This window comes from Bos mutus, chromosome 3, assembly GCF_027580195.1.
Source record: "Bos mutus isolate GX-2022 chromosome 3, NWIPB_WYAK_1.1, whole genome shotgun sequence".
NCBI classification, from domain to species: domain Eukaryota; kingdom Metazoa; phylum Chordata; class Mammalia; order Artiodactyla; family Bovidae; genus Bos; species Bos mutus.
Window position 1 is genome coordinate 1,477,266 of NC_091619.1, and position 144,179 is coordinate 1,621,444.

At 38.1% G+C, this 144,179-nt stretch overlaps 5 protein-coding genes and 2 pseudogenes across 5 annotated transcripts; 5 read left to right on the forward strand and 2 right to left on the reverse strand.

The window, feature by feature from the left end:
* Positions 1 to 31,809: 31,809 nt before the first annotated feature.
* On the forward strand, positions 31,810 to 54,255 carry LOC102268824 (T-cell surface glycoprotein CD1c; the record flags this gene model as incomplete). Its single annotated transcript, XM_070368710.1, is given in 6 exon segments — positions 31,810 to 32,014; positions 51,088 to 51,366; positions 51,571 to 51,738; positions 51,741 to 51,841; positions 52,185 to 52,276; positions 52,433 to 54,255. Coding segments are annotated over 6 exon segments (867 nt in total), but the record flags the coding sequence as incomplete, so codon positions are not given.
* Positions 32,033 to 34,320, forward strand: LOC102288394 (T-cell surface glycoprotein CD1a). The gene is given in 6 exon segments (XM_070365603.1): positions 32,033 to 32,057; positions 32,725 to 32,836; positions 32,838 to 32,965; positions 33,171 to 33,449; positions 33,770 to 33,860; positions 34,287 to 34,320. Coding segments are annotated over 6 exon segments (669 nt in total).
* Positions 53,209 to 88,616, forward strand: LOC102264591 (olfactory receptor 10R2). The gene is made up of 3 exons (XM_005901099.2): positions 53,209 to 53,252; positions 83,988 to 84,081; positions 87,669 to 88,616. The coding sequence occupies exons 1-3, from the start codon at positions 53,209 to 53,211 to the stop codon at positions 88,614 to 88,616; spliced, it is 1,086 nt and encodes a 361-aa protein (XP_005901161.2).
* Positions 88,617 to 102,575: 13,959 nt separating this feature from the next.
* On the forward strand, positions 102,576 to 103,419 carry LOC102264879 (S-phase kinase-associated protein 1 pseudogene; annotated as a pseudogene).
* An 8,531-nt stretch (positions 103,420 to 111,950) lies between these two features.
* Positions 111,951 to 112,895, reverse strand: LOC102269101 (olfactory receptor 10K2). Its single transcript, XM_014479910.2, has one exon. The coding sequence runs from the start codon at positions 112,893 to 112,895 to the stop codon at positions 111,951 to 111,953; it is 945 nt and encodes a 314-aa protein (XP_014335396.2).
* A 10,771-nt stretch (positions 112,896 to 123,666) lies between these two features.
* On the reverse strand, positions 123,667 to 124,559 carry LOC102269379 (olfactory receptor 10T2-like; annotated as a pseudogene).
* Positions 124,560 to 134,970: 10,411 nt separating this feature from the next.
* Positions 134,971 to 135,912, forward strand: LOC102265161 (olfactory receptor 10K1). The gene has a single exon (XM_014479911.2). The coding sequence runs from the start codon at positions 134,971 to 134,973 to the stop codon at positions 135,910 to 135,912; it is 942 nt and encodes a 313-aa protein (XP_014335397.2).
* The last annotated feature ends 8,267 nt before the right edge of the window (positions 135,913 to 144,179 follow it).

A 144,179-nucleotide genomic window follows, 5' to 3' on the forward strand; every position in this document is an offset into this window, starting at 1 on the left:
CGTCCAACAGAGAATTGCAAAAAAGAATAACTGGGGGATTAGCTAAATCCTCAAGGAAGTTATTTACAAGATTTTAATGCTATCCCTACCCTTGAGCTAAATACTTGATTGGAGATCTTTTCATCTCTATGAAGTTAAGAAGAAGCAGAGTAAAACCTTTGTGACCTACATCTGAACACTCCACAACTTTCCTTCAGTCCTTAAATCTGCTCTTTGCTGTCATTCTTCAAGACCCCAGTTATACCAGCCTCCCTCTCTGTCAACATCTTTGAAAGATTGATTTTTTAAAAGAAAATCTTCCCTGGATTATTGAAAAAGAAAGGACAGATACCAGTGACTTTCTACAAAAAATGAGCTTCCAAAATTTAGTTTATTTGATGTCTTTTTTCAAAATTCACATTAAACTATTCTCTGGTTACAATGGTATATTAGAAGAATCTAATAAGCAATGAAATAATGGAAGTGAGTGTATAACTGGGATGTCATTCCTTACAGACTTTCTGCTGTCTTTAGATCTCACAATCCTAGCATTCTATGAACAAATAACCTGTGAACTGCATAAACTTCAGAGATGGAAACAGAGGAAGGAAATAAATTACATTTCTCAGAGGATATCCTAGTGTTTTTTGTTTGTTTTGTTTTTGTTTGTTTCTTTCATTAACCTTTGAGCAATGCATAAAGGATTGTGAAAAGCCAGAGCAACAACAATAATAGTCTATGGTACAAGCATTCATGAGCATTCATGTTTTACAACTTTTTAGTTGTGTGATAGATTAATATGTGGGTAATACAATGATAATTATGCAGTGTGATTTGCTAGGTTGTGGTCTGAATCTCTCCAGATATCTCTTTCCAAGGCATAAAACTCCACCTTTACTTCCATGAGCTTACATAATGACTTTTACAGATACCATCTGAAAAATCAAATATTTATTCATCAATTTATAGATGGAGGAAAAGTGGAAACAGTGATGGATTTTATTTGGAGGCGGGGAGCTCCAAAATCACTGCAGATGGTGACTGCACCCATGAAATTAACAGATGCTTTTTCCTTGGAAGTAAAGCTATGACAAACCTAGATTACATATTAAAAAACAGAAACATAACTTTGTTGACAAAGGGCTGTATAGTCAAAACAGGTTTTTCCAGTAGTCATGTATGGATGGGAGAGTTGGACCATAAAGAGGCCCAAGTGTCAAAGAATTGATGCTTTTCAACTGTGGTGCTGAAAAAAATTCTTGAGAGTCCCTTAGACTGCAAGGGGATCAAACTAGTCAATCCTAAAGGAAATCAGCCCAGAATATTCATTGGAAGAACTGATGCTGAAGCTGAAGCTCTGATATTAGGTCAACTGATGCTAAGAGCTCACCCACTGGAAAAGATCCTGATACTGGGAAAGACTGAGGTCAAGAGGAGAAGGGGGCAGTAGAACATGAGATGGTTAGATGGCATCACTGACTCAATGGACTTGAGTTTGAGCAAACTCCATTAGATAGTAAAGGACAGGGAAGCCTGGCATGCTACAATTCATGAGGTTGCAAAGAGTTATACATGGCACAGCAACTGAACAATAATGACAAATTAAACAAATGGTTCTTTTTTTTTTTTAAGAAAAAAATATTTATTTACTTGGCTGCAATGGGTCTTAATTGCAGCTCATGGGATCTTCAATCTTTGTTATGGCATGAGGAATCTTCTTTTTTTTTTTTTTTTGTGGCATGTTAATCTAGTTGCTGAACAGGGATCGAACCCAGGGCTGCAGCATTGGGAATGTGAAATCTTAGCCACTGTACCACCAAGGAAACCCCCTTTCTAGTGTTTTAAAATTTCAGTTATTGCATTCTTCAGCTCTGTTTGTTTCTTCTTTATATGTTCTAATTCTTTGATGATGTTCTCGCTGTGTTCTTTATTCTTTTACTAAGTTTAGTGAATGTCTTTGTGAACATTGCTTTGCCACTTTTATCAGGTAAATTACTTATCTTCATTTTGTTATAGTTTTTCTCCCTGAGGTTTCATTTTATTCTTTCATTTGAAACATATTGTTTTGCTTGCTTTTCATTTTGCTTGAATTTCACTATCTCTATGAAATCAGATGAAACAGTTACCTATCATGGACATAACTAAGCAGGTAGTCCTTGTGTGGGAATCTCATTATGCAGTCTGTGTGTAGCCAGTAGCTTTGGTGGGAAAGTTGGATCTGAAGCAAACAGACGTCGTGGCTTCTCCCCGGCCATACTAATGGCCATCACCTTGATGGAAGGTAGAACTAGAGCTAGCAATGCCAATTTCAGAGCCTGATGTAGGCAATGCCTTCTTCCACAGCATGATGGTGATCACCTTGTTGAAGTGTGGGCTGCAGCCAGAGGAGTTGGGGTTGGACCCTGGCATGAGTGGCTGCTTCTCCTGTGGAGTGATGGTAATTGCTGTCTTGGTGGGAGTCTGGGCCAGAGCTGAAGGGGCTATATTCACAGCCCAGTCTGTACCATGGCTTCCCCTGCAGTATGCTGGCCATCACTGTGTTGGTAGGGGATGTGGCAAGAGCTCCAGGGATGTTCTGTGATCATGATGGAATGAGATGCCTGTGGCGGATTCATTTTGATATTTGGTAAAACTAATACAATTATGTAAAGTTTAAAAATAAAATAAAATTTAAAAGAAAAAAAAAGAAAATATTTTAAAAATATTTTAAGTACTAAATGTTAGAACTTTAGTTATTAAAATTTTTGACAGAGAGGGAATATGAGGCAGTCTCACTGAGTTAGCGAGACAGAGACTGGAGTTCACAGAGGATGAAGGGGATATTTTCAGAGAAGTGAACTAGAAAGGAATTAGCATAATGAGTGAGCTCTATGTATCAGCAAAGGGATTCCATGAAGTCTTTGGCAGAGTACCGATCAGCACTCCCATTAGAAGAAATTAACCTCTTGCAGAAGTAATAAATCAAATACTTTCTAAAGTTCACACAGAAAGAGTGTGCTTCTAGCAGCCAGAGTGGAAAGAGTTTCCCTTAGTAATAATAATAAATCAGCACTAGCCTAAAGACTGCTCTGGAGCATCTTAAAACATTTTTATAAAGGCTTGAAAAGATTGAACCAATAAAACAACAACACACCAGAACAAAATACAAAACACATGAAACTTACAATTTCTGACACCTAAATAAAAGTTGCAGGGCATTTAAAGATGCCGAATAAATACAATCTAAAGCAGGAGAAAATTATTCAATAGAAATATATTTAAAAATGACAATGATGAGAGAATTAGTAAAGAACATTGAAATAATCATTATAAATATGTTCTGTATGATCAAGAAAGTAGAGAAAAATGTAAGCATGATGAAGTGATTAAGAGATGATAGAAAAAAGACCCAAGTGTAACTTACGGAGATGAAACTATATATTATCTGAAATATAAAAATACAATGAATAGGACTAGTTTGATTGCTTGTTGAGTAGACAGCAAAGAATGCTTGAGAGGCTAGATGCCCACTGTAAAGGAGCAAAAGAGGGTTTAGAATTCAAATTTATGATTAGAGTAAGCTCTTTTAGGGTCTAGAAATGTATGAACTACTGTACCTGAGAACAGTCAGTCAGTTCAGTCACTCGGTCATGTCCGACTTTTTGCAACCCCATGGCCTGCAGCATGCCAGGATTTCTTGTCCATCACCAACTCCCTGAGCTTGCTCAAACTCATGTCCATTGAGTCCATGATGCCATACAACTGTTTCATCCTCTGTCATCCCCTTATCTTCCTGCTTTCAATCTTTCTCAACATCAGGGTCTTTTCCAATGAGTCAGTTTTTTGCATGAGGTGGCCTAAGTATTGGAGTTTCCGTTTCAGCATCAGTCCTTCCAATGAATATTTAAGACTCATTTCCTTTAGGATTGACTGGCTTGATCTCCTTGCAGTGCAAGGGACTCTCAAGAGTCTTCTCCAACAGCACAGATCAAAAGCATCAGTTCTTCAGTGCTCAGTTTTCTTTATAGTCCAACTCTCACATCCATACATGACTACTAGCTTTGACCAGATAGACATTTGTCAGCAAAGTAATGCCTCTCGTTTCATACATGATGTTTCACATGTTTCAATCCAGGTTCAATGCATGATGCTGGATGCTTGGGGCTGGTGCACTGGGACGACCCAGAGGGATGGTGTGGGGAGGGAGGAGGGAGGAGGGTTCAGGATGGGGAACACATGTATACTAATTAAATAATTTTCTATTAAAGAAAAAAAAAAGTAATGCCTCTCCTTTTTAATATGCTGTCTAGGTTGGTCATAGCTTTTCTTCTAAGGAACAAGCATCTTATAATTTCATGGCTATAGTCACCATCTGCAGGATTTTGGAGCCCCCCAAAATAAAGTCTCTCACTGTTTCCATTGTTTCCCCATCTATTTGCCATGAAGTGATGGGACCAGATGCCATATTTATTTTTTGAATGTTGAGTTTTAAGCCAACTTTTTCACTCTCCTCTTTTACTTTCATTAAGAGACTCTTTAGTTCTTCACTTTCTGCCATAAGGTTGGTGTCATCTGTGTATCTCAGGTTGATATTCCTCCCAGCAATCTTGAGTTCATCTTGTGCTTCATCCAGCCTGGCATTTCCCATGATGTACTCTGAATATAAGTTAAATAGGCAGGGTGACACTATACAGCCTTGCGTACTCCTTTCCCAATTTGTAACCAGTCTGTTGTTCAATGTCCAGTTCTAACTATTGCTTCTTGACCTGCATACAGATTTCTCAGGAGGCAGGTGAGGTGATTTGGTATTCCCATCTCTTTAAGAATTTTCCACATCTTGCTGTGATCCGCACATCAAAGTCTTTGGCATAGTCAATAAAGCAGAAGTAGATGTTTTTCTGTAACTCTCTTGTTTTTTCAATGATCTAATGGATGTTGAGAATTTCATCTCTGTTTCCTCTGCCTTTTCTAAATCTAGCTTGAACATCTGAAAGTTCACAGTTCATATACTGTTGAAGTCTGATTTGGAGAATTTTGAACATTACTTTGCTAGAGTGTGAGATAAGTGCAATTGAGTGGTAGTTTGAGCATTCTTTGGCATTGCCTTTCTTTGGGATTGGAATGAAAACTGACCTTTTTCAGGCCATGACCTGAGAACAATAGCTGCTTTTATTTATTTTTTTCTGCATCTATTGAGATTATCTTGAAGTTTTATCTTCTATTAATAAAAGATAAAACTTCAAGATAATCTCAATAGACGCAGAAAAAATATTTTTTTATTTTTTATTAATAATGTATTACGTTGATTGAATTTCACATGTTAAAGCAATCTTATATTCCTGAGTTAAATTGCACTTGATCAAGATGTATATTCCTTATACACTGCTGCATTTGTTTTGCTAATAATTGAGAAATTTTGTGTTTGTGTCCATACAAATGCTGTTTTATAGTTTCCTTGTCATGTCTTTTCCTGGTTTTGACATTAACGTAATACAGACCTCTTACAATGAGTTGAAAAATATTTCTTTCATTTTCATTTTTTTGAAAAGTTTGTGAAGGTTTCATGCTAATTCTTTGGGCATTTGGTAGAATTCACCATTAAACATTCTAAACTTTTTTTTTTTTTAACTTTGTGGGTAGTTTTTTGATTAGTAATTCACTTTATTGTTGTCATTTTAGATCTATTCATATGTGCTATTTTTCTTAAATCTATTTTAGAAATTTGTGTCTTTCTAGGAATTTGTCCACTTCATTTATAGGTCATATAATTGGTTTAGATAAAAATTTTAAAGTATTTCCTTACAATCCTTTTTAATTTCTTAAGGTCAATAGTAATGTTCCCTTTTCCATTCCTGATTTTAGTAATTTGATATTTTCACTTTTTTTCCTTTGCCAGTCTAACTAAAGATTTGTTAATTTTGTTGACACTTTTAAAAGGATTTAACTTTTTTTTTTTCAAGTTTATCTGTTGTGTTTCTGCTCTCTAGTTCATTAATTTAATTGATTTTTTCTAATCTTTAGTATTTCTTGTAGTTCAGCCTTTCTGGGGACAATTTGTCTCAATATTTATTCATCTGTGAATAAATTCCTTTGTTTGAAAAGTTACTTTGAAGTATAAATAAGGCAGAAATTCTTAGTTGGTGAAGTATAAGCAAGGTAGAATTGTTGGTTGGAAATCCTTTCCTGTCCAACTGCCTTGTAATCCCCATGGATTCTTATAGTAAATAAGGTTTTAATCTTATTGAGAATCCATTGTATGCAATGATTTGCTTCTTTCTTCCTGCTTTATAAGATTCTGTCTTTTGGCTCTTAATAGTTTGATTATCATATGTTTAGATATGAATCTCTTCGAGTTTATCTTACTTGGAGTTTGTTTAGCTTCCTGAATGTATTGATTCATGTATTTCTTCAAATTTGAAATGCTTTTGGCTTTATTTCTCCAAGTGTCTTTTTCTCCCCCTTCCTTCTTTCCTCTTCTTATGAGATTCTAATTATCAATATTTAGTGCTATTCTTGATAATGTCACAGGGATCTCTGGAGTGAAGTTTATTTTTATTTATTATATTTTTATCTCTCTTCCTCATACTGGATATTCTCAATTAGCTTATCTTTGAGTTTATTGATTCTTCTGCCAGCTCAATATACTGTTGTGAGTCTTTTAGTGAATTTTTAATGCCAGTTATTGGATTATTCAACTTCAGAGTTTTGACTTAGTTTTATTTATTTATTTTATTATTTATTTATTTATTTTTTACTTTACAATATTGTATTGATTTTGCCATACATCAACATGCATCGGCCACGGGTGTACACGTGTTCCCCATCCTGAACCCCCCTCCCACCTCCCTCCCCATACCATCCCTCTGGGTCATCCCAGTGCACCAGCCCCAAGCATCCTGTATCCTACATCAAAACTGGACTGGCCATTTGTTTCTTATTTATATTATACATGTTTTAATGCCATTCTCCCAAATAATCCCCCCTTCCCTCTCCCACAGAGTCCAAAAGACTGTTCTATACATCTGTGTCTCTTTTGCTGTCTCGCATACAGGGTTGTCATTACCATCTTTCTAAATCCCATATATATGCGTTAGTATACTGCATTGGTGTTTTTCTTTCTGGCTTACTTCACTCTGTATAATCAGCTCAAATTTCATCCACCTCATTAGAACTGATTCAAATGTATTCTTTTTAATGGCTGAGTAATACTCCATTGTGTATATGTACCACAGCTTTCTTATGCATTCATCTGCTGATGGGCATCTAGGTTGCTTCCATGTCCTGGCTATTATAAACAGTGCTGTGGTGAACATTGGGGTACACGTGTCTCTTTCAATTCTGGTTTCCTGGGTGTGTATGCCCAGCAGTGGGATTGCTGGGTCGTATGGCAGTTCTATTTCCAGTTTCTTAAGGAATGTCCACACTGTTCTTCATAGTGGCTGTACTAGTTTGCATTCCCACCAACAGTGTAAGAGGGTTCCCTTTTCTCCACACCGTCTCCAACACTTATTGCTTGTAGACTTTTGGATCACAGCCATTCTGACTGGCGTGAAATGGTACCTCATTGTGGTTTTGATTTGCATTTCTCTGATAATGAGTGATATTGAGCATTTTTTCATGTGTTTGTTAGCCATCTGTATGTCTTCTTTGGAGAAACGTCTATTTAATTCTTTGGCCCATTTTTTGATTGGGTCGTTTATTTTTCTGGAATTGAGCTTCAGGAGTTGCTTGTATATTTTTGAGATTAGTTGTTTGTCAGTTGCTTCATTTGCTATAATTTTCTCCCATTCTGAAGGCTGTCTTTTCACCTTGCTTGTAGTTTCTTTTGTTGTGCAGAAGCTTTTAATTTTAATTAGATCCCATTTGTTTATTTTTTGCTTTTATTTTTGACTTAGTTTTAAAAAATAATTCTAAACTCTTTTTTGATATTTTATATCAAAGCCAGTATCATGACTTCTTTTAATTCTTAAGCATATTTATAATATATAATTTAAAATATTTGTCTATGAAGCTCCATATTCACGCTTTTTAAGAAACAATTTCTAGTTACTACTTTTTTTCTGTGTAGGTCAAACTTTATGTTTCTTTGCATGTCTCATATTTGATATTGTTGTTGCTGAAAACTGGATATTTTAAAATTCGTAACTCTGTATTTCATACCCCTCTTTCAGAGAAGAAGGTAGAATGATTATGTGACTGGCTGGCATAAGCATAGCTGAGAAACTAGCCACTCAAGTGGTTTCCATTAGTCATATCTGTACCTTTCTGGTTATAAGTACATGGTTGTAGATATGTCTTCTTACTGACATATCAGATTTTCAAGGAGGAGAGCATATTGATGAAGAAGTGCATGAGCATGGCTAATCTAGAATCTGCCTGAACTACAACAGTGATAAACAAGCTCCCTGCCAGGATGAGAAGACAGATGCACTGGGTGTCCCCAAGAATGAAAGAGTTCACAGGGGTCCTGTGGTAATGAAATCAGCAAAGAAGAAAATCTAGAAGTCCACATGTGGATGACATAAACCATGATTCTTAGGAAGGATGGAAAAAGTGAGATTAGCCACTTCAATATTCTTTTCTTCAGAAATTTTGCCAAATTCAAAAGTATAGAATATATGACACCGAAAATAACTTTCACATTATTAAACTAAGTCATCTCACTTTTTAAAAGAGGAACTGTAGACCAAAAGGCAGAAGTGGTTTGCATAACATCACAGCCCATTGCTGACAGAGTTGGAGTCCAAGTTTCCTGATTTACTGTCCAGCACAATTTTGATTGTGCAGAATGTGACACCAGCATCTTAGACCACAGGATATTTTCCCACACACCCCACAAGGAATCAAAACAGATAAGAAATTTTTATGCTCTTCTTACAGTCCAAATGAAATATCCTATGACTTTAAATCATCCATATATATCATATCCCCTGTATCCAATCATCAGTTGTATTTAGCTATGGGAAAAGGAGACATATTTTTCTGAAATATGACAGATAAGTTCCTTCATAGAGCCTCTCTGGAATTCAGGAATGCTGTAAAGGCTGAATGTTATATGGGCTGAAGGAAGAAGAGGTGAGACAAGAAAGAAATGTGAACACTCTGGGAAGAATCCCTCAAAGTCCAGAATGATAAGGCACCACAGTAGGCACAGTGCATTCTGAGTAAATATTCCCAGAAGGAATTATGTACTAGGAAGTCTCTAAAGTGTGTATGCGCCTGTTTGTGTGAATTGATGAAATCATGACTCTCTAATGTTGGTATGAAGGGCAATACTATAACATAAAACACATTCTCTTTAGGAATTGGCTTTCTAAACTTGCTTTGCCACTAACTCAAAATGAAAATTGAGCCTGGCCATTGTTCCTGTCTTTACCTCAACTTGTTCTCATCTAAAATGAATTTTGAATAGATGTCCTACAAATTCCCTTATAGTCCTAGTAGTCTGTGGTCTTCTAAAGTTACTGAAAAATATTTTAAGGATGAGGATGGAGAAAGGAGATCTATCCTAATGTCCCAAGAGCTTTCTTCCTACATCTAACAGACCTCACATAGGAAAGGTCAAAGTCCTCTCTTAGTCCTCTTCTTCAGCTCCTCTCATCTGTGCTACACCATACCTGACCATTACCTGTCTGCAGGTGCCATTAAGTCTTATAGCTTCTTTTTCAGTGTCCTTTTATCTCTAGTACACTCCCCTACAAATAACTTTTGTTGCTAGAAATTTTGGCTTCCCAGGGGCTCTTTGCTGTGTTTCCTGGGGTTGCTGGGTATGACTAGGACACAGCAGAAGTCCTTCTGGGACAGAAAGTTGGGCACAGGAAAGCAAATCAGAGTAGCGCTATTTCTCAAACAACTTTTCTTAACTCTGCAACCCTGATCATAGGGCTCTCGAATTCAATCTCAGGAACATTGTGTCCTCTGGACAACTAGAATTTTTGCAAATTCCATACAGCTTTCTATGGTAAAAGATAACTCACTTTGCGTAAATGCACATTTTAAGAGTCACACATTGAGTACTTAAGAAGTGAGCTTCATCTTTAAAAAAATTCCTGCAAGAATGCAGCTCTTTTTCTGATTACCACTACATCCAAAGACAAAGAAGAAGCCACAAAGAGATGGCAGGAGGGGTGCAATCATGATAAAATCAAATCTTTTCATACCAGGTAGATGACTCACAGATTGGAAAATAAGTATACCAAAGAAGTTCTTCCATGGGAGTGAAAGTTCTGAACCCCATGTTGATCTTCATAGCCTGAGGGCATGACAACAGAAAGAGGAGTCCCCAGAGAATCTGGCTTTGAAGGACAGTGGGGATTGACTGCAGAAATTGTGCAAGACCGGAGGAAACAGAAACTGTACCCTTGGAAGATGTACACAGGGTCTCATACCCACCAGGACCCAGGGAATAAAGCAGTAAGTTCATAAGAAATTAGGTCAGAATTCCCATTTAGTATTGGGGGGGTGCCCTGTAAAGATCAGGGGCAGCTGTGGCTCACTGTGAGAGCAGGGACACTGGCAGCAGAGGTTCTGTTGAGAATTCACTGGCATGGGTTCTCTAGGAGGCTGCCATTTTCTCACCAAGACCTGACCCCAACCAACAGCTTGTAAGCTCCGGTGCTGGGATGCCTCAGACCAAACAAGCAACAGGGCAGAAACACACCCAGAAGTAGACAGGAAGCTTAAAGTATTCCTGAATAAACTGCTGCCTGATAATAAACATAACCCCAGGCATGGCCTGCCTACCATAAGGACAAGACCTATCTCCACCCACAATGAGTGGGTACATCCCTCCCACCAGGAAACCTGCATAAATCTCATAGATAGCCTCATTCATCAGAGGACAGGCAGCAGAATTTAGAAGAACTACAACCCTGCAGGCTTCTGAAAGAATCTGTAATCATAGAAAGTTACACAAAATGAGACAGACAGCAGAGGAACACGTCCCAGATGAAGAAACAATATAAAACTGCAGAAAAACAACTAAGTGTAGTAGAGATAGGCAATCTACCTGGAAAAGAAATCAGAGTGATGATAATAAAGATGATTCAAGATCTCAGAAAAAGAATAGAGGCATCAATCAAGAATATACAAAAATGTTTAATAACCACATAGAAGAACTAAAGAGCAAATGAACAGGGATGAACAGTATAATAAATGAAATGAAAAACACACTTAGAAGGAGTCAATAGTAGAAGAACTGAGGCAGAACAGATAAGTGTCCTAGAAGACAGAATGGTGGAAATCATTGCCACTAAACAGAATAAAGAAACAAGAATGAAAAGAAATGAGGACAGACTAAGAGACCTCTGAGACAACATTATTCATACCAACATTTGCATTATAGGGGTCCCAGAAGAAAAGATAAAGAGAAAGGACCTGAGAAAATATTTGAAGAGATAATAGCTGAAAATTTTCCTAGTATGGGAATGGAAGCAGTCGCCCTAGTCCAGGAAATGCAGAGAGTCCCAGGCAAGAAATCCAAAGTAGAAAGCACTGAGACACATAATAATAAAATTGAAAAAAGTTGAAGACAAAGAAAAAATATTAAAACAACAAGGGAAAAGCAGCAAATAGCATACAAGAGAACTCTCATAAGGTTATCAGCTTATTTTTCAACAGAAATTCTACAGGCCAGAATGGAGTGGTGATATTTTTAAAGTGATGACAGGGAAGGTACTATTAATACAACCATGAATACTCTACCCAGCAAGACTCTCATTAGATTCAAAAAAGAAAACAAAACTTTTACAAACAAAAAAGCTAAGAAAATTTAACACCGCCAGACCAGGATTGAAACAATGCTAGAGGGAATTATCTAGGAGGAAAAGAAAAGGCCACAACTAGAAACAAGAAAATTCTGAATGGAAAAGCTCACCAGTAAAGGCAAACATATGTACACAAATATCATATCAAAACCAGTAATGGTAAGAAGTGGATAGCACAAATGTAGGCTATTGGAAATGTATTTGAAATTAAAAGGCCAGTAACTTAAAACAATTCTATCTATATATAGACTGCTATATCAAATCCTCATGGTAATCACAAACTGAAAATCTACAATAGATACACAGAAAAGAAAAAGGAAACCAAGCACAGCACTAATGTTAGTTATCAAATTACAACAGAAGAGAACAAAAGATAAAGGGAAGAAAAAATATCAACAAAAGCCAATCCAAAAACTAAAAAATTAAAACAACAACATCATTTCAGTTCAGTTCAGTTCAGTCTCTCAGTCGTGTCCAACTCTTTGCGACCCCATGAATTGCAGCACCCTAGGCCTCCCTGTCCATCACCAACTCCCAGAGTTCACTCAAACTCACGTCCATTGAGTCGGTGATGCCATTCAGCCATCTCATCCTCTGTCGTCCCCTTCTCCTACTGCCCCCGACCCTTCCCAGCATCAGAGTCTTTTCCAATGAGTCAACTCTTCACATGAGGTGGCCAGAGTACTGGAGTTTCAGCTTTAGCATCATTCCTTCCAAAGAACACCCAGGACTGGTCTCCTTTAGAATGGACTGGTTGGATCTCCTTGCAGTCCAAGGGACTCTCAAGAGTCTTCTCTAACACCACAGTTCAAAAGCCTCAATTCTTCAGCACTCAGCTTTCTTCACAGTCCGACTCTCACATCCATATATGACTACTGGAAAAACCATAGCCTTGACTAAGTGGACTTTTGTTGGCAAAGTAATGTCTCTGCTTTTGAATATGCTATCTAGGTTGGTCATAACTTTCCTTCCAAGGAGTAAGTGTCTTTTAATTTCATGGCTGCAGTGATTTGGGAGCCCAAAAAAATAAAGTCTGACACTGTTTCCACTGTTTCCCGTCTATTTCCCATGAAGTGATGGGACTGGATGCCATGATCTTCGTTTTCTGAATGTTGAGCTTTAAGCCAACTTTTTCACTCTCCACTTTCACTTTCATCAAGAGGCTTTTTAGTTCCTTTTCACTTTCTGCCATAAGGCTGGTGTCATCTGCATATCTGAGGTTTTTGATATTTCCTCGGGCAATCTTGATTCCAGCTTGTGCTTCTTCCAGCCATTACCTTAAATGTAAATGAATTACATGCTTCAACGAAAAAACATAGAGTGGCTGAATGGATACAAAAACAAACCAGATCTGTATATATGCTGTTTACAAGAGACCCACTGCAAATCAAGGGACACCAACAGACTGAAAGTGAAGAAATGGAAAAATGTGTTCCAAGGAAATGGAAATGAAAAGACAGCTGGAGTAGCAATAATCGTATCAGACAAAACAGACTTAAAAATGGAGACTACTATTAAGACACAAAGGAGGATACTGCATTGTTGAGGTCCTTTAATGGATTGGAACCTGGTGGTCTGGAGTCAACCGATAAGAAAGTAAAGGAGAGAGAAAGAGGCTGATATTCCTTGGTTTACACAGAAGGCAAATAAAGCCCCTGCACGGGGCTTGTTCTGTTCACGAAGGCCTCAGGCACCCTCTAGATGGGGTGAAGGCACAGAGCGCTTTCTCAAGAAGGTCTTAGAAGCCCAGGCAAGGAAATAGCCTGAGAGAGAGATAAAGAGAGAGAGAGAGAAAGAGAAGAGAAAAAGAAAGCAAGACACGGGAACCAAAGCTCTCATGGAGCAAAGGTGTTTTAATCAACATGGTGTGGGCATATATACTGTCTTACAACGTAGTTATTCTCAGATAAAGATTAAAATTCCAGACTTACAAAAATAGGTGATCCATATTAAAGAGAGAGGGTTGTAAATAATCACTTTTACCATATGGTTCATAAAAAGGAAGAGAGTACTTATCACCGTGTAGAAAAACTAACAAAGGAAATGCCTGGATTCCTCAGCCCCCGGGAGAGGCTTGCCTCTTCTCTTAATTCCTGAATATTCAGGAATTAATAAAGAACAGAGAATTCCTGACAGATCTAAAACAGCACACAGGAAACCTCCTGTTAAATGCTTTCTGACACTGCATAATGATCAAGGGATCAATCCAAGAAGATATAACAATTTTTGATATTCATGCATGCACACAACATAGAAACACCTCCCAGTTTATAAGACAAAAACTAAAACGATACAAGGAGATATGGATAGTAACACAATAATAGCCGGGAATATTAACGCCCTGGATTCATCAATGGACAAATCAACCAGACAGAAAATCAGTAAGGAAACACAGGCCTTAAATGACACTTTAAACCAAATGGACTTAATTGATATTTATAGAGCATTGCATCCAAAAGCAGCTGAATATACATTTTTCTCAATGGCACATGGAACATTCTCCAGGATTGATCACATGATGAGCCAGAAAGCAAGCTTTCATAAATTTAAGAAAATTGAAATCATATCAAGCATTTTTTCTGACCACAGCACTCTGAGATGAGATTAGAAATCAGATACAAAGAAAAATACTAAAACACACACACACACATGTGGAGGCTAAACAATTGGCCACTAAACATCCAATGGATCACTGAAGAAATCAAAGAGAAAAAAAAGTACCCAGAGACAGATAAAATCAAAAGCATGACAATCCAAAACCTATGGGACACAGAAAAAAACAGTTCTAAGAGGGAAGACTATAGCAATACAATCTTACCTCAGGAAACAAGAAAAATCCCAAACAAACAAGTTAACGTTCCTCCTAAAGTAACTAGAGAAAGAAGAACAAACCAAACCCTAAGTTAGCAGAAGGAAAGAAATTATGAAGATTAGAACAGAAATAAATGAAATAGAGATGAAGAAAACCGTAGAAAAGGTTAATGAAACTAAGTCAGTTCTTTGAAAAGATAAACAAAGTTAATAAACTTTTACCCAGACTTATCAAGAAAATGGAGAGGACTCAAATCAATGTTAGTCACAAAAAGGATAAGTTACGATGGATACCACAGAAATACAAAGGATTATAAGAGACTACTATATTATCACAAGCAACTATAGCCAACAAATTGTTCAACCTGGAAAGAATGGACAAATTCTTAGGAAGATACCACCTTCCAAAACCCAAACAGAAAGAAATAGAAAATACGAAAATTCAAATCACAAGCACTTAAATTGAAACAGTGATTTAAAAACTTCCAATGAACAAAAGTCCAGGATCAGATGGTTTCACAGGAAAATTCTATAAAACATTTAGAAAAGAGTTAACATTTATTCTTCTAAAGCTGTTTTGAAAAATCTAAGAGGAAGGAACACTCCTAAACTCATTCTGAGGCCACAATCACTCTGATTTCAAAATCAGATACATAAAGCACCAAAAAAAAAAAGGGAAATCATAGGCCAATATCATTAATAATAACCCTGGAGAAGGAAATGACAACCCACTCCAGTATTCTTGCCTGGAAAATCCCATGGACAGAGGAGTCTGGCAGGCTATGGTCCATGGGGTCATAAGAGTCCAACATGACTTAGTGACTAAACAACCACCACCATCATTAATAACCATAGATGCAATACTTCTCCACAAAATACTAGCTAGCCAGATTTGACAATATATTAAAAGAATCAGACACTATGATCAAATAGGAATCATCCAAGAGATGCAAATATTCTTCAATAACTCTAAATCAGTGTGGTATACAACATTAGCAAAAGTGAAGTGAAAGTCATTCAGTCATGTCCAACTCTTTGCAACCCCATAGACTATACAGTCCATGGAATTCTTCAGGCCAGGATACTGGAGTGGGTAGCTGTTCCCTTCTCCGCGGGATTCCAACCCAAAGACCAAACCCAGGTCTCCAGCATCGCAGGTGGATTCTTTACCAGCTGAGCCACAAGAGAAGCCCCCATATTAACAAACTGAGTAATAAAAATTATATGACTGTACTTCCCTAGTGGTCCAGTGGTTAAGAATCCTCCTGACAATGCAGGGGACACAGGTTCAATTCCTGTTCCAGGAAGATTCCACATGCAACTAAACCCATGTGCCACAAATACTGAGCCCTTCCTCTAGAGCCTGCTAGCTACAACTACTGAGCCCATGCACGACAACAACTGAGCCCACAGGCCGAGACTCCATGCTCTGCAACAGCAGAAGCCACTGCAGTGAGAAGCCCACACACTGCAACTAGAGAGTAGCCTTCATTCACCACAACTAAAGAAAGCCCTCAGGCAGCAATGAAGACCCAGTGCTGTGAAAAATAAATAATTAACATTTAAATATTAAAAAAAAATCATGGCATCTCAATAGATGCAGAAAAAGCTTTGACAAAATCCAACACCTGTTTATGATTAAAAAAAAAAAAAAATCTCTTTCAAGAAGTGGGCATAGAGGAAACATACCTCAGCACAGTAAAGGCCAGATAGGACAAGCATATAGCTAACATCATACTCAACAGTGACAAACTGAAAGCATTTCCTCTATGATCAGGAACAAAGTAAGGAATTCCACTCTCACCACTTTTATTCAATATAGTTTTTGAACTCCTAGTCATAGCAATCAGTGAAGAAAAAGAAGTGAAAGGAATCCAAAGTGAAAAGAAGAAGCAAAACTGTCACTTTGCAGATGACATACTATAAATAGAAAATTCTAATAACACTACCAGAAAAGTACTAGAGCTCATCAAACAATTTGGTAAAATTTCAGGATACAAAATTAATGCATAGAAATTTCTAGCATTCTTATATGCTGACAATGAAAGATGAGAAAGAGAAATTAAGGAATCCCATTTACCATCATATCAAAAAGGATAAAATACTTAGGAATAAACCTACCTAAGGTGACAAAAGACCTGTACTCCAAGAACTATATGACACTGATGGAAAAAATCAAAGATGACATGAACAGATAGAAAGATACAGTATATATAAAGATATGCTTAGATTTTAATAATAAATATTGTTGAAATAACTATACTATCCAAGGCAATCTACAAATTCAATGCAATCCCTATCAAATTGCCAATGGATTATTTCAAAACAAAAAATATTAAGTTTGTAGGGAAACACAAAAGACCTTGAATAGCCAAAACAATCTTAAGAAATAAAAAGGGAGCTGGAGGAATCAGCCACCCTGACTTCAGACTATACTACAAGGCCACAATCATCGAAATGGTATGGTACCGGCACAAAATCATATAGATCAATTAAACAAGGTGGAAAATCCAGAAAGAAACCCATGCACCCATGGTCAATTAATCTGCAATGATGGAGGAAAGACATTTAATGAAGAAAAGACGGTCTCTTTAATAAGTTTTGTGGGAAAAACTTGGCAGCTACATGTAAAAAAATGAAATTAGAGCATTCTCTAATACTCACAAAAAATAAACTTAAAATGTATTAAAGACCTGAATGTAAGACTCAATAATATAAAACTCATAGAGGACAACATAGGCAGAATACTCTGCTGTAAATTTCAGCAGTATCTTCTTGGATCTGTCTCCTAGAGACATGTAAATAAAGATAAAAATAAACAAAAGGGACTTAATTAAAAGCTTTTGCACAGCAAAAAACAAAACAAAACAAAACAAAAAAAAACATAAACAAAATGAAAAGACAACCTACAGAATGGGAGAAAATATTTGCAAGTGATGTGACCCACAGGATTTAATCTCCAAACTATGCAAATAACTCACATAGCTTAATACCAAAGAAACAAACAACCCATTCGAAAAATGGACAGAAGATCTAAATAGACATTTCTCCAAAGAAGGCATACAGTGTATGGAATGGCCAAACAACACATGAAAAGACACTCAGCATTACTAAGAATGGGAAATTATTTGAATTGCTAGAGAAATTCAAATAAATACAGTGTGGTATGTATCACCTCACCAGTCAGAATGACCATAATCCAATAGTCCACAAATAATAAATGCTGAGTAGGATGTGGAGAAAAAGAAGTTATCCTATGTGTTGCTAAGAATGTAAACTGGTACAGCTACTATGGAAAACAGCATGTAGATTCTTTAAAAACTGAAAATAGAGCTATCATACAGTTCTGCAATCTTACTTCTGGATATTTACTCAGAAGAAAACCATAATTTGTAAAGATACATGCACCCTAATGTTAATTCAGCACTATTTAGAACAACTGAGATGGAAGTTACTTAAATGTCCACTGACAGATGATTGGATAAAGATGATGTGGTTTATTTATGCAGTGATAAAGTGCTCACTCATTAAAAATGTATGAAATAGTGCCGTTTGTAGCAACATGGATGGACTGAGAGATTTTCGTATTAAGTGAAGTAAACCAGACAAAAATAATATAATGTGATATTGCTCATATGTGGAATCTAAAAAAACGATGCAAGACACTTATTTACAAAACAGATGCAGACTCATGGTCTTAGAGAATGACAAGGGGCAAAGGGTTGGGGCAAGAAACATATTGGAGTTTGGGACTGAAATGCACACACTACTCTATTTAAAGTAGATAACCACCAAGGACCTACTATGTAGCACATGGAATTCTCTGTTCACTACTCTATAATAACCTAAATAGGAAAATAATTTGAAAAAGAAGAGGTATACATAAATGCATAACTGACTAATTTTGCTGTACACTAAAACTAACACAATATTGTTAATTAACAACTTTAATACAAAATAATTTAAAAAAATAAAAAAAGACACAATTATTGTGGCTGCACCATAGTAGTGTAAGATATTATTACTTATAAATATATAAGCAGACCTGAAGCTAACTGTGGCTCAGATCATGAGCTCCTTCATGAAAAATTCAGGCTTAAATTGAAGGAAGAAAGGAAAACCAATAGACCATTCAGGTATGACCTAAATCAAATCCCTTATACTATACAGCCTAGATGATGTACAGAGTCAAGGGATTCGATCTGATGGAGTGCCTGAAGAACTGTGGACAGAGGTTTGTAACATTGTACAAGACACAGTGACCAAAACAATCCCAAATTAAAAGAAGTGCAAGAAGGCAAAGTCTGAGAAGCCTTTACAAACAACTGAGGAAAGAAAGACAAGATGCAAAAGACAAGGGAGAGAGGGAAAGATATACCCAAGTAAGTGCAGAGTTCCAGAAAATAGCAAGGAGAGATAAGAAGGCTTTCTTAAATGAACAATGAAAAGAAATAGAGAAAAACAATAGAACAGGAAAGACTAGAGATTTCTTCAAGAAAATTGGAGATATCAAGGGAACATTTCGTGAAGGGATGGGAACGATAAAGGACAGAAATTGTTATCACCTAATAGAAGAGAAGAGGTTTAGATCTATACAAGAAAATCTTGAAAATGAAAGTCACTCAGTCATGTCTGACTCTTTGCAACCCCATGGACTATGCAGTCCATGGAATTCTCCAGGCCAGTACTGGAGTGGGTAGCCTTTCCCTTCTCCGGGGGATCTTCCCAACCCAGGGATTCAACCCAGGTCTCCTGCATTGCGGGTATATTCTTTACCAGTTGAGCCACAAGGGAAATCCAAAAATCCTGGAGTAGGTAGCCTATCCCTTTTCCAGCGGATCTTCCCCATCCAGGAATTTAACCAGGATCTCCTGCAGTGAAGGCGGATTCTATACAAACTGAGCTATGAAGGAAGTCCTTTAAAGACCTGGATAATCACAAAATTGTCACTCACCTAGAGCCAGACATTCTGAAGTGTGAAGTCAAGTGGGCCTCAGGAAGCATTACTAAGAACAAAGCTTGTGGAGGTGATGGAATTCCATAGAAATTAAATAGGATTTTAGTTATTTAAAATTCGTAAGACCAGAAACTATAAAACTCCTAGAGGAGAACATAGGCAAAACACTTTCCGACATACATCACAGCAGGATCCTCTACGACCCACCTCCCAGAATATTGGAAATAAAAGCAAAAATAAACAAATGGGACCTAATTAAACTTAAAAGCTTCTGCACAACAAAGGAAACTCTAAGCAAGGTGAAAAGGCAGCCTTCAGAATGGGAGAAAATAATAGAAAATGAAGCAACTGACAAACAACTAATCTCAAAAATACACAAGCAACTCCTACAGCTCAACTCCAGAAAAATAAATGACCCAATCAAGAGATGGGCCAAAGAACTAAATAGACATTTCTCAAAAGAAGACATACAGATGGATAACAAACACATGAAAAGATGCTCAACATCACTCATTATCAGAGAAATGCAAATCAAAATCACAGTGAGGTACCATTTCACACCAGTCAGAATGGCTGCGATCCAAAAGTCTACAAGTAATAAATGCTGGAGACGGTGTGGAGAAAAGGGAACCCTCTTACACTGTTGGTGAGAATGCAAACTAGTACAGCCACTATGGAGAACAGTGTGGAGATTCCTTAAAAAACTGGAAATAGAACTGCCTTATGATCCAGCAATCCCACTGCTGGGCATACACACTGAGGAAACCAGAAGGGAAAGAGACACGTGTACCCCAATGTTCACCACAGCACTGTTTATAATAGCCAGGACATGGAAGCAACCTAGATGCCCATCAGCAGATGAATGCATAAGAAAGCTGTGGTACATATACACAATGGAGTATTACTCAGCCATTAAAAAGAATACATTTGAATCAGTTCTAATGAGGTAGATGAAACTGGAGCCTATTATACAGAGTGAAGTAAGCCAGAAAGAAAAACACCAATACAGTATACTAACGCATATATATGGGATTTAGAAAGATAGTAACAATAACCCTGTATATGAGACAGCAAAAGAGACACAGATGTATAGAACAGTCTTATGGACTCTGTGGGAGAGGGAGAGGGTGGGAAGATTCGGGAGAATGGCATTGAAACATGTATAATATCATGTATGAAACGAGTCGCCAGTCCAGGTTCAATGCAGGATGCTGGATGCTTGGGGCTGGTGCACTGGGACGACCCAGAGGGAGGGTATGGGGAGGGAGGAGGGAGGAGGGTTCAGGATGGGGAACACATGTATACCTGTGGCGGATTCATTTCGATATTTGGCAAAACTAATACAATATTGTAAAGTTTAAAAATAAAATAAAATTTAAAAAATAAATAAATTAATTAAAATTCTAAAAGATGATGCTGCTAAAATGCTACACTGAACATGTCAGCAAAATTGGAAAACTCAGCAATGGCCATAGGACTGGGAAATGTCAGTTTCCATCCCAATCCGAAAGAAGGGCAAGGCCAAAGAGTATTCAAACTACTGTACAATTGTTCTCATTTCACTACTAGCAAGGTTATGCTCAAAATCCTTCAAGCTAGGCTTCAGCAGTACATGAAACAAGAACTTGCAGATGTACAAGCTGGGTTTCAAAGAGACAGAGGAACAAGAGACCAAATTACCAACATCCATTCAATCATAGAAAAAGCAAGGGAGTTCCAGAAAAATGTCTAATTCTGCTTCATTGACTACACTAAAGCCTTTGACTGTGTGGATCACGACAAATTATGGAAAATTCTTAAAGACATGGGAGTATCAGACCATCTTATCTATCTCCTGAGAAACATGTATGCTGGTCAATAAGTAACAATTAGAACTGGGCATGGAAGAAAGGACTGGTTCAAAATTGGGAAAGGAGTATGTGAAGGCTGTATATTGTCACCCTGTTTATTTAACTTATATGCAGAGTACATCATGCAGAAGGCCAGGTAGGATGAATCACAAGCTGGAATCAAGATTGTCAGGAGAAATATCAATAATGTAAGATGTGCAGATGATACCACGCTAAAGGCAGAAAGTGAAGAGGGACTAGATGGCCTTTTATTGAGGGTGAAAGAGGAAAGTGAAAAAGCTGGTGCATTGCTGATCCTGTTCACAGCATCAATTGTCTCATTGAGTCTACTGTGCACACAGTTTGCTGAACCCATGGTAGGCAAGGTGCAAGTTAAGAGGCTGGAAGAAAATGCAAGGAGCCATAGGAACTGAAACGTGTTTATTCTCTCCTGGCTGGCACAGCAGCTGTATCTGCAGATATAACATAACACAACACAAAACTTCAGGGTTTTTCCTTATTGTTCAGTCTCTTAGTCATGTACGACTTTTTGCAACCACATGGAATGTAGCATGCCAGGCTTCCTTGTCCTTAACCATCTCCCAGAACTTGCTCAAACTTATGTCCATTGAGTCGGTGATGACATCCAATCATCTCATCCTCTGTGGTCCCTTTCTCCTCCTGCCTTTAATCTTTTCCAGCATCAGGGTCTTTGTGAAAAAGTAGGCTCTTCTCATCAGGTGGCCAAAGTATTGGAGCTTCAGCTTTAGCATCAGTACTTCCAATGAACATTTAGGATTGGTTTCCTTTAGGATTGACTGGTTTGTTCTCCTTGCAATCCAAGGGACTCTCAAAAGTCTTCACCAACACCACAGTTCAAGAGCATCAATTCTTCAGTGCTCAGCCTTCTTTATGGTCCAACTCTCACATTCATACATGACTACTGGAAAAACCACAGCTTTGACTATACAGAGCTTTGTCTGCAAAGTAATATCTCTGCTTTTTAATATGCTATCTAGATTGGTCATAGCTTTTCGTCCAAGGAGCAAGTGTCATTTAATTTCATGGCTGCAGTCACCATCTGCAGTGATTTTGGAGCCCAAGAAAATAAAGTCTGCCACTATTTCCATTGTTTCCCCTTCTATTTGACATGAAGTGATGGGACCAGATGCCATGGTCTTAGTTTCTTGAATGTTGAATTTTAAGCCAGCTTTTTCACTCTCCTCTTTCACCTTCATCAAGAGGCTCTTGGGTTCCTCTTTGCTTTCTGCCATAAGGGTGTGTCATCTACATATCTGAGGTTATTGATCTTTTTCTCGGCAAATTTGATTCCAGCTTGTGCTTCATCCAGCCCAGCATTTTTCATGATGTACTCTGCATAGAAGTAAATAACCAGGGTGGCAATATACAGCCTTCATATACTCCTTTTCTGAGTTGGAACCAGTCCATTGTTCCATGTCTGGTTCTAACTGTAGCTTCTTGACCTGCATACAGATTTCTCAGGAGGGAGGTAAGGTGTTCTAGTATTCCCAGCTCTTTAAGAATTTTCCACATCTTGTTGTGATCCACACAATCAAAGGCTTTAGCATAGTCAATGAAGTAGAAATAGATGTTTTTTCTGAATTCTCTTGCTTTTTCTATGATCCAACAGATGTTGGTAATTTGATGTCTCTTTCCTCTGCCTTTTCTAAATCAGTTTGAATATCCTGAAGTTTAAGAACATCTGGAAGAGCTTTTCTAGGTGAAGCTTATAGATACAGAACAAAAGTAGCCCATGGCCAAGTGACTACTTCCTGACCTGCATGGGAATTGCTATAAGTGATCTCAGTTGTTATACAACCGTGTGAAATCATTGGTTACAGAAAATGAGGTGAGAGGCTGCCAGAGAGACTGACTGGCGCCATCTTGTTAATTTCCCCACAGCTGACCTGAAACTCAACATTAAAAAAACTAAGATCATGGCATCAGATCCCAGCACTCCATGCAAATAGAAGGGGAAAAAGTGGAAGTGGGGACAGATTTTACTTTCTTGGGTTCAAAAATTACTGCAGACAGTGACTGCAACCATGAAATTAAAGGTCTTTCCTCCTTGAAAGGAAAGCTATGACAAACCTAGGCAGCATATTAAAAAACAGAGACATCACTTTACAAACAAAGTCTGTATACTCAAAGCTACGGTTTTGTCAGTAGTCATGTACAGACGTGGAACCTGGTCCATAAAGAAGGCTGAGTGCTGAAAAATTGATGTTTTCGAACTGTGGCACTGTAGAAGACTTGAGAGTCCCTTGGACTGTAAGGAGATCCAACCAGTCAATCTTAAAGGAAATCAACCCTGAATATTCACTGGAAGCACTGTTGATGAAGCTGAATCTCCAATAGTTTGGCTACTTGATATGAAGAGCCCATTCTTTGGAGAAGACCCTGATTCTGGGAAAGAGTGAAGGCAAAAGAGGAAGGGGGCTGCTGAGGATGAAATGGTTAGATAGCGTTACCAACTCAATGGAGTGAATTTGAGCAAACTTTGGGAGAGAGTAGAGAATGCAGGAGCCCAGCATGCTACAGTCTATGGGGCTGCAGAGTTGGAAGTGAATTTGTGACTAAACAACAACATAAATATATTTTCTCATATACTAATGGATGTAATTAGTCTTATTGTGGTGATCCTTTCACTTAACACAAAAAGATCAAATCATTATGGTGTATGCTGTGCTATGCTTAGTTGCTTAGTCATGTCTGAGTCTGTGCAACCTGGTGGACTGTAGCCCAGGCTCCTCTGCCCATGGGGATTCCCCAGGCAAGAATATTGGAGGGTTGCCATGCCCTCCTCCAGAGGATTTTTCCAATCTAGGGAATAAACCCAGGTCTCCTGCATTATAGGTGGATTGTTTACCATCTGAGCCACCAGGGAAGCCCATTATGCTGTATTCCTGAAACTAATATAATATTTTATGTGTACTATACCTCAACAAAAGATATTTTCTCACCTTAAAAAAAGTAGTAGACTTAGCAGGCCAGTGGAAGTGAGTACTGAATTTTTAATTTAGGGGAATAGTGTAGACTTCATGAAAGCTGGGAGCACTCCTTACCTCATGAAAGTTGATTTTGCACAATTAGGTCAAAAGGAGATGTTTAACTTGAATTGTTTGTGAAGCATGTTAAACTAAGCTTTCTTAAGGAAAGAAATTCCCACTGCAGAAATGTATATGAGAAATCTTTGAAGTGACAGTGAATTAACGTTTGGTGGTGGTGGTTTAGTTGCTCAGTCGTGTCTGACTCTTGCAACCCCATGAACTGTAGCCTTCCAGGCTCCTCTGTCCATGGAATTCTCCAGGCAAGAATACTGGAGTGGGCTGCTATTTTCTTCTCCAGGCAATCTTCCTGACCCAGGGATCAAACCCGGGTCTTCTGCATTGCAGGCAGATTCTTTACCAACTGAGCTATGAGGGAAGTCCTGAGTTAACATTTATATAGTACCTAAGGTTCTATTATTCCCCTCATTGTACAGATTAGGAAACTGAGTCACCAGGAAGTTAAGTGTGGTAGGTAGGGCTCCACAGCAAGAAAGTTTTAGAATTAATATTCCCAGTCATACAGGGAACAATTCCATGTTCTAACCACTAAACTCCTTAGCTTCTGCCTAAATTAAGTGTTGAACATTCAACATGTGTTATTTCATCTGACCTCTAGGAGCCTTTGTTGCAGATTTTTTAAAAGACAAAATTGAGGTCAGAGAGTAGTTACTGTCTTTTCTTGTCCAGGATCATAGAGTCAAAAAGTAGAAAAACTTAAATTTGGACCAAAACCTTTTCCTCTCTGTCCTGAATATTCAGATCGTTTCCATCTGAATGTAGTTCAGATCCTACTTTATTTAAGAATGGTTGCAATCATGTAACAAAACTTGCTAAGCAGGAAGGAATGTGGGCAGTTACTCACTCCCTACTCTCATTTGGCAGAAGGACAGAAGGTGGCTGAGGAAGTCTTGCCAGGGTTACCCAGCCCACTAGAGTGGATCTGGGGTTGAACTCATGTTCAGGAACTTTTCTAATTTCATTTTTACATAAGCACAGTTAGAAACATTTTTATAAAAATACTCCTGATTCATAGAATGGCCTGTGTCTGCAAGCTCTGGTCTTGTCTTAGTCCCTAATGAGCTGTTCATCTTTGGTAGCTCATGTCACCTCCTTTGCCCTTAGTTCTCTCATCTGAAAAAGTGAGAAAGCAGAACTGAGACATCTCAGCAGAGGAACTTGTTGTGGAGACAGGGTAGAGCACAGGGCACAGGGAGTGGCCAGGGCTTTGGGTCTCCCCATTTCCACTTTCTATTTCAGCCTGTTTTCTACTTCGTTTTATATATGGTAGATTCTATATATCTACCACATGTTTACCGCCAACAAATTAGTAGTAATAACAATAATACTATCTATTGAATGCCTACTATAGTGAGTATGTAAATTTACATTTCTGAGGAGACTGAGGATCCCACTAGCCTGAGATCACAGCAAAAATGATGGACCTAGTGTTTGTACATAGGTGAGGGGGAAGGAAAGGGACATTTTATATAAAGGACTAATATAGGATAGGTAAGGACAATGGGTTCAATAATTAGTATCCATCTAGAATGGTAAACGTATTCTAATGGTATCTGTTTGTTTGAAAATATAGGATTAGAGATGATTTCTTGGTGTCTTCTTTGATATTTCAAGAATGCTGGGTCTGCTTCTTGCTAGGGCTACACAGAAATTGCTGGACTAATGTGAAGAAGGAAAGAGCATTCCTCATTCCAGGATACCTGCTTACCTGTGTCAAACATAGACAGGGGTGTATTCTGAACAGATAGTATAATTCAGTACCCTCATCAAAAGAGTCAACAAGACTAGTCAGCATATGGATTGAGGACCAGGAACCAAGGACTGAATAACTGTGTAACTTAACTAAAAAATTCTACCAGTGGTGAGGGGCAGAGCAGATGGTTAAATTAGGATGGAGTCTGAGACCCCTCACACAGTAATGAATCTTCTGTTTCTGCTCTGTTTCACATAGAAACTGGGTACTTTAAGAGTCTAAGGATGAATCTCTTAGTAGATCCAGAAGCCACAGTTCAATGAAAGGAAAATCAGAATAATGGTGAATTTTAACATTTTCTGAACCTATGATCTCTAATATGTAACCCATTTATCTCCTCTTGTATGCCTTTCTCTCCATCCATTCTAGATGGATACTAATTATTGAACCCATTGTCCCTACCTATCCTATATTAGTCGTTTATATAAAATATCCCCTTCTCTCCCCCTCACCTATGTACAAACACTAGATCCATCGTTGTTGCTGTGATCTCAGGCTAGCGGGATCCTCAGTCTTCTCAGAAATGTAAATTTACATACTCACTATAGTGGGCATTCAATAAATAGGATTATTGCTATTACTACTAAATTGATGGTGGTAAACATAAGTATATCAAATTGTTGTGTTGAACAAAATGTTTATTTGGGTCTTCCTGTAACATCTTTTGGGAAAATATTGAACAAACTTTTTCGCCAAACCAATAAATTACTGATGCTTGGTCTCAATGGGCTGAAGCATAAAGCAATTTTGAATGTCATTTCACCTGTCACTAATAAGGACTAGAAATCCCCCTACCAGTGAAGTCAGTCTCTGTTTCAGGTAGGATTTTAGAACACCAGGCTCCTATTTGAAAAACAGAGAATAATAACATGTATCCTGTCCTGTCTTGCCTCAGTGGGGAGGTGCTGCTGAAGTGTGATAGTGCTTAGTGAATATGAAAGAGCTGTACCATGGTATGGGGTCTGTAGGAATTCTGTATATGGAAAGGAGTCCAGACTGCATGGACACCTCTGCTTAGAGGGCTGACAGTACAAGGTAAGCCTGTAAATCTTTGAGCAGTGTGTCTAAAACAAGTCAGATGTTCTCCTCCTTCTCATTTAGATCTCAGGCAATGATACTGAACTTCCATTTCCTTAGTCAGCCCAGGCTTGTCCTTCCAGCTCCCTTTGCTCAAGTGGAGGAGCTTTAGTCCACCACTGAATTATTACTGCCCCAACCCCTTGTTTGAAGGACCTGGAACACCAAGATATTCCATAGGGAAGCATGAGAGTCAGATCTATGCAGCTAAGGAAATCCTTCCACAAAACTTTTCTTCTGAGCAACTCAGGGGAACAGAGCAATGTGCTAACACGTTTGTTAACAAGAAGTCCAACAAGCTGTTTAGTTGAGCTGGGGAAACCAAAGGGTGAATCCAGGGAACTGTTCCCAGGAGAGGCTGTGCCTACTTAATGAAGCAGAACCTCAATTTAATGATTATCAAACTTCAGTGATTATCCTTTTCTCTGCAGTGGCCTCTCTCTGCCTGAGTTGAGGAGCAGGGAGCTTTGGGGAGGCCCCAGCTTTCTCCTCATGCCTCCCTCAATTAGTGCTAATTGGGAACATGAGAAGGCAGAGCAGGATGCAAAAAAAGCAACCCTAGAAAGCTGTTCTCCTAGGAATCCTTTCCCCAGGCCTGTGGGAGATACCAGCCTTGCAGCTCTGCCTCAGCCATGCAGAAGTGCATCTATCCCCTATGTTCATAGGAGGTCCTGTGGATGTAGAGCAGGAGTCAGGAGGTCTGAGCTTTAATCGAGGTTCTGCCACTAACTCTCACCCAAAGTGGGTCACGCACCTTTCCTGAGCTGTATATATTTTTTAGATTCTAGGTATTTTTGCCAGAAGAATCTTTGCCACAGGAAGTTTTCCTGCACAACTAATTGGCCATAAGACAATTTTGCCATAAGAAAAGAACATAGTGAAAAAGATACAAAGAAGATAATGAAATATGAAAACTTAATAAAATTGTAAAAATATTTCATTGTGAAAAGTAAAAGTACAAAAATATCTGAAAACAAACTGATGTAGCTTCATACTTATAGTTGTATTAGGGTATGTCTTAGAGGAAGCAGTGATATTTCCGTTCTCAAAGTCAATATTAAGGACTCAGGATCTAATACTGGATGCAAGTTGTTTATGATATATATATATATATATAAATCTGCCATAAGTCACTTTCAATTTCCCTGGAAGTAAAACAAACAGAGGAGGAATGCGGCTGTTTCTTATCAACATATGTAGTGCATATAGTTGCAAGCATATATCTAGATTACATTTAAATTTTCCATCATATGTCCAGTCCTAATATTTCACCAAATTATCTCAGCTACATTCTGTGCCAAACACCAAAATTTTGTCTACACCATGTTCTCCACTATAAAATAGCAAAAAATAATCACCATTTTCAAGAACCATATTCATCAGGAATCATATGGTTATTTTTTTGAGACAGGAGAAATCTTATTCTTTTGCTTCCAACTTCAAATGTTGCTTGATACATTTGGTAAATACAGCACTCAAGAACAAGTCATTTTATCTAAATTAGCTAAAGAATTGATAATTAATACTATTGAAGATTGTGGTGAATTATAGTTTTTTATCTTTAATGCCCAAATTGGTGTATGAACAACTTGTTGTGTGGTGAAAGTACTTGCAGAAAAAGTGTTTACAGTGAAAATACTAGATACATTTTTAAAAATATATATGTAAAATATGGAGATTTAATTTTATGATTAAAAATCCAATTTTATGATTGATTTATTTTATCTTTAATTTTGTGAAGTATCATAAATGATTTGGTTTTTGTTCTGATATACAGGATAACAGCATAAAGAAACAAGACTGTAGTTTCCTTACTTGTACTTAAGGGGAAAAAGTCTACTGAGTGTGAAAAAAGCAAAGGGAGAGTAAGATCAATATATGCCCCAAGAGACAGCTCACCTCCAAAAAAAAGGGGTATATTCTGTGTTGTCACACTTATTTGCTCTTTCAGAACATTTAAAACATCATTTTCTTTTTAGGAAGAACAGCATATCCTCTTAAGAAAAAAAAAAAAAATGATCAGTTCTGATCACCTGCCTGTGAGTTCATCTCTGCTTTTCTCATACCCGTAGACATGTATGCTACTTATGTCTCATGACTCTGAGTGTACTGAAAAATTGGAACTGCAAGTGAAATTTTTCAGTGTTGATAATACTATAGAAGAACATGCAGTCAGAAAACCTTGGGTTTAAACTCTAATTCCACAAATCAGCAGTTGTAAAATTTAGTTCAGTTTATCAAACCCCTTTTCCCCTCATTTTTAAAACTGAAAAAGTTAATAATACCTACTTTAAGGTTGTTGGGAGAATAGAGATAATTTCTGCTTGCAGATAAGAGGTGCTATAAGAATAAAACTCAACCTTGCTGATTTCTATTATTATCAGCATTATCATTGCACATCTAGTACCTAATAGGACCAAAGAGATAACTTGTAAATCTATAAGAAAAATGGTTCTTTGAAGAATTCAACAAAAGGCTAAAAATCCCCAATGAGGTTTAATTCTGTGTCTCCCCAATGAGGTTTAATTCTGTGTCTCTTCAGAAGTCCTGCAATCACTCACAGACTGAACTGATTAAAAGTAGTCAGAAACACTTCTGAAACTGACTCAACTCATTAGTTATCTTTGAGAATCTGAAGTTTTCTGACTAGGGGCCAGCAGATCAGAGCATTTCTTTTAGTCATAATCTAAAATGGGATCATATCTAGAAACATATGGGACCTCAATTATTGCATACTAGACTTAATAAGTTATTTGGAAAAATCAGGGTGCATGACAAAGTTCCCTAATCAAAGCCCGGTACAGTGAGGAGATTCAGTTAATGTTAAACTTCTATCTTCTCCTTTAGAAATGTGAGACTACAAGAATCCTTATCACAGTGTGATCATTTTTCATCTCACAGTACTCACAGTACTGCTTATAAGTTCTGGTCTTCCTGTATGTTCTATTGAAAATACATATTTAATTGACTTTAAATACCAGAAAACAGTTTTTTAAAGACAATGTGTAGAGCAGTTTTTGGAGAAGGCAATGGCACCCCACTCCGGTACTCTCACCTGGAAAATCCCATGGATGGAGGAGCCTGGTAGGCTGCAGTCCATGGGGTCGCTAAGACTCAGACACGACTGAGTGACTTCACTTTCATGCATTGGAGAAGGAAATGGCAACCCACTCAAGTGTTCTTGCCTGGAGAATCCCAGGGATGGGGGAGCCTGGTGGGTTGCTGTCTATGGGGTCGCACAGAGTCGGTGCGACTTAGCAGCAGCAGAGCAGTTTTAGGTTCACAGTAAAATTGAGTAGAAATCACAGGCTACCTTATAGCTCCTGCCCCAACAGGTGCACTGCCTCCCAGATCATCAACATCCCCCACCAGACTGATACATTTGTTACAATTGATGAACCTACACTGACACCTCACTATCACCAAAATTCATAAGTTACATCATTATCACCAAAGTACAACAAAGGTGTATATTCTATGGGTTTGGACAAATATGGAATGATATATATCCACCATGACAGTATATTTTAGTATAGTTTCACTTCCCTAAGAATACAACTGCTGCAACTCTTTGTCTCCTACTGCCTAGACTGAAAAAGCTAATAAAGCAACCAATAAGAAGTCAGAGATATGAATGAGGCGGGGTGAGGGTGAGAAAGAGGAAGAAAATAGTTTTGAAGATATTCAAAAAAGCAAAGAAAGACTGTGTGACAGAAAAGAGCAGGGGCATGAGAATATTAGATATGATGCTGGGAAGATGTTTAGTTTTCACGGTTTTATCATATGAATGAAGGGAAAAGTGACTTCTATCCACTGACTTTTCAGTGCCAAGATTTGGTCCATATCAGTTAAATTATAGAAAGGTGAGCAGAATGGATGTTGGTGACAAGGAGAGAAACTGGAATCCTGATAGGAGTATCAGAACTGGAAGGGAAATGAATATCTGAGTGGTGGTCCAGGGCTTATGGAGGAGCAAGCTTTCTTTTTTCAGTCAGTGACTAAAGGAAAGGTTTGCCTGTTGGGAGGAAGAGGAAGTCAGAATAGAGGTGTTTTGGGGTAGGTTTGTTTAGAACAGAAATCAAAGACCTACTTTTCTGTGAGAAAGGACATCTGCAAATGAGATGCTGTTTCTGCAACTTTCATTGTTCCTTACTCTCCTCCCAGGTGGTGACAATGAAGAGGGTAAGAGCTCTTATCCAGGAAGGTGCGTGTGTGTGTGTGTGCACGTGCGTGCATGCATGTGTGCCTGTGTAATGGTTTCCCCAAGCTGGAGATTGAGAGTTATCAGCCCAGTTCCATTCTAAGTATCCCTGACTCCAGGTCTCTGTGCTCTCTTGAAGGCTGCATATAACTAACTCTTGGGACCCTGGGGCAGCCAAATGTCCACTGAGATATCGATGGCTTGCCTTTTCTATTATATACCAAGTTTCCCCTCTTTGGTACCTTTCTTTCTCCATTCTCTCTCCTTCCCAATGTCCCTTCTCATTCTCTTTGTTCTTTTCCTACAGGCTTCCAGGAGCCAATATCCTTCTAATACATTTGGATTTTATGATTTTACAACCATCCCTGGGTACAAAATCTGGGCTCAGCTTAGTTGGGTGACTTGCAGACTCACGGCTGGAAAAGCAGCTCTCACACAGTCATTTACCTTTGGCCTTGGTCTAAGGGCAACTTCAACAATGAGGAGTTAATGGAACTGCAAAGTGTATCTCACAGGAGATTCACTATAGTTTTGCAGGTATTTCACAACAATGTCAATAAATGGCAACTTGAATGTAAGTTCCATTCCCTCAATGGGGATTGGGGATACAGTGCCAGGTGTGTGTGTGTGTGTGTATCTCTGAGTTTCTTATTTCTCTAATATACATCCTCCAATCAATTTCCACTCAATTCTGAACCTTACCTCTCCCTACCATGGAACAGCAGTTGGGCAAGGTTCATAATCCAGACCCTGTCTTCCTATAATGTTCAAGACTTCTGCTACTTACTTATACATTTCCCTCTCATTGACTGCAGGCTTGTGGTTTATTATATTCCAACAGTGGTCACCTGTGACAGCCCCTTTCACTCGACTCTGACTAGATACCTTCAGTTTCCTCACTCTATGATGGACTCCTTAAAGTGTGACTTTCTTCCCCATTCAATCTCTTCAGCAATCTGTATTTACACACTCAATATAACCTATTGCATTCCACTCACTCTTGATTATTATACTCCCCACTGTCTCACTAAGTCCTTCCTTATTATGTTATTATCTATTATCTACATCCTTTATATTGCCTTCTTCAAACACTTCTCCTCATGCCATTCATCTCTTTCTCAATCTCCAACTACCACCAATTTCCTTTTCTTTGAACTTTTGTCAAGCCAATCTTGCTTCATTTCCTCAAACCTTCTAAACTTTTCTTTCTGCTTCCAACATTTTTTGATTAACTTTTTCCTTTTAATGTCCTCTTTTCTCTGATTGGTAACTCCTCTTCCCTAGATCCCTTTGAAATACAGATAACAGAAGGCCGTGAGTTGCATGCTGGTGAAGCCTCAATAGACTTTGTGTAGTTTGCTTATCAAGGATCAGAACTGCTGAGCTTCCAGACAAGTCATGTTGGTCAGCAGACTATTCAGCTTTTACAGACACACCCAGGAAATACATAAGCTGCTGAATGACATCTGCCCGTGTTTCCTCTTGGGTCTTCTTGAGGCAGGAAAGGCATATTTCCAGAGATGAGGTCAGTCCTGCACCCTCTCTCCACAAATTTTTTGTTCTAAAATCACACCTTCTCATCTTCCCAACAAGGAGCCAAGTGGGGGAGGGGATAATGGGTGACGACTGCTAACGGTGGGAAAAGTATGTCCATCTAAAATGACATGAAGCTCTGAACCTCTGAGTCTGTACTAGAATCCTCATCTGACTATTTTCTCTGTCCTATGCAGTAAGACAAAAGGCCTGGCTCTCCCTTGGCCCCAGTCCTGGCCCTGGCCATCTGATGCTGGTTTGTCATGCCTCTGGCTTCTACCCAAAGCCCATTTGGGTGATGTGGATGCGGGGTGAGCAGGAGCAATAGGGCACTCAGAAAAGTGATGTCTTGGCTAAAGCTGATGGGACGTGGTATCTTCGGGTTTCCTTGGATGTGGAAGCCAGTGAGGCATCTGGCCTGAGTTGCCGGGTGAGACACAGCAGTCTAGGAGGCCAGGACATCATCCTCTACTGGGGCGAGGAAAAACTGGAGCCCCGCTGGGATGGGAATAGGTGGTCCTCAAGCAGAGAAAGAGAGCTAGATGAAAAATTGGGGGATTCTAGGGACTCCAGACCCAAAAGGAATAAAAATAAGAAATACGGGAGTTGAAAATGAGAGCCCCATAGATATAGGAAGGAGGTTAGATGGAGTCATCTCTGATGAGGGATAGGAGAGGAAATAGGGAAGAAGAAGATTGTTGAGACAGATACTTGAATAACAAATGAAAAGCACAGAAATGCAGTAAAACAGTGGGTGGGTTTGAGAGGACACCCTTGTGTGCACATCCATCCGCAGATCATCACTGCTCTGTGGGTTGGATCATTTTGACAGTGATTGTGCCCTTGGTACTCCTAACAGGTCTTGTATTTTGGCTTAGGAAGCACTGGTGAGTTTTTGTGTCCGTTTTTCCTACCCTTTCCCTCAGTCTCCACTTGCTTGCCCATCTTTTTTTTTCTCTCTTTTCTCATTTTCACCTCCTCCTCTCAGCCCTTTCTTCTTATCTATCAGCCCCTTCCTTCTCACCTCCATCCCATGTAGAATGATGGTTTTTCCATCTCTATGCTCATCAGGACACACTGTGAACCAATAAAGCACTCTTCTCCCTTTGGAAAGAGATCCCAGCAGCTCAAGAGCTCAGGACACATGTAGACATAGGACAGTGATGATGACCTTTCCACTCTCCTTGTATACCTGTTTTGGTTGTTGTTTATTTCTACCTAATGATTGATATAAGTTAAATGTAATTTTGCAGATTTTTTCTATCCTGTGTCATATAAAAATCTGTTTAAAATTCATTTTAATTTAAATTCAGCAAAAAGAACAAGAGTATTGATCCTCAGGATTGAGGATCAAGGCAAGAGTTTTGATCAAGGCAAGGAGATTACATAAAACATATTCTTGTTATTCATGATGTTCTGTTAAATTTACAGGAAATGCTGATTTAGTGAAAATTGAGCCATTGCTTCTAGGGCAAATGCAGGGTTTGGTTCCAATGAGCTTCTGGTCACAATATTTTTCATCAGCTAATAAATACATAGCTTTATGTGTGATTCTGCAAATATATATATTTCAAAATAATCTATTAATTATATACAGTATTTCTTAATGATAAAATACCAGCCAAGTGTTTAATCTTTTCTTGGTCTTGGGTAACACTATCATAAATTTCTTTGACTTTCAGCCATACCACTGTGCTGTCCACTATACTTTTAAAAACAACAACAACAAAAAGGAAACAAACAAAAATCAGTCACACCTCAAGAATCCACAAATCTAGCTCTTTCTCCATCTCTTCAGGAGCTTCATCATAACATTGTAGATGTTACTTTAATGCTTTCTGGAGTGGCTCCACTTACTAATCAATAAATTTCCTTCTGTTTTCCTGGATTTACTGCACTGTTGATTCATTAACACTGAACTCATGGCTCACAATCCTACAATGTGCACTTGAACAAAACTTTATCTACATGTGTGTTTTCTTCATAAGACATGTCCCAACCTTTCTGTGCTTAGGAACACCAGACAACACTTCAACATTTTGCCTTAGGACTGTTTTAAACAGCAACATCACCATCAAAGAGCACAGATGCACAGGAAATGTGGCCTAAGTAGATGGTGGAAAGCATATGTTTACAGTTTTAGACCTGAAAAATGCAGGGAGTCACCTTTCTCATCTGGGAACTTGTGAGGCAGGTGGTATTTCGTACCACTCTGCACACATCCATGAATGACTGTGAAAGCATTGTGAGTATTTATTTGAGCATTAAAAATAAATTTTAGCAGACAGATAAATAAGCACATGCAGAATTGGTGAATAGTGAAGATAGACTCTTTATGACTAATAAGCGAAATTGGCAGTGTGAGTTGAGAAAGCCATGGAGAGACTTCAGTTATTTTAGGATTCATTGATCAATTCAACAAATAATTATTAAGCACTTATCTTGCATCAGGAGCAAATTGAGCATAAAGTAGTAGGGGAGAGAAAGATCACCACTGTGTTCTGAGCTGAAAATTTTTGCCTTGCTAGTTTGTATGTCTTTTTGGGGAAAATATCTGTTTAGGTCTTCTTCCTATTTTTTTGTAAATTGGATTGTTTAATGATACTGAGTTGTATGAAATGTTTGTGTATTCTGATTAACCCCTCACTGGGTCATGTCATTTGCAAATAAGCACTCCCATTTAGGGTAGGTTGTCTTTTCATTTTGTCCATGGTTTCCTGTTCTGTGCAAAAACTTTTGTTTAATTCGGTCCTGTCTGTTTATTTTTGCTTTAGTTTCCATTGTCTCAGGAAACAAAGGAAATATTGCTGCAGTTTATGTCAAAGAGTGTTCAGCCTGTTTTTTTCTAGGAGTTTTATGGGTTTTTGTCTCATATTTAGGTCTTATTCCATTTTATTTTTGTGTATGATGTGAGACAATATTCTAATTCCATTTTATTTACATTTATCTAGCTTTCCAAGTACCACTTACTATAGAGGCTTCCTTTTCCTTATTGTATATTCTTGCTTCCTTTATAGTAGATTAATTGACCATGGGTTTAATTCTGGGGTCTCTATTCTGTGCCATTGATCTTTGTGTCTCTTTTTCTATCAATATCGTATTGTTTTGATTACCATAGCTTTGTAATGTATTCTGAAGTCAAGAGGGCTTCTATGGCGACTCAGACAGTAAAGAATCTGCCTGCAATGTAGGAGACCGGGGTTCAATCCCTGGGTTGGGAAGATCCCCTGGAGAAGGAAATGGCAACCCACTCCAGTATTCTTGCCTAGAGAATCCCAAGGACAGAGGAGCCTGGCAGGCTCCATACAGTCCACATGGTTGCAAAGAGTTGGACACAACTGAGTGACTGATACTTTCACTTTCACTTCACTGAAATCGAGGAGCATAAATACCTCCAGCTCTTTGTCAAGACTGTTTTGGCTATTTGAGGTCTTTTGTGCTATGATTCATAGGGTCGCAAAGAGCTGGACACAACTGAGCGACTGAACTGAACTGAACTGACTGATGTTTTCATACTTGAAATTATTTGTTCTAGTTTCATGAAAAAATTCCATTGGTACTTTATAGAGATTGCATTGAAATTGTGCAGTGCCTTGGGTAGTGTGGTCATTTTACCAATATTAATTTTTCCAAGCAATAAACATGGTATATTCTCCTATCTGGTTGTGTTGTTTACAATTACTTTCATCAGAAACAGCATCACATTTTATAATAACATACAGAAACAGAAGGATAATACAGTAAGAATGTGGGGAAGAGAAGAGAATGGGGATAAGTCAATCAATCAAGCCATTTACAGAGGAAGTCTGCTCAGACCAAATGATATCCATGAATCACAAATGGAGAATAATTCGACAATGCACTAATGATTCTAAAGGCAAAATACAACACAACAAAACAACAGTTGGAAAATGTTTAATGATGCTGTATAGAATAGAGACTGAATTTGGATTTGCTCAGTTGCTAAGTTGTGTCTGACTCTTTGTGACCCCATGAACTGAAGCATGCCAGGCCTCCCTGTCCTTCACCATCTCCCAGAGTTTGCTCAAACTCATGTCCATTGAGTTGGTGATGCCATTCAACCATCTTATTCTCTGTTGCCCTCTTCTCCTTTTGCCTTCAATCTTTTCCAGAGCCAGGATCTTTTCCAACGAGTGGGATCTTTGCATCAGGTGGCCAAAGTATTGGAGCTTCAGCTTCAGCATCGGTCCTTCCAATGAACATTCAGGGTTGATTTCCTTTATGATTTACTGGTTTGATCTCCTTGCTAGTCAGGCATCTCTCAAGAGTCCTCTCCAGCACCACATTTTGAATTAGGATAATGGGTTTCCTAATAGGCAGTATCTTAATAGGGAAAACAAACACAAAACTACGCAATATTGTTAGTTTTATAGCAAACTCCCTGGTGGCTCAGATGGTAAAGTGTTTCCCTGAAGTGCAGGAGACCTGGCTTCGATTCCTGGGTCGGGAATATCCCCTGGAGAAGGAAATGGAAACCCACTCCAGTATTCTTGCCTGGAGAATTCCAGGGACAGAGGAACCTGGTAGAGTCCATGGGATCACAAAGAGTTGGACACGACTGAGAGACTGCACTTCATGCAATAGTTTGCATAGTTTTATAGCAAAACTATGCAATAAAATACTTTTATATCTATGAAAAGTATTGAAATATCTGCGACCTCAAGACTCTCTGATTTAAAATGTTAAGGTTTTTGCAACCATTAAAGTTATAAATGGGGGTTCCTTGGTAGCTCAGATGATAAAGAATACACCTGCCAATGCTGGAGACCTGAGTTTGAACCCTGGGTTGGGAAGATCCCCTGGTGGAGTGAATGGATACCCACGCCAGTATTCTTGCCTAGAGAATTTCATGGACAGAGGAGCCTGGCAGGCTAGAGTCCGTGGGGTGGCAAAGAGTAGGACATGACTGAGCAACTAGCACTTTCACACTTTCACAAAAGCTCTAGATAGGGATACATTTCTATATTTTACCACTTGGTGACAGTAGAGATTAAAACAAAGCTTCAGCTACTTAATACTGGAATTTTCAGAAGGCCTCCAAATCATACTACTTAAATTCACAGTAACTTGTTAGCTCTAAAAATAATTAAAAATTACTTATAAAACTTGCACATAATATTGAAAGTATGTCAGCTATAATATGGAAATAGAATCCAAGGGAATATGTAGCCAGTAAAACAAGCTAACCCCAAGAAGGATTAACTTATAAAAGAAAGTGTCATGGTACCCTATGCATAGGCTATATGTGGGTCATGGATTATTAGAGGACTACAAGATGAGTGAGACTGATCAATTACATAGTCACAGAGTCTAGAAGAAACAGACAAATATGTTGTTCAGTAAAGACAGCTCTTCCTGGTCCTGAGGCCTCAAGGAAATTTCTTTTGTCAGTTTCCATAGAGAAGAAACTGTTTGGTTCAGGGAACAATATTCTTAGGAAAGTTCTTTCAGTAAACTTCATGAGGTTCACAGGCCTGTTGGTTTGTAGTCTCAAAGTAGGGGGAGCATATCAGTCTAAAATACATTAAAAATTAAATGGAGAAAATAACTATGCAGCACGTAGGATCTGGTTCACCTGTGCAGTTCTTTGATGTTCTGGAAAATTCAATAGAAGATCTTACATAACCTACAGAAATGAGTAGACTGTAAGTCTTCCATAAATATTGTTTATGTAGAACTAATTTGAATCTTTTTCAGCAACAGAGACTTTTAGATTGTTACTCGAATATACACCATATGTATGACAGTTTTATAAAATCTGATAAATGCAGAGTAGTAACTTTAATCAGTGGAGTTGTAGGTGGAATTTGCAATTGGCAATTTCTTGTAACTTTTGGAGATCACTCATGGCCTGTTGTTTGAATCTCAAGTTTGCTCCCTGGAGGCTGGTAGTACTTGTAGCAAGGACCAAGATTCTTCTCAAGATATAATTTGGCTCTGCTCTAATATAAAGGCACTTGTTGGCCTACCTGCAACTCTGTCCATTCCCAATGCACAGCAATTTCCACTTCAGAGAGAATACTAGACAGAACTTGAGAAAGGGAAATATTTAAAATGAGGATGAGCCTTAATTTTGATCTAAAGTGTCCTAAGTAAAACATTCATGGTCTTTGAAAAAGTGATCTATATCCAGATGACCTATTTAAGTCAAATTGTTAACTTATGTCCCTAAATTGACAGTTGAATTGCCAAACGGTGCTATATGGCAAAGACCACTAATTTTTTTCATGAAATCTATTTTGCACTTCCTCCAGAATAAATCAACTGCTTAATCATTAGCTGGACAGAATAAAATTATATATCTTACCACCTTTTTAACTGGTTGTGGTTATGTGACTGTGCTCTCAAGTCAATGCAATTTGACAACTTTTGCAAAGGGATCTGAAGTATTGGAAGGTGGTGAGTGTGCTCAGCTTTTTCCTTTCTCTTTATTGTCAGCATAATATGGGTTTGATGGATGGACCTCTGGCATCCGTTTCAGAGAATGGGATTGCCTTTGGAGTGAGGCTCAGGTATGGTAAAGGACAAAACAAAACAAAGCAAAACAAAAATACCCAAAAAAAAAAAAAAAACCCTCAAAGCAAAAGAGGAAACTGGAACCAACTCTGTAACAATGAAATGACATAACAAATCTGAATTGCTTACTTCTAGTCTTTTCACAAGAGAAATTTATCTTTTTTTTTTTTTTCAAATATCTGTATCTTTTAAAAGATATTTCTTCCATTTTAATTTTCTGTTACTTGGAGTCAAATTTGATCCTAACTAATCCAGAATGTTAGCTAAATATCAATTTAAAGTTAATAATTTTGGTTTATGAAAGGTTTACCTATAACTCTTTACTTTTTTTCATTGTATTGACACATATGCATTATTTATTTTTTGCTAAGAGTAAATAAAAATTTTGACAATAGCACCCATGTTATTTGTATATAAGTTCATTTTTATCTATAAATTTTCTAAGGCAAGGAAGCAAATGCAATCATCATCTGAAATTTATATGAAATTGCTATTTACATGTGCACCCATGGCTGATTCATGTCTATGTATGGCAAAAACCACCACAGTATTGTAAAGTAATTATTCTCCAATTAAAAATTAATTAATTTGAAAAAAGAAATCATAGTAAACTTCTAGGAAAATGATAGAGTGAAATATTTAATAATTCATTTCACTGAGATAAATCCAAAGTACAAAAAGTAATTTTTCTACATCGAATCTACTAGGGAGGTTTAACTTACACACAAAAACCAAAGAAAATCTATAAGATACATAGAAAGTTGGGGTAAAATTTTACCATACATTCTCACTCATTTTGAATAAAATGGAAGGTTGGTGTCTGTAGTTTAGAAGAATAAATTCAATGTAGGAAAGAATTAACAAAGGCTTCTGGAACCTTTGTTGTAACTATAGAGAAAAAATTATTGTGAAAATGAAGAATAAATTAATATATGAAAGATCATCCTTAGTCTTGCTATGTTGTTTCATGTCTAAGTGCTTTGCTGATGCTGCTTTCCCTACCCAGGCTGCATTCTATCTACCAAGGTCTATTGCGGAAACTTACATTCAACATTTAATGGTCAATGTAAATATCACCCTTTCAGTGGGACCTTAACAAGATGACAGAGTAAAAGGACCTTGAGTTCATCCCCTGTCAGGAGCACATCAAAATCACAACTAACTGCTGAACAACCATCAGTAAAAAAGACTACCGAACCTACCAAAAAAGATATTCTATATCCAAAAACATAAAGAAGAAACCCAACAAAATGGTAGGGAGGGCATCCTTGTGACATAATCAAATGCCACACTTCCCAAGTGGAAAACCTACAACCTGGAGAACAATTATATCACAGAAGTTCTCCTTCAGGATAGAGAGCATTAAGTTCTACATCAGGATGCCCAGCCTGGGGATCTGGCCTTGGGAGGAAGAGGCTCCAGAGGATTTGGTTTTGAAGGCTAGTGGAGCTTGAATGCAGGTGCTCCATAGGAAAGAGAAACTTTACTCTTGAAGGGTGAATGCAAGGTCTCATGCATACCAGGACCCAAGGGAAAAAGCAATGGCTTTATAGGGGCCCAGGCCAGACCTGCCAACTGGTTTTAGAGGGTCTCATGGGGAGGTGGGGGCAGCTGTGGCCCAGTGTGGGGACAAAGACGCTGGTGGTGGAGGTACTGAAGAATATTCATCTGTGAGCTTTCCTGGAAGCCACCATTTTGGCGTTAAGACTTGGCCCCACCCAACAGCCTTTAGGTTCCATTGCTGAGATGTCTCAGGCCAAACAATCAACATGAGAGAAACACAGCTTCATCCATCAGCAGACAGGCTGCTTATAGACTTCCTGAGCCCATGGCACTTCTAGCCTTGCCGCTTGATGCAGCCCTGCCCACCAGAGGGCAAAGACTCACCTCGATTCACCAATGGGTAGGCACCAGTCCCTCCCATCAGGAAACCTGCAAAAGTGTCTAGACCAGCCTCACACACCTTAGGGCAGACATCAGAAACAAAACCCCTACAAACCAGCAACCTGCAGAACCAAGTTCTGCGAACACAGATCAGAACTTTCCTTGGCATCAGCTGGTACCTGGCCCTTGGGTGATGAGAGGATAGTGTACTTATGGAACATATAATGCATCTGCTATAGAAGACCACTTCTCCCAGGTCAAGAAACATAATTAACCTTCCACAGATATTAAAATGCAAGTAGAAATTTAGACAAAATGAGATGGAAGGAAGAATATCCTACAAATAAAAATACTCTATGCAACAAGACTCTCATTCAGATTTTACAGAAAAAGTAAAAGCATACATGCAAAATCTAAAAGAATTTGGCACCACCAAACAAGCTTTACAACAAATGCTAAAAGAACTTCTATAAGCAGAAAAGAAAAGGCCACAATTAGAAACAAAATAGTTATGAAATGGGAAACCTCACAGAAAAGGCAAACATACAGTAAAGATAGAAAATCATCTACACACAAATATTTAAACCAGTAACTGTGAGAAGGGAGGGTACAAATGCAGGATGTTTGAAATGCACTTGAAATTAAGAGATCAGCAACTTAAAACAACCATATGTGTGTGTGTGTGTGTACATAAAATAAATGGGGGGCTCTGGGGCTACTATGTCAAAACCTCATGGTAACTACAAATCAAAAATCTATAATAGACAAACACACAAAAGAAAAAGGAATCCAAATGCAACACTAAAGATAGTCATCAAATTGCAAGAGAAGAGAACTAAAGAGTAAGGTAGAAAAAAGACCTACAAAAAAAAAAAAAATACAAAACAGTCATCAAACTGGCAATAAAAACATACTTATTGATAATCACCTTAAATATAAGTGGATTAGATACTTCAACCAAAATTCATAGACTGGCTCAATGGATAAAAACACAAGGCCTGTATATACACAAGAGACCCACTTCAGATCTAGAGACACAAACCGACTGAAAGTGAGGACATAGAAAAAGATATTCCATGTAAATGGAAATCAGAAAGCTGGAGTAGCAATACTTAGATAAAATAGACTTTAAAATAAAGACTATTACAAGAGACAAAGAATGACACTGCATAACCGCCGAAGAATTGATGCTTTTGAACTGTGGTGTTGGAGAAGACTCTTAAGAGTCCCATGGACTGCAAGGAGATCCAACCAGTCCATTCTGAAGGAGATCAGCCCTGGGATTTCTTTGGAAGGAATGATGCTAAAGCTGAAACTCTAGTACTTTGGCCACCTCATGCGAAGAGTTGACTCGTTGGAAAAGACTCTGATGCTGGGAGGGATTGGAGGCAGGAAGAGAAGGGGACGACAGAGGATGAGATGGCTGGATGGCATCACTGACTCGATGGACATGAGTCTGAGTGAACTCCAGAAGTTGGTGATGGACAGGGAGGCCTAGCATGCTGCAATTCATGGGGTCGTGAAGAGTCGGACACGACTGAGTGACTGAACTGAACTGAATGATCAAGGAATCAATCCAAGAAGAAGATATAGCAATTGCAAATATATATCTACCCAGCATAGGTGCACCACAATATATGAGGCAAATATTAACAGACCTAAAAGGAGAAATTGGCAGTAACATAATAATAGTGGGTGACATTAACATGCTTTGTCCATTAATAGACAGAGCATCCAGACAGAAAGGAGATACATGCCTTAAAGAGCATATTAGAATAGATAGACTCTACTGATATTTATCGAGCATTCTATCCAAAAGCAGCAGAATACACTTTCTTCTCAAGAGCACATGGAACATTCTCCAGGACTGATCACATGCTGGGCCATGAAACAAACCTCAGTAAAGCTGAGAAAATTGAAATCATATCAAGGATCTTTTCTGATTGCTATAAAAATAATTGATCACAATGCTATGAGATTAGAAATCAACTACAAAAAGAATCCCTACAAAAACACAGGCATGTGGACACTAAACAGAGGGCATCTAAACAACCAATGAAATCAAAAAGAAATTCAAAAAGTTTCTAAAGACAAAGGAAAATAAGAACTTGATGACATAAAACCTATCAGTTCAGTTCAGTTCAGTTCAGTTGCTCAGTTATGTCTGACTCTTTGCGACTCCATGAATCGAGCATGCCAGGCCTCCCTGTCCATCACCAACTCCTGGAGTTCACTCAAACTCACATCCATTGAGTCTGTGATGCCATCCAGCCATCTCATCCTCTGTGGTCCCCTTCTCCTCCTGCCCCCAATCCCTCCAGCATCAGAGCCTTTTCCAATGAGTCAACTCTTTGCGTGAGGTGGCCAAAGTATTGGAATTTCAGCTTCAACATCAGTCCTTCCAATGAACACCCAGGACTGATCTCCTTTAGGATGGACTAGTTGGATCTCCTTGAAGTCCAAGGGACTCTCAAGAATCTTCTCCAACACCACAGTTCAAAAGCATCAATTCTTTGGGGCTCAGCTTTCTTTATAGTCCAAATCTCACATCCATACATGACCACTGGAAAAACCATAGCCTTGACTAGACAGACCTTTTTTGGCAAAGTAATGTCTACAGAGTTACAAACTTAACATCCAGAATGAGTGTTTTAATTCTTTGTAAAAATTTACCAACAGTCGTTTGACCCATGCTTACTTTATTCTTATCATATAATTTATAAAATATTTTTTCTATGCCTTGGTGAATTTTCATAATTCTTTCTAAGTTTGAATCAGGTTCCAACATTTTATACTTGTTTTCAGTTTTGGGGAGTATCTCTGAAATTTCCTTAAAACTGAAGTCTTCCACAGGCATAACTTCATTTGAGACACGTTCATCAATTTTATAACAACCATTCTCCTCATTTATGTTGATAAGTTCCTCTATCTGGGTTCATATCTATAATTTCTCAACCAGTGGCAATATCCATCTTCTTCAGGCCAGCTGTTTCTTCAATGACTTCATTAACATTCAGCTCAAATCTCATTTCCAGCATTTTCATTTTTATATTTGTTGGTCAATTCATTGTTTTATTATTATTCATTTAAAATGTCACAGAATTTATTATTGAAATACAAGGAAACAATCAAGCATACCCTTTGATGTCTGTTCATGGAAAAGAATAATACTCAATGATAAACTTTGTGAAGGGTTGTGATTTGTCAGTGATATCATTAGTTATTGATTGCATGCTTATTTATTATTTCCATAGTGATTATTTCAATAGTGATTATGGATTATTTAGTTATTTCCATAGTGATTCATAGTGATTTGTCAGTGATTCATAGTGACTTGTCAGTGATATCATTAGTTATTGATTGCATGCTTATTTATTATTCCATAGTGATTATTTCCATAGTGATTATGGATTATTTAGTTATTTCCATAGTGATTCATGAAACTAAAAATTAGTAATTTTGTACTTTACTTACATTTAATATAATGTGGCAACTGAAATTTGAGCTATGCTGTTGGGGAATTGGTGTTATTTAAAGAAACCCTGGTAACTAAAATTTGTGTGTATTGAAAGTGTGCAAAACAAGCATTACCTATATTAGACAAAAGAAGACTGCATTATCTGTGGATCCCTAAATTTTCCTTGTTTTTTTGCTTCTGCCAAGTGACCAGCTTAGAGCCACTTCTTTGTTGTTGTTGTAAGATAGCTAAGACTTATAAGACATGAGAGAAATGACAGTAAACTCCAGGTTTTTTAAAAGTTGACAAATACCAGAAATATATTATTCAGAAAAATAAGATAATTTTGAAATTAACATAGACATACCTCTAATAGTATATCCCCTACATGTTTAGCTACATGCTTTTTGATTGCCTTTTATGATAGCAATTTGTTATATCATTTTCTCCAGGAAACGAAAAGATCATTCAGTCTATCTCTAGCATAAATTGATCAGATTTGTTTTTCTTTTTTATTGATTGTTTAGAACTCCTTTTTCGTTTCACAATTTATTGCTACCAATGTAAATTTTAAAATTTGTTTTAAGACTATGTTTTAGAGCAGTTTTTAGGGATACAAGGAAATTGAGAGGAAAGTGTACAATTTGCCCATACATACTCATTTCCTCACCATCATCAACATCACTTTCAATATGGCGCTTTTTTTTTTTTACCAAGGATAATCTACATTGACACATCATAATCACCCAAAGTCCACAGCTTACCTCAGAATTCACTCTTGGTGTTGTATATTGCATGGGTTTGGATAAATGTATCCTTCATTTAATATTGTAAAGAGAATTTTCACTGTCGTAAAAATTCTCTGCACTCTATTCATCCTTTCTTGCCTAGAACCACTTGTTAATACTAGTTTCCTGAGTTGGGCATTTCAAATTGAGTGAATATTATTCAATGTTAAATTCATGTGAAGGAAAACCTGTGATCATGTTTTTTCTAAGAATAATTTAAAAAAAAATTCTAGCTAGAGCATAAAGTAACCACAAGATTTCTTTTTATCTTCCTGTTTAGTAGGGTGGATTTTTTTTTCTGGTCCAGTCTTACTGAGGATGTAATAGAAAATCTAATCAATGAATATAGTAAAGTTGCAGGATATAAAATCAACACACAGAAATCCTTTGCATTCCTATACACTAATAATGAGAAAATAGAAAGAGAAATTAAGGAAACAATTCCATTCACCTTTGCAATGAAAAGAATAAAATACTTAGGAATATATCTACCTAAAGAAACTAAAGACCTATACATAGAAAACTATAAAACACTGGTGAAAGAAATCAAAGAGGACACTAATAGATGGAGAAATATATCATGTTCATGGATTGGAAGAATCAATATAGTGAAAATGAGTATACCACCCAAAGCAATTTATAGATTCAATGCAATCCCTATCAAGCTACCAACAGTAATCTTCACGGAGCTAGAACAAATAATTTCACAATTTGTATGGAAATACAAAAAACCTCGAATAGCCAAAGCAATCTTGAGAAAGAAGAATGGAACTGGAGGAATCAACCTGCCTGACTTCAGGCTCTACTACAAAGCCACAGTCATCAAGACAGTATGGTACTGGCACAAAGACAGAAATATAGATCAATGGAACAAAATAGAAAGCCCACAGATAAATCCACGCACCTATGGACACCTTATCTTTGACAAAGGAGATAAAGATATACAATGGATTAAAGACAATCTCCTTAACAAGTGGTGCTGGGAAAACTGGTCAACCACTTGTCAAAGAAAGAAACTAGAGCACTTTCTAACACCATACACAAAAATAAACTCAAAATGGATTAAAGATCTAAACGTAAGACCAGAAACTATAAAACTCCTAGAGGAGAACATAGGCAAAACACTCTCCAACATACATCACAGCAGGATCCTGTATGACCCACCTCCCAGAATATTGGAAATAAAAGCAAAAATAAACAAATGGGACCTAATTAAACTTAAAAGCTTCTGCACAACAAAGGAAACTATAAGCAAGGTGAAAAGACAGCCTTCAGAATGGGAGAAAATAATAGCAAATGAAGCAACTGACAAACAACTAATCTCAAAAATATACAAGCGACTCCAACAGCTCAATTCCAGAAAAACAAACGGCCCAATCAAAAAAATGGGCCAAAGAATTAAATAGACATTTCTCCAAAGAAGACATACAGATGGCTAACAAACACATGAAAAGATGCTCAATATCACTCATTATCAGAGAAATACAAATCAAAACCACTATGAGGTACCATTTCATGCCAGTCAGAATGGCTGCAATCCATAAGTCTACAAGCAATAAATACTGGAGAGGGTGTGGAGAAAAGGGAACCCTCTTACACTGTTGGTGGGAATGCAAACTAGTACAGCCACTATGGAGAACAGTGTGGAGATTCCTTAAAAAACTGGAAATAGAACTGCCTTATGATCCAGCAATCCCACTGCTGGGCATAGACACCAAGGAAACCAGAATTGAAAGAGACACGTGTACCCCACTGTTCATCGCAGCACTGTTTATAATAGCAGGACATGGAAGCAACCTAGATGTCCATCAGTAGATGAATGGATAAGAAAGCAGTGGTACATATACACAATGGAGTATTACTCAGCCATTAAAAAGAATACATTTGAATCAGTTCTAATGAGGTGGGTGAAACTGGAGCCTATTATACAGAGTGAAGTAAGCCAGAAAGAAAAACACCAATACAGTATACTAACGCATATATATGGAATTTAGAAAGATGGTAACAATAACCCGGTGTACGAGACAGCAAAAGAGACACTGATGTATAGAACAGTCTTTTGGACTCTGTGGGAAGGGAGAGGGTGGGATGATTTGGGAGAATGGCATTGAAACATGTATAATATCATGTATGAAATGAGTCGCCAGTCCAGGTTCGATGCACGATACCAGATGCTTCGGGCTGGTGCACTGGGATGACCCAGAGGGAAGGTACAGGGAAGGAGGAGGGAGGAGGGTTCAGGATGGGGAACACGTGTATACCTGTGGCAGATTCATGTAGATATATGGCAAAATCAATACAATATTGTAAAGTTAAAAAATAAAAAAAAATAATAAAATTATTAAAAAAAAATAGACAATCTCATGCCCAACTTGTATCTTTTTTTGGAGGTCTCAAGACTACCTCATCATCTGTATGGCTAGTGTAGCCAAAGCCCTTGGGAATCAACCCTTGACAACACTCTGGGAAGTTCAAGTGTTAATGTTCATTTCCAGCTCTAATTTCCAATGTCTCATTTGATTGTTTTCTGAACAATTTCTTTAATCTTATGAGGTGAGCATATGTTGAATAAATAATTTATAAAACTATAGTTTATCCAGAATATCTACATTTTTATAGTAGTTTTTGTTGTTGTTGTTGTTATTCTTTCCTGGCTTCAGTCTTGCAAAAAAAGCATCTTACTTGTCATGCACATATTTAAGCATGGAAATTGAAGGGTCAAGTGATGTGGAAATACTCTAGGCTTTCAAATTTAACTGAGGTGGTGAGCAGAGTTTAGAAAGAATGGATAGGGAAATTAGGGAGGAGTGCTGTTAAAATAGAGATGAGACCCTAGGCACTCAGATTAAAGGTAAATAGAGAACATCATGGAGTCATAATAAAGTAAGTAAGAAATGAGGACCAGGAGGCAGAGCTGGAAAAACTATGTAAATAAAGATGAATATGAACACAGACCAACTCAAAGAATGTTAAAATTGAAACAGAACTGGAGAATATAAAATTATTTTAGTCCAATCATTTTACAGTGGGAGAAACTGAGACCAAAGACAGTAATCAATGCATTCTAGTAAGGGGTTTATCCTAGATCTCAGGATGGGACTTTTCACTGCTGCAGATATGAGAGGCAGGAGGACCCAGAACAGAAGCTGAGACTGCTGCTGGGAACCAGGAAGGGGAGAGAATCACATGAAGAAGTGCTGATGGGGAAATGAAACTTCAGGGAAAGGCATGTGACTCTGAGAAATAGTGGGGTTTCTTGAGCAGGAAAGTGGGCAGAGGGTGAAGTTTCTGCTGGCAGAGAGGGGATGATGGAGTAGAGTGTGACACTGTGGGGTGGACACATGCCAGTGGAGTGCTGAGGACAGTGATCCCTAGGGGGGAACCACTTGCTGACATGAGCTTGGTGGAGGGCCAGGTAAGAGCCCAGGCAAAGGTGAGCGTGAGCACATCTATAACCTGAGCACCAATAGAGTGAGAAGAGGGAGCCTGGGGAAGGTGGGTGACAGAGGAAGAGCACTGACACCCCCAGAAAAGGCAGGGCCCTCAGACAGGCTGGATTCTAATCAGAAGATGTTCCAGCCATCTCAGGTTATTCTTTGGGGATCATGTGTATCTAGAGGGCCTATATAACCACCTCTTTCTCTCCCTATTGGAGATTTTCAGGCTCTTGGATCTCTGTTAATAATTGTTCACTGGTACAAATTGTTCACTGGTACAAATTTCCCTTCTCACAAATCCTACTTCTTCCACTTCCTCCAACCTTTTTCTTGGGGAATGATATATTAAAATATGAGCCTTTGTGTATAATACTGGCATATGTAGGAGTTTGGATTATTTTTCATGAAGGCAATTGAAGTATTTTAATTATGAGTTTGACAAGATCAGATGTGCATTTTACATAGCAACTCTGAATCAGAGTGCTGAACAGAGAGGGAGAGGATTTGGATTGCATTGTCTAGATAAGGGATTATGGCAATGACGTGAGTCACACATGATGAAAGTACGGACTATATGATAGTAGGGTTAGAGATAAAGAGGCAGATTTTACAGATTATGGAGAGAAATGCAGTGGTGACTGTGAGGAGTCAGTCAGGAGAGAGAGGTTTGCAAAGAGTGTGCATTACTAGTTTTCTGTTCAGATTGACTGAATATTATTATCATGGAATTGGATGACACCTTCTAATTCCTCTGAAGGAGAATTCCTTAAATATTTTTAAATTTCTTTTCTCAGTCCTATTCTTTCTTATGAAAATAAGAAATAGAATTAGTTCACTGGTGAGTCTAGGAAAGAAACTGGGTCTGTGATATGTCTCAACAGCTTCTTCCTGCCCTTTGCCTCTGGAGTCAAGCTGCTCTCACAAGTGTCAGTTCTGGTTTCCTCCTTCATCCCTTGACTCGACCAGACCCTTGGGGAGGGTTTGCTTAGAGGCTTTCTAGCACTTCTTGGACTAGGTAAGTGTATTAGTCTGCCTGGGCTGCAGAGGAAAACACACAGCCTGGGTGGCTTCAACCACAGACATACTTTCTCACAGTTCACGAGACTAGCAATACAAGAGAACTTGATTTCTTGTGAAGGCTCTCTTTCTGGCTTGCTTGTAGATAGCCACCTTCCTGATATGTCTTCAGATGACCTTTACTCAGTGCATGTGAGGAGAGACAGAGAGAGAGAGAGAGAAAGGAGGAAGAGGGAACTCACTCTGTGCCTTTTCATATAAGACCCCACTCTTAAGACCTCATTTAACTCTACTTTCTTAGAGTCATCATCTCCAAGTATAACCACTTTGGGGGTAGGGGTTTCAACATGTGAGTTTAGAGGGGACACAAATAATCCATTTATAAGAGTAAATAAGTCTACTTCATTTGGTTTTCAATACCAGCAACATTACTTGGATTATACAGTTAAGGGCAATCATCTAGAAGATTTATCAGAAGTGAAGTTGACAATTTGATCCATATATCAATTGCTCTCTATCTTTATCTCATTTGGATTTGAATTCAGGAGGTAGGAAAGGATAGTAGTTACTGAGCTCTATAATATTGACTCCCTTAAAATATCATCTCTTCTTCTACTCAGTTACTTTAAGTCTATGTTCATAGTCCAACAACCATTATGATTCATTTCATGCACCTAGGAATGTTGTTCTCTCCCCTCCCTCACATGAGTTCCTCTTCACCCTCCCCTAACCTATACCATGAACCTCACTTATCATTTACCCTCCAACTTATTCAAATCAAACCCTCAGTTCTTGGCATTTGTCCCTTATGCCCTTTTCCCAATCCCACCAATTCTTCCCTTCCCTGTTCCTGAATGAATATATCATCGACTCACCCTTATACACTTATAAAACCATCTCTTTCTCTACATTTTAAAAAATAAGTCTCAGGTTCCCATATAGTTCCTCTCATTGTTTTCATTAATTTCTCTTTCTTCTTCCTCCCTCTTCCCAGATCCCTTTGAATTACAGGTGAGAGTTGACTGTGAGCTGCATTCTAGGGAAACCACAAAAGGGTTTTTTCAGGCAGCTTATCAAGGGTCAGATTTCTTGAGTTTCCAAACCATGTCATGGGTACCATCTCCAGAGGGTAAGAGTGGGGCCCAGAGTGTCTGTGATCTAATCAATCAGCATGAAGGCATCAAGGAAACAGTGCATAAACTCATCAGCAACATCTGTCCCCAATTTCTCTTGGGTCTCCTCAATGCAGGCAAGATGTATCTCTAGAGGCAAGGTTGGTACAGCCCCTTTTCTAAGATCTTTCTATATAAGTCTTGTTCCTTTCTACCATTCCTTTCAAAATTAGGAAGGAATAGTTCAAGAGGGAGAGGGGTTGCTGGGCAAAAGTTCCTAGAGGAACTTTAATATTACTGTGGATATTTTGTCCCTAAACTGTCTGTTAGAGTCCTCATATGAATATTTTTAATGCCTTTTCCAGTGAGACCAGAGGCTTGGCTGACGAGTAGCCCCATCCTTGGGTCAAGTCAGCTACTGCTAGCTTGTCACGTCTCTGGCTTCTACCCAAAGCCTGTTTTGGTGACATGGATGTGGGGTGAACAGGAGCAGCCAGGAACTTAGCAGGGTCATGTTCTGCCCAATGTTGATGGGATCTTCACATGATCATGCATGTGGAGGCTGAGGAGGCAACTGGCTTTTCTTGCCAGGTGAGGCATAGCAGTCTAGGAGACCAGGACATCTTTCTCTACTGGGATAAGTAAGATGGAATTTTTAAGTGTGCACAGGTGATTCTTGAGCCTAGAAATCAGGGCAAAAGAAAGTTTGATGATGGCAGAACTAAGTGAGAGAGATATTAAGAAGGAATTAATAGAGATGATTACAGAAATGCAGAAATGGAATATGAGGGACACTCAGATATAAGAGCTTAGTGGGGAGATGAAGAATCCTTCCCAACAAGTATGAGAATAAAGTGGCTAAATAAGATAATTGATGGGACTTATGCCTAGTTTGTATGCTAAGGCAGGCAAATCAATAGATAGAGCAAAATTGGCAGTGGGTTTATTATGACATCTAGGTGTCTCTCTAATATTCACAGGGCATCATCTTTCCATGAACTTGATATCATTGGCAGTGATCGTGCCCCTAATGCTTTTGATGATCCTTGCATTATGGACTAGGAAGCACTGGTGAGTTTTTTGTATTTCTCCTCTCTTTGCAATTTCTTATTTTATGTTCCATTTCATTTTTACTTCTCTTAGCTTTCTTCTCTTGACCTCTCTCCTCTTCCTCAACCACTATTTCCATCTTATTTAGAATTTCTCCCCATTTCTCTTGTTTCACAGTTCATATCAAGACATCCCATGAGATTCTTCACCATGCCTTACCAATCTGAATGAGTACCCAACAGCCCAGAAGCCTAAGAGAACATAGTGATGCCACTGTTTCTCCTCTCCATTTTTTTTTTCTGCTTCTACTTTATAATAATTTGTTAATGCAAGCTATTTTAATTTCTGTAACTCTGCATGGAATACCTTCCTTGTAATCTAAATTTTCTTAGTAGTACTCAACCTTCAAAGCCCATTTCTGATGCCATATCCTCCAGAAGGCTTCCCTGATCCATAAGGAGGAAGGAGTCTCTCCCTGGTCTGAATCCAGACAGTGCTTCAGCTGTGCTCTGCTACAAGTATACATTACTTCTTTCCCTGAATTACAGCTACTTAGGTCTTTGTACATCTTCTAATATTTAAGCTCCTTTGGGACAATGGTCATGACAAAGTTGACTTTCTTACATGCAAAGTGCTCAATGAAAATCAAACCAAGACAAAGCAACCTTATCCAAATTGGATTTGTTGTCATATCGACAGACTTCTCATTATAGTCATTTCTGACATCATTGTTGTTATTTGAAACTCTGATGGTCCCCGTCTTGTTTAAATCCTTTTTTTCCCCTCTTTTTTAATGTGGGCAAGAAATTCCATACTTCTTTAGTTACCTCACTTTCTATCTAAACTCTTATAGAAAAAATATAACTTTGCCCTTTGTCACACTTATTTTCTAAATACATTTAGTCAGCTCTTTCAAACTTATTCCAAACACAAGGAGAGAAAGAGTGCAGGCCATGTACGAAGGGCAATGGGCCAAATATATCACTGAGTGGTTAAGGTAAGAGCAAGAGGGATGAGGATAGGATCAAAGCAAAGGATGTATATGGAAGGCAAGTCCCCCAGAGAGTGGTTCTGAGATATCCCTGCCTAGATGTTGGTTCCTTTAAGTTTCATTCACTGCATGAGTGTAAGTCACTGAGTCGTATCCAACTCTTTGTGACCCCACAGACTGTGGCCCACCAGGCTCCTCTGTCCCTGGGATTTTCCAGGCAAAAATACTGGAGTGGGTTGCCATTCCCTTCTCCAGGGGATCTTCCCAACCCAGGGATTGAATCTAGGTCTCCTATATTGCAGGCTGATTCTTTACCGTCTGAGCCACCAGGGAAGATTTCATTCACTAATCAAGTAATATTTGTTAAGCTCTGAATACAAGACAATCATTCAACTCATAAACTGGCGGGGGAGAAAGCAACCAAGGTTATTCCTACTTTCTTGAAGTTTGCAAAGTTTACTTTCTAAACCTGTGCCCTTTTTACTGGTCACATTTTTTTTTTTTTCTGCTTCATTATAAAAATTGAATTAACAATGGATGTATAATTTATGTAAAATAAAATACATCTATTTTAGATGTGCATGCCCATTATTTTGAAAAATACATAAACCTATGTAAGCATGATCACAATCAAGATAAGAAACATTTCCATTACCCCAATACTCCTCAAATCTATTTGCACTTAAACCATTACCAACTATGTATTATTGTAGCTACTTCATGTCTTACGCTAGTTGTTTAGATTTGTCCTTTCTGTAATTTTATGAAAATGGAACAAACTGTATATGCTCTTTGTAGCTGTCATTTTTTCCCACCTAGCTTGTGGTTATGTCATCTATGTTGCTTATCAGTGCACTAGTATCTATCCTTTTTTATTGTTCAATATGCTCAATAGAATTCCATGTATGAATATGATATTCATACATGAAATTATATGTGTGTGTGTGTGTGTGTTATCCATCCACTGTTTGGCTGTTGGTTTGTTTCTAGTTTGAGGTTCTTTTAATAAAGTCACCATTATTGTTTCTATTTGATTCTTGCATTTTTAGTTTGTTTCTTTATTTACATGCTTGGGCTAATTCTGTCAATTTTGGCTGCCTTGCAGTTTGTAGCCACTGATGTCTCATTAAAGAAAATAGGTCTCATTGCAAGTGGAATATTACTCAGAAATAAAAAGGGAAGAATTTGAGTCAGTCGTAATGAGGTGGATGAACCTAGAGCCTGTTAAAAAGAGTGAAGTAAGTCAGAAAGAGTAAAACAAACACAGCATATTAATGCATATATATGGGATCTAGAAAAATGGTGGGATCTAGAAAAATGGTGCCGATGAACCTATTTCCAGCACAGGAACAGAGATGTAGATGTAGAAAACAGACATGTGGACACATCAGGGTAGGGGGAGCAAGGGGAGGGTGTGATGAATTGTGAGAGTAGCATTAACATATATACACTACCATGAGGAAAATATATGGCTACTGGGAAAATGCTGTATAACACAGGAAGTCAAGCCTGGTGTTCTGTGATAACCTAGTTGGGGGGAATGGAAGGGGAGAGAGAGGCTCAAGAGGGAGGGAATTATATATATATAATTATGGCTGATTCACATTGTTGTACAACAGAAATTAACACAACATTATAAAGCAGCTGTGTTCTGTGTGCTTTGTCAGATTTTTCAGACAAGAATACTAGAGTGGGTTGCCATTTCCTCCTCCAGGGGATCTTCCCAATCTGAGGCTTGAACCTGTATCTCCTGTGTCTCCTGCACTGGCAGTTGGATTCTTACTGCTGGTGCCACCTAAATATAGACAACAGCAAAAAAGCAGTAAATCTATAAAAATAACATCAGAAAAAATGAAATCCAAAAGCATGTGGTGTGGTTGGAAGGGCCAATAAGGCAAAAATACAATGGGTTTGCCAATCAGTCTGTTTCAGAAGCTTGTCTTTCTGTGTCCAAATGACTGGAGAGGCAGGTAAATTTTTGCTGGAAAAATGTTTCTTACAAATCTTTTAAGATTCTTCACAATTTCAAGAATCCATGAATCCTAGACAAAATTAAGCCAATCAGGTTTCTGAGTTAAAACTCATTTCCAGGTTTTGGATAAGATTGGATAGGGGATGACAATTTCATTGGTGAATAGACAGTAAAGGACTGTTATGGGTGCAAGCAGAAGGAACTCTGCCGGGGTCCTGCCCCGGCTGATCCAGGGTATTCGAAGCGGGGACGGTGTCGGCGACCTATTTATTTAAATATTTTATCAAAGATATAAAGAGTAATAGGATGAGGATAGCTCAGTAGGAAAATCCAGTGGAGAAAAGAGGCTGAGTAGCTTGGTTTACGCGGGAGACCAATAAAACTTCAAGACAAGAAGTTTGCACCACTTACATAGGCCGCAGGCGTCCTTCCGTTCTCCCGAAGGAGAGGAGACACTGAGGCCTCCCCGGTCGGATCTTAGAAGCCCAGGCATAATTAGTAAGCATGGTGGGTTCTGCGCTCCAGATGGAGACTCAACCAGAGTGAGAGAGAGAGCGACATGGGGAGACCAGTATTTCGAGAAACTGATCCCAATTCTTTATTTTCCATGGTCTACTTTTATACACTGAGATGTTATGCAAAAGTCACGCGGGGTCAGCAGTCCTGACTTTTATCAAAGTCAGGTGCTTCATACAAATGTATACAGAGGTCTTAGGGGTGTTACATCATCTTTTGGCCAGGGGGGCCTGCTGACAATTTACGACCCTCTCCTTGTGACAGAGGTCAGTCAATCAGGACACTTATTTCTCCAGGGCTGATTATTCTCAAAACAGACGCCACCCAAATAAAGTTACATTCCTACAGGGTGAGGGTGTAGTGGGTTTTAGTTAAGGAAAGAATTTACTTAGCCTAAGGTCTAACGTGATTAATATCAAAGGTTAATTCTATATATTCATTAATGTGTGTAAGGGCAGGGGATATGGAGACTTAGCAACAAACATTGGCTCAACAAATGAAAAACCCTTCACCAACACAATTTCTAATTAGCCCACTATACTTATAGTTTTCTAACTTCTCTAAAGAACCTGTTTTTAGAGGGTTTAAAGCATCTTGTGCCTCTCACGGTTGGGAGGCTGTGAGCAATCACATGTGGCCGGACGAGCCTGTCAGGCAGGCTAGAGAACCTTCAGAGGAGTTTGTAGGTTAAAACACTCTTGTCACACCCAAGAGTTTTTATTGACTGGAGCTCTAGGTTAACTCCTTCTCCGAAAGAGGTGGTGGGGGACAGCCCCCCGTAAAGTCAGAGGTGTAGGTAAGAGCACAAAGTAGTAAAGTAGGCAGGCTCTGGTAATGGGGGTAGATGCTCGAGGAGTTCCAGGGGGACTCCTGAGGTTCGATCCCGCCTTTGCATATGTCGAGCCTCCTTCCTCATGACCTTTGTCATGGGCGGAGTACCTCACTCTGGCCCCCATCAGAACTCGATAAATGAGCCAATGCATAAACAAGTAAATCAAAGTATTCTTGTCTTTTTTAGATACATTGTTAATGTTTATTGCTTGGTTAATATCAGAGCATTAAAAAAAACCAAAAACACAGTAACATCATGGCCTGCTCATTTGCTTCAGGTTCCTCTGCCTGGTTTAGCATCTTTAGGTATTGTGACCACCACTCAGACTGTATAAGCTGGCACACAGAAGCAGCCCTCAGGCAGCAATTAGATAACAGCTCACTTGAGCAGCTGACCTGTATTTTGGTGGATGGACCTTTGTTGCTCTTAGGTCTGCAGAAATCTTACCTCTAGATTCAAGGTGTGTTTTCTATGCTTTAGGGATATAATTTTAGGATATTTGTTGTTAAATACAAGAAATTGTTGTTAGGAATTTGGAGCAATAGGAGGTAAAATTTCACCTTTTCATTCCTACCCTCTCATTCTACTTTTCACCAGTATAGGCAGGACCTTGTCTTGGAGGCATGAGACATTTGAAAGAGGAGTCTTTACAGTATTGGTGTGGAATGGCTTGTGGAAAATAGTGGGAAAATAGTGGTAAAACTGGTGAAGTCTGAACAAATTTGTACTTTAATGATAATGTAAATTTATTAGTTTTGGCAAATTTACCAGAGTTTTGTAGGGCGGAGAAGACAATGGCACCCCACTCCAGTACTCTTGCCTGGAAAATCCCATGGGCGGAGGAGCCTGGTAGGCTGCAGTCCATGGGGTCGCGAAGAGTCGGACACGACTGAGCAACTTCACTTTCACTTTTCACTTTCATGCATTGGAGAAGGAAATGGCAATCCACTCCAGTGTTCTTGCCTGGAGAATCCCAGGGACGGGGGAGCCTGGTGGGCGACCGTCTTTGGGGTCGCACAGAGTTGGACAAGACTGAAGTGACTTAGCAGTAGCAGCAACATTATGGGAAATGGTAGAAGTTTCCAAACTATCTCACACCTTTTCGTTAAACCTAAAATTATTAAGAAAAAAAATTTTAATCCTATAAAGTGTATTAAAAAGTGAGTGAGTGAGTGAAGTCGCTCAGTTGTGTCCGACTCTTTGCCACCCCATGGACTGCTGCCTATCAGGCTCCTCCATCCATGGGATTTTCCAAACAATAGTACTGGAGTGGGTTGCCATTTCCAAAGTTAATAAAGTATATTAACTGTTAAGAAGGCCTACACAAGTGTGTTCCACAGGAAATAGCACTTACTCTGTGGGTCTACATATTATGGTATAAACTAAGAAGAGCAAAAAAGAAATTCCATGGGGTAGAAGTGAAAGAAAAATTTAAATTAGAAATACATGGAAGAGCCGAATTAATATGAATTAAAAATATAAAGTATTAAATATTCTATTCAAATATTTTCCCTCAAAAACCTCCATGAGCCTGTTAAGAAGAGTCAGTTATCCTGGCTGGAGAGTCTCAGAGAAAAGGTACCAGGGCTAATGAAAAGTCAGCCTATGCAATGGCCACTTCATCTTCTGCTGTACTTCAAAGCAGTGCAAAGAATTAGGAAAGAGTAACCTTTAGCCATAGAATAAAGCTATCATGGACTGGGTAGTGTAGGTAAAGAAGGGTAGGGTGATGTGATGGAGATTTCAGACTCCTTAAATGAAGCCTTGTAGGTAGCATGTAAATGTGTTCAGCCTAGGCTCAACAACATCTACAGGATTCGAACATGAGAGAAAAGTCCAGTTTATCTGGGAGCTGGACAAATTTAAAAGACAAAAAGCCATAGGGATGTGGATAGAATTGAAAAGCTATTATTTTGTTTAAACACTAGGATTGTTCTTTCCAAAATTAAACTAAACATTGTGCCATTAAATCACAGAATAGAATATTTCCATCATGCAGATAATTTTGTTATATAGCACTATTCTAAGATGTAGTTAGCATAACTCAAAACTCCTTAAGATACATCACAAGTGAGGAGAAAGATATGGATTTTCATTTGGAATTAGCACTTTGAAGGCCTCAGAGCATACTGTATACTGCTTTTGAGTGTGTGGACTCATTTCAGGTCAGTTTAGCTATGACTGTAAAGGCCCATGACACTCAGTGACTGAGGCCACAGAAGGTAGGGCTGGGAAACTTGTTCACAGGTTTTTAAAAAGTAGGTGCTAAATGTACTCATTGGTAGGATCATGGAAGCGTCACAAAGGTGCTCTTAGAAATAATTATTTAAGACTTTGGAGATTCTGAAGATAATCCAATAATATGTAAGGGCAATGATAAGAGCAACCTGGATTAGTATGGAAAGAGACCTTTTTGTACCTTGTTACTGTGGCTACCTGGAACAACATTGGCTTCATAAACTCACATGAGTGAAATTGTTATCTAAATGGAAATCTCCTTGAAAAAGAATGAGACCTCAGAGAGAAAGTGCCACTGAACTTTAGAATTAGATTTGGAAGGAAAAGAGTTGAAATATATAAACCTCCTGAAAATCAGCTACAGGAAGGAATTGACTGTGTGGGTGGACTTGGAAGATTAAAGAACTGCTGAATAGGTGAATGAAGTTAGAAACAGCCCAACTGTTTGATTATGTTGGACAGTCTGGATATCTTCTCTCCTTTTTCCTGCACTTTTGAAGAAAGAACAATATGTTCAAATTGAAAGATGAGATTCTGTTGGTTGACTATTGAATGTTTGTAGTTATAATAGGAATTAATGGTACTTTATACCTTTGGTTAACATTTTATTAAATTGGCACTGCTTAATCTAATATCTTTAAATTGTAACTCAAACTTCTTTGGAGAAAATACAGGAAGGTCACCTGATGATTACAGAGTTTTCAATAGTAGCAAATTGAACACTTCTCTCATTTATACAAATGTATTAAAAAATCAGTTCTAGGCGATTTCCCCCCACCATTTTCATACTTAGGAAGATTACATTATCTAAAGCTAATTAGATAATATTTTATCTAATTGCTTCCAGTTAATTTTCTTCTTGCCACATGTTTCCAGTTAATTTTAAGTTTTGGCAAGAAGGTTAACAAAATAGGGATCTGTGACTGTAATTGTGGGACAGCCCCAGAGTGCAGCAGAGGAGGGGGGGGGGGTTTCTTCTTAAAGAGACTGGTCACAAACAGTAAGTACTTGTAGTCAAAATTCATGTGTGCAAACTAAGTCACTTCTTTCGTGTCCAACTCTGTGTGACCCTATGGACTGTAGCCTGCCAGGTGCCTCTGCCCAAGGGATTCTCCAGACAAGAATATTGGAGTGGGTTGCCATGCCATCCTGCAGGGGATCTTCCCAACCCAGGGATCGAACCCACATCTCTAGACTCAACTGCATTGGCAGATGGGTTCTTTATCACTAAAGCTACCTGGGAAGCCCTTGGTCAAAACTGGTTAGGCTCAAATGAAATTTTGTGGAGCAAGGAGGAAGTAGTCATACCATAATATATATCAAAAAATTAAAATTATAGTTATTTTTCCTTTAGAATTTATCTTCTATATGGTTTGAATTTAGAATAAGTCTTTTGTGATTTTGTTAATTATTTTGGGGCTTCTATCAGAAATTTCTTTCTGCTTTGCTCAGTTATTTCATTGCTGAGACTTGCAGTTTCAGTAACCTCAAAATTGAAAACTGATGCTTGGTTATTTTCACCTATGTAACAGTGTTTCTTGTGTAATAATCAAATTATTTTCCTCTGTAACTTTCTTTTTTTTTTTTTTTTTTTTTTTTTTGCTTAATTTTACTTGTAAATGATTTTAAAATTCTTCAAGGTAGTAGAGTTACTTGTAGTATGTTTTGAATCTTTTGACTATATATTTTTTGTAGGGTAGTATGTATTCTTTGTAATATCTATCTTTGTCTATAATCCACAATGGTGTCATGAAACCAAGTAGAATTATAAGCATTTTATAGCTTAAAATGTATTTGTAGAGAAAAAGAAATATTGAAAATATGTAACTTAGACATATACTCAGGAAGCAAGTAAAAGAACCATAAAATGAATCAAAATATGAGGAAGAAAGGAAGTATAAAGGCTACATCATTAAAATAGAAATTAAAGCATTTATGATAGAAACTACCAAATTAGAAACAGACAGCTTTTCTGAAAAAAATAAAATATAAAAGTAAACTGGAAGGAATGATAAAAAAGATACTGCACAAATAAAGAACACTGGAGTTTAATAAGTGGGTGCTAATGGATATAATTAAGAATGAAAATAAGAGAAAACTATGTACAACCTCATTTAGGTCATTTGAAATAAAAGTAAGATGGAAATTTTTATTGAAAATTATAAATGAGTCAAATAAGACTCATAAGAAAAATAAATTTAAAGGATATCATTTGCCATAAAAATTGAAACTGGTGGTAAACTTGCTGACTAATCCAAAAGACCTTAAGCACTTAATGATGCCCAGTTTCAAGATATACAAAATAATGGAAAACTATTGAAGTCATTTTATGAGGCTAGAATATCACAACACGAAAAACTCAGCAACACAAAAAGAACACTTAAAGACAAAATAAACAGATAAACCAAACACCCAGTAGTTATTATTCAACTTCACTTAGGAATTGAAGAAAACTTAGATATACCAATAGCATTTTTACTACGAGTACAAGAACAACTTAAATAATACATTTGAATCAGTTCTAATGAGGTGGATGAAACTGGAGCCTATTATACACAGTGAAGTAAGCCAGAAAGAAAAACACCAATACAGTATACTAATGCATATATATGGAATTTAGAAAGATGGTAACGATAACCCTGTATGTGAGACAGCAAAAGAAACACAGATGTATAGAACAGTCTTTTGGACTCTGTGGGAGAGGGAGAGGGTGGGATGATTTGGGAGAATGGCATTGAAACATGTATAATATCATATATGAAATGAATCGCCAGTCCAGGTTCAGTGCATGATACTGGATGCTTGGGGCTGGTGCACTGGGATGACCCAGAGGGATGGTACGGGGAGGGAGGAGGGAGGGGGTTCAAGATGGGGAACACGTGTACACCCATGGCAGATTCATGCTGATGTATGGCAAAACCAATACAATATTGTAAAGTAATTAACTTCCAATTAAAATAAATAAATTTATATTAAAAAAGAACAACTTAAAATTAGAAAATCCATTTATGTGATCATAAATGGATTAAAGGGGCAAAAATGAAACATCTGATCATCTCACTACTTGCCATATAAAACTCTCAATAAAATTAAACATTCATTGATGAAAAAAATATTAGTTATTTTGGAATTAAAGAAAACCTCCTTGGTATTGTTTAGTTTAGCTATAACCAACCTATGGCAGTTATTCAGAGTAGCAAAAATTTGAAGATTTACCATTACAATTCATGCAGGAGAGTGAGCCAATATTTATTGTGCACTTAGCAAAGCTTTCAGGCACATCTTTCTCCTCAGTTTACATTGCAAAATTTTCTCAGGGATATTTAAACAAAAGAGGAGGACACATGGGAGAGAAAAGAGAGAGAAATGCAAACACAGCTTTCAGATTTCCATGATGAGCCTGTGGCAATTTGTCATCCCTTAGTTTACCTGAGGTAAGAGGAGTGTTGTTGCAGAGATCAGAGGACCTCGTTCCTTTTATTTATCTTGCATATACATGCACTGCTGTCCATTTTCAGAAGAGTTAAACAGCTGAGGGGGCGTCTGAGAAGATTTACTAAACTTTTGCTTCCCTAGTAGCTCAGATGGTAAAGCATCTGCCTGCAATGCAGGAGATCCGGGTTCAAGCCTGGGTCAGGAAGATCCTCTGAAGCAGGAACTGGCAACCCACTCCAGTATTCTTGCCTGGAGAATTTCAAGGACAGAGAAGCCTGGCGGGCTACAGTCCATGGGGTCACAAACAGTTGGGCACAATCGAGCGACTAACACACACACACACACACACCATTGCAATTAGAGAAAAGACAATGGTTTTTGCTATTGCCATTGCTATCCAAAGTGATACTAAAGCTGCACATTCTAGTCCAGTAAGTAAATATAAAAAAAGATATAAAAGACTTTATTTTCATAAGATATAATTTTCTCTACAGGAAAATTAAACAATAGAGAAATTAACTTAAAAGGAACATAATTCAGCAATATATCCGGACAAAATATCAACATACTAAATCAATATAATACTAAACTAAAAAGCAAGAGAGTTCCAGAAAAACATCTATTTCTGCTTTATGGACTATGACAAAGCCTTTGACTGTGTGGATCACAATAAACTGTGGAAAATTCTGAAAGACATGGGAATACCAGACCACCTGATCTGCATCTTGAGAAAGCTATATGCAGGTCAGGAAGCATCAGTTAGAACTGGACATGGAACAACAGACTGGTTCCAAATAGGAAAAGGAGTACGTCAAGGCTGTATATTGTCACCCTGCTTATTTAACTTCTATGCAGAGTACATCATGAGAAGTGCTGGGCTGGAAGAAGCACAGCTGGAATCAAGATTGCTGAGAGAAATATCAATAACTTCAGATATGCAGATGACATCACCCTTATGGCAGAAAGTAAAGAGGAACTAAAAAGTCTCTTGATGAAAGTGAAAGAGGAGAGTGAAAAAATTGGCTTAAAGCTCAACATTCAGAAAACTAAGATCATGGCATCTGGTCTCATCTACACAGTAAAGAAGTGGAAAAGGCGTCTTAACAATTAATCATTACAGGTGAATACACACAATAACCAATCACAAATAAAGTTCAGAAGTATATTTCAACATGATGAATTACTCAAATATTAAAAAAAAAAAAAGAGAACTAGCTAAGCAAATTAAATGTTTATATCCTAAGAGACATGTATTTTAGATGTCTCTACTAACTGTATTAAATACTAAGTCCTTTTGTTTAATAACTGTAATAAATCCCACAATATATAAATTTTACTAATGCTTACCTGGTTGCTTGGTGGCTCAGATGGAAAAGAATCTCCCTGCAATGTAGGAGACCAGGGTTAGATCCCTGGGTTGGGAAGATCCCCTGAAGAAGGGAATGGCAACCCACTCCAGTATTCTTTCCTGGAGAATCCCATGGGCAGAGAAGCCTGGCAGGCTATAGTCCATGGGGTCACAAATGGTCAGACAGGACTGTGCAACTAACACTTTCACTTTCAATTTACCTACTAACTAAATATATTACAATGATAGTATAATAGTTCAGGTAATTAAGCTCTTCACAGATTATAAATATATATATATATATATAATTTCTGGAAAGACATGATATTTTAAAAAATTAAAAAGATAAGACCTAAAAATTTTGGGGTAAAATGATCAGAATTTTATTCCTAAATATACTCAGCTTAATCTTCATTACTTTAATTCTTATCCTTATTCATATTTTTAGTTTTAACCATTTTCTAACTCCATTTTTATTTTGCAAGATATATAAATAAAAATTAAAATACTATCATTTTTTAAAAAGAGAAATACACAAATAAATATAGTTTTTATAAAGTCCCATTAAGTTTTCCTCTAGGGGCTTGCTTTCCTAGTATTTCATTGATTTTTTTTTCAACTTCACATATTCTAGGCTTTGTAATTAGTTGTTTACTTAATGCCTACATACAGAAGGATTGCGAGGGTTTGATATTTGAATGTATTCATGTTATTACTGAAATGGCTTTAAGCCAGTAAAAATTTTAAGGAGTTTTCTCATCCACGCACAAAGGCCTCATTGGACTTTAAAATGAGGAGGTGAAGGCACAGACAATACTTCAGTTTTGAATGTTGTGGGTACACTAATATTTGTGAAACAGGAGGGGAGGGGGCAGGGCATGACCTTTAAAATAGTGACATAACCCAAGGACATGACATAAACTGATGAAAACCAAATAGGACCAACCTGTATATTGTCACTCTGCTTATTTAACTTACATGCAGAACATCATGCAATATGCTGGGCTTGATGAATCACAAGCTGAAGTCAAGATTGCTGGGAGAAATAGTCACCTCAGATATGCAGATGATACCACTCTAGTGGCAGAAAGTGAAGAGGAACTAAAGAGACTCTTTATAAGGGTGAAAGAGGAGAGTGAAAAAGTTGGCTTGACACTCAACATTCAAAAAGGTAACACAATGTCATCTGGTCCAATCACTTCATGGCAAATAGAAGGGGGAAAAGTGGAAACAGTGGACTGCAAGGAGATCAAAAAGGTCAATCCTAAAGGAAATCAACCCAGTATATTCATTGGAAGGACTGATGCTGAAGCTGAAACTCCAGTATGTTGGCCACCTGATATGAAGAGCTGACTCATTGGAAAAGATCCTCATGCTGGGAAAGACTGAAGGCAAACGGGGAAGGGGACAACAGAGGATGGGATAGTTAGTGTCACCAAGTTAATGGACATGAATTTGAGCAACTTGGAGTTAGTGGAGGACAGAGGAGCCTGGAGTGTTGCAGTCTATGAGATTGCAAAGAGTTGGACATGACTTAGCAACTGAACAAGGTCTAAGATGGCAAATAGTCAACTTCTTCTGTCTTTAGCCTCAGTATAGGCTCACTGTAACACATCAGCATGCTAAATAATGCAATAGGTGCCACGAGAGTTTCAAGATCAACTATAAAGATCAAAAAGTGTGCAGTGGTCCAATTTATAGAAATTCACACCCCTTCCCCAAAATAGCTGGAATACTCCTCCCACTCATTGACCTATGAAATTACTCGCCCCTATAAAAACTGACAATCCCATACTTGGGGGTTACTTTCACCCTCTGAGATGGCCCACACTCTATGCAATCTGTTTCTGTCTAAATAAATCCACCTCTTATCTATCATTTTGTCCCTCTGAATTCTTTCTTCAATTAGACATCAAGAACCTGAGTTGTTACTGAGTCTAAGCTCTCTGCTTCTGCACAATAGGTCAATAGATTGGAGACAAAGAATACTTTATTCAGAAAGCAGTCTGACTGAGAAGATGGCAGACAAATGTCTCAAAATAACCATCTCCTTGGGGTTTGGCTGTCAGATTCTTTCATAGAGAAAAATGGAGGATGGGCTAAAGAAGTAAAGTAAAAAATTCATTATCTTGCAAATCTCTCCTGGATTGGCCAATCTCAGGGAGAGGATGTGTTAATCTTTTCTTTCTTGCAGCTGGTCACAGGTGGGCAGAGTCAAGTTATTTCCCTGTGAGTTGAAAAAAGGCACTTTAGTTTAAGAGTCAGGTGGAAGGGCAGGGTTCCCTATTATGTATGCCTATAATAACAAAAGCAATGACAAGCAAAAGTTAAAATCAAAGAAACTGATCCAACATGGAGTGAGAAATGGCTCTTCCTGCAACAGAGCTTCATTAAGACCTGAGACCAAGTGTGATCTCAGTTATGGGTCCAAGTTCTGCTGGGAGCCAGCATGAGGAACTCCTCCTGTGGCAAAGGTCATGAGGAAGGAGGCTCAGGATACGCAAAAGCAGAATTGAGCCTCATGAGTTCCCCTGGAAATTCTCGAGCATCTACCCTCCAAACCAGAGTCTGCCTACTTTACTGCTTTGTGCTCTCACATACACCTCTGACTTTACGGGGAGCTGTCCCCCACCACCTCTCTCTGAAAAAGAGTTAACTTACAGCTCCAGTTAATAAAGTTCCTGGGCATGACAAGAGTGTTTTTGTTCACAACCGTGAGAGGCATGAGATGTTCTAAACTGTCTAAATACATATTCCTTTGAGCAGTTAAAAGATTGACTAGAAATTGTATTGGTGAGAGGTTTTTCACTTGTTGGGCCAATGTTTGCTGCTAAGTTTCCATATCCCTTACCTACTGTGTCCCTGGCAGTGTATTGATTAATATAATTGGTGTATAGGAATGTAAGTAGTAGCTTTAATGTTTGTAACCTTGGACCCTTGAGTTAATTCTTTTCTTGTTATAGCCCACCACACCTTTGCCGTATAGGAATGCAACTTTATCTAATGCTTTCGGAGGGTGGCACCTGACTTTAGAATAATCACCTTTAGAGAAAAATAAGTTTTCTGAAAAAAGGATCTTAAAATGTTGACAGGCCTCTGGGCCAGAAGATGATGTAAATCACCTAAACTTTTGCATATGATAAATTTGCAGGAAGAAAGCCTGGCTTACTGCCGACTCTACCCCTTCCCCATTATCCTCTGTGCACAACTTAAGAAAATAAAGTGCGGGCCTTGTTCACCGAAGCTTGGTTTCCCCGTGTCATTCTTTCTCTCACCTTCTGGCTGAATTCCCATCTGGAACGTGGAGGCTTGTCAAGCCTACTAATTATGCCTGGGCTTCTAAGATCTGACGGGGGAGGCCTTAGTGTCTCCTCTCCTTCGGGAGAATGGGAGGATGCCTGCAGCCTAAGTAGGTGATGCAAATTCCTTATTTTGGAATTTTATTAGCTTTCCACGTAAACCAAGTTATTCAGCCTCTTTTCTCTCCTGAATTTTCCTACTGAGCTATCCTTATTCTATTAATCTTTATGTCTCTAATTAATATTTAATTAAAGCTATAGTATCCAGTTTGCCGACGCCATCCCCGCTTCGAATTCCCTGGATCCAACGGGGCTGGACCCTGGCAAAGTTCCAACCTGAGTTATACAGTTTCATTTGGGATTACCTGAAACACAGAGCAATGCCAAAAAACAGAAGGAGACTAGGGAGCATTTGTTACATGTCTGCAGCAAAATAAGTACTGAAAACTGAGAGTAAATATTTAGAAACTTTTATTTCAACCTCAACAGAGCAATTTAATGTATGCTAATATAATAATAAAACAAGAAAAGTTCTTGTATTTCTTTTTTATTTTGTGTTTGAAATTACTCACTTCCATTATATTTTCCAAGATCTTTGGTACATAATAAAGTTGGGGGAAAATTGATCTTTTACCTTAGAAAGCTTGAGAAGAAGAGACATAGGTTATGTAGATTATGAGGAAGTGGGCATAGTCATATAAAAGACTGAAAATAAGGCGTGGAACATATAGGACTTTGCATGCCATGTTGCATTTTTTACATGTGATCTCATAAGAAATGAAAGGTTGTGCATTTAAAAATATGTTGGACATTTTAGAAAAAAAAAATCTCAAGCATGTGTTAAAATTTACCACTGTGCAATCAAGTAAATCAGCAATGTGATGAAATCATTAAAAACTGCAAGTTTCAGAGACTGTGCAGAATTAGAGTGGTAAATTTCATTTCACGTAATTTAATTCCACAGTTTCATAGAAACATCATGCCCAGGTCCTTTTTTACACAAGATGTCTGTACGAGAATGATCTCTGATGCCAGTTATACAGACATTAGATCAGAATTAAAAAAAAAAAAGATGAAGCAAATGATAGAGATATAACTTTGTCTAACGTTGAAATAACATGTTTTCACTTCCTCCCCAACAACAAACATGAAAGTATAAAATTATATGAAACAGAGATCTGAAAGGACACCAGTTCTGATTTTAATCATTGCCAGGGGATGTCCCTCCAGCCAAGCTGTAAAAAAAGCTGATGACCCAGTTCATCCATTTCTCTCTCTCTTTTTTTAAGTTAAAGTAAAAATTATTTATTTATTTTTCTTGGTAAGTCTTTTTATTTTAAATTTAGATGTGTGTACATGTCAATCCCAAACTTCCAATTTATTCCTCCCTCCAATCTTTGCCCCCTGGTAACCATAAATTCATTATCTATGCCTGTAAGTCTGTTTCTACTTTGTAAATAAGTTCATGGGTACCATTTTTAATAGATTCTGCATATAAATGATATCATATGATATTTGCCTTTCTGTCTTACTTCACTTAGTATGATATCTCCCACCCATGTTGCTGCAGATGTCATTTTCATTCTTTTTAATGGATGAACAATATTCCACTGTATATATGTAGCACATCTTCTTTATGCTTTCATCTGTTGATGGACATTTAAGTTGCTTCCATGTCTTGGCTATTTTAAACAGTGCTGCAGTGAACGTTGAAGTGTGCGTATTCTTCTGAACCATGGTTTTCTCTGGACGTATGCCCAAGAGTGGGATTTCTGGGTCATATGGAACTCTATTTTTAGTTGTTTAAGAAACTTTCATACTGTTCTCCATAGTGGCTGCACCACCAACAGTGTAGGAGGGCTCCCTTTTCTCCACACTCTATCCACCATTTATCTTTTTCAGATATTTTGATGATGATCATTCTAACTGTTGTGAGGTGATATCTCATTGCAGTTTTGATTTGCACTTCTCTAATAATCAGTGATGCTGAACATCTTTTCATATGCCTCTTGCCCCTTTGCATGTCTTCTTTGGAGAAATGTCTCTTTGGTCTTCTTCCTATTTTTAAATATTAATTCAATTTATTTTTATATTTTAAATCAGCTAACCCCTTTTCAGTCACATTGCTTGCAAATTTTTTCTCCAAATCTGTATGCTGTCTTTTCATTTTTATTTATAGTTTTCTCTGTTGTGCAAAAGCTTTTGAATTTCATTAGGTCCCTTGTTTATTTTTATTTTTATTTCAATTACTCTGTGAGATGGCTTTAAAAAAAATTGCTGTGATTTTGTCAAAGAGTGTTTTGCTTAGTGTTTTCCTCTTAAAATTTTAAAGTACCCAGTCTTATATTTAGCCTAAATAGTATATGTATGGTATGGTGTACAAATAAATGTAAGACCAGTTCATTCATTTCTTACATTGGGGATATTTTATTTTATTTTTTGACACTGAGGAGAGTTTTTGGTAATGATGAAATATAATGTTTTCATTTTAGAAAGTTAACTGGGTCTGATGTAGAGAATGGATTTAATGGGTCAATAAAGAGACATTTTCAGTGATTACTGTGTACACTGAGAAAGGACTAAAATAAAGTAAGGAAATAAAATTAACCCTGGCTGCACAATGTAACCTAAGTCAGAAGTTAAACAATGCATCACTGAAACAAAAAAGAAGCCAGTATGTATCAAGACAAACAAGAGTTACTTTCCATGGATTTTACCTTCACACTTCTTTGAAACTTACCTAAAATTTTGTCAATAATTGCATTATCTGTGATGGAATTAAGGGGAGGTCAGTAACTGGGTCTGCTGCTGCTGCTAAGTCACTTCAGTCTTGTCCGATTCTGTGTGACCCCATAGACAGCAGCACACCAGGCTTCTCTGTCCCTGGGATTCTCCAGGCAAGAACACTGGAGTGGGTTGCCATTTCCTTCTCCAATGCATGCATGTATGCTAAATCACTTCAGTCGTGTCCAAATCTGCACGACCCTATGGACAGCAGCCCTTCAGGCTCCTCTGTCCACAGGATTCTCCAGGCAAGAATACTGGAGTGGGTTGCCATTTCCTTCTCCCAAGTGTGTCTCAGGGAATGAATTTTAGAGTCTGAATTAAACTTTCAATTACAAGCAGCAGTCTTCAAATGAATTGCAAGTTCATGAGAAATTTTCTATCAATCTGAAGCTGAAAACATAATAGTTGCCTCTTTAAATTAGTCTGCCTGAAATTATTAAGTGTCTTAAGTGACCTATGCCAGAAATGTGGACCTATATATAGAATGTGCTTACTTTGAAAATATTGTGGGGAGGGTGTTTAATGTCGAATTTTGGAGGGAAGATTCTCCAAATTATATTGCGTTAAAAGTAAACACCTGCAATAAAATAAACACTCATTGTCTCCATCTTGCTTTTGTTTTAGAAAATATAGCTCTCTGACACTCTTTACTTATTTAAAAAATAAGGCCATCTGGTATAGTAGCTTTATATTACCAAGACAAACACATAAAAACCAAAAATCAAAAGTCCTTTCTGAGAGTATATAAATAGGATCTATGAGTATGTGATATTTCTGTGGTGGTGAAGAAGCCATATACTTCTCTTCAGTGCCAAGATACTAGGTTAAGCTCAGATAATTTAGTTGTTGCTGGATTTCCCTGGTGGCTCAGATGGTAAAGCATCTGCCTACAGTGCAGGAGAGTGGGGTTCAATCCCTGGGTTGGGAAGATCTCCTCGAGAAAGAAATGGCAACCCACTCCAGTATTCTTGCCTGGAAAATCCCATGGATGGAGGAGCCTGGTAGGTTATAGCTCATGGGGTTGCAAAGAGTTGGACATAGCTGAGCAACTTATGACTGGGTGCCAAATATTTTTACAAGATGCAAGAGGATTACAGGAAGGAGATAAGAAGAGACTGTGAGGTCTGAAAGATTTGACCACACTATCAACAGACCTGACCTGGTTGACATATACATTCCATCCAGCAATAGCAGAAAGTGTATCCTTTTCAAGAGCACAAGGAACACTCACCAAGAAAAACCAAATTCTGGACCATTAAATAAATTTTTGTATATTTACAATGACTGAAAATTATATGAACAATGTTCTGTGATCACAGTTCAATTAAACAAGTGTTTTGCCAAAAGTTTTAACTTTTCATTTCAAGTTCAAAGGATTCATTAACAAAAGAAATCACTTATTATACACAAATAAGCAATTTCAATATTTAATGAAGAATTATCTAACTTGCTTTCAATATGTGATCATTAAACAAAATGAGAAATAGAAACAGTAAAGAGTTACAGTACATATTACTTATTATTTAGGGATGTTAGTTACTCAGTTGTGTCTGATGCTTTGCGACCCCATGGACTATATAGCCTGCCAGACTCTGCATTGCAGGCAGATTCTTTACTGTCTGAGCCACCAGGGAAGCCCAACAGTACATATTAACACATCACCAAATTGGGTAGACAACATCCAGACTCAAACAGCACTGGGAAGTCCCCATGTAATAGCAATTTGGAGTCCCAGTTGGGAAAAAGTACCAGGTAATGCATCACTCCTAGGGCTTCCTAGGAGTGATTGGTTTTAAGTTAATTTTTTTTTTTTTTTTTACAGTGCTGTTTGTTTTGTCTTTGTCAACTATAAATTGGCACTTACCAAGAGCATTGCCAATGACTGAACAACAAAGGCATTTGTCATCTGCCTCTATGGAGACTGAACCCCATGCTGCTATAGCTGTTGACCTTCACCAACCCCTGAGGGAGTTCAGGGTGGAGTGAGGCACTCTGCTCCAGGGAATCTGGTGGGACAGGTCTTCATAGTTGGATGTGTTTAGTAACAGATTTTATGATCTACATCCTTGCATCTTCTCATATCTAGAGAAGCACTAAATCCCTTCATGGTGATACCAGATTCTCATGACTAACAAAAAACCTTTTGTAAAATGAGTGCTTCATGGTATCGAACTCCTACTTCACCAAAACCTTATATTGTCTTTCCCCCACTGCCGCTTTGGAGCAGTCTCTCAGAGCTTTCTGAGATGCTGCCTCCCAGGCTGCAGTCCTCATTTTGCCCCAAATATAACTTACTCACAACTCTCAAGTGGCATATCTTTTTTTAGTCGACATCGTGAAAATCTTGAAATGTTGTCAAGCCCCAGGTGTGGTTGGACAAACCCCCTCCAGGGGATCAACAGTCCAAGTTCCATCCCCTACCTTATCTATGGAGCCACTCTGCTTTCACTCACAGCAGGCATGTAGTCAGGACAGTGTTCAGGCAGGTCATAAGCAAGGTCAGAGACATGCTTTGCTATCTTGTCTCTGAAGCCTGAACAAGATGATTTCCGTTTAATTTCCCTAACAACAGGAAGAAAAAAAGAGAGAGAGAGAATCATCATATATTTGGCAATAAGAAGTACTTCTAAACAATTCATGGTTCAAAGAAAAGTTGAAATAAAGATTGGACAATATTTTGAATTAAGCAAAATGAAAAGACACATATGCAGATTTGTAGCATGCAGCTAACAGTGCATAAAGGAAAATTTATAGCTTAAATAATTATTAGAAAGGAGGAGCATCTAAAATCAATGATTTAAACTGTCACCTTAAGAAAGTAGAAAGAAAGAGCATATTAAATCCAGTGAACTTGAAAGAAGGGAATATTAAAGAAAAGGGTAAAAATGAATGGATAAAAATGTAAAGAGTTATATAAATCAATTAAATCAAAAGATAGTTCAAAAGATAAATAACACAGATAAACATCCAGCCAAATTGATAGAGAGAATATGCAAATTATGAATATCTGGAATGAAAGAGCAGGCATCTCTATTATCCATGAAGATTTTAAAAAGAGGATGAGGAAATATTGTGAATAACTATACCAATAAATATGACAGTTGAGGTTAAATAAAAAAAATCATTGAAAGAATGAGCAGAAGTTGCTATTTTTTATTTCAGACTAAAGAGATTTTAAATAAAAAAAATTTGGGACAAGAGATAAAGAAGGTCTTTAAATAATAAGTTGGAAAATTCATCAAGAGAATATAACTATTGTAGATATTTATGTACCTAACATTGAAGCATCTAAATATATCAAGCAGTTATTAATATATGAAGGCAGAATCACACAGCAACTGATAATATTAGGAGACTTCAGTACCCTACCTTTGACAATAAATAGATCATCTAGAATGCAACAACCCTGATGAACTTGGAGGACACTGTGTTAAGTGAAATAAACCAGCAAAATAAGGACAAATACTGCATGACGTTACTAAAATTTAAAATACCCAAATTCATAGAAACAAAATAAGATCGTGACTGCCAGGTGCTAGAGGGTGGGGGAAATGGGAAGATTCTGTTCAATGAGCAGAACATTTCAGTTTTACAAGATCAAAAAATTCTAGGGATGGATCTGCTGTGTAACATTGTGCTTATAGATAACAAAACTGTTGCTGTTTAGTTGCTAAGTTGTATCCGACTCTTTACGACCCCATGCACTGTAGCCCACCAGGCTCCTCTGTCCATGGAATTTCCCAGCAAGAATATGGAGTAAGTTTCCATTTCCTTCTTCACAGGATCTTCCTGACCCAGGGATCAAACCCTTATCTCCTGCATTGGCAGGTGATTCTTTACCACTGAACTATTCTTTACCAAAAGTTAGATTTTATTGAATGTGTGTGTGTGTTTTTAATCAGAGTTAAAAAAAAATGACACATGCATTAAAGGTGTTTCTATAAGTGCTTATTGTTTTCATCAGAGTACTGTTATTGATGGAGAAAGAAATGGCAACCCACTCCAGTATTCTTGCCTGGAGAATCCCATGGGCAGAGGAGCCTGGTAGGCTACAGTCCAAGGGGTCGCGAAGAGTCAGACACGACTGAGCCACTTCACTTTCACTTTTCACTTTTATGCATTGGGGAAGGAAATGGCAACCCACTACAGTGTTCTTGGCTGGAGAATCGCAGGGACGGGGGAGCCTGGTGGGCTGCCGACTATGGGGGCGCACAGCATTGGACACGACTGAAGCGACTTAGCAGCAGCAGCAGTGTTACTGAAGTGAATGCCTGTTTCCCACACTGCAGTGTGTATAATATACTATGTAGAGACACAAGTGTAAACAATGTTTCTAAGGATCATAGCTGTGCATATGAACCAGGACTGTGCTATTTCAGTGACAGATGTGTTCATCTTACTGTAATGCATGCAATAAATTATGTAAACACCCATATTTTAAGAAAGAGTATGCATGGTTGTGGGTCAGGAGTTAAGATACTCTTTCTTTTCCTTTCTGTTTGAGTGTTAATTAGGCTCTAAACTTTTTCAAGGAATACAAAATCTATTTTGTTTTATAGGAGTGCTGCTACCCCCACTGTCTTGCTCTTTCCATTTGCATGAAATATCATCCCTTTCTTTTCAGTCTCTGAGTGTCTTTACTAAGTCTTTACTAAGTTCTCCATCATAACATGTGGATACAATCGTGTCAGAACTAAATACTGGAGTCATAGTCATGGAGTGTTTAATTGATTCCATAATTGAGACATATATACTCACACTGTTGACAGAAATTCATGACAGAATTATTATTGATGGTAGAATGCACAGTTGAGTTTGTGAACAAGTAATTACAGGAAAGACAGCTTCCTATATGGGCCCATGGGAACTTGAGTTTTCTACTCTTTCCTGCACTAGTAGACTATCAGTGGTCTAGAGTTATAAGATTTAACAAATATGAACAGAGGATGATGCTCAGGTATATCTGAATTCCAGATAAACTACAAATACAATTTTTTGTCACCCTGCTTATTTAATTTATATGCAGAGTACATCATGAGAAACGCTGGGCTGGAGGAAGCACAAGCTGGAATCCAGATAGCTGGGAGAAATATCAACAACCTCAGATATGCAGATGACACCACGCTTATGGCAGAAAGTGAAGAAGAACTAAAGATCCTCTTGATGAAATTGAAAGAAGAGAGTTAAAATGTTGGCTTAAAGCTCAACATTAAGAAAACAAAGATCATGGCATCCAGTCCCATCACTTCATGGTAGATAGATGGGGAAACAGTGGAAACAGTGGCTGACTTTATTTTTCTGGGGTCCAAAATCACTGCAGATGGTGATTGCAGCCATGGAATTAAAATATACTTACTCCTTCGAAAGAAAGTTATGATCAACTTAGACAGCATATTAAAAAGCAGAGACATTACTTTGCCAACAAAGGTCTGTCTAGTCAAGGCTATGGTTTTTCCAGTGGTCGTGTATGGATGTGAGAGTTGGACTATAAAGAAAGCTGGGTGCCAAATAATTGATGCTTTTGAGCTGTGGTGTTGGAGAAGACTCTTGAGAGTTCCTTGGACTGCAAGGAGATCCAACCAGTCCATCCTAAAGGAGATCAGTCCTGGGTGTTCATTGGAAGGACTGATGTTGAAGCTGAAACTCCAATACTTTGGCCACCTGATGCGAAGAGCTGACTCACTGGAAAAGACCCTGATGCTGGGAAAGATTGAGGGCAGGAGGAGAAGGGGATGACAGAGGATGAGATGGTTGGATGGCATCATCAACTCGTTGGACAAGGGTTTGGGTGAACTCTGGGAGTTGGTGATGGACAGGGAGGCCTGGCGTGCTGTGGCTCATGGGGTCACAAAGAATCGGACACGACTGAGCGACTGAACTGAACTGAGTCTAAGTATCTCCCATGCAATATTTAGGGCATTCTTACAGTAAAACTGCCAGTTTTGTTCACCTGATTGTAAAATTAAGTTGTATCCTGTATTTTATATGGCAACCTCATACTTATTCCATAAGAAATAGAATTTGAATGTAGTCATTTTTGCACAAAAAAAGAAAAACCCTGGCTTCCAGCTAGTTCATTGTCCAAGTATCACAAAATGAGTTTTAGGTTCATTTGAAATGGTATTATTATGACACTATAAGTGGTGCTTATTTATGATTTATTCAATTAGAATTTTATACTATATAAGCCATGATATCACCACTTTTCAATCTTTATTATCTTTTAATAATTACTTAATTTATCAATAGCTTCTTAAACATTTTATAACAATACCATATTAGTAAAAGCCTAGGTTTACATAAATATTAGAATAAAACATGAAAATAATTATCTTCCTCTTTTCTATGTAGGAACAGTTTTCTCAACATTCTGTCTGCATTATTCTAGATGTTTCAGGGAAATACAGAAAATATATATAAGGGAATCTATTTTTCCCATAAAATTTAAGAAGGAAAATACCTTTGTGTACAGTGAGTGATAGGAAATTTTGAAATTTTATGTTCAAATTGCATAGAACTTTATAACTATTGTATAAAATTGTGATATAAAGAACTGAAGCTTTCTGTGGGAGGGATGTAGATCAAGGCAAACAATAGAGCCTTGAAGAATAGAAAGAAGCTGGGGATGCTGTTATATTTTACTGCTTAATATAAATGGAAAAAAAAGAGATTGAAATGGCTACACTGATCTGGTCTACTGAACACATAATTGATTGAATAATAAATAAAAGTCCTAAGACTCAGATCGGGGGAGTAGTTGTTAACAGCTACTGCCCACATGAGGGGGGAAGCCAGGGCTATACTGGAGGCAAAGTTGCCATATGTAAGAAGGTGGCAAGAAAAGGTAATATATAATCTACATTCTAGTTCTGAAATATAGATTCTTTCTTATAGCAGATCTTCTGGCAAAGTAATTCTGATGAGCTTGTTTCTGAAATTTTCTTGAGTCTCTTGACTAAGCCCTCTACTGACCTTTCTTTGGAGCAAGTATTTATTGGGAAATCAATGCATATTAAAAATTTCATGACCTGTCATTGTTTCTGTGCCTCCCCCCCCTTCTCTGTTTGTAGCTGCTTTCAGGGCTCTCCTGATAGCTCAGTTGGTAAAGAATCCACCTGCAGTGCAGGAGGCCCCAGTTTGATTCCTGAGTCAGGAAGATCCGCTGAAGATGGGATAGGCTACCCACTCCAGTATCCCTGGGCTTCTCTTGTGATTCAGCAGGTAAAGAATCTGCCTGCTATATGGGACACCTGGGTTCAATCACTGGGTTGGGAAGATCCTCTGGAGAAGGGAAAGGCTACTCACTCCAGTATTCTGGCCTGGAAAATTCTATGGATTCTATCGTCCATGGGGTCACTGCTTTCAAGTTCAAGTTTTCCATTTCTCCAGAATTTTCTGTCTGACCACTGCAACTGTTTTTTCCAAATTTAATTGATAAGGAGAAAACACCAGCTGATGCTCCCATTATTCACTCACACTCTTGCTCTACTGTTCACTGAATGCAAAGATGGATCTTGTGTGGGTTCCTTGTTTGAAGCTTTTCCAACCTGTTACCACATTCATAGCATTGTTCTCTAGATAATTTCTTTAGGTACAAAATTTATTCTCATTTGTGGTAGAAAGATAGTGAATATAACTCCCAAGTCTTTTTCTGAATGCATTGATTGATAATTGATTAGTTTAAACTTCTTCTTACCAAAGCTGTTTTTATATTATCCTGTTTTCAGCCGAAGTTTTTTGTTTTTTCCAGAGGTGTTTAAATATCGAGTTTCCCTTCTATGTAGATACTTAAATGAGAGTCTCCCAGTCGTATCCAACTCTCTGTGACTCTGTGGACTATACAGTGGGTTGTTTGCAAGACGGCAGAATAGAAAGAGTGCACTCATCTTCTCCTATGAGAACTTCAAAATTGCAACTTGCTGCTGAACAACCGTTGATGGAGAATGTTGGATCCCACTAAAAAAGATACCCCATGTCCAGGGGCAAGGGGGAAGCCCCAGCAAGATGGCAGGGGGAGCGAAATCACGTTCAGAATCAAACCCTGTACCTGTCAGAGATGCTTATAGTGCTCAAATAAACGCTTGTGTGAACCAGGAGGCCCCACAGAGACTGAGCCAGACCTGCCTTTGAGTGTTTGTGTGTCTCCTGTGGAGGTATAGGTGAGCAGTGGCCTGTCGCATCTGCAGGGGCTCTGGATGCAGCAGACCTGGGTATGGCATAAGCCTTCTTGGAGGAGGTCACCATTAACTCCACCATAGAGCCACCAGAATTTACACAGGACTGGGAAACAAACACTTGGTGGGCACAAACAGAACCTTGTGCACACCAGAACCCAGGAGAAAGGTGCAGTGACACAAGATTCTGACCCAGACTTGCCCGTGTGTGTCCAGGCATCTCTGGCAGAGGCATGGATCAGTGGTGGCCTGCTTCAGGGTCGGAGGCACTGAGTGCAGGAGTTCATGCATGGGACCTTTGGAAGGAGGTCACCATCATCTTCATTACCTCCACTATAGTTTGGCTTCAAGTCAAAAAACAGGGAGGGAACATAGCCTCGTCCATCAACAGAAAATTGGATTAAAGAGCATTAGCCCCGCCAATCAGAACAAGACCCAGTTTCCCCCTCAGTCAGTCTCTCCCATCAGGAAACTTCCATAAGCCTCTTATCCTTAACCATCAAAGGGCAGACAAAATGAAAGCCATAATCACAGAAAACTAATCAAATTGATCACATTGACCACAGCCTTGTGTAACTCAATGAAACTATGAGCCATGCCATATAGGACCACCCAAGATGGACAGGTCAAGGTGGAGAGTTCTGACAAAACATGGTCCACTGGAGAAGGGAGTGGCAAACCACTTTGTATTCTTGTCTTGAGAACCCCATGAACAATATGAAAAGGCAAAAGATAGGACACTGAGAAATTAACTCCCCAGGTTGGTAGAGGCCCAATATGCTACTAGAGAACAGTGAAGAAATAACTCCAGAAAGAATGAAGAGATGGAGCCAAAGAAAAACAACAACCAGCTGTGGATGTGACTGGTGATGGAAGTAAAATTCGATGCTGTAAAGAACAATATTGCATAGGAATCTGGAATGTTAGGTCCATGAATCAAGGTAAATTGGTAGTGGTCAAACAGGAGATGGCAAGAGTGAACATTGACATTTTAGGAATCAGTGAACTAAACTGGACTAGAATGGGTGAATTTAAAATAGATGACCATTATATCCACTACTGTGGGCAAGAATCTCTTAGAAGAAATGGAGTAGCTCTCACAGTCAACAAAAGATTCTGAACTGCATCACTTGGATGCAATCTCAAAAATGACAGAATGATCTCTATTTGTTTACAAGGCAAACTATTCAATATCACAGTAATCCATGTCTATGCCCCAGCCAGTAATGCTGAAGAAGATGAAGTTGAACAGTTCTACAAGACCTTCTAGAACTAACACACAAAAAAGACTGAGCCATCAGGGAAGTCCCATTACAGGTCACCTGAATGCAGAAGTAGGAAGTCAAGAGATACCTGGAGCAACAGGCAAATTTGACCTTGGAGTGAAAAATGAAGCAGGTCAAAGGCTAACAGAGTTATGCCAAGAGAACGCACTGGTCATAGCAAACACCCTCTTCCAACAACACAAGAGAAGACTCTACACATGGACATCACCAGATGGTCAATACTGAAATTAGATTGATTATATTCTTTGCAGCCGAAGATGGAGAAGTTCTATACAGTCAGCAAAAACAAGGCCAGGAGCTGACTATGCCTCACATCATGAACTCCTTGTTGCAAAATGCAGACTTAAATTGATGAAAGTAAGGAAAACCACTAGACCATTCAGGTATGACCTAAATCAAATCCCTTATGATTATACAGTGGAAGTGACAAATAAGTTCAAGGGATTAGATCTGATAGAGTGCCTGAAGAACTATGGACAGAGGTTCCTGACATTGTACAGGAGGTGGTGACCAATAACATTCCAAAGAAAAAGAAATGCAAAAAGTCAAATTGTTTGTCTGAGGAGGTCTTACAAATAGCTGAGAAAAGAAGAGAAGGGAAAGGAAAAGGAGAAAAGGAAAGATATACCCATTTGAATGCAAAGTTCTAAAGAATAGCTGCTGCTGCTGCTGCTGCTGCTGCTGCTGCTAAGTCACTTCAGTCGTGTCCGACTCTGTGCGACCCCAGAGATGACAGCCCACCAGGCTCCCCCATCCCTGGGATTATAAGAAAGCCTTCCTCAGTGATCAGTGCAAAGAAATAGAGGAAAACAATAGAATGGGAAAGACTGGAGATCTCTTCAAGAAAATTAGAGATACCAAGGGAACATTTTATGCAAAGATGGACACAATAAAGGACAGAAATTGTATGGACCTAACAGAAGCAGAAGATATTAAGAAAAGGTGGCAAGAATACACAGAAGAACTGTACAAAAAAAGATCTTCACGGCCAAGATAATCGCGATGGTGTGATCACTCACCTAGAGCCAGACATCCTGGAATGTGAAGTCAAGTGGGCCTTAGAAAGCATCACTACGAACAAAGCTAGTGGAGGTGATGGAATTCCAGTTGAACTATTTCAAATCCTGAAAGATGATGCTGTGAAAGTGCTGCACTCAATATGCCAGCAAATTTGGAAAACTCAGCAGTGACCACAGGATTGGAAAAGATCAGTTTTCACTACAAGCCCAAAGAAAGGCAATGCCAAAGAATGCTCAAACAACCTCACAATTGCACTCATCTTACATGCTAGCAAAATAATGCTCAAAATTCTCCAAGCCAGGCTTCAACAGCACACGAACCATGAACTTCCAGATGTTCAAGCTGAATTTATAAAAGATAGAAGAACCAAAGATCAAATTGCCAACATTTGTTGGATTATTGAAAAAGCAAAAGAGTTCCAGAAAAACATCTACTTCTGCTTTATTGACTACAGCAAAGCCTTTTACCTGTGGCTCACAACACACTGTGGAAAAGTCTTCAAGAGATGGAAATACCAGGCCTTATCTGCCTCCTGAGAAATCTGTATGCAGGTTAAGAAGCAAAAGTTAAAACTGGACATGGAACAACAGACTGGTTACAAATCAGAAAAGGGATACATAAAGCCTGTATATTGTCACTCTGTTTATTTAACTTCTATGCAGAGTACATTACGCAAAATGCCAGGTGATATGAAGCACAAGCTGGAATCAAGATTGCTGGGAGAAATATCAATAACCTCAGATAAACAGATGGCACCACCCTTATGGCAAAAACTGAAGAAGAACTAAAGAGCCTCTTGATGATAGTGAAAGAAGAGATTGAAAAAGTTGGCTTAAAACTCAACATTCAGAAAACTAATCTCATGGCATCTGGTCCCATCACTTCATGGCAAATAGATGGGGAAACAATGGAAACAGTGAGAGACTTTAATTTTTTTGGACTTCCAAATTACTGCAGATGGTGACTGCAGTCATGAAATTAAAAGACACTTGCTCCTTGAAAGAAAAGCTATGACCAATCTAGATAGTGTATTTAAAACCAGAAACATTATTTTGCCAACAAAGGTCTGTATAGTCAAAGCTGTGGTTTTTCCAGTAGTCATGTATGGATGTGAGAGCTGAACATAAAGAAAGCTGAGTGCCGAAGCATTGATGCTTTTGAACTGTGGTTTTGGAGAAGACTCTTGAGACTCCCTTGGACTGCAGGAGACCCACCCAGTCAATCCTAAAGGAAATCTGTCCTGAATATTCATTGGAAGGTGTGATACTGAAGCTGAAATTCCAATACTTTGGCCACCTGATGTGAAGAACTGACTCATTTGGAAAGATAGAAATATTCTAATGAATATTCAGAATTGAATATATTTTGAATGAATGCAGAATTTAATATTAAATCCATAGTGTATTTCCCTTAAACCATTTATTAAATCATTTACTAACTTATTGAGATGCTAACTTCACCACACAAACACACACACACACACACACACACACACACACAAATAGCCAAAGCAAATGCAATTTGGGATATGGAAACTTTGGTGGGCCATAGGCAAATCCAAAGAACAAGAAAAGGGAATTGTTTCTTTTTTTCAAGAAAACGGGTTGGTTGAAAGGGACTATAATAACTGACAAGGGATTAATATCCAGAATATTATATATCTCATACATCTCAATAGAATACTCCTCGTCTTTGAGGAAGAGGCAAGAAGGCAAGATCGGAAAGCTTAGGAAATTTTTCCTTCCAACCAAAGGATGGAAAACAAGTATGTGGGTGAAAGTTATCAGGTCTTTTCTGCCAACATGTCCAGCAGCCTCCAAATTTCTAATGAACCACCATACTAAGGAGCCTCAAATAGGAGACTGACACATTCTCCTGGACTATTATATGGTTCATGTTTTGGCAAGAGAGCCTCAAGGTCCATTTTCCCCTTGGATCACAGTTCCCCACTGAAGGAAGGCAGGACCTGTTTTAGGAGTGAAGTGGTAATTACTCCCTAGGGTGCTGAGTAGTGAAGTTATCAAATGAGGCATTCATGCTAGTGCTGATAGTCAGAAAAATACCTATTAATAATAGTAACACAGGTTGTACCTGGTTTAGGGCTATTCAGCTGGAGCAAAATGCATATTGTTTTTAGGAGTGTGGCGGTGAGTCTTGTTACTGGTTTAAACAATTTTGAGAGAATGGGAGGAAGATCTGTATGGGAATATGGGAATGGCTGTTTGCAGCAAATTATCTGGACATTTTCTTATGGCCATGATAAAAAACAGGACAAGTGCATTCCACTGCAGCCCAGGACTCACATTTTGGAGAATATGAAACTCTTTCATATTTATGGCTTGGGCTTCCTTATTTCATAAATAGATTACAGAATATAATTCTCCTGGATCCTAGATAACAGCTACTTGTGCTTTTTATCTTATGTTCAATTCAGAAATGTGAAGTATTTTTTTTTTTTTAAACTATGGTCTTTGTATACATGATAGATAAGGATTGCGGAGCGGTTATAGGGGAAGCTGCTGAATGGGTAGACAAGGTAATTCTGAGGTTGAGAGAAAAGAAAACATTAGTGATATGATCTTGCAGAATGTTTATAGGAGGTATCCATAATATCAATCTTCAGAAAGAAGGAAATACTTAATTAGGGCTTCTTATGTGTAATTCTGGGCTATACTTTTACTGTTCATTAATTCTCATAATATTTCAAATTTTAGAGATTTAGGAAACTTTACTTATTTCTCAAAGAAAATGCTGAAATGTGAACAATATTTGTGCCTTTTTATTTCATATCCAGCACTTTCTTCATGATATAAATTTTATTCCAGGTTATTTGCTTATTTAATATTTTTACCAGCTGCTTGACAAATATATATGAATCCATTGTGATGATTCATTCATATCTTAATTTGTTTAATCATTGTTTCTCTCACATATACTTTGAATATTCGATATTTTCTAAAACTCTGATGCTGATGGGGTTAGAGGGATGCATGTGAATACATGTTGCCTGGCACATAAACTTTGTCACCTGAACAGCAACATGGTGTCTGCTTTCTAAGAACTTGATTTTTCCTGAGCAAGTGAGGTCATTATCTTGAGAAGTTCTAGAATATGTTTAATAAGGGCTGGAATCTTTTTATTCACTGATGTATTCCAAATATCTAATAGAGTGACTGTGACTTACTATATACTCAATAAATATTTGTTAAATTGAAAGAAGTGCTATGGGAATGAAAGTGAGAGAAGTGTTTTCCTTTTTCCTGAGAGTTCAGAGGATCTGCCCAAAACTAAAACAGGCGTTGATGTGATACAGCATGGCTTACTGCATGCTCAGTGTCCACAGATAAAATCTGGGAGATGGAAGAGACAAATTTGGAAAGTAGTGAGAACCGAATTTATCAATAGTCCTTCCCCCCAATTTTCCTAAGGATTGGAATACATCATTATAAAGTTTTGGGTAAGAGGTACTCGATAACATATTTAATTTCTCCACATTCACCACTTCTTCCCAACTGAACTGTTTCAATACTCACTTTCCCTGTTTATTCTGTTTCTTGCCACCCTGTCCAAGATTTCTCTCTGTCTATAATGCCTTGCTTCCCATACTCAGGACCCTATATTCTTCCTGCCCAAATAACTCCTGAAGATATTCAGTTCCAGTTGGTCTTCTCAAGTCAAAAGCAGTGGAAGCAAAAATCTATAGGTTCTTGTATTGAATGATTTTTTCCCCCTAATTTCCCTCGTTGAGTCCTACTATGAGAGAGGAAAGCCAAATATATTGAAAGTAAAGAGTATGATGGATATATGTATATATATATTTTTTTTCATTTTCAGAAACACTGATTCTCTTCAGATTTCTCTTCTGCCTCTAGAGAAAAATCAGGCCTGTAAAAAAACATCAGATATGGAAAGAAAGGGGCCTGAAAAGGTAAAAAAAAAAATAACAACTTTGTTTTCCAAGAAAGCCATCAGCCCTTTGTGTTGTATATTCTATGTTCCTGGTTTTCCCTGTAAGGTAGAGTAAGAAATATGTTTTAACTCCCACCTTTCATGCAGGTGCACATGTACACACACACAGCCTAAAACAGAAGATTCACTCTAAAGAAAGGTCACTCATGTATTGTATACTTTCATTCATTTCTCTCATCTATACTGTTGGTATATTAAAACTGCTGGTGTTGACCATTAACTTGATTCTGTAACCTCAGAGATGGGATAAGCATAAAGTTTCAAAATCACTATCTTTGAACAGCTGATTCATTCAGTGAGGAAAGTAGCAAGCAAAATAAACAAAAACACCCCCAAACAGCAACAACAAAAAAGCAATAGTCAAAGAAAATCACACCACTAGTAGCACGCTTCCTATGTAGTACATGATATTTTAAGCACTTTCTACATACTTCCCACATACTTATTTACACATACATTTAATTCTCACATTTGCCATTTTTCAGGTGAAGAAACATCAAATTCTATTTTTGATAGATTTCAAACAGAATTATTGAAGAAAAATAAATGAATATATTCAAGGGCCTTGATACATTTTGATGAACTTCTTTCCATAAAATTAAAGCTTATTTTTAAACATATTAGCATTAACACTTTTACTAATCATATAATCCACATCACTATTGATAATTTGGTGAGCACAAATGATCTTTCAGTTTAACTTGCACTACAAATGATGTAAAACTAATTTTTATATATTTGATACATGTTCTTTCTTTTTCATAAATCATATACTAAATCCATTTTCTACACCAGAAGTTTATTTTCTCCATCAGTTGTAATACATTTTTATTAATATTAATATTTTGAAATGATTTTTGTAATTTTTAATTTATTATTTGTTTTCTGATATTTCTGATTGTGCTTTTGTTGACAATATATGTTTTATTTTATTCAGTCAAATTTTTGGTTATTTACTGCTCTTTGGTATACTGTTTTTAGTTTTGAGCTTAGTTTTTCCATTTTTTCCATCAAAAAATGTACTTTTTTCTAATCTTTTAATTTTTTGCATTTTTTTTCTTGACATAGCCACAAGAATTTTTTGAAAATTATATTAGTTGGAGACTTATACAATATTTTTTCTATTTATTAAGGAAGTAAAGGGTAAAGGAAAAGAAAATGAAGGGTGGTAGGAGCGATTCTGGTTACTTAAGAATATAGTTATCATGTTTATATATACAGACAGTAAGTCTTTTGGTATCATTGGTTTGAATCAGCTGGAGAATGTTTTCTTATTTTTCTTGAATGTCTGTATTGTGATTGTTCAGAGGGGAGAGCATGTTAAATTGCCATAATTCACAGTCTAACTCAATCCCTCTGTATTGAATGCAGTAGGACCTCTCTCCCATTCATTTATTGCAAGTATACAGTCTTCTTTTTTGTATTTTTTTAACTGTATATTTATTGTTATATTAACTGTGGTTTGGAGATAGAATTGAGCATAATAATACACTATCATGGCACATCTTAAGTTGCTAGAAATGTAAAAAAATTATGTTTAAAATTATTTAACAAATTTTTTTTTGAAGATCTGTAATGTGTTTCAGAAACACTGAAACATCCCAGAGAAGGACTCATGATGAAAATTAAATGGATCCTAATGTTCCAAAGTTTTCCATTTAGTAATTAAAGTAAATATACATATAAAAAATTAAATCATCAATATATCAATTTCCTTTAAAACAGTCTTTTAAAAATAGCTTAATATACCATGACATACACATATTATATTTGTACAAATTAATATAGTTGTGTGGTCATCACCACAATAAGTTTTAGGACATTTTCATCATCCCAAAAGATAACCTCCTGTCTGTTTTCAGCCAAATTCCATCCTGTCCCCATCCCAAGATTACAACTAATCTTCTTTCCACTGATGTATATTTTCCCTTCCTACACATTTCATATAAATAGAATTTCCAATGTGTAGTCTTTTGTACTTGACTACTATCATTTAGCATAGTATTTTTAAAGATATTTATGCTGTGGTATGCACCACAGTTCTTCCTTTTACTACTGAATGTAATAGTCAGTTTTATGGGTATATCAGATTTTGTTTGTCCATAAATTTATTTCTTCATATATTGGGGCACAATACATTGAATAGTTTTCTCCTTTTGGCTATTATCAATAATGCCGCTACTAAGAACATTCACTAAAAATATTTATGTGGATAGTATTCACGTCCCTCTGTTATATCCCTGAGAATAAAATTGCTATGTCATTAGCTAAGTTTATATTTACCATTATAAGAAACTGTGAAACTCTTTTCAAAAGTGACTGCATAATATTACACTTCCATCAGCAAAATGTGAAGGTTTCAGCCTCTCTGCCTCCTTACCAGCACCTCTTAGTATCTATCATTTTCATTATAGTCATCTTAGTGCATATGAGCAGTAAGCACATTATGGTTTTAATTTGCATTTTTCTAATGGCAAGTGATGCTGAATGTATCTTTATATACCTCCTAGCCACCAATACACTTTGATGAAATGTCTACTGAAAGAGTTTGCCCATTTTTAAACTGCATCCTTCTCTTATTTTACTTGTAAGGGTTATATGTATATTCTGGATGCAAATCCCTTATCAGATACATGCTTTGTGAATGCATTTTTTCTGTATGATGTTCCCTTCATTTTCACAATGGTACCCTTTGAAGTGTATATTTCTGGACTCTCAATTCTAACCGTTATCTATGTGTGTATATATATGCCAGTACCATGCTTTCTTGATTACTCTATCATTAAAGTAAACTTTGCAATCAGAAAGTATAAATCTTCTATCTTTGCCCTTAAATTTCATGATTATTTTGGTTATTCCAGTTCCTTTCCATATTTATTTTGTGATTACTTTGTCAATATTTTGAAGTCTGTAATGAATATATGGATCACTGTGCTCATAATTATCTCATAATAATCTCGAATCTTCCAATCCATGAACATGGTTGTCTTTTCATTTATTTGGATCTTTAATTTTTCTCAGCAATGTCTGATGGTTTTCTGTGTATAGATGTTGCTCCTCTTTTGTTAAATTTTATCCTAGTTGTTTTATGCCATTAAAAAGGACTTATTTTCTTTGTTTCATTTTTGTGTTTTGCATGGTGTGTTCCTAATTGTAGGAGGCAGCATAATGTCCTTTCAAAGATGTCCATGTATCAGTCCCAGAAACACGCAAATAAGTTAGGTTACATGAAAAAGGAGAATTTAGGCTGGAGATAAAATTAAGTTTGCTAATCCTGTGACCTTCAGCTAGGGAGATTAGTTTATATTATTTGGACTTGACCATGTAAACACATTGTTCTTAAAAGTGAAAGACAGAATCAGAGTCGGAAAAAGAGATATAATTTTCCTGGGTTTGAAGAAGGGAGAGGGGGATAATGAACCAGAGGCTCCTAGGAACTAGAAAAGGCAAGATGTTTCCAACATCTCAAGAAAGGAATATAAGCCTGCATACCCTAGATTTGTGTATTTATGTACCTGAATGCACTTACTTCCCTTTTGTTTTCAGGTCTTGGCAGAAAACCTCACCACGGTCACCGAGTTTCTTTTACTGGGTTTTTCAAGTCTTGGTGACATTCAGCTTGTTCTCTTTGTGGTATTCCTTTTTCTGTACTTAGCCATTCTCAGTGGCAATGTTATTATTGTTACTGTCATCCGCCTGGACAAAAGCCTCCACACACCAATGTACTTCTTCCTCAGCATTCTCTCAACATCAGAGACCTGCTATACCTTCGTCATCCTACCCAAGATGCTCATCAATCTCTTTTCTGTGGCCAGGACAATCTCCTTCAACTGTTGTGCCATCCAAATGTTCTTCTTCCTTGGTTTTGCTATGACCAATTGCTTGCTATTGGGAGTTATGGGCTATGATCGTTACGCTGCCATCTGTCACCCTCTACATTACCCTATCCTTATGAGTTGGCAGATGTGTGGAAAATTGGGAGCCCTCTGTGGGATTGGTGGGTTCTTGGCCTCACTAACAGTAGTATATTTAGTTTTCAGCCTCCCTTTCTGTAGTGCCAACAAAATCAACCATTACTTCTGTGACATCTCACCAGTTATTCGTCTGGCTTGCACAAATACAGATGCTCATGAATTTGTCATATTCATCTGTGGTGTTCTTGTACTCGTGGTCCCATTTTTATTCATTTGTGTTTCTTATATCTGCATTCTGAGGACTATCCTGAAGATTCCCTCTGCTGAAGGCAGACGGAAGGCCTTTTCCACCTGTGCGTCTCATCTCACTGTTGTCATTATTCACTATGGTTGTGCTTCTTATATCTACTTGAGACCAACAGCAAACTATGTGTCTAACAAGGACAGATTAGTAACAGTGACATACACTATTGTCACTCCATTATTAAACCCCATGGTATACAGTCTAAGAAACAAGGATGTTCAAGTTGCTATTAGAAAAGTGTTGGGGAAGAAAGGATCCCTAAAATTATATGATTGATATATTGTTATATTTCAGATTCTGTAATAAATATAGCTTTCTGACAAAGAATGTGTTTCCATATCTTTTTAACTGAGAATTTGTTTTTTGAGAATAGTTGGCACATTTTCTTCTCTCAGCTTTTGTAACTCAATTGCAATATAGACAAGTTCAGATAAAGTTAATTATGTGACACTAATGTCTATTTTTCTTTCAGAATAAGATGCTACTTTGAGGTTTATTGAGTTTAGAATGTTACTGACAGTAAAAATAATCATGTATTTGACCTGATCAGTGTTATGGCCATGCTACTGCTGCTGCTAAGTGGCGTCAGTCGTGTCCGACTCTGTGCGACCCCATAGATGGCAGCCCACCAGGCTCCCAGGTAAGAATACTGGAGTGGGTTGCCATTTCCTTCTCCAATGCATGACAGTGAAAAGTGAAAGTGAAGTCGCTCAGTCGTGTCTGACTCTTTGTGACCCCATGGACTGCAGCCTACCAGACTCCTCCATCCATGGGATTTTCCAGGCAAGAGGACTGGAGTAGGGTGCCAGTTATGGCCATAGTGAATCAATTAATCATTCTAGTCCACATATTGCAACAGACAGTATTTTTGAAAGCAATATCCAAAAATGAAATTAGCCTCATGAATACGAGTGGGGGAAGACTTATTTACAATTTAAAGAGTTAGCAGCATATCTAAATCCATTCACAGACCCAATTAGTTGAGAGTCTTTGCTCATGGCCAACCTTATCTAAATCAGTTCACTCTATATTACCATTTAATCTTTCTACATTATACATTTGAATATTACAGTGTTCTTTTTTACATGTTTGAGAAATTATTTATATCCTCCTGGCACAGATTTTATGTTTTGTAATTTGAAAAATAATGACAGGATAGATTAATTGGCATTCTTGCATCTACTCATAGATATACTCATCTACTACAGGGTATGTAGACATTAGGAAATCAAATTCTATATGTCCAGAAGTTGCAGCAATTAAATAGAAAACTCCAGAAGTAGACTTTACACTTAATTCCTTGATCAACTTTCATAAAATGTGGGTGAGATTTGTGTGCAGCAGTCTGACACTAAAGTGATTTTTTAAAAGTTTTTATCTATCCTGCTTTATGGCTTTAATTTTCTGTTATCCTCTTCATGTGTGGACCTCCTGAATGATTTTAAATTTACCTCATCTTTTTCTTAGTGTTTCTAGAAGAGAGATAAATTGTTTTCTTTGGCATCAAGTGTGCCTTGCTAAGTCACTTCAGTCCTGTCTGACTCTTTGCAATCCTGTGGACTGTAGCCCTCCATGCTCCTCTGTCCATGGGATTCTCTAGGTAAGAATTCTGGAATAGGTAGCCATGCTCTCCCCTAGGGGACCTTCCCAACCCAGGGATTGAACCCATGTCTTGTCTTGCAGCTCTTGCATTGCAGGCAGATTCTTTACCATTGAGTCACCAGGGAAGCCCTGGAGACAAGTTTGCTTTTTTCTTATTCCTTACGTCAAGTCAAAAATGTGCCAAAAATTATGTCAAGTCAAAAATTGTGTTAAACAGACAAGGAAAATTTTATTCAAGATTATTTTGGTAATGGAGAAATACCAAGTCTGAATTTGGCAACTCTGCCACAACCAACAGGGATAAGGTTTTCAGTGGCTACGACAAGGTAATGGAAAGGTACTGGAGAACCTTATAGCATTTGGGTTTACTACCTGATTTTATCAAAAGGAAAAATAAACATCTCATGGCTTTATTACAGGATGCAATTTTGTGCTTGTAGCAAGGTATTCACCAATGTTGGATTCCTTTCATCCCATGCAAATTGGGATATTAAGAACAATGTCTTCCTTAATGATCATATTTCAAATGGATGCTCCCAGGTCCTTGAGAAAGACATTTCTGGGTTGTAAAACTGACTAGAATTTAAAAATATGTATATATTGGAAGGACAGAAAAATAATATACAATTGCACATTTTCTAAAGCATATACTCTAAGAAAAGGGAGAACAGGGGTCTAGGGTCAGGAAGAAACCTCCCCAAAGTTTAATCAAGTTGAAGGCAAAATTAGGCCTGTCCTGGTCACCTATGCTCTGGGCCCCTCTCTTGTAACACATACTGCTCTATGTACATTTCCCTGTGGCAACAGAGGGTCAACAGAAATTCTGATACTTTGGCTATTGCCAGAAAGTAACTATCCTTTGTCTTTGACCTAGAGTCCTCATCATCTGTGGAGTTGTAGAAGACTATCTTCTTAGCTTGCAATGAGTGCAAAATCTCATATTCTTACAGTTCTTCACACCACATCTAATGAATTTAAGTAAACAAAACGATAATATTTGGAAGGTTTGTGGACTGCTCATGTATATGAAGAAAGATTTGATGACCAGAGTTTTTGAAGGAACTAGAACAACTGCAAAAATTTTCTTCATAGGATCTTGTAAATCATCTCTTTAGGGAACTGTCATTCAATGATTTTCTGTCCTCTCTGTTTACCCATGTTTTTAGTACTGGGTTAGAGAAAATGGTTTGCCTGAGTCAGGGAATAAGCTCAAACTTGTGGTCAAAAGGATAACTTCCTGTAATTCATTTCCCCAGTTGGTTTACATAGAGTCAAACAAAGTTCCCTAGAAGTGGGATGCTATACAAATGAAATTAATAGATCTCCATTAAATGTGACTGCAAAAATAGTGTATATATGTATATATATGTAATACAACATTGTGAGTAAACTATATACTCCAATACAAATCAATTAAAAATAAAGTAGCAAAACAAAAAAAAAATATGCTTGACTTTCAAGCATGTACACATTTATTTGCGTATAAGGAGACATCTTTTTCTTTCTATAATTCCAAAACTATCCATTTTTAATAAAATAAATTAATATGTCCTGAACACTTACTAAGTGTTAGACACTATTTTAGTTACAGGATACATTAGTAAGAAAAAATAAAGAACCTTGCCTTCGTGGAGTTTATAGTCTACTGCAGAGAAATGAAGCATAAACAATAAGCAGGATATATTAGTAAATTATATGTTAGAAGATCATGTGTTCCATGGGGGGTGGGGGGTGGGGAGTAAGGCAAGGGAGCAAAGGTATTGGTGGTGATGATTTTAACAGGGTGTACAAGATCTCATTAAAAAGGGGCCATTCTAGCAAATACTTGAAAGAAGTGAAGAAGAACATTATGACTGCATAAATTGTCCCCCTTTTTGTCACCTTTCATCAGCTAAAATTTAGTATCCATCCATGAACAAAAGTACCTCTCAGAGAGTTGGGGGATCCAGGGAGTTTTCCCCACCTGTGCACTGGATAACAGGTAGATAAACTTTATTATGGGTTATGGAACTGGCAGGTGTCTGTGGATTGGTTTTGGCCCCTCTTTGTTGCAGTTGGGAAGCACCTGCAAAGCACTGACGTGGGCATATAGCCAAGGATAAAAGAGCCTTTGTAGAAGTCCTGGTTTACAGAGGGAAGATGCCAGCACTCTGTTGAAGCAAAAAAGCAAAAATCAAAAAACCCACAAAATACTTGCATTGAATATGGAAGAAGACGTTTTTCAGTGCCACCCCTCCTCTAGGTGTCACAGCTTGGCACTGAACTAGCTGGCAACAACTCTCCTGAGCAAAATGGGAGTGAAATGACTGAGTGCCCATGTTCCCCAGCTGTGTGGGATGCTGCTGGAGGAAAGCTTTTCTCTCCTAAAGCACCCAGGGTACAGGAAAGACTTTCATGACTACATGGGGAGAGGGGATCAGGAAAGGCAGATACAAATATGAGAGCACGTTTAAGGGATCTGGTATCTGTTGACTGTATTCAAGACTCTAGCAGCAAGTCCACATACAAGCTTTTGGAAAACCTCACTTGAAGATCTCCCCTAACTGGCCCATAGTTACCCCAAATACCCAAGTACCAAGCCCAAATCTCCCCTGACTTTTCAGCCAGCTCCTTTTGAATGATCCTGAAATGGCTGTGAGAGTGAGCTATGGTATTTAAAGAAGGCAAGCAGAAAACAGAGTCTATGGGCAACGGACAAAGCACAAATTTGGGCTATAGCACCACCTTCAGGAAAATAAGAGATTTCCAATATCTGATTGGATGTGCTAAAAGATTAAAAGAAGACATGCAAAATTAAGAATTCTGCTACTTAAAAAACAATGGATGATACAAATTACAATATTGGATGAACCTTGAAAACACACTGAGTGAAAGAAGCCAGTCATGTATGACCACATCATATATGATTCCATTAATATAACATGTCCAGAATAGGCAAGCTTATAGAAATAGAAAGTAGGTTAGTAATTGCCTAGGGATGAGAGTTGGGTGGGAATACGGGGTCTTGTAGGCTAAAGGTGTGGATTAATTTCTTAGGCTAATAAAATGTTCTAAAACTGATTGTAATGATGGGTGTATAACTATGTGAACATACTAAAAGGCATTGAATTGGACTCTTAAATGATTGACTTCTATGGTACATGGATTATATCTCAACAAAGCCTTTAAAAGAAGAATTCTGCTACATGAGGGAGCATGGAGCAGATGTTCCCATGAAAGGTCAGGAAATTCCAGTGTATAAGTAGGACCAACAAATGTACCTTCCACCTGAAGACAGTTAGTAAGGAATGCGGAGGTTATAACTCCTTCAAGTGCCAAAGTAGCTATGTACAATTCCAAGATACGCAAAAAGTCAAGGAAACATGACTTGATCAAATAATCACAATAATCCTCTAATAACTGAGCCCAAAGGTACAGAGATATGTGAATTGTCCAATAAATAATTCAAAATAACTTTTTTTGAAGAAACTTAATGACTTCATACTTTGGCCACCTCATGTGAAGAGTTGACTCATTGGAAAAGACTCTGATGCTGGGAGGGATTGGGGGCAGGAGAAAAAGGGGACAACAGAGGATGAGATGGCTGGATGGCATCACCAACTCGATGGACGTGGGTTTGGATGAATTCCGGGAGTTGGTGATGGGCAGGGAGGCCTGGCGTGCTGCAATTCATGGGGTTGCAAAGAGTCGGACACGACTGAGCGACTGAACTGAACTGAACTGAACTGAAATCACTTCATTGGAAATAGGGGAACAGTGGAAACAATGTCACACTTTATTTTGGGGGGCTCCAAAATCACTGCAGATGGTGACTGCAGCCATGAAATTAAAAGACACTTACTCCTTGGAAGGAAAGTTATGACCAACCTAGATAGCATATTCAAAAGCAGAGACATTACTTAGCCAATAAAGGACCATCTAGTCAAGGCTATGGTTTTCCCAGTAATTTCCCACCTGCAATTCATGGGGTCGCAAAGAGTTGGACATGACTGAGCAACTGAACTGAATTGAACTGAATGACCAGACAATTCAACAAAATCAACAGAGCAATGCAGAAATGAAATAAATTTAAAGGAGATACATGTTGTAATAAAACAGAATCATTCAGAAATTCTGGTGCTTAGGAATTTAGTGAATGAAATTAAAAATGCAATAAAGGACATCAGTAGCAGAGCTGATCAAAAAGAAGATGGACTCAGTGAGTAAGAGAATAGGAATTTTGAAATAAGTCAATCAGAGAACAAAAAAAGTATGAAAACAGCAAAGAAAGACTACATGATCTAATGGACATCAAGAGAACAAATATCAGAATCACTGGATTTCCAGAAAGAGAATATGAGGAAGAGGACAAAAGGTTTATTTAAATAAATGATAGTTGAGATCTTCTCAAGTCTTATGTGAGATTTAGACACCCAAGTTCATGAAGCCACATCCCCTCATTATTTCAATTCAAAATGTTGTTCTCTAAGACACATTAAATTAAATTCAAAAAATCAAAAGCACAGAGAGAATCCAAAAAGTAGCAAGAAGATAAAGATTTCAACCTACAACATAACCCTCATTAGACTATCAGCAGATTTCTCAGAAGAAACTACTGACCAGAAGAGAGCAAGATGGTATGTTCAATGTGCTGAATTAAAAAAAAGAAAGAAAGAAAGAAAGAAAGACAGCCAGCCAAGAGTACTCTGTTATTCTTCAGAAACAAAGGTGAAATAAAGATTTTACCAAATAAACAGAAGCTAGTGGCGTTCATAAATCATCATTAGATCTGCCTTATAAAAAATGTTGAAATACTGAAAGGATTTCTTTAAGCTGAAGAAAGGCGATGCCAAAGAATGTTCAAATTACCATACAATTGTGCTCATTTCACGTGCTAGCAAGGTAATACTCAAAATCTTTCAAGCTAGGCTTCAGCAGTACATGAACTGAGGACTTCCAGATATACAATCTGGATTTAGAAAAGGCAGAGGAACCAGAGAACAAATTGCCAGCATCCATTGGATCATAGAAAACCAAGAGAATTAAAAAAAAAAAAAAATCTAGTTCTGCTTCATTGATTATGCTAAAGCCTTTGTGTGAACCACAGCACACTGTTGAAAATTCTTTAAGAGATGGGAATACCAGACCACCTTACCTGTCTCTTGAGAAGGTTTCTCAAGAGAGAAACAGAACCAGACATGGAACAATGGACTGGTTCTAAATTGGGAAAGGAGTATGTCAAACCTATATATTGTCACCCGGCTTATTTAACTTATATTCAGAGTGTATCATACAAAATGCTGGGCTGGATTATTCACAAACTGGAATCAAGATTGCTGAGAGAAATATCAATAATCTCAGATATGCAGATGATACCACTTTAATGACAGAAAGTGAAAGCAAAAGTGAAAGCCACTCAGTCGTGTCCGACTCTTTGTGACCCCATGGACTATATAGTCCATGTAATTCTCTAGGCCAGAATACCAGAGTGAGTAGCCTTTCCCTTCTCCAAGGGATCTTCCCAACCTAGGGATCGAATCCAGGTCTCCTGCATTGCAGGCAGATTCTTTACCAGCTGAGCCACAGGGAAGTGAAGGGTAATTAAGGAGCCTCTTGATGAAGGTGAAAGAGGAGAGTGAAAAAGTTGACTCAAAATTCAACATTCAGAAAACAAAGATCATGGCATCTGGTCTCATCACTTAATGGCAAATAAATGTGGAAAAATTGGAAACAGTGACAGATTTTATTTTCTTGGGCTCCAAAGCTACTGCAAATGGTGACTGTAGCCATGAAATTAAAAGATACTTGCTCCTTGGAAGAAAAGCTATGACAAATCTAGACAGCATATTAAGCAGACATCAATCACCTTGCTGACCAAAGTCTGTACAATAAAAGCTATGATTTTTCCAGTAGTCATGTACAGATGTAAGAGTTGGACCATAAAGAAGACTGAACACCAAAGAATTGATGCTTTTGAACTGTGGTGCTGGAGAAGACTCTTGAGAGTCTGTTGGACTGTAAGGTAATCAAATCAGTCAATCCTAAAGGAAATCAACCCTGAATATTCATTGGAAGGACTAATGCTGAAGCTGAAGCTCCAATACTTTGGCCACCTGATGTGAAGAGCTAACTCACTGGAAAAGACCCTGATACTGGGGAAGGTTGAGGGCAAGAGAAGAAAGGGCAACAGAGGATGAGATGATTGAATGTCACCACTGACTCAATGAACGTGAGTTTGAGTAAACTTGGTGAAGGACAGGGAAGCCGGGCGTGCTGCAGTTCATGGGGTCACAAAGATCAGACATGATTTACACTGAACAAAAGCTGAAATGAAAGGGTGATAATTAGTAAAATGAAAATACATGAAAATATGCAGCACAATGGAAAATGTAAATATCATCAGATTTAGAAATTTTGAATTTTGTAATATGATGTGTTAACTATTCAACTGTTGTATAAAGGCTAAAGGAGAAGAGAATTAGAATGAGTATGACTACTATAATTTCTTCATGAATACAAAATACAAAAACATTAATTTTGAGATTAAAATTTTAAAGGCAGGGAGTAAAAGAATAGAGGTTTTATGCAAGCTGAGGTATGTTGCTATCAGTGTGAGAAAGGAAACATCACAATTTTAAATTGGATAAAAGCTTTAAATAGGCAGACTCCAAAGAATACATGCAAATCACTAGTTACATATAGAAAAAAATAAAAACTCAATAGCAGTAGTGATTGAGGAAATGCAAATCAAAACCACAACATATCACTTCACATTCACTAGGATGGCAATCATACTAATAATCCTAATAATGCAGAAAATACCATGTGTTGGCTGGGAAATGGAGAAATTGGGATTCTCATATATTTCTAGAGAAGTAAATTAGTGCAGTTGCTCTGAAAAATTTGACTGTTCCTCAAAAAGTTGCAGATAAAATTACCATATGATCCAGTAATTCTACTCCTATCACATACTCAAGAAAATAAATACATATGCTTACACAATACATTGTACATGATTCTTCATAGAAGCATCATACATTTTGATAATAGTCAAAATTTGGGAACTACCTAAATGTTGCCACAAAAAGTCACAAAGCCCTGATACATGCTCTAACATAGATGACCTGTATGCTAATTAAAAACACCCATACAGAAAAGACAACATATTGTATAATTCCATTTGTATAACATGCTTAGAATAGGCAAATCTATACGGATAAAAAAGTAGAGTAGAGGTTGCTGGGGGAAGAGGAGGAGACTGCTAATGCTTATGGGGTTTCTTGCCAGGCTAATGAAAATGTTCTGGAATTAATATTAGTGAAGGTGGCCTAATTTTCTAAATATACTAAAATCCATTGAATCTACATTTTAAAAGAGTAAATATTATAGATCAAATTGCCAACATCTGCTGGATCATCGAAAAAGGATGAGAGTTCCAGAAAAGCATCTACTTCTGCTTTATTGACTATGATAAAGCCTTTGACTGTGTGGATCACAATAAACTGTGGAAAATTCTGAAAGAGATGGGAATACCAGACCACCTGACGTGCCTCTTGAGAAATCTGTATGCAGGTCAGGAAGCAACAGTTAGAACTGGACATGGACAACAGACTGGTTCCAAATAGGAAAAGGAGTACGTCAAGGCTGTCTATTGTCATCCTGCTTATTTAACTTCTATGCAGAGTACATCATGAGAAACGCTGGGCTGGAAGAAGCACAAGCTGGAATCAAGATTGCCGGGAGAAATATCAAATACCTCAGATATGCAGATGACACCACCTTTATGGCAGAAAGTGAAGAGGAACTAAAAAGCCTCTTGATGAAAGTGAAAGAGGAGAGTGAAAAACTTGGCTCAAAACTCAACATTCAGAAAATGAAGGTCATGGAATCCATTCCCTTCACTTCATGGCAAATAGATGGGGAAACAGTGGAAACAGTGGCTGACTTTAGTTTTGGGGCTCCAAAACCACTGCAGATGGTGACTGCAGCCATGAAATTAAAAGACGCTTACTCCTTGGAAGGAAAGTTATGACCAACCTAGGTAGCATATTCAAAAGCAGAGACATTACTTTGCCAAAAAAGATCCGTCTAGTCAAGGCTATGGTTTTTCCAGTAGTCATGTGTGGATGTGAGAGTTGGACTATAAAGAAAGCTGAGTGCCGAAGAATTGATGCTTTTGAACTGTGGTGTTGGAGAAGACACTTGAGGGTCCCTTGGACTGCAAGGAGATCCAACCAGTCCAGCCTAAAGGAAATCAGTCCTGAGTATTCACTGGAAGGACTGATGTTAAAGCTGAAACTCCAATACTTTGGCCACCTGATACGAAGAGCTTGACTCATTTGAAAAGACCCTGATACTGGGAAAGATTGAGGGCAGAAGGAGAAGGGGATGACAGAGAATGAGATGGTTGGATGGCATCACTGACTCAATGGACATGAGTTTGAGTAAACTCATGGTGATGAGAGATGGGAGATGGTGATGAGAGCAGGAGATGGTGATGGACAGGGAGGCCTGGTGTGCTGCAGTCCATGGGGTCACAAAGAGTCGGACATGACTGAGTGACTGAACTGAACTGAAATAGTATAGTATGTGAATTCTCTCTCAGTTAAGAAACAATCTGATTCAGTCATAAATACACACTTGAAAAAGATTCATAAATATTTGTAGAATAATTTAAAGATTGATAGTAGATTATCTATCTACCTATGTATCATCTATCTATCATGTTTCTCTCTCTAAGTAATGTGTTTTGTGTGTGCATGTGTATATATTCATAATCAGTTTAATTATAAAGAGTGGAAATTCAAGGAAATAAAGTTGAAGAAAGGACATTTCACAATCTTTGTTACATATTGATACTTTTTTTACTCTGAGGATCATATGTTATTTAGATAGTTCGACATTTATTTTTAAATAACCAAATATATTTTAAATAAAAAAGTACTAAGGAATCACTAAGAAATTAGCTGTTGGAACAGAGAGCAAAATGTATTGTTTTTCATTGCATCTAAAAAATAAAAATTTGTTTAATAGAATTGGGGGGGGCATTTTTTTAACAAGAAATTTTTTATTGAAATATATTTAATATAGAAACCTCATAGTCTCTTTCTAATTTTTTTAAATTTATTTGCTTTGAATTGGAAGACAATTGCTTTAGAGTATTGTGTTGGTTTCTGCCATACATCAACATGAGTCAGCCATAGGTATATGTATGTCCCTTCCATCCTGAACCTCCCTCCCACCCCAACTGATGCCTCTATATTGTTGCAGAGCACTGGATATGAGCTTCCTGAATCATACAACAAATTTCCACTAGCTATCTAATTTTGCATATGGTAATGTACATGTTTTATTACTACTCTCTCATTTCATCCCACCCACTCCTGGGACATTTCAAAATGAAGAATTGTGTTATGGGTTGGATTGTGTCCCTCTGAAATTCACATGGTGAAGTCATAACCACTGGTACCTCAGAATATGACTGTTTGGGGAAAACAAGGTTTTAAAGCAGGCAATGAAGCTAAAATTAGGTCATTAGAGTGGACCACAATCCAGTATGACTGGCACCTCTGTAAGAAGAAGAAGTTTGAATACAGAATTACAGAGGAAAGATGAATGAAGCCACAGGGAGAAGATAGCTAAACACAAGTCAAGGAGAGAGGCCACAGAATAAACCAAACTGATGATATTTTGAATTGGATTTCTAGCTTTCAGACTGTGAAAAAATAAATTCTGTTATTTAACTAGCCAGGTCTACGATACTTTGTTACAGCAACCTTGGCTAACTAATACAGAACATGTGGCATAAGTATATTTTGCATATTTAGAAACTTAGCTGGAGGAGCAGGTGTGAAGAGAGGAATTTGAGGACAATTCATGGAGGATCTTAAGGCCAGCACAAAATATCTACTTTCATTGGTTGTAAATTGTGAACTTTTGAAGCTTTGCGGAAGAGAGGAATTTGATCAGAAATTTTCTTAGGTTGAGATCCATGAGCATCATCAATTTAGAAGTGGAGAGACCAACAGGAACAGAGATTTTAGGAGCAGTTTAGTGACCTAGGAAGATCAATTACTGCCAGATAATTATGACACAACTGTTTATCTTTCTACTTTACTCAATACTGTTCAAAATAATCTCATCTTTATCTACTTTAAATGAAGATGTAGATCAATAGAGAAGAAGACACCCATATCCTTATTTTACAATGAATAGTCCATGGCCCAAACTAAGAAAGTAATGTACTTAGTAATTTTCTAGGTCAAAGAGGTCATACATTATATATGTTCTCTTTCCTTGCAAATTTTCACTTTGTATGACCTCAAACAGTGTGGGAAGTGAGGAGGAAGCAGTGGTGCTGGTTGATTTATGAGGTCATCCTTAGAACTGAGTTGCATGTCATTGCATGGGAAGAGGGTCATGGTGTCCAGGAGTGTGTGTGACAAGATATGGGAAATAGTTTCCATGACTGTTGGGCAATGTTAGTGCCTTAATCACAGCATGAGGCAGTGGGGACAGTGGTACTGGACATACCGCTGGAGTGAAAATTCAACTGAGCTCTGGGAAAGGGGTAAGAGTGGTTTCTCTGCCATGTATTTACCTGCAGTGTGATTTTAAAAAAATACATAATCTCCACTATATCCAGTGTTTACAATGTGGTAGAGGGCTAAAAATTCTTACTTAGCTTATCTCAAAATTTTTAAAGTAACAATTCACACACACTTACAGACATATATATTCCTCTATATATGTGTATTCCTGGAGAAGAGCATGGCAACCCACTCCAGTACTCTTGCCTGGACAATCCCATGGATAGAGGAGCCTGGTGGGCTACAGTCCATAGGGTCACAAAGAGTCAGACATGACTGAAGCAACTTAGCATTCATGCACCTATGTGTATAAAGGTGACTTGAGGGATTTATGATTAATATTATGCTTGAAACTTGGGAATATTTATCGTATTATCAAACAATTAATATTTGAGTGGCATTGATTTGAGTTTAAAGACGAAATAAGGACAACTGGTATATCTTCAAAGTTGAGGCATCCTGTCCTTGTATACAGTATGTCTGTATTTATCCAAGTTTTATTCTGTATTCCTCAAAAAGGTTTCTTTATAGCTTCATTTTAATAGGTCTCAGCTAGAAATTATGAAATGTTTCTAGATGATTTGCAAGGTAAAAGATTAAAATTCTCCAATTTGCAAATATCTTCCTTTAATATTTTCACACAGATCTATGTTGAACTTCCAAAGGAACTCATATCCCAGGACTAATCCCTTTTCTTTCATTTGCAAGCTGTTCAGGGATTTACATCTAAATTTTCCTGTGGGCACGCACAGAGTTTCTGTCACATCTTCCTAATCCCCCAGATCACTCTCTGTAGAGTTCACTTCTACAAATTCCTTCTGAGCTGTTGAACCACTGATTGTTACCAATGATGTCTCTTTTGTCTCTTGCCAAGCCCAGATAGATACATTTGCTCCGTAGCTGTGTGATCAATCCCCTGGAATGATTATGACATTATGTTTTGATACACATTTTTTTCCGTATTACTAATAAAGATTCATCAGGGAAAATGAGCAACTTTCTTGATTGGGACATAAGTTTAAAAACTGATATCATGCAAAAACTTAAATCAGGTTTCAAAAGATTTTCCATAGGGGAAAGTGCAAGATGAAATGAAATGGTCAAAAAATTATCTGAGGAAGTATAGAAGATTTTGAGGGGGGAAGGGTGGAAGAAGTATAGGAAATTACTTCACGAGCACTGAAGGAGTTTCAATTAATGCATGAAAGTTGAGGTAGTTAGTACAGAAAGGATGAGGGATATTTTGCTGGAAAATGGGGATTTTTAGAACCCTGTTTTTACCATGAGCTGGTCACCTTCTTCCTACAAATTATATGTGTTTGTGTGCTATGTTGCTTCAGTTGTGTCCAACTCTGTGTGACCTTATGGACTGCAGCCTAACAGCCTCCTCTGTCCATGGGATTTCCCAGGCAAGAATGCTGGAGTGGGTTGTTGTGCCCTCCTCCAGGGGGTCTTCCTGACTCAGGGATTGAACTGGTGTCTCCTCTTACATCTCCTGAATCGTCAGGCAGGTTCTTTACCACTAGCGCCACCTGGGAAGTCCTTTTACTGACTGTATTTCTGGTCACTTGTCTCAATGCCCTGTTGTGCCACAGTCACATCTTAATTACAAGGATAGTAGGAAGAGGATGGCTCTACACATGTAAAAATGTACATGTGTGCTTTCCTAAGGAATTATCTTCTCAAATGAGGGTTGTCTGGGAGAAATTAACTAAGCTAGTTCAAGTAGAATTAATCTTGTATTTGACAATGACTGGTTTTCTCAAAATGTGTGAGACTATTAGTGGCTCATTAAATTCATCAGGAAAGGCAAAAGGCAGTCAGGAATTTAGAAAAAAAATAATACATTGAAATTTGCTCTCTGAATATTTCTACCCAATCAACCTATCAATTCTCAATCTTTGTGAAAGCTGTTTGTTTTATTTTTTAAAAACTTTTTATTTTGTAAAACAAAACAACAATGTTGTGGTAGTTTCAGGTGGACAGTAAAGGGATTCAACCATCCATATACATGTATCCATTCTCCCCCCAAATACCTTCCCATTTAAGTTTGTTTTAGGCTGTAGTGGCCTTGTTCTCCGCTTTTCAGTGTTGCTGTTTGACGACGTTGCCCTGCTCACTTCAGCCTCCGGCCCGCCATCTCCTTGAGACCTACCACCATGCTTTCAATTAAGTTGCAGAGCTCTGATGGAGAGATATTCGAAGTTGATGTTGAAATTGCAAAACAATCTGTGACCATCAAGACTATGTTGGAAGATTTGGTAATGGATGATGAAGGAGATGATGATCCAGTCCCCTTGCCAAATGTTAATGCAGCAATATTGAAAAAGGTCATTCAGTGGTGCACTCACCACAAGGATGATCCTCCTCCTCCTGAGGATGATGAGAACAAAGAAAAACGAACAGATGATATACCTGTTTGGGATCAAGAATTCCTGAAAGTTGACCAAGGGACACTCTTTGAACTTATATTGGCAGCAAACTATTTAGACATCAAAAGTTTGCTTGATGTTACCTGCAAGACTGTTGCTAATATGATCAAGGGCAAAACTCCTGAGGAGATTCGAAAGACATTCAATATCAAAAATGATTTTACTGAAGAAGAGGAAGCCCAGGTACGCAAAGAGAACCAGTGGTGTGAGGAGAAGTGAAATTTCGTGTCTAACGCTGTAACACTGTAAGGATTATTCCAAATACTAGTTGCACTGCTTTGTTTATAATTGTTAATATTAGAAAAAGAGTCAACAAATGCAGCAGCAAGTCAATTGTATCAGCAGAATGTTGTCCTCATTGCATGTGTAGTTTCAGTACAGTTCCCAAACTTAAGGCCCAGTTTCTTCTAGTGTGATTGAAAGTTTCTTTTCTTTGCTCTGAATAAAATTGAACTGTGGGTTCCCTATAGAAAGTGGCATTTTGGGCTTTCCCTTTTTGTAAAGCAATTTCTGCCTAGTTTATTGTCCAGTTAATTTTAGTTCAGTGACTTTTAAAGTTGGCGTTGTAAATAAAGCAACTTGCAAAAAACCTTCTGAAATAAAAAAAAAAAGTTTGTTTTATATCACTGATTAGGGAAACAAAAATCTGTGTGTCTTTCACTGACTTATATGGAGTATACATACACATACATACACATATACACAGGAGAATCATTGTGTTTGCTAGGCACAAACTTATTTATCATTCTCAATGTAAATCTCTATGTGGTGTTATTTAACTGCTCTCAACTGTAATTCACTCCTCTATGTATAACTTAGGTTGATATCTTTAAAATTACATTTTATTGAATCATAATTGATTCATCTGTTCAATGGTAAAAGGTGTTTTATAAAATCAGTTCCAACATGCAGGCCAGCCTGATAAGCTACAAATCCAATTTACATGCAACTATATGATATCATGTGGCTTCCTAGGTGGTGTTAGTTGTAAAGAGCCCACTTGCTGACGCAGGAGGCCTAGGAGACGTAGATTTGATCCCTGGATCTGGAGGATCTTCTGGAGGAGGGCATGGCAATCCACTCTAATATTCTTGCCTGGAGAATTCATGGACAGAGGAGTCTGGTGGGCTGCAGTCCATGGGGTTGCAGATAGTCGGACACAACTGAAGTGACTTAGCACACATGCATGCATATTATAATCTGGCCAAGATCACAGAAATTCCCTAATTCATCCTCAACTTAGCATTTTCCTGCAGTGTATTCAAAAGAGATATATACATAGGATATGTGAGGAAAGAGCAAATTAGCCACGATGGTGTGGTCAGGCCCTCTTGCCCCACGGCCTCTTGCCCAGTGTCTTGTAAGGTAACCCTGAGATCACCTGTAGCACTGCATGTGTGTGCCACGACACACTCGCCTGGTCATGGGTTGCTTTGTGTGGTGTGCATATTCTCACTCCACCTAAACCACAGTGGAGTTACTGCTGTGTTGTGGCTGTGTCCATTGGGTCAGTCACAAGAGGAGAGAATAGAGTGTCTACTGCTACAGTTTCTGTATCAGCCAGGAGAGAATTCTGTCATGGCTGCTGTGCCAGTCAGAAGAGAGGCTGTTGTGTTAGGTTATGCTATGGCTGTTGCCAGGAGCCTGTAGTTCCTATGGCTCCTCAAGCCTTCTTCCAGTCTCTTAGCTTGAGCCTTGCCTACCCTGGGTTCAGCAGACAGCATGCACAGTGAGATACAAAGAGACAATTGGTTTCACAAGCGTGATCAGCAATACAACTGGTGTAGTTGGCAGGATACCCAGCAGGTAGGGAAGCCTGAGGCTCCGCTGGAAGGAGGAAGCCACTGGCCACACACAGTATGTGGTACCCTGTGGCTGTGATCCTCTAGGTGTGGGCTCGGTTGGAAGATTGGGAGGCAGTTGACAGATCACCAGATAATACTGAAAAGGCATTAGAAGTGGTGAGTTCCTATTTCCCAAACAAGGCAGCACGGACTGCTCTGGCACTGGGGGGTGGATTTTTCTGACTGTCCTGAAGGAGAATATGGATGGTGGTCTACATAATGCCATGTCAGGGAGAAATGTGCAGAGATGCTTAGAAGAACTAGAGCAAAGTATCCTGGCATACAAAGCTTCCCTGGTGGCTCAGACAGTAAAGCATTTGCCTATGATGTGGGAGACCTGGGTTTGATCCTGGATTGGGAAGATCCCCTGGAGAAGCAGATGGCAACTGACTCCAGTACTCTTGCCTGGAAAATCCCATGGATGGAGGAGCCTGGTAGGCTACAGTCCATGGGGTCACAAAGAGTCGGACATGACTGAGTGACTTCTCTCTCTCTTCTCTCTCTATCCTGTCATTAGAGCAAGAACCCCGTGGGCCTGAAGAACCCAGCATCTCTAACAGTGAGGTGGTAAGTGACAGTGATGATGAACATTATGAGAATGCAGGTTCCTGCTTGGCAGCAAGGCCTATGGTATAGTGGAAAATGAAGCATGAGCAGCCTATAGGCCTGAGGGGCATCCTCCAGGGGCCCCCGATGCGACTGAATTCACAATGAATTGACCATATACACAGGTGAAATTGGTTGACTTGGGTAAGCAGTTTCAGCAAATGCAAGGGAAAACCTTTGCAGCTTGGCTTTGCAACTCTGGGACATAGGGGTGGGGCTGGCACCTGTTGAGGGTTTTGTGGGTCTTTACTGAGAGAAGTAGAAGGATGGCATGCAAGACCATTTTGAAAGTGTGAAGATCCCAAAGAGGGCCTGAGCAGGCAGGGGTACCATCTGGGTTATGGGGATGCAAATGCAGGCTGGTCTGTGTGGAGATAAACTACAAAGGCTGTGTCCTATACAGAACATTGTACTGTAAGTGCTGTGTCCTGTGATGTAGATTTAGGCTGTGTCCTCTGATGTAGGTTTAGAACAACATACTGTAAAGGCTGTGTCCCGTGATGTAGATTTAGTTGATGAAGATTTAGACTGTGTTCTCTGATGTAAGTTTAGAACAGTATTCTGTAAAGCCTGTGTCCTGTGATGTAGATTTAGTAGTACAGTATACTGTAAAGGCTGTGTCCTGTGATGTGCTACTAACCTCTGATTCTCTTGCAGATTTAGAACAATATGAAAGCATATGGTATTTTGTGGGTAGGCTGTGAATGCCACCAAAATCCCCTCCTTGAAGGGGTGGGCCCGTTGCCTATGGGGGTTTTGCAGGCCCTTAATAATAAAATAATAATAATAAAAAAACTCCTCAGGGTTGGAGTTGCCCCTGTTGTTGGAGTTGCAGGGATAGATGGTGGACTGGAGTTGGCTGTGGATATAAGGGCACTCCACATGCAGTGGGCGTCTCTTCTGGCACTGTGAAGGCAGAGATTGCGACATGAGCTCCATGTGATCCCTGGCGTTGGGTTTTTCTTTGTGTTGGGGATGTGACTGTTTGTTTTAGTCTCTACTGTCATTGCAGGATGTGGGTTCAGGTGGTGGCATTGTGTTCTGGGAGGATGCTGCATAGGGTGGAACCTGCATTGTGGGATGAGAGATCCTGAAGGGGTGGAGTGTAGTGAAAGAGCAAATTAGCCAAGATGGCCTGGCCAGGCTCTCTCACCCTATGGCCTCCCACTCTTGCCCCACGTTTTGTAATGTAACAGTTAAGATCACTTAGCACTGCGTATGCACAACGCAAGGTTTATGTAGCCGCTGAGCTCACTTACAGCACTGCAAATGCATGGCACGAGGTACTCGCTTGGTCATGGGCTACTCTGTGCCTTATAAATATATGCTGCTGCTGTTGCTGCTAAGTCGCTTCAGTCGTGTCTGTCTCTGTGCGACCCCATAGACGGCAGCCCACCAGGCTCCCCGGTCCCTGGGATTCTCCAGGCAAGAACACTGGAGTGGGTTGCCATTTCCTTCTCCAACGCATGAAAGTGAAAAGTGAAAGTGAAGTCGCTCAGGCGTGTCTGACTCTTAGCGACCCCATGGACTGCAGCCTACCAGGCTCCTCCGTCCATGGGATTTGCCAGGCAAGAGTACTGGAGTGGGGCGCCATCGCCTTCTCCGTATGCATATATGCTGCTGCTGCTGCTGCTAAGTCGTTTCAGTCGTGTCCGACTCTGTGCGACCCCAGAAACGGCAGCCCATCAGGCTCCCCGGTTCCTGGGATTCTCCAGGCAAGAACACTGGAGTGGATTGCCATTTCCTTCTCCAATGCATGAAAGTGAAAAGTGAAAGTGAAGTCGCTCAGTCGTGTCCGACTCTTAGCGACCCCATGGACTGCAGCCTACCAGGCTCCTCCATCCATGGGATTTGCCAGGCAAGAGTACTGGAGTGGGGTGCCATCACCTTCTCTGTATGAATATATGAGCTCCCCCTAAATAATAGCAGAATTACTGCTGTGTCACAGCTATGTCCATTGATTGGGTCAGGCACAGGTGGAGAGAATAAACAAACCAATTTATTATTACTGGCTGAATTTATACCTGAAACTTAAGTGCAGATTTCTCTGTAAGCTCAGCTGAAATACATGACCCAGTTTGGAGGCTAAAGGGGCTTTCCTTTCTCACTCAAGTCAATCCCAAATTTGAAGATCTTACCTCTTTCCAGCAAGTTACATATGAATAAAGAGGGGAGCTAAAATTAACCATGGGCCAAGGGTGTGTGAGAGAGCCCTTTTGTGTGTCCATGAAAAGAGGAAGGAGGGCAAAATGTTTAGTTCTAACCCATGAGCACAGGCTCAAGGCCAAATTAATTTTATGATCATATAGGGAACCAAAAAAAAAAAAAAGAGGAAGAATAAACTGCTAGAAGGAGAATCATTCTAATATACATGACCTGTTCATACACAGTGATCCTTCCCACTTGTGAGTGTTATGCTATCTGACTCAAAATGATGGTATTTATAAGTCTTGGGAAAGAACAGAGCAAAAGGTGGGAGGCTTTCTTGTTCCTCCTCCTTCAACACTGTGTTACAGAAGGATAGGGATTAACTACACCATATGATATAAAGGTCATTTACATCATACTTATCAGTATATTTTTTACACAGATGTTAATGAGCTTACAGTTATTATTATTTTTTTAATCTTGTATGAAGATGAATACTTGTTCATTCTAAACTCTATTAAGAAAGTCATAGTCTTCACAAAGGGTCATGCAAGAGCATTGTAGGAGCATTAAAACAGGAAGTGAGTGATGTGGGATCAGTATTAATTCTACTCACTAACAGGAAAGGCATTTTAATTTTCTGAGAGTCAGTTTTCTGATCTATAAAAAGTACATTATAATATATCCTTCCTAGGTCTGCTCTAATGTTCAAGTAAGGTGACATTTTTAAAAAATTTTTTTGTTTACTTGAAAAGATTTTTTTTTAATTTTATTTTATTTTTAAACTTTACAATATTGTATTAGTTTTGCCAAATATCTAAATGAATCCGCCACAGGTATACCCACGTTCCCCATCCTGCACCTTCCACCCTCCTCCCTCCCCTCCCCTCCCTCTGGGTCCTCCCAGTGCACCAGCCCCAAGCACCCAGTACCGTGCATCGAACCTGGACTGGCGACTCATTTCATACATGATATTATACATGTTTCAATGCTATTTTCCCAAATCTCCCCACCCTCTCCCTCTCCCACAGAGTCCATAAGACTGATCTATACATCGGTGTCTCTTTTGCTGTCTCGTACACAGGGTTATTGTTTCCATCTTTTTAAATTCCATATATATGTGTTAGTATACTGTATTGGTGTTTTTCTTTCTGGCTTACTTCACTCTGTATAATAGGTTCCAGTTTCATCCATCTCATTAGAACTGATTCAAATGTATTCTTTTTAATGGCTGAGTAATACTCCATTGTGTATATGTACCACAGCTTTCTTATCCATTCGTCTGCTGATGGGCATCTAGGTTGCTTCCACGTCCTGGCTATTATAAACAGTACTGCGATGAACATTGGTGTACACGTGTCTCTTTCCCTTCTGGTTTCCTCAGTGTGTATGCCCAGCAGTGGGATTTCTGGATCATAAGGCAGTTCTATTTCCAGATTTTTAAGGAATCTCCACACTGTTCTCCATAGTGGCTGTACTAGTTTGCATTCCCACCAACAGTGCAAGAGAGTTCCCTTCTCTCCACACCCTCTCCAGCATTTATTGCTTGTAGACTTATGGATTGCAGCCATTCTGACTGGCGTGAAATGGTACCTCATAGTGGTTTTGATTTGCATTTCTCTGATAATGAGTGATGTTGAGCATCTTTTCATGTGCTTGTTAGCCATCTGTATGTCTTCTTTGGAGAAATGTCTATTTAGTTCTTTGGCCCATTTTTTGATTGGGTCATTTATTTTTCTGGAGTTGAGCTGTAGGAGTTGCTTGTATATTTTTGAGATTAGTTGTTTGTCCGTTGCTTCATTTGCTATAATTTTCTCCCATTCTGAAGGCTGTCTTTTCACCTTGCTAATAGTTTCCTTTGTTGTGCAGAAGCTTTTAAGTTTAATTAGGTCCGATTTGTTTATTTTTGTTTTTATTTCCAATATTCTGGGAGGTGGGTCATAGAGGATTCTGCTGTGATGTATGTCAGAGAGTGTTTTGCCTATGTTCTCCTCTAGGAGTTTTATAGTTTCTGGTCTTACATTGAGATTACTAGAACTAATCAATGATTATAGTAAAGTTGCAGGATACAAAATCAACACACAGAAATCCCTTGCATTCCTATACACTAATAATGAGAAAACTGAAAGAGAAATTAAGGAAACAATTCCATTCACCATTGCAACGGAAAGAATAAAATACTTAGGAATATATCTACCTAAAGAAACCAAAGACCTATATATAGAAAACTATAAAACACTGGTGAATGAAATCAAAGAGGATACTAATAGATGGAGAAATATACCATGTTCATGGATTGGAAGAATCAATATAGTGAAAATGAGTATACTACCCAAAGCAATTTATAGATTCAATGCAATCCCTATCAAGCTACTAACGGTATTCTTCACAGAGCTAGAACAAATAATTTCACAATTTGTATGGAAATACAAAAAACCTCGAATAGCCAAAGCTATCTTGAGAAAGAAGAATGGAACTGGAGGAATCAACCTGCCTGACTTCAGGCTCTATTACAAAGCCACAGTTATCAAGACAGTATGGTACTGGCACAAAGACAGAAATATTGATCAATGGAACAAAATAGAAAGCCCAGAGATAAATCCACGCACATATGGACACCTTATCTTTGACAAAGGAGGCAAGAATATACAATGGATTAAAGACAACCTCTTTAACAAGTGGTGCTGGGAAAACTGGTCAACCACTTGTAAAAGAATGAAACTAGACCACTTTCTAACACCATACACAAAAATAAACTCAAAATGGAGTAAGGGGACATTTTTAAACAGAAGCACGTAAGTACAAATTGGACAATTGACACATTAAACTGATTCGCATGAGAGGTTATCAGTTTATTTCCTTTTCATGAGACAACTTGATAGGCTGGAAGTCTGGGCTGAGCAATGGGACTAAAGAAAAGATGACTTGATGGCCAAATTAAATTTGCTTTGGTCCCTGGGATTTCATAGGTGGCACTAGTGGTAAAGAACCTGCTGGTCAATTTAGGAGATTTTGATCCCTGGGTTGGGAAGATCCCCTGGAGGAGGAAATGACAACCCACTCCAGTATTCCTGTCTGGAGAATCCCATGGACAGAGGAGCCTGATGTGCTACAGTCTATGCCATTACAAAGATTCAGACATGACTAAAGTGACTTGGCATGCACTATGATCTTCAGGCCCCTCCTTCAGGAAGTTTCAAGCTGCAGAGAAATGCAGCAGGCTTGCATTCTTAGCAGACAAGCTCAGCATCCCACATTAAATCAGGGCTTGTGAATAAAACATTCCAGTTTCTACCCTCTTCCTGCAATCCCTGAGTGTATATAACATTGATGAGGAAACTTGTGGAAGAAAATAATAAGAAATGGAACGATTCTGTCAGGAGACCTTATTAACAAGTCAATCTTGGAAAAAATATATAAAGCAAGGAGGCAGCTTTCTCCAAGGAGCTCCCTGTTTGCTCTACTTCTGTAGGAACATAAGCAAAATGTTCAATTCAAAATCTGGCTTGAAGTGCACATGAAGATTCCCAAGCTTCCTGAGACAGATGCTGTTTACTCTTTACACAGACTTTTCTACTTAATGGAGTGGTTAAACTTAGCCTGCTTTTCTTGCCCAGTCTGTGTGATTCTAGTTCTCTTTAACCAATGTCCTTGTGAATATCTTTAAGGAATTCTAACTAAATTTAGATTTGTACTGGTGCATAAAAAAATAAATTAAAAAAAAAAACAGTTTTCAATACACTAGAAACATAGAAATGGATAACTTTTTGCATAATATTCTTATTTGAACATTTGATATAATTTATGCACCAAAAATTGTTACTTTACAAATGCCATTTCATTTAAAAATTGTGTCCTAAGCTAAACCAAAGACATTGAAGGGTGTTTGTTCTTTATAAAGACTGAATATTATTTGATTATTTTGTCTACTCACTCTGCTTTATAAATATAAATAATGTTTTCCATCTATAAGTTAATATTTATTGGAGAATAGAATAAAAAATTAAGATTTGGAAAAAATGATAAAATAATACAAATTATGGTCTGACTATCCTGACATCCAGAAAAGGGAGCAATAAAGAGAAGGAGCTTTCTGGGTTGCTAAATCAGAGAGTTAATATTGTACAGTATTTTGTATATTTACAATCTGGGTGAGATTGGGTAATAGTGTTTGCAAGAGTATAAAATTCTGAATCTGCGTATATTTTCCTGCAGTAGCCATCTAATATTTTTCTGTCAATCAAGAGGACTTCAGTAGACAATAATTTATGTGACCATGACAAGGGTTTTTTTTTTTTTTTTTTTTTTGGAAATAACTGAGAAATATCTCTGTTCTTGAACACTGCTCATTGCTTGATCATTTTTACTCAAGGAATTTTCCCCCATGTATTTAAAAATGAAGAATCTAGATTAATGTCGTGATAAACAAATTGTTCTTCCCACAACTCTTTGAAGAGCTGATTTGAACTCTTTATTTCTCAAACTGTAAATCATAGGATTGAACAATGGCGTTAGGATTGTGTAGGATACTGATATGAGAGCATCCTGGCTTGAGGAATAGTTGGATTTAAGCCTTAAGTAGATAAAGGAGGCACAGCCATAATGAACAATGACAATAATGAGGTGAGAAGCACAGGTGGAAAAAGCTTTGTACCTGCCTAATGTGGAAGGAAATTGGAGTATGGCAGAGATGATGCAAATATAGGATACCAAAATCAACAGCAGGGGTATAATCAGGACCAATGCACAGAGCATGATAATGACAATCTGACTAAAGTGAGTATGGTGAGATGCTACCTTAAGAACAGGAGAGATATCACAGAAGAAGTGGTGTAGTTGGTTGGAGGAATGAAAGGGCAGGTGAAATACCAAGGATGTGATGATCTGTGTGACAGTAAAGCCACAGGCACAGGCAGCAGCCACTAGTCCCACGCACACCCCATGCCCCATGAGCACTGTGTAGCACAGAGGGTCACAGATGGCCACGTAGCGATCATAACCCATGGCTGCCAGCAGGAAAGAGTGAGAGCAACCTAGAAAGAGGAAGGAAAACATCTGGATGGCACAGCCCAGAAAGGAGATGGCCTTCTTCTGGGCCAGCAGGTCAACCAGCATCTTGGGTACAATGACGAAGGTGTAACAAGTCTCAAAACAAGAGAGTACAGCAAGGAAGAAGTACATGGGGGTGTGGAGGGCTCTGTCCAACACAACGGTGGAGATGATGATGGCATTGGTGCCCAGGGTGAAGAGGTAGACTACCAGGAAGACAGCAAAGAGCAGCCGCTGTAGCCCAGCCAGAGAGGAGAAGCCAAGGAAGACAAACTCTCTCACCAAGGAACCATTGACACACTCCATGGAAGATGCATCATCAGGAGACAATCTGAGAGAGAAGACAATGCCAAGAAAAAATCCCTGAAAAATAGAAGAATCCCGAGAAACTGGTGATCATAGAACATGTATTCTCAGGTTTTGAGTTTACTCATTAGTCTCCTTCCTGGTTTTTGTAAGACATGAAGAAGCATCTAAAATTATTCAAAGCTTGCATCCAACTTTGAGTTTCCTCAATATTTTTAACATCATAGGAAAACTTTCTCGACATTTCTTTTTTACAGACATATAAAGATTTCAGGAAACCAGTTACATCTCCCGATTTCTGGAGAAAAGTGTTGTGTTGACCCTGATGTTTTCTGCTTCTATAGTTATACCATTCCATCTCCCCAACTCAAACCTTATGAAATGCACACATCTTTTCTTCCTCCATTTATCCCCCTGATTCTTTGTTCAGTGCCTAACACAGTGATTTTTATTGCTTAGAAGGTACATTTATTACTAAATAATTACTATTATATTTTTAACTCCAGGATCCTCAATTCTCAGGACTATGAATACATTTATACAAATATAATCTTAAATTTTATCCTTGCAAACACATGTAAAATTGAGTACTGTAGGAATAAAATGAATTTTGAATTTAGATAGATATAAGCTTTAATCCTGACTCTGGCATGTTCTTGTGGTAAGATCATAAATTCTCTTAGTCCCGCTTTCTCATTTGTATCATGAGAAAAGTAATTCTTACCTTCTAGGGTTATACAGTAAATTAATTAGGACCACGCATTACAAAAGAGACATTCAATACATAGTGCTTAATAAATAATTCCATCTAATCACTTTTTTATTGTTCTTCAAGAATTAGAAATATTTTCATCAAGGATAAAATGAGCATTTATTTAACTCACCGCAAGTTGTTGAAGCTGCCTTTCTGTACTTTCTCAGGGGTGCAGAGGGGATTTAAGAGAGATTATCATTCCTCTGAGTTCTCCAAGCTTGATTAAAAGTAACTTGGTCTTACTGGAGTCCTGTTCTGCACTGGAAGGGAGGTAAGGTGACTGACTTTGAAGTTCCAAGCAAGTTCTTTGGTATTTAGTTCTCTGTAGTCTGAGTCACTCAGGCAGGTTATTTACATTTTGCAGAGAGTAAGGGAGGTTTCACAAAATTCCTATTTTGGAGGGTGGGGGTATACAGGATAAGTTTAGAAGATAAACTTGTATTGCATAGTCAGACTTAGTCACATACAAATAACAATTTAGAAGTTTATCATTGTGGATGCTCTATAAATCAATGATGCACACTTTATGTATGTTTTAGTCTACATATTTATAAATCAGCATCAGCTCTTTGAAAATGAAAACATGAAACTGTTAGTCACTCAGTTGTGTTTGACTTTTTGAGACCCTATGGACTGTAGCCCACCAGGAATCCCTGCCCATGGCATTCTCCAGGCAAGGATGCTGGAGTGGGTAACCATTGCCTTCTCTAGGGAATGTTCCCAACCTAGAGACTGAGCCCAGGTCTTCTGCATTGCAGGCAGATTCTTTATCATCTGAGACACCAAGGAAGTCCTTTATTGAGTTCTTAAAGATTAGAGATGAAGCACAAGCTGTAATCAATATTGTTGGGAGAAATATCAATAAACTCAGATATGCAGATGACACCACCCTTATGGCAGAAAGTGAGGAGGAACTGAAGAGCCTCTTAATGAAAGTGAAAGAGGAGAGTGAAAAAATTGGCTTAAAACTCAGCATTCAGAAAACGAAGATCAAGTCATCTGGTCCCATCACTTTATGGCAAATAGATGGGGAAACAGTGGAAACAGTGACACAATTTATTTTGGGGGGCTCCAAAATCACTGCGGATGGTGTCTGCAGTCATGAAATTAAAAGATGCTTGCTCTTTGGAAGGAAAGTTATGATCAACCTAGACAGCTTATTAAAAAGCAGAGACATTGCTTTGCCAACAAAGGTCCATCTAGTCAAAGCTATGGATTTTCCAGTAGTCATGTATGGATGTGAGAGTTGAAATATAGAGAAATCTGAGTGCTGAAAAATGGATGCTTTTGAACTTTGGTATTGGAGAAAACTCTTGAGAGTCTCTTGGTCTGCAAGGAGATCCAACCAGTCCATCCTAAAGGAAATCAGTCCTGAATATTCATTGGAAAAGCTGATGTTGAAGCTGAAACTCCAATACTTTGGCCACCTGATGTGAAGAGCTGACTCATTTGAAAAGACCCTGAGGCTGGGAAAGATTGAAGACGGGAGGAGAAGGGGATGACAGAGGATGAGATGGTTGGATGGCATCACTGACTCAATGGATATGAGTTTGAGTAAACTCCGGGAATTGGTGATGGACAGGGAGTCCTGGTGTGCTGAAGTCCATGGGGTCACAAAGATTCAGACATGCCTGAGCAACTGAATTGAACTGAACTTAAAGATTAGAGTAGATTACTTAATAATATTCATATTTTATGACTGTCATTTTTATTATATTTTAAGTATTACAGTTATAAATATGAATAAAATAATTTTTCCTTTCTCATGGAAGTGATAATAAAATAGTTAACCATATTGTAGGACATACTATCATAAATATCATCAGGGATCAAGCAAAATATCTTGAAAATCTTGAGGAAAAACAAGCCACTTCATGGAAATCTTTGAAGAGCAAATGCCATTTGAATGTCACCTATAAACATTTTGATAAAAATATGGACTGAGTGTCAGTGTTATGATGTAGCTGACTAATTTCCCTTAATGTTGATTAGCCCTTCAGAATTGAACAAATACCTGTCATTTTGTTGTCAGGCATAGAGATACATCATTTTTACAAAGGAAATATCTCAGTTTACATAGTTCTGTGGACTGAGAGACACTCCTTTCTTCTCTTATTTTTTCCTTTTCTTTCTTTACCAAAACAGTCACATTGAGGTCACAAACTCAAAAACAAACAAAAAACCCAATTCAGTTCTTTGGAGATCATCATCCCAAATATTAGTCCATCTGTATTGCTTTTAACATTTCCAGGAAGAAAAAATAGGATATAATTTTGGTATCAGCTTATCAACAAAAATTTAGATCCATTATATAGAAATATAACATGAACTGTCATTTATCATGTTTTTCATAATGCAGATAGGGTGAAAATACTGTTGTATTTGGTCCTCATCACGATCTCATGAGGTAGGTATTACTTTTGATTTCTTCACTGTAAGAGAGAATAATTTGAGAATCAAAGTGTTTGGAGACTCCTTTCAAATTCACACAGCTAGTGGAACAAGCACCAAACTATGAATATTCTGACTGGCATAGGAATAAAATGTGTGTGTGTGTGTATTGGTGAGAAAGGAAAAATAGTATTCTGTCACCTCCTTACATAGGATGGTATTTTAACAAAAGGATTCCTCCCTAGAGAAGGAAATGGCAACCCACTTCTGTATTCTTGCTTGGAAAATTCCATGGACAGAGGAACCTGGAGAGCTCATGGGATCCTAAAGAGTTGGTCATGGGATCCTAAAGAGTTGGCCACAACTGAGCACATTTGCACATATTGTGATCTAAAATAGTTGTTTCCTTTTTGTATTCCTTACAGAAAAGTTTGGGACTTCCAGTTCTTCCACATCCTTTCTAATATGTTTAGTCTTTTTAAACTTTTGATGTTTTTAATAAGTGTGTAGCTAGGTCATGGGATCCTAAAGAGTTGGCCACGACTGAGCACATTTGCACATATTGTGATCTAAAATAGTTGTTTCCTTTTTGTATTCCTTACAGAAAAGTTTGGGACTTCCAGTTCTTCCACATCCTTTCTAATATGTTTAGTCTTTTTAAACTTTTGATGTTTTTAATAAGTGTGTAGCATTAAAAAAAAAAAAAAGAATAAAGGATAAAAGGAATCTTGTTACAATTTTGTTACGGGCTCATCATTTGTCAGGCATAGAGATACATCATTTTTACAAAGGAAATACCTAAATTTACATAGTTCTGTGAACTGAGAGACACTCCTTTCTTCTCTTTTTTTATTTCCTTTTCTTTCTTTACCAAAACTGTCACATTGAGGTCACAAAGGACTTCAACATGTCCGAAGTACTTTCCTCTTCCTTATAATAGGGTTCATTCTGATACCAGCTAACTTAATTTTCAAAGTTTGTTCAAAATGAATAAGAAAATATCATTGCAAATCTTAAATATTACACAAATATTAGTTCTGTAATTGTAATTTAGAGTTGAAAAAGGGAGACAGTTTTGAGAATATTTCCCTCATACTGCTTGGTATACTCCATTGATATCAGGAAAGGTATATAAGATAAAGATGATTTCCATTCCCAGGACTGAGAAAGGCATATTGCATTTTTGTCCTTGTGTCTTACTCAAGAGGATCTACAGAAAACTGGGGTCATAAATGTTATGTAAAGCTGTGACAAAGTAAAAATGCTAATTTCTCATTCCTGCCTGACTCTTTGCGACCCAGTAGACTGTGGCTCATCAGGCTTCTCTGTCCATGGAATTCTCCAGGCAAGAATACTGGAGCGGGTTGCCATTTCCTTCTCCAGGGGGCCTTCTTGATCCAGGGGATCGAATCCAATCCACATCTCTTATGTCTCCTGCATTGGTAGGCAGGTTCTTTACCACTAATGCCATGCTAGTGAAGCCAGACACAGAAGGACAAATTCCATTTGTAAATGTTATATAAAATAGTCAAATTCACAGAAAGAGGAAGTCAAATAGTGATTGCCAGGGCCTGGGGCAAGGAAGAGAAAGAGGAAATGGCTGTTCATCGGTGTTAAGTTTCAGTTATGTGAGATGAATGTGTTTTAGAGATCTGTTGTATAATATTGTGTCTGTAGCTAATATTTTGTTATTGTATACTTAAACATTTACTAAGAGGGTAGATCTCACATTTGTTGTTCTTACTAAAATGAAACAAAAGTTTTGTGAATAAAGTGTTGTTGAGTGTACTTTTGAATTAAATCAGAACCAAGACTGTGTCTATGTAAATTTAGGAGAAGCAACGAGACAATTAATTTAAAATATGTATAAAATATACATTCATAGTTCTATAAAAGTTCATTTTAAAATGTCATTAATCCTGATTAACATTCTTTGGAGTCCTCATTCTTGGGTATGGCTATTTCTGTCTTTCACTGTCACTGCACCAATGTGGGCCCCTCACCCTTCTCTGTCTCTTACCTGAGCTGAGAAAGCACAGGTCCTGCTGGGGATTAGATGCTTACTCTTATTCCCTGTCCATTGTCCAGTTGCTCATTCCTGTAGGTGCTCAGTCCAATGTGTTGTCTGTTATTCATAGATGGGCCCCCGTTTGCCTCTCCCTTTCCCTAAGAAAAGCCAGAGGCACAGTGACTACAGGAGCTAGAATCCAGTTGAAATGGGAAATGGGAAAAGACCAAAACAGAGCAGAGGCTACTGGTCTCTACTCAGGGGTAGAGATATGATGATGGTCTGGGGACTAAGACCCAGACCAAAATCAAATGTAACTAATTTCTTCTTGACATTTTGTGCCAACTGACCAAAGACCACAAGTCATATCTAATAGTGACCACTGAAGTGTTGGCACTTTCATTGCATTTATTGGTAGTGGGAGGTTTCTCTGTGGGTCTCCTGATGCCAGAGTCATTGCCATGGAGATGTTGCACTGGGTTTAATTAAACAGCTGAATTGACTGTGGAAAGTAGAGGCAAGTTATCAAATGCCAAATTGCTCCAAATTGTACTCAAGCATTAGGGCTTAGGGAGTGGAAGTCTCTAAGCCACTCTCAGATGTAGCAATTTTCAAAAATTGACTATTTTAAATTGGTTTCTCAATTTTATGTTACCAAAGGATTGAAAGGTGTAGTTCATGATGATACATTATAAAGCATGTTTGTTCAGTGTAAAATGTGCTTTTGCACTTATAATTGGGAATATATCTTTCTGTTAGGCTGAGAGGACCAAATGAGCAATGTTGCTTTTACAGTAAAGGCCCAGGTCAGGAAAAGTTGAAAGGAGATTGATTTCACCATTAACCATTGAGTTCATTTTTTCTGCTCTTTATTTCATTATCCAGAAACTAATATAGCATACTGTTACACATGGGAGACATTAAAGATGTACTGAATGTTGGATGAATAAATGGTCACAGGTAGCATTATCCCTGGAAAAGGCAATGGCACCCCACTCCAGTACTCTTACCTGGAAAATCCCATGGATGGAGGAGCCTGGTAGGCTGCAGTCCATGGGGTCGCTAAGAGTAGGGAACGACTGAGCGACTTCACTTTCACTTTTCATTTTCATGCATTGGATAAGGAAATGGCACCCCACTCCAGTATTCTTGCCTGGAGAATCAAGGACAGAGGAGCCTAGTGGGCTGCCGTCTATGGGGTCGCACAGAGTCAGACACGACTGAAGAGACTTAGCAGCAGCATTATCCCAATTATATAAATGACCTCTTAGTTTAAACAAAAATATCATCATTTATTTTCCAGTTTACAAAATTTCTGGTTTCTACTTGCCTGTGGCTAAGCTAGAAATGGTTGATTTCAAAAGCAATGTCAATAAATGTTAAAGTCCCCTAACAATGGCTTGATGCATAGTAAGAATTCATCAACTATCTGATAAATTGAGAAATAATGATATTGAGAACAAACGTGAAAACAAAGGAATAACAAAAAATAAGTGAGATAGAGAAATAATGTCCCAAAAGAAGTAAGAAAAGTGAAATTTTAGATATCTGATTCTGAATGCCAAGCATTTTTGTTGTTGTTGTTGTTATTGGTGTCCATAATTTACTCCAAATGCATGTAGTTTTTTTTTTAAACTTTTTAAAAAGTTTTTATTTTTTTTAATTAACATATGATAGAGATAGGAAAAGCTGTACATATTTAATGTATACAACTTGATGAATGTGATATAATTATATATCCATGACCAGACAACCTTACCTGCCTCCTGCTAAAACTGTATGCAGGACTAGAAGCAACCATTAGAACCAGACATGGAAAAAGGCACTGGTTCCAAATTGGGAAAATAATACATCAAGGCTGTATATTGTCACCCTGCTTATTTAACTTATATGCACACTATATCATGTGAAATGCCAGGCTGGATGAAACACAAGCTGGAATAAGATTACTGGGAGAAATATCAATAACTTCTGATATGCAAATGACACCACTCTTATGGCAGAAAGCAAAGAACTAAGAGCCTCATGCTGAAAGTAGAGAGTGAAAAAATTGGCTTAAAACTCAACACTCAAAAAATGAAGATCATGGCATCCAGTCCCATTACTTCATGGCAAATAGAAGGGGAAACAATGGAAATAGTGGCAGACTTAATTTTTTTCAGCTCCAAAATCACTGCAGATGTTGACTGCAGCTATGAAATTAAAAGACACTTGCTCCTTGGAAGAAAAGCTATGACCAACCTAGACAGCATATTAAAAAGCAGAGACATTACTTTGCCGACAGATATCTGTCTAGTCAAAGCTATGGTTTTTCCAGTAGTCATGTATGGATGTGAGAGTTGGAACATAAAGAATTGATATTTTTGAACTGTGGTGTTGGAGAAGACTCTTGAGAGTCCCTTGGACTACAAGGAGAGCAAACCAATCAATCCTAAAGGAAATCAATCCTGAATATTCATTGGTGGGATTGATGGTTAACTTGAAGCTCCAATACTTTGGCCACCTGATGGGAAGCACTGACTCATTAGAAAAGACCCTAATCCCAGGAAAGATTGGAGGCAGGAGGAGAAGAGGATGGCAGAGGGATGAGATGGTTGGATGGCATCCCTGACTCAATGGACATGAGTTTGAGCAAGCTCTGGGAGATGGTGAAGGACAGGGAAGCCTGGTGTGCTGCAGTCCATGGGGTCACAAAGAGTTGGACACAACTGAGCAATGAACAACAACATATATCCATGAAACAATCACCACCATCAAAACCATAGACATATTCATGACCTCCCAAAATTTTCTCTAGCTAATTTTATTATCACTTATTATTAACTGTGATAAGAAGACATAAGGCCTATCCTCTAAGCAAATTTTAAGTATACAATACACTACTGTTATCTCAAAGTAATATACTGCATAGTACATCTCCAGTTATCTTGCTAACTGAAATTTTGTACCCTTTAACCAGCATCTCCACATTTCCTTTATTCCCATCATCCTATTGTCTACTTCTATGAGTTTAACTATTTCACAGATTCCACACATAGGGAGATCATGCAGTATTTGTCTTTCTATGTCTGGCTTATTTCTCTTAGCATAACACTCTTGAAATTCACCCACACTGTGGCAAATGTTAGGCTTTCCTTTTTTTTTTATATTGTGCTCTTACCACATTTTTTTTCTTTATCTATTTTCTTTGATACATACCATTATGTTGTTTTCATATCTTTGCTATTGTGAATGGTGCTGCAATTAACATGGGAATGCAAGTATTGCTTTGGATTCTAATTTCAATTCCTTTCGATAACTGCCCCCAAAGTGGGATATCTAGATCACATGGTAGTTTTATTGTGAATTTTAAAAGAACTTCCATGCTGTTTTTCCTAATGTCTGTATCAATTTGTATTTCCACCAACAGTATACCAGAGTTCCCCTTTCTCCACATCCTTGCCAAAGTATTATCTTTTCATTGATAAAGGTCATTCTAACAGATGTGAGATGATATCTCACTATGGCTATAGTTTGCATATCCCTGATGATTAATGATTTTGAGTATTTTTTATACATCTTTGACTATTTGTTTTGTTTTCAAATTGGGGAAAGCATAGCCTCTATTAATGGTTTTAGGAAACACTGGATAGCAACATGCAAAATAATAAAATAGGACCCTTTTGCTATACCATACATAAAAATGAACTCAAAATGGATTAAAAACTTAAACATAAGGCCTGGAACTATAAAATCCTTAGTAAAAAAATATAGAAAAAGCTTCTTAACATTTGCTATTGCAGGCTTTTTTAATATGCCCCCAAAAGTACACATAACAAAAGCAAAAATAAGTAAGTAGAATTATGTCAAACAACTTCTGCACAGCAAACAAACAATCAAAAAATTAAAAAGACAATCTGTGAAATATAAAAATAGTTTTGCAAACAATGTATCTGGTAAAAGACTAATATCCAAAATATATAAGGAACTCATACAATTTAATAGCAAAAAAAAAAAAAAATTTATTAAAATTGCATAAATAAGCTGAGTAGAGATTTTTCCAGAAAGAACTATCAATGGATACACCCAGTACTTGGAGTAATACCCCAAATTTTATTATATTTTAAATTTTGTTCTCATTTTAATTGAATTGCTTCATCCTGAAATTTCAGGAAGAGCAGGTAATGTTTACTAAGTCAGTCAGAAAATTGGATTTTTCCTGTAGTGTTTGATTCAAGATGAGTATGTGATCCAAATCTGTTAAAACACACACACACACACACACACACACACACAAATCTGTTCAATCAGGATCAAGAAGATTCAATATCCCAACTTTTGTTTTCACATCCAAGGAAGTGAATTATTTCTTCCTCTGGACTAGATTTTGTGAGCTAAAGTTGTCAGAGACTTCTGAGCTTAGGCTAAAAAAGTGGAGCCAAGACTGAAGAAGCAGATCTATGTGATGCATCCAGATAACTAAGGATGACTGAACTCTGTATCAAATGTGGGGCCAGAACCAGAGTAGTGCCGGACTTTTCAAGCTTACATAAACCACGTTATATTTTTTGTTATTGCCAGTTTGCGTTGGATTATCTTTTATTTGCAGCCCAAAGAATCTTAAATTATAAAACCTGATTGCATTCCATGACAGATTGAAGATGACTTACAGTATGTCTTATTAAGGCAAGCATTACTGTGTAAAAAATAAGAAATTAGAACAAAGGTAAATAATGATATCTTAATAAGGTAAATTTGGGAGGAACAATTACATAGAAATGTATATAGTGAACAAACATATGTATTAAATTTAATCTTAAAATTAAACAACAAGGTTCATACTAGCTAATTCAAAACACATAATTGAGTCTTATTGTTCTTAGATATAAAACATCTAAAGGATGTGATTTCCAATATTACTTCAAATAGAAGTATTGATCATATTGATTAAATCATAAATAACCATTGGATATCCAGGCAGAATAAAAGATCTAAAAAAAATTGTGACCACATCACACATTTAAATATCAGCCTAAATGAAAAGTGTACGTTTATCTACTCTCAGCCCGCTCAGATCTCTGGTTTCTATGAACCATCACTACGGATTTAAGAGTGGAGTCTCTATTTTGTACAACCCTCTAACTTTTCTGAAAGTAAACTCTGCTGGCTTTCAAAGCCAAACATTCTTGAGGTCATCATTCTGTCATAAGGCCCCTGATTTGGGGCTCAGCTCAGGCTTCTTACTTCTTATGGAGAATTTCTGTGATTGTAATAATAATCTGTCTGTGAGTTGCCCACTCAGGTCATCAGTTGTGATTCTTCTTGTGGTTGTGGTTCCTTCTTTATATCTTTAGTTGTAGAAGATCTTTCCTGCTAGCTTTCCAGCCTTTCTTATCAATAGCTGTAACTGATGAGATTATAAATACTATAATTTTGGTGTGTCTGTGGAAGGAGTTAAGTTCAGAGTCTTCCTACCCCACCATCTTGTCGAATCCACTCATAATGACTTTCTAATAAAAACTATTCAGGTAGCTTTAAGTCTTTCTTTCTATCTTTCTTTTTTGACACAAAAGATTTATTTGCCTATCAAATTGAAGTTCCATCCAGGACACTTTCATGAATATAACTTTGCCAACTTATCAACTCACACATATCATTTTGGGAAATGAGTACTATAAGAACCTTTTCAGAGCAGTCTTCCCTTCCTTATTCCTCAATGTGCAGGCAAGTTGTTTGAGTAGAGAGGTGATCACTGTATAGGTCGCTGCCACAAGCTGGTGTATGAGGAGTACAGGGATGCAAACCTCAACAGATAAATGAAGCACAGCCAGAGTGGACAATGACCACAGTGAGGTGGGAGGACCAGGTGGTAAAGCCTTTACACCTCCTTATAGAGAGATCTTGAGGATGGTGGAAACAATGAAGACATAGGAGATGAAGATCAGCACTAGGGAAACCAGCAACACCAGAATGCTGAGGAAGAAGATAGCCATCTCCTTCAGGTTGGTGTCTGTGTGGCCCAGTTTTATGACTGGGAAAATGTCACAGAATTGGTTGATCTGACTGGAGGTACAGAAAAGTACACTAAACACCAAGGTGTTGACAACCACAGAGATCAGGAAACCACAGAAGCTTGAGGCTGAAACGAGCATGCAGGTGGCACAGCTTGCAATGAGTGTGTAGTTGAGAGGGTTGCAGATGGCAGTATAGTGATCATAGCCCATCACAGCATTTAGAAAACAGTTGGTACATGCCAAGCCCACAAAGAAATAGAACAGGGAGGTAACTATATTCTGAGAAAGAAATAGTATTGTGGAAACAAGTAGTCAGCATTTTGGTACAATGAGCAAGAAGTAACAGGTTTCAGAGCAGGAGAAGACAAAGAAAAAGAAGTACTGATCCAAAGGAATGACAGCCATGATGGTGGCATTGGCCATTAGAGTGATCAGGTAGACCAGGAGGAAAACAAGAAGAGAAGGATCTGCAGATGTCCCAGCTTTAAGAAGCCTATAAGGATGGACTTGATGGTCATATTCTGGTTCTACCTCACCAATAGGCACTGGGAATCAAACTCAGACATTCTTATATCCAGAACAGAAAGAATATGACAAAAGTGAGGTGCTTCCATGGAAACCACAAATGCATTTCTGTACAAAGCTAATGATACTGATATGAAAACAATTAGTAACAAGTTAAGCACACTAATAAAGGAAGGAGGAGAAAGCAGGAGGCATGAGAAACAGTGACATAAGTTTTAAAATATCTAAGTTAGTGATATCTGAATGTTTATTTCTATAATTGTTCTCATTCGTTGTATTATGATTTGCATGGAAGATTCATACAAAGCACATTAAATCAATAAGTGATTTTAAGCTCATCTCATCCAATCCTGCCATTTTATGGAAGAAGAAAATTATTTACTTAATTGACATGTTAATACAAAGTTAATGAAAGGAGTAAAATAATGAACTTAGGAAATCAATCAAATATAGACTAAGGAAAAAGACATAAGAATCAATAAAACTTAAAGTTTAAAAAAAAATTAAATCAACAGTCTTAGCTAAATTGACTCTACACGTGGACATAACCAGATGGTCAACACCGAAATCAGATTGATTATATTCTTTGCAGCCAAAGATGGAGAAACTTTATACAGTCAGCAAAAACAAGACTGGGAGCTGACTGTGGCTCAGATCATGAACTTCTTATTGCCAAATTCAGACTTAAATTGAAAAAGTAGAGAAAACCACTAGACCATTCAAGTGAAGTCACTCAGTCACGTCTGATTCTTTGCGACCCCATGGATGATAGTCTACCAGTCTCCTCATCCATGGAATTTTTCAGGCAAAATACTGGAGTGGGTTGCCATTTCCTTCTCCAGGGGATCTTCCCGACCCAGGGATCGAACTCGGGTCGGCCGCACTGTGGGCAGATGCTTTACCGTCTGAGCCACCAGGGAAGCCAGCAGGTCAGACCATTCAGGTATGACCTAAATCAAATCCCTTATGATTATAGAGTGGAAGTGAGAAATAGATTTAAGGGACTAGATCTGATAGACAGAGTGCCTGATGAACTATGGACGGAGGTTTGTGGCATTGTACAGGAGACAGGGATCAAGACCATCCCCATGCAAAAGAAATGCAAGAAAGCAAAATGGCGTCTGAGGAGGCCTTACAAATAGCTGTGAAAAGAGGAGACGTGAAAAGCAAAGGAGAAAAGGAAAGATATAAGCATCTGAATGCAGAGTTCCAAAAATAGCAAGGAGAGATAAGAAAGCCTTCCTCAGCCATCAGTGCAAAGAAACAGAGGAAAACAACAGAATGGGAAAGACTAGAGATCTCTTCAAGAAAATTAGAGATACCAAGGGAACATTTCCTACAAAGATGGGCTCGATAAAGGACAGAAATGGTATGGACCTAACAGAAGCAGAAAATATTAAGAAGAGGTGGCAAAAATACACAAAAGAACTGTACAAAAAAGATCTTCACGACCTAGATAATCACGATGGTGTGATCACTCACCTAGAGCCAGACATCTTGGAATGCGAAGTCAAGTGGGCCTTAGAAAGTGTCATTACAAACAAAACTAGTGGAGGTGATGGAACTCCAGCTGAGCTATTTCAAATCCTGGAATATGATGCTGTGAAAGTGCTGCACTCAATATGCCAGCAAATTTGGAAAACTCAGCAGTGGCCACAGGACTGGAAAAGGTCAGTTTTCATTCCAGTCCCAAAGAAAGGTAATGCCAAAGAGTGCTCAAACTACCACACAATTGCACTCATCGCACATGCTAGTAAAGTAATGCTCAAAATTCTCCAAGCCAGGCTTCAGCAATATGTGAGCTGTGAACATCCAGGTGTTCAAGCTGGTTTTAGAAAAGGCAGAGGAACCAGAGATCAAACAGCCAACATCTGCTGGATCATCAAAAAAGCAAGAGAGTTCCAGAAAAACATCTATTTCTGCTTTATTGACTATGTCAAAGCCTTTGACTGTGTGGATCACAATAAACTGTGGAAAATTCTGAAAGAGATGGGAATACCAGACCACCTGACCTGCCTCTTGAGAAACCTATATGCAGGTCAGGAAGCAACAGTTAGAACTGGGCATAGAATAACAGACTGGTTCCAAATAGGAAAAGGAGTACGTCAAGGCTGTAAAACGCTGGGCTGGAAGAAGCACAAGTTGGAATCAAGATTGCTGGGAGAAATATCAAATACCTCAGATCTGCAGATGACACCACCCTTATGGCAGAAAGTGAAGAGGAACTAAAAAGCCTCTTGATGAAAGTGAAAGAGGAGAGTGAAAATGTTGGCTTAAAACTCAACATTCAGAAAATGAAGATCATGGAATCCAGTCCCATCACTTCATGGCAACTAGATGGGGAAACTGTGGAAACAGTGGCTGACTTTAGTATTGGGGCTCCAAAATCACTGCAGATGGTAATTGAAGCCATGAAATTAAAAGACACTTATTTCTTGGAAGGAACGTTATGACCAATCTAGATAGTATATTCAAGAGCAGAGACATTATTTGCCAACAAAGGTCCGTCTCGTCAAGGCTATGGTTTTTCCAGTAGTCATGTATGGATGTGAGGGTTGGACTGTGAATAAAGCTGAGCACCAAAGAATTGATGCTTTTGAACTGTGATGTTGGAGAAGACTCTTGAGAATCCCTTGGACTGCAAGGAGATCCAACCAGTCCATTCTAAAGGAGAGTGTTCTTTGGAAGGACTGATGCTAAAGCTGAAACTCCAGTACTTTGGCCACCTCATGCGAAGAGTTGATTCATTGGAAAAGATTCTGATGCTGGGAGGAATTGGGGGCAAGAGGAGAAGGGGATGACAGAGGATGAGATGGCTGGATGGAATCACTGACTCGATGGACGTGAGTCTGAATGAACTCCGGGAATTGGTGATGGATGGGGAGGCCAGGCGTGCTGCAATTCATGGGGTCGCAAAGAGTAGGACATGACTGAGTGACTGATCTGAACTGAACTAGCTAAATTAAATAGGAAAAAAGGGAAGACTCAAATAAAATCAAAGAAACAAAAGAAGAGATGTTGTAACATATGCCTCAGAATGTTAAAAGAGTAATAAAAGAATATTATCACCGACTGTGTACTTCTAAATTGGGTAATTTAGAAGAAATTAATAAATTTATAGAAACATCAATCTACCAAAACTGTGTCAAGAAGAAACAGAAAGTTTAAGTAGACAAAAACTGATAAAGATATTAATCAGTAGTCAAAAATCTCCCAATAAAGAAAAATCCAAGATCAGATGGTTTTCTGAGCTAATTTTACCAAGCATGCAAAGAAGAATTGATACAACCCTTATTAAATGCTTCAAAAAAACAGAAGAAGGAACACTTTCAAATTTAAATAATGAGGCTAACATCATCCTGATACCAATACCAGATAAAGACAACAGAAAAACTACAAGCCAACTTCCCTAAAGAGCATAGATGGAAAAAATCTCAACCAAATACTAGGAAACTAAATACAAGAGAACATTACATTTGTTATATTTTATTCTAATGATACAAGGGTGGTTGAAGATGTACAAATCAGTCAATGTGCTGTACTACATTAATGAAATAAAAAGCACCATCAAATAAATATATGCAGAAAAAGTATTTGACAAAGTTCAACATCTAGTCATGATTAAAACTCTCCAAATAGTTATAGAACTTACTTTGACACAGTAAAGTTGGTATACAAAAAGCCCACAGCTTAATCATAATCAATGAGAGAAAATGTAAAGCTTGTTATCTAAGACTGGGTACAGTGGAAAGGATTCCCACTTTCATCACTCCTATTCAGCAAAGTACTAGAAGTCCTAGTCAGAACAAGGAAAAGAAATTGAAGGCAACCAAATCAGAATGAGAAAAGTATTTCTATTTGCAGATGATGCAAACATATACATAGAAAACTCTAACAATTCAATCAGAAAATGTGTATTAAAACTAATAAACAAATTTAGTAAAGTAGCAAGATACAGAATCAACATAAAACCAGATATGTTTCTATACACTGTCAATAAATTATCCAAAAAAGAAATTAAGAAAATAACCCCATTCATAATAGCAACAGACAGAATAAAACATTTAGGAATTAAATTAGCCAAAGAGGTGAAAAACTTGTACACTGGTAATTGTAAAATACTGAAGAAGGAAATGAATGAAGAAACATGAAAGAAAAGACATCTAACCAACAGATAAATGGAAAGACATGCAGCATTCACAGGCTGAAAGATTTTATATTGTTAAAATGTCTATATTACCCAATGTGATCTACCAACTAAGTTTAATTCTTATGAAAATCCTATTGACATTTTTTTTAAAAATAGGAAAAAAAAAACCCTTGAAATTAAATATAGAACTACAAAAGACATGGAATAGCCAAAGCAATCTTTAAGAACAAAGGTTGAGGCCTCACTCTTTAAGATTTAAAAATATATTACAAAGCTACAGTATTCAAAATGGTATGCCATTGGCAAAGTAAAAAACACAGAGACCAAAGGAATTGAATAGAAAGCACAGAACTAAATCCATCCATTTATGGTCTATGTATAACTTGCAGATCTCTAATTTACATTTAAATTTTTGCATTAAGCAAAACATTTTCAGAAAAATAAAATCAATTATATAGTAATTATAAAACATAGGATCAATATCTTAACTAGTGTAAAAATCTCCTTTCCATCTGTGGATGATTTGTAAATAGAACATAGTAGACTCAAGTAACCAAGGGCAAGTTTCAACTTCTGTTTTTGTGTTTCCTGATAGAAGCAACACTCCTTGGAAAAATAACACCTCTAAACTATGAATCCCAAAATTATGTAAGTCATTAGAGGTAATAATGAAAAGAATCATTTCCACCACCCCCCCCATTACATTAATTCACAGATATAACATATTATTGCTGTTGGAGAATAGGCACAATACATTGTTTGCTAGCTCAGAGTATACACTGCTTTAAGTAGACCTATGGGGTTCCATCATGTCTTGTCACACAGGTGGTGCTTTGCCTGAGCCTTCAGTAGCCATTTTATTTTATATTATGACAGCTACTTCTAAGTGATGTGTACATAGAGAGAGCCTGGTTTCTCAGTTTTATTTACTAATTACAATGGTCTTACTGATTTGTGAGGTAACTCAGATCAGATCAGATCAGTCGCTCAGTCGTGTCTGACTCTTTGCGACCCCATGAATCGCAGCACGCCAGGCCTCCCTGTCCATCACCAACTTCTGGAGTTCACTCAGACTCACGTCCATCGAGTCAGCGATGCCATCCAGCCATCTCATCCTCTGTCATCCCCTTCTCCTCCTGCCCTCAATCCCTCCCAGCATCAGAGTCTTTTCCAATGAGTCAACTCTTCGCATGAGGTGGCCAAAGTACTGGAGTTTCAGCTTTAGCATCATTCCCTCCAAAGAAATCCCAGGGCTGATCTCCTTTAGAATGGACTGGTTGGATCTACTTGCAGTCCAAGGGACTCTCAAGAGTCTTCTCCAACACCACAGTTCAAAAGCATCAATTCTTTGGCACTCAGCCTTCTTCACAGTCCAACTCTCACATCCATACATGACCACAGGAAAAACCATAGCCTTGACTAGACGAACCTTTGTTGGCAAAGTAGTTAGTGAGGTAATTACACAAAGACAAATTTTCCAAATATACATAGATCAATTTCAGAGATCTCCTTTTTGCTTCTTTGTAATACTTAACTCTTCCTATTCTAGAAGCAAGCTTTTTTTTTCTTTTTTTTAAATTTTATTTTGTTTTTTAACTTTACAATATTGTATTGGTTTTGCCATATATCAAAATGAATCCACCACAGGTATACATGTGTTCCCCATCCTGAACCTTCCTCCCTCCTCCCTCCCCATACCATCCCTCTGGGTCGTCCCAGTGCACCAGCCCCAAGCATCCAGTATCGTGCATCGAACCTGGACTGGAGACTCTCTTTTTTATTACTAAGGCATCTGACTATTGGGTCAAGTGAACCACTATATCACTTGTTATTTTTCAAAAGTGTCTTATTATTCCATGTAAACTATAAATTTGTATTGTTAGGTTGCTTTCACAATTTATGGTAGAGTTTGGATTAGAATTATACTGATTTTGGATTAGCTTGGATGAAATTGACAACTATATATATCTAGTTATTCTAGTAAAAATTTGTAAAATAGCAAGAAATTTAATGATAATGCTCAACTAGATTTTAACAATACACTTGTCAAAAATTTAGATTTTTGCAGAACACGCCTATGTTCCTACTTAGAATTTCTATGAACAAGGATCTGAGAAGATAAATTTGCAATTATGCCCTCCTTTGACTCATAAATAAAGCTGAGACTCACTGGACAAACATACTCGTTTCCTGATGTAAAATTCAATGAAAAATTTCCTCTTGATCTTTGCATTACAGTCTTAATTGTGGTGATTTCTCCTTCAGAATCCTTAACAAATGGACTCAACTTCCAGTGAAGACAGGGGCCAATTATCCTTATGGCTCCTACTCCCCAGGTTCCTCAACTAAAGCCAGCTTGTGACATTATTTTTCCATAATGACCTTAAACTTCCAATAAACCCCAGGACAATGTCTCCAAGGTAATAGATCAAGCCTCAGGAGTCCAGCAATCACAGCATATGCTTCTAATAACCACACCCCATGTTGGTCATCAGAATTTCTAAAGATAATGATTTTGCCTGGAAATGCTGAGAGTCCTTATGAACAGGGGAGGCTACCTCTGTTAATACAGAGGAGAGCTTCTGTCTCAAGGCAGATTCACACTCTTCTGCTGATATTTCTTCAAGTACTGATCTTTGGCTTCACATCTACTTGTCAAGGGATCCTAGATTCTGAATAGCTGCTTCTGTCTGAGTTGAAAGGAGAGCAATGTAGGTATTTGTTGAGCCATGAGAAATATCGATCTAGTTAATCTGGGGCTTTGTAGGGTCTAAACCTTGGTGAGTGGTAGTATTGTCAACACCTCCTCCCATTGCAATTCTGGCAGGTGACAGAATTAAGAAGGAAAACCAAGGTCTGCTTTTAACTCCAGGTACTAAGAGTGACTGGAGTTGGTTCATATAGTTCTTCAATTTTTCCTTAATGATCAGACTGGGTCAGCTTGCTCCCAGCTAGATCTTATTTTCTTTTTTAAACTGGTTGCCTCAAGAACTAAGTGAAATACATACTTACTGAACCTGCACTTCTCTATTTGCTGTGTACTTATGGATATGTTTTTAGCTATAATTGAAACCTGATACTTAAGCTCCATTTTAGTAAGGAAATTCAGGATTTTCATGTGTATCTAAGAAAACAAAAATTCCACTTCTTTAATATCTGAGACTGTGTACATGATTTCTCTCAGTTAATTGATTGATTAATGTTTTCCCTAAGTATTTGAAAACATCAAAAATTTTGCATCTGAAAAATGATAGATTTGCCCCTTTTGAGGTACCTGGTAGCCTGGATTATTGGGTCAGTATTTAATCCTAAATTATATAAAATTCCTTGAAGCATCTAAAGAGTTACAAAAATAAGTGTAGAAATGTCATCTCTAAGGATCATAACCTGAATTCCATCCCTAGGTTCTAAAATATCATAAAGGGAGTTTAGGGATCATCTAACTAGAGAGTTTTGGACTTTCTCAGTTGAAATGTCTTTTGAGAGTCAGTAATGAACTCTTAGCTTAAGTCAAAACTTCTTCTACAGGATATTATTTTAAGAGCCTCTGGTTAAGTACTTTCTGTTTATTACAGTTATTGCCATGTTACATTTAATTTTAAAAATAAACTGAATACACATGTTAAGTACTTTGACAAAGTCACATAAAGCTATACCTGAAATATAGATCTCCAATTGAGGCATCTTTAACCTTAATTTTACAGCCTGTGAGTTTTCGGCTGGAAGATCTTTTTAATCTTCTACTCTTAAATCTTTCTATCTCTAGTACTGATATAACACACTGTGGTGGTCTTTGATGTCTTCTTGGGCAGAGGGGTCTGCCTTCTCGGATATACTTTGCCAGTGGGTCTCTGTAAATCATGGAAAGGGCACATAACTCATGTTACTCACTTAGAGTAACTAATCAACTAATGAGTAACTAATTGATGAGTTACTCATCAATCATGTAACTCATTTAGAACACAGCATTATATTAATAGTATAAAAAATGTCATCTAATTGAAATCAGCTGCCCTTATGAGTCTGAGTGATAAATGATACAGTTTTTTTTTTGGGGGGAGGATTGGATAAATACAGGTGCTCCTTCAGTACCACATAATTCTAACTTCTGTGGTCTACTCTACAATTTATACTCAGTGGCATGAGAATATAGTAAGAATTAGATATGGATTAGTTGACAGTAGATCCAGAAAAATCTTGGGAAAATGATAAGAAAACGATAAGCAATGATCATAAATTGAGATTTCCCTCAGTGTTTTGAAAGAGACAGAAATCCCTTTACCCAGATAGAGATATTATACAGATAAACTGCCTGATTGGTTTGCAATTTCTTCATGTAAAAAAACATATATATATATTATATTTAGTATATATATATTATATTTAAGTATATATATATATTATATTTAAGTATATATATATTATATTTTATATATATATATATATATATATATATATATATATATATACTGCTAAGTCGCTTCAGTCGTGTCCGACGACTCTGTGCGTACCCCAGAGATGGCAGCCCACCAGGCTCCCCCATCCCTGGGATTCTCCAGGCAAGAACATTGGAGTGGGTTGCCATTTCCTTCTCCAATGCATAAAAGTGAAAAGTGAAAGTGAAGTCGCTCAGTCGTGTCCGACTCTTCGCAACCCCATGAACTGCAGCCTACCAGGCTCCTCCGCCCATAGGATTTTCCAGGCAAGAGTACTGGAGTAGGGTGCCATTGCATTCTCCTATATATGTATATATATGTATATAATGGCGATATACATATATTTACATTCTTTATATGTAATAAAATTACCTCTACAGTTACAGAATAAAAAAAAAAATTCCCTGTCATTTGTGTTAAAGGACTTTAAAATTAGCATGTATATCTTAATATTAACTTCAAATCATTACATCTACTAAGTTTATGATCAATTTATAGTAATTGAGAAAGAAAAAAACATATCTTTTCAGAAATTTCCGATTGCCTGACTTAAGGTCTAAAAAGTCAAGATTTGCTATTGTCATAAAAAATGCAAAAACAAAAATTTCTGGTAGTGGATGCAAGTAATTCCTCAACACAAAATGATGTAAAAGTTTAAATATACTGAAAAGTGCATAAACAAAGGCTAGTTACAACCAATAAATGCTAAATGATTTTGTACCCAAGAAGCATTTTATTTGCTTCTTAGGCTTTAACAGTTGGGGAATACACCCATGATAAAAGTATCTGATATAAGCCCTAAAAATGAATTTAAAATAGCAGTTTGCAAACTGGATGTAGTAGCAGAATATTAAAAAGGAATCTTATTGTCATAACCATATGAAAAATATATAAAGCTTGTGATTTGATTAGGAGTTGTAATCCTGGAAAACTGTCCAATTGTCTCATTCTCTGTCACTCTGTATGACATTTTTGCAAAGCTCTATTTTCCTGAGGCATCTTAGAATGGGGGAAGGTGAAGTGTGTTTAAAATGCCACAAAGTACATGAGATTCTTTTTAACAGTCTGATGATTCTTTTCCTAGAAAAAGGAGAAACTTTTCTTTAAATTAATGTTATTTTCTGTTCCACTCTTGCTCAGTGCTCTAGGTTGTGGAACTTCTGGCAATGTTCCTAGTTGGTCTGAAAACTGTTTTTTTTTTCTTTTTCATATTCTTTTGTCTATTGACATAAAATTTGACATAAAATTGTCATATAATGAGTAACTGACATAAGGTATATGATAGTCTTACCACTAATCTTATAACAAGCTGTCAATGACACAAATCTCCCCACACTTTTATTCAGAGATCATCTAATTCTTCCTGTCCCTTCCCATTTTGTGGTTGGTTATCTAAAGTTCACCTACTGTGTCTAAACATCTCATTCTTTATTCTACTTTCTGATCAAGCTCAGATAGTTGAAGTTTAACATGTTTTTCACCTTTGGAGAGCTACATTCCTTTGGCTTGTAGTGAGCAAGAAAAACATAGTAATTCATAAGTACAGGGATAAATAATTTCAGGTAACTCTTTAATCCTTAGCTAGAGAGATAACATGTTATTGGTCTTGGCAAAAAGTCTATTAATTGGTTGTCAGTTACTCTGTTCCACATTTAGCCTTAATTCTTATTTTGGCAGGTGTTTTTTAGAGGGAATCAATGAGTTCCATCAACCATTTGGAGATGCCTGCCACCTGAAGACTTTGTGCTCAGTTCCCCATGCACATCTTCATCTCTGAATTCTGGCCTCGGGCTCTGGCTCTCCTGTATTGCAGTGACCATGGAGTGGGTCAATGAGACCTTGGTGAGAGAGTTTGTCTTCCTTGGCTTCTCATTTCTGGCTGGGCTGCAGCAGCTACTCTTTGCTGTCTTCTTGGTGGTCTACCTCTTCACCCTGAGCACCAATGCCATCATCATCTCCACCATTGTGCTGGACAGAGCCCTCCACACCCCCATGTACTTCTTCCTTGCTGTACTCTCCTGTTTTGAGACTTGTTATACCTTCATCATTGTACCTAAGATGCTGGTTGATCTGCTGGCCCAGAAGAAGACCATTTCTTTTCTAGGTTGTGCTATCCAGATGTTTTCCTTCCTCTTTCTAGGTTGCTCTCACTCTTTCCTGCTGGCAGTCATGGGTTATGATCGCTATGTGGCCATCTGTGACCCTTTGCACTATACAGTGCTCATGGGTTATGGGATGTGTTTGGGACTAGTGGCCGCTGCCTGTGCCTGTGGCTTCACTGTGTCACTGGTCACCACCTCACTAGTATTTCACCTGCCATTCCACTCCTCCAATCAGCTCCATCACTTCTTCTGTGATATCTCTCCTGTCCTCAAGCTGGCATCTCATCACTCTCGTCTCAGTCAGTTGGTCATATTCATGCTTGGTGTATTTGCCTTGATTATTCCCCTGTTACTTATCCTGGTCTCCTACATCCGCATCATCTCTGCCATTCTAAAAATCTCATCCTCTGTTGGAAGATACAAGGCCTTCTCTACCTGTGCCTCCCATCTCATTGTGGTAACTGTTCATTATGGTTGTGCCTCTTTCATCTACTTAAGGCCCAAATCCAATTACTCTTCAAGTCAAGATGCCCTAATATCTGTGTCTTATACAATCCTCACTCCATTGTTCAATCCAATGATTTACAGTCTAAGAAATAAGGAATTCAAATCAGCTCTTCGAAGAGCAATGGTCCAGACTTCATATCCTGTTAATTAAAGAACTAGTCTTTACAACTGTTCAGTTAATTGTAAGCCTTTTATGTGCCAAGTAAAATGTGCTTTCAAATATTTTTTATTTAAATGACAGTTTTCATATGAAAAGAATGGGACTCAAAGAAGTTAAGATATTCTGGTTATCTGCCATGAGTAATACTCTAAGAAGGCCATGCAGACATGAAAATATAATTCATTTCTAGAATAAATTTCATTTTATTTCATTCCTGTAAAGATTAGTCATTCAAAAACAAATATATCAGTTAATGAGAGCAAAGATGCAACCAAGCTATTTAGTTCAAAGAATAGAAGAAAAGATAATTATCTATTCTCTACCCCTCCTGTTATCAGTTCTCCCTTTCCTGAAGACAACAGACAACCTTGGTCCCTTTCATTCTACAACAAACTTTAGTGCCCCTTTTTGTTTCCTGATTCTTTCACTCCCAGCTCAATCTACATGTTGAAATGGCTTTGCCTTTACTTGGGGTTGTTCTGTTCTTCCCTTGTTTGAGATTGAAAGCTTATTATGGAGTTTCCTTCCTATGTATGTTTATGCTATTTTAATATTATCCTATCATAGCCTCCAAATTTATACCCTGAATGCTATATCTATTTATTCTCTTCAAGGCAGCTAATAACACTGAATAATTGATGAAGCATTTCAAATAGTCTAAACAAAGGAGTTGAGTCAATATTAATAGGGTGAAGAGCATGAGTTTTTAATGATCAGAAAATCCATGGAAAATTCCTTCAGTGACTCTACTTTCCATAGAGGATGATGTCAAGAATTCCCTGTTAGCAAGGATTTATCACCTAATCCCTGCCTGCTTTTGTGGCATTATTATTTCTAACATTCAGATCAGATCAGAACAGATCAGTCGCTTTGTCGTGTCTGACTCTTTGCGACCCCATGATTCACAGCACGCCAGGCCTCCCTGTCCATCACCACCTCCCGGAGTTCACTCAGACTCACGTCCATCGATTCAGTGATGCCATCCAGCCATCTCATCCTCTGTCATCCCCTTCTGCTCCTGCTCCCAATCCCTCCCAGCATCAGAGTCTTTTCCAATGAGTCAACTCTTCGCATGAGGTGGCCAAAGTACTGGAGTTTCAGCTTTAACATCATTCCTCCCAAAGAAATCCCAGGGCTGATCTCCTTCAGAATGGACTGGTTGGATCTCCTTGCAGTCCAAGGGACTCTCACGAGTCTTCTCCAACACCACAGTTCAAAAGCATCAATTCTTCAGCACTCAGCCTTCTTCACAGTCCAACTCTCACATCCATACATGACCACAGGAAAAACCATAGCCCTGACTAGACAAACCTTTGTTGGCAAAGTAATGTCTCTGCTTTTGAATATGCTATCTAGGTTGGTCATAACTTTTCTTCCAAGGAGTAAGCGTCTTTTAATTTCATGGCTGCAGTCCCCATCTGTAGTGATTTTGGAGCCAAGAAAAATAAAGTCTGACACTGTTTCCACTGTTTCCCCATCTATTTCCCATGAAGTGGTGGGACCGGATGCCATGATCTTCGTTTTCTGAATATTGAGCTTTAAGCCAACTTTTTCACTCTCCACTTTCACTTTCATCAAGAGGCTTTTGAGTTCCTCTTCACTTTCTGCCATAAGGGTGGTGTCATCTGCAGATCTGAGGTTATTGTGATTTCTCCTGGCAATCTTGATTCCAGCTTGTGTTTCTTCCAGTCCAGCATTTCTCATGATGTACTCTGCATAGAAGTTAAATAAACAGGGTGACAATATACAGCCTTGACGTACTCCTGTTCCTATTTGGAACCAGTCTGTTGTTCCATGTCCAGTTCTAACTGTTGCTTCCTGACCTGCATACAAATTTCTCAAGAGGCAGATCAGGTGTTCTGGTATTCCCATCTCTTTCAGAGTTTTCCACAGTTTATTGTGATCCACACAGTCAAAGGCTTTGGCATAGTCAATAAAGCAGAAATAGATGTTTTTCTGGAACTCTCTTGCTTTTTCCATGATCCAGCGGATGTTGGCAATTTGATCTCTGGTTCCTCTGTTTTTTCTAAAACCAGTTTGAACATCAGGAAGTTCACGGTTCACATATTGCTGAAGCCAGGCTTGGAGAATTTTGAGCATTACTTTACTAGTGTGTGAGATGAGTGCAATTGTGTGGTAGTTTGAGCATTATTTGGCATTACCTTTCTTTGGGATTGGAACAAAAACTGACCTTTTCCAGTCTTGTGGCCACTGCTGAGTTTTCCAAATTTGCTGGCATATTGAGTGCAGCACTTTCACAGCATCATCTTTCAGGATTTGAAATAGCTCAACTGGAATTCCATCACCTCCACTAGCTTTGTTGGTAATGATGCTTTCTAAGGCCCACTTGACTTCACATTCCAGGATGTCTGGCTCTAGGTCAGTGATCACACCATCGTGATCATTATTACTATCCATTTCTCAGATGTGCCTCATCATGAACTTTGAAGTTCGTGTATTATTTACTGGTCCTCAAAGTGACACTATTCTGTGTTCTGCCATGGTTTCTCATGTGCTGCTTCTTTTTGGAATGATATTAAAAAGGAGTGATGGAAACACTTTTAGGTGCATGGCTGCCTGTGTGGATGAGTTAATTTACCAACATGGGACATGAAGGAAGCTGAGCAAGTTTGGCAGCAAAAGATGGTAGAATAGGGCAAGGCTATTCTACAAACATCCCTTTGGTTCCAGGCATTATATGAGGAACAGTGTATACAAGGTCATGTATAATGAATTTGAATTTCCTGAAGGCCACAGATTTTATATAAATACAACATTGTCAACACTGTTTGGTTTTCTTCAATATTCTTTCATTGAAATGATTCTGAGATGAAATATAAAGGATTTTTTCCTTCCACAGAAGGGTGGAAAATCTAAGCCAGCAAGATCTCAGAATTCTATTTTACTTTCATGGGAGTAATTTTGCTTAGCTCTGTTCAATAGCTTGAATAGCCCTGTTCAATAGACTCCCTGACTGCATTTTTTTGGTCATTACAGCAAATTATGCCTTTGTTCACAAAGGGATGGAGTGAGGTAACATGAAGGCATATGCATAAATCCATTCTTAATACAAATAACACCACTAAAAGAATAAACCATACATTTGGATTCCTGAAAAAGGAAATTATTACAAATTTCTATTTCAGATAATGTGGGACTAAAAGTCAAAACTTACTGGGCATAGACTTAAGTATTTCTCAACTCTAACAGAAAATCTTACAGCCTTACAGTGACAATCTTGAGGTCTTTACTCTGAGGCAATACTTTCCTGAAGTACCTTGAATTTGATCTTTCCCTTGAAGCCATTTCTTATTTTCAGAATCTTTGATGGAGAGATTAGGGATGGTATGAGGAAACGTTTCATTTTCAAGCCTGGCACTTTCTTTCACCTTACTAGAAATTTCTCATGAGTTTACTAAATATTTTTTCTGTATTCCAAGCTATAAAAATGCAAACTTTCCAAGAAAGTACATAAATGCTCCCCCCCCTTTTTTTTTGTTTGATTGTTGTTTTGTTTCTACTCTTTGCAACTCCATGGACTGAGACTTCCAAGCTCCTCTGTCCATGGGATATCCCAGGCAAGAATAGTGGTGTAGGTTGCTGTTTCCTCTCCAGGGGATCTTCATGACCCAGGGATCAAATCTGTGTCTCCTGTTTAGCATGTATCACTGAGCCACCTGGGAAGCCCGTTTTGTCCCAAACTATATAACCACTTCCTCTCTGTCCTTAAACTGCTTGCCATCGGTTGCCTCAAGGTTCTTACACCTTTCAGTGATAGATACCTAAAGCAGTTACAGATTTTCCTACCATCCACTGCAAACTCAATGCCATATTTTTAAGTTTAAGTTATAATATCACCTTGACTTTAGATACCAAATTCTGTTTTAGCTATTTATTACCATTTAGCAAACTAGCCAGAAGTTTAGCTAAGATAACAACAGTTACTTATTTTACACACAAATCCACAGTTTTGGCAGGCCTTCATGTGACAACTTGTATCTACTCTTTGTGAGGTCATGTTGGTTGGCCCATCTTTGGCTGAAGGGTCATTTACAAAATTGCTCACTTATGTGGCTGGTTAGTTCATATTAAATGTTGATTGTGGGGAAATTTGGGGCTGTTCAGTCTTGGTTTCTTACCACAAGGGTTTTATAAGGCTGCTTGGGCTTGCTCAAAACGTGGTGCCCAGAGAAGGAGATCAAGATAGGAGAGAAGTAGAAAACCCAGAGATAAACCCGTGCACCTATGAGAAAGTTATCTTTAACAAAGGAGGCAAGAGTTTACAATGAGGAGCCTCTTCAATAAGTGGTGCTGAGGAAAAATGGACTGCTAAGTGTGAAAGAATGAAACTAGAACACTTCCTAACACTATACACAAAAATAAACTCAAAATGGATTAAAGAGCTAAATGTAAGGCCAGAAACTATAAAGATCTTAGAGGAAAACATGGACAGTACACTTTTTGACATAAAGCTCAGCAAGATCCTCTTTGACCCAATTCCAGGAGTAATGGAAAAAAAATGAACAAATGGGGCCTAATTAAAATTCAAAGCTTTTGTACAACAAAGGAAACAATAAACAAGATGAGAAGACAACCCTCAGAATGGGAGAAAATAATTACAAACAAAGAAACTTACAAAGGATTAATCTCCAAAATATATAAGCAGCTCATGCAGCTCAATATCAGAAAAACAAATAACCCAATCAGAAAATGGGCAGAAGACCTAAACAGATATTTCTTCAAAGAGGACATACAGATGGCCAAAAAAACACATGAAAAGATGGTCAGCATCACTAATTATGAGAAAACTGTAAATCAAAACTACAATGAGGTATCACATATACCAGTCAGAATGTGCCATGCTAAGTCAGTTCAGTTGTGTCTGACTCTTTGTAACCCTGTAGACTATAGCCCACTGGGTTCCTCTGTCCATGGGATTCTCCAGGCAAGAATACTGGAGTGAGTTCTCATTCCTTCCTCCAGGGGGTCTTCCTCACCCAGGGATGGCCATCATCAAAAAATCTGCAAACAATAATTTTTGGAGAGGATTTGGAGAAAAGAGAACCCTCTTGCATTGTTCATGAGAATGTCTAGTGATAGAGCCACTATGGAGAAAAATATGGAGATTCCTTAAAAAATTAAGATTAAAGCTACTACTGTGTGACCCAACAAGCCCACTGCTGGGCCTATACCCTGAGAAACCATAATTGAAAAAGATACAAGTACCCCAGTGTTCATCACAGCATTATTTACAATAGCCAGGACATGGAAGCAACCTAGATGTCCGTAGATAGATGAAGAGATGACAAAGCTGTGGTACTTTTATACAACAGAATATTAGCCATAAAAACGAGTGAATTTAAGTCATTGGTAGTGAGGTGGATGAATCTAAAGTCTGTTACACAGAGTGAAGTAAAGAAAGAAAACAAAGAAAACAGGTATAGTATATTAATGTGCATATATAAGAAACCTTAAAAAATGGTATTGAGTAATACTCCATTGTGTATATGTACCACAGCTTTCTTATCCATTCTTCTGCTGATGGGCATCTAGGTTGCTTCCATGTCTTGGCTATTATAAACAGTGCTGCAATGAACATTGGGGTACACGTGTCTCTTTCCCTTCTGGTTTCCTCAGTGTGTATGCCCAGCAGTGGGGTTGCTGGATCATAAGGCAGTTCTATTTCCAGTTTTTTAAGGAATCTCCACACTGTTCTCCATAGTGGCTGTACTAGTTTGCATTCCCACCAACAGTGTAAGAGGGTTCCCTTTTCTCCACACCCTCTCCAGCATTTATTATTTGTAGACTTTTGGATCGCAGCCATTCTGACTGGCGTGAAATGGTACCTCATAGTGGTTTTGATTTGCATTTCTCTGATAATGAGTGATGTTGAGCATCTTTTCATGTGTTTGTTAGCCATCTGTATGTCTTCTTTGGAGAAATGTCTATTTAGTTCTTTGGCCCATTTTTTGATTGGGTCATTTATTTTTCTGGAGTTGAGCTGTAGGAGTTGCTTGTATATTTTTGAGATTAGTTGTTTGTCGGTTGCTTCATTTGCTATTATTTTCTCCCATTCTGAAAGCTGTCTTTTCACCTTGCTAATAGTTTCCTTTGATGTGCAGAAGCTTTTAAGGTTAATTAGGTCCCATTTGTTTATTTTTGCTTTTATTTCCGATATTCTGGGAGATGGGTCATAGAGGATCCTGCTGTGATGTATGTTGGAGAGTATTTTGCCTATGTTCTCCTCTAGGAGTTTTATAGTTTCTGGTCTTATGTTTAGATCTTTAATCCATTTTGAGTTTATTTTTGTGTATGGTGTTAGAAAGTGGTCCAGTTTACACAATGGAGTATTACTCAGCCATTAAAAAGAATACATTTGAATCAGTTCTAATGAGGTGGATGAAACTGGAGCCTATTATACAGAGTGAAGTAAGCCAGAAGGAAAAACATAAATATAGTATACTAACGCATATATATGGAATTTAGAAAGATGGTAACAATAACCCGGTGTACGAGACAGCAAAGAGACACTGATGTATAGAACAGTCTTATGGACTCTATGGGAGAGGGAGAGGGTGGGAAGATTTGGGAGAATGGCAATGAAACATGTAAAATATCATGTAGGAAACGAGTTGCCAGTCCAGGTTCGATGCACGATGCTGGATGCTTGGGGCTGGTGCACTGGGACGGCCCAGGGGGATGGTATGGGGAGGGAGGAGGGAGGAGGGTTCGGGATGGGGAACACATGTATACCTGTGGCAGATTCATTTTGATATTTGGCAAAACTAATACAATTATGTAAAGTTTAAAAATAAAATAAAATTAGAAAAAAAAAAAAGGGAGAGATGCGGGGAGCTGCCCGTGAGAATGGGGTCCTTTGTCTGAAGGACACAGCTCTGGGAGCTGCCTCAGTCCTTGAGGGTTTGCTTGCAAACATAGCTCTCTGTCCCGCCACCCCAGAGATTAGGCGATTATTTACTGCAGACACCTGGAGTTCTGGGCAAACTTCTCACGCACAGGGAAATGTTATCTGGTGTAAGAAATAATAACAGGGTGCCATTCCCATGCTCTCACGATTTCTTGTAACTGTTTGTAAGATGTATAGGTCAACCAAGAAAAAATGTTAACTGTCTTGTCGTTCTCACGCTCTCCTGTATAAATATAAGATGCTAAATAAAGCCGGTGTCAGACTGCTTCCCTTTCTGGAGACGTGTCTGAACCTCTTGACCCCCCCAAAAAAAAATGGTATTGATAAACCTATTTGTAAGGAAGGAATGGATACACAGACAAAGAGAATAGACTTGGATATAGAGGGGCAAGAAGAGGGTGGGATGAACTGAGAAAGTAGCATTTAAATATATACACCACCATGCATAAAATAGATAACTAATATGTTAGTCGTTCAGTCATGTCCAACTCCTTGCAACCCTGTGGACCATAGCCCACCAAGGTCTTCTCTCCACAGAATTCTCCAGGCAAGAATACTAGACTGGGTATCCATTCTCTTCTCTGGGGACCTTATTGACCCAGGGACTGAGCCCAGGTCTCCTGCACTGCAAGCAGATTCTAAGCCATCTGAGCCACCATTGGGAAGCTGCTCTATAACACAGGTAGCCAAACCTGGCAGTCTGTGTTGACCTAGAGGGGTGGGATGGGGAAGTGAGAAGGGAGGCTCAAGAGGGAGTGGGGGTATATGTGCATAACTATATATATAGTTATGACTAATTCATGTTTTATGGCAGAAACCAAAAGAACATTGTAAAGCAATTATCATCCAATTAAAAATTAAATGAATAAATAAAAATTTAAAAAGGAGATGACAGAGTAGGAGGACAGCAAGTTCACTTTGCTCCACCCATGCATTAAAAATACAGGTTCATGTGGAACAATTCTCAGTGAAAACAAACTGTAGACTAGCGGAAAGACTCTTATATAACTAAGACTATAACAAAGAGCCATCAGGTTGGGCCATGCACCTCTGAGAGGAGACAGAGGAAAGGAGGGAAATTACACAGACATCGATCAAGCAGTTGAAACCAAATATTGCTTGCCACTTTCCTGAGGTCTGACACTAGAAAGTCTAGGTCATTAGCTGGTTTGAAAAGCAGTGGGACTGACAGCAGGGCTGTAGAACCTAGGCCCTACTCATGAAGCACATGCACATGCTTGCTTACACACCAAACAAGGTGGAAGAAACAGATTGAAACTGCCCAAAACTGTGGCCAGCTTTCCACAACCATCCCAGTGCTCACCCTAGC

Excerpts from the sequence above, each read along its gene's own strand:
- LOC102264591 (XM_005901099.2), top strand. The coding sequence starts at position 53,209 with ATGTACGAAGGGCAATGGGCCAAATATATCACTGAGTGGTTAAG. Across the intron at positions 53,253-83,987 it reads TATATCACTGAGTGGTTAAG|AAACACTGATTCTCTTCAGA; the intron begins GTAAGAGCAAGA and ends TTTCATTTTCAG. Across the intron at positions 84,082-87,668 it reads AAAGAAAGGGGCCTGAAAAG|GTCTTGGCAGAAAACCTCAC; the intron begins GTAAAAAAAAAA and ends TTTTGTTTTCAG.
- LOC102265161 (XM_014479911.2), top strand. The coding sequence starts at position 134,971 with ATGGAGTGGGTCAATGAGACCTTGGTGAGAGAGTTTGTCTTCCTTGGC.
- LOC102269101 (XM_014479910.2), bottom strand. The coding sequence starts at position 112,895 with ATGGAGTGTGTCAATGGTTCCTTGGTGAGAGAGTTTGTCTTCCTTGGC.